This window comes from Cyprinodon tularosa, unplaced genomic scaffold (genome assembly GCF_016077235.1).
Source record: "Cyprinodon tularosa strain WSP-4 unplaced genomic scaffold, ASM1607723v1 ctg740, whole genome shotgun sequence".
NCBI lineage: Eukaryota > Metazoa > Chordata > Actinopteri > Cyprinodontiformes > Cyprinodontidae > Cyprinodon > Cyprinodon tularosa.
The window spans coordinates 333737-477915 of record NW_024039497.1 but is presented as its reverse complement, the minus strand read 5'-3'; the positions used below and the strand labels follow the sequence as shown (position 1 = coordinate 477915).

General features: G+C 39.1%; 4 protein-coding genes and 6 non-coding genes across 17 annotated transcripts; 2 read left to right on the top strand and 8 right to left on the bottom strand.

Moving 5' to 3' along the window:
• Nucleotides 1–20354: 20354 nt before the first annotated feature.
• On the bottom strand, nt 20355–31455 carry arl13b (ADP-ribosylation factor-like 13b). Of its 5 annotated transcripts, XM_038269897.1 has the most exons (11): nt 31216–31455; nt 30897–31134; nt 25041–25111; nt 24712–24961; nt 24420–24525; nt 23368–23570; nt 23158–23272; nt 22922–23081; nt 22692–22808; nt 21053–21121; nt 20355–20662 (listed from the first exon to the last, which is right to left on the bottom strand). In XM_038269897.1, exons 2-11 carry the CDS (start codon nt 30953–30955, stop codon nt 20586–20588), a joined length of 1227 nt encoding a protein of 408 aa, XP_038125825.1. In that variant the 5' UTR covers nt 30956–31134; nt 31216–31455; the 3' UTR covers nt 20355–20585. The 5 variants fall into 5 exon arrangements, with proteins under 5 accessions (XP_038125825.1, XP_038125824.1, XP_038125823.1 ...); XM_038269896.1 differs by lacking the exons at nt 30897–31134; nt 31216–31455 and adding an exon at nt 25802–25995 and having other exon boundaries at nt 22692–22805; XM_038269895.1 differs by lacking the exons at nt 30897–31134; nt 31216–31455 and adding an exon at nt 25802–25991.
• Nucleotides 31456–35556: 4101 nt separating this feature from the next.
• On the bottom strand, nt 35557–35628 carry trnad-guc. Its single transcript has one exon. It is a non-coding gene; the product is annotated as a tRNA-Asp (tRNA).
• Nucleotides 35629–37007: 1379 nt separating this feature from the next.
• On the bottom strand, nt 37008–37079 carry trnad-guc. The gene has a single exon. It is a non-coding gene; the product is annotated as a tRNA-Asp (tRNA).
• Nucleotides 37080–39012: 1933 nt separating this feature from the next.
• Nucleotides 39013–39084, bottom strand: trnad-guc. Its single transcript has one exon. It is a non-coding gene; the product is annotated as a tRNA-Asp (tRNA).
• A 1379-nt stretch (nt 39085–40463) lies between these two features.
• On the bottom strand, nt 40464–40535 carry trnad-guc. The gene has a single exon. It is a non-coding gene; the product is annotated as a tRNA-Asp (tRNA).
• A 5083-nt stretch (nt 40536–45618) lies between these two features.
• trnad-guc lies at nt 45619–45690 on the bottom strand. The gene has a single exon. It is a non-coding gene; the product is annotated as a tRNA-Asp (tRNA).
• Nucleotides 45691–50420: 4730 nt separating this feature from the next.
• On the top strand, nt 50421–52978 carry LOC119773084 (gamma-glutamylaminecyclotransferase C-like). The gene is made up of 2 exons (XM_038269902.1): nt 50421–50506; nt 52259–52978. The coding sequence occupies exon 2, from the start codon at nt 52274–52276 to the stop codon at nt 52754–52756; it is 483 nt and encodes a 160-aa protein (XP_038125830.1). The 5' UTR covers nt 50421–50506; nt 52259–52273; the 3' UTR covers nt 52757–52978.
• A 2040-nt stretch (nt 52979–55018) lies between these two features.
• On the top strand, nt 55019–57916 carry LOC119773085 (gamma-glutamylaminecyclotransferase C-like). The gene is made up of 2 exons (XM_038269903.1): nt 55019–55128; nt 57101–57916. Exon 2 carries the CDS (start codon nt 57117–57119, stop codon nt 57585–57587), a length of 471 nt encoding a protein of 156 aa, XP_038125831.1. The 5' UTR covers nt 55019–55128; nt 57101–57116; the 3' UTR covers nt 57588–57916.
• Nucleotides 57917–61938: 4022 nt separating this feature from the next.
• LOC119773066 (FERM, ARHGEF and pleckstrin domain-containing protein 1-like) lies at nt 61939–128047 on the bottom strand. 4 transcript variants are annotated; one of them, XM_038269876.1, is made up of 28 exons: nt 127724–128038; nt 115106–115321; nt 90112–90216; nt 87414–87456; nt 87180–87258; nt 84287–84384; nt 83608–83722; nt 81958–82105; nt 80909–81004; nt 80566–80732; nt 80408–80476; nt 80187–80262; nt 79161–79353; nt 71059–71267; nt 70780–70869; nt 67829–67962; nt 66633–66714; nt 66489–66550; nt 66236–66411; nt 66028–66158; nt 65852–65920; nt 65329–65418; nt 65140–65222; nt 64923–65026; nt 64277–64437; nt 63959–64066; nt 63720–63871; nt 61939–62460 (listed from the first exon to the last, which is right to left on the bottom strand). In XM_038269876.1, the coding sequence occupies exons 2-28, from the start codon at nt 115277–115279 to the stop codon at nt 62385–62387; spliced, it is 3090 nt and encodes a 1029-aa protein (XP_038125804.1). In that variant the 5' UTR covers nt 115280–115321; nt 127724–128038; the 3' UTR covers nt 61939–62384. The 4 variants fall into 4 exon arrangements, with proteins under 4 accessions (XP_038125804.1, XP_038125806.1, XP_038125805.1 ...); XM_038269878.1 differs by having other exon boundaries at nt 70780–70866; XM_038269877.1 differs by having other exon boundaries at nt 80566–80729.
• Nucleotides 128048–132332: 4285 nt separating this feature from the next.
• On the bottom strand, nt 132333–132406 carry trnai-aau. Its single transcript has one exon. It is a non-coding gene; the product is annotated as a tRNA-Ile (tRNA).
• Between the last annotated feature and the right edge of the window lie 11773 nt (nt 132407–144179).

Below are 144179 nucleotides of genomic sequence, written 5' to 3'. Positions count from 1 at the left end.
CCAGATCACGATTGGTGTCAGAAGTTAATCACCTCAAAGTTAAAATCCTAAATAAAGAAACTGAATCAGTTACGTAATATTCTGGGTCAAAACAGCTCAACCACTAAAACGGCTCTTCGTTAAAATTACAGTTAATAAATTCCTTCTAAAGTTTAATATCACCTTGAAATTTAAGCTATTACTGTGATAATCTCAGAAAGATTGTTGTGATATTGAAATTATTTTTAAAAAATAGGCAACATTCAGTCCCTACTTTTTTAATAATTGAAGTAGGAATATTGCAGCAGATGGATGTTTGCCTGAAAGGAGAGGAAGGTTGTACCAAGATGTTTTTAGACACTATAGGTTTATATTTGCTTCTATACACACTCTCACTTAGATCAACAACATAGTTACAGTGCAGCCATTTGTTTTCATGGTTATTTATGCCATGCAGTCCATCACCATCAAAATCCTACATCAGTTGAGACACATTTTCCATCATATATTTAAACTTTTCAGAGCACGTAATAGCTTAAACCATATGAGTTAGTTTGATTTCCAGCTACATGGCTCCACAAATAGAACAAACTAAAAGGCTAAGGATCCATTTTTTTCACTATGGTCCCCCTAACTATATATTTACATATTACTAAAGGGTTGTTCACAATATTCATAATTTTAGAAAGAATGCGTAACATACACTTAAGTGGTGAGGGACAAGTTCTGTTTTTAACGCTAAAAAATCACTAATGTTTTTAAAACAACTGGTTGCACAGAATAAAAGGAAGGTGTCAAATCAAAATAAAAAGGAATTAGTTACATCGCTGAAAATATTTCTGGTCATTCATGTCAGAAAAATTACCATGTATTGTATTGATTCATTCCACAAAGAGTGTAAAATACAAAACCTATATTTTCATTCCGGTTGTTAGGTATGCCATTTTAGAGATGTAACTATATCCTTGTTTTTTTGCATCTTCCCTTATTCTTGTAACCTTGGTTAGCATTACCATGAATTCAGTGTTTATTTACCTACAGCCTCTGAATGGTTTCTGATCCTCTGCGTCCTTTTAATTACACAGTCACGTTATTTGACATTTATTAAATCTTTATGGCATTGACTCACTCAGGTTGCATACAACGTTTTTATGACAAATTCCTGCTGGCATAGTGTTTGTTGTTTTTGTCTCTTAAGCTTAATTTTTGCTCAATGTGTTAGTTAATATAGCCTTTCTGTTTACATTTACCATAAGAAAATCTTGTGACCAGAATTACTTCAATGCGCATGCAAATGATCAGTCAACAAGCTGAATTAATGGAGGAGAGGAAGTTTGGAACTCAAGAGTAACTGCAAAAAAAAAAAAAAAAAAAAAAAAAACACAACAGAAAGACAAGTCAAAAATCAGGTGTGAAAAGGAGCAGGAAGATGTTTCCAAGAGGGATAACACTTGACTTGCGATTGTAAAGCACTTTGAGAACAGTAAAGCTTGAGTTAAAGCTAAGTGTTGGGATCCTGAGGCTTGCCCACCAGAGGGCGCCGAGGATCCCTTCCTAGGGGTTTGTGTTACTGTTGGGATCTGGGGTTCTATCTTTCTTTTCTCCACCAGAGGGCGTTTGGGATCTCCTGAAGCTGGAACTGACTTCACCAGCTGTTCCTTATCTGCTCATCAGGAGACCAGTATTTAAGTGGGCTGAGGACCACACTCCAGTGCCAGAGTGTTAGTTATGGTACAGCAAACCCTGAGCCAACCTGCCTGTCTTGTCTCCTGACTTTGTAACCTGAACCTGATCCATTTAGTCTTCTCTGCTTCCCAGGTTGAACCTGTCTGAAACCAGAACCCCCCTGAAGAGTTTCTCTGTTGGAAATCCATCTGTCTGATCTCAGAAGAACCCTGGAGAACCAAACCAGTCAAAGATCTGCTAATCTGCCAAGGACCTGCCAGCCAGCTCTCAGAAGAATCTGGAAGGGAAACTCAAACCTGGTGATCTACAAGCTCTTTACCAAGCTCAGCCTCCACCAAGCCCTCAGCCTGCCGACAGCCTCTGAACCCTCCTGGTTCCCCCCCTATGCCGCTCAGCTCAATCTCCAGAACAGTAACCCAGTCGTGACCAGCCCTGGACCTGATTACCCCCCTGATCTGTTTTCTGTACCATTTATTAATTAAACCTTTGAACTTTTTCCCCAGTCTGTGTGTGTGTGTGTGTGTGTTCTGCATGTGGGCTAGGAACCAAAACCCATCATGACACTAAGGATGCATTCTGATGTCACCGTTAGGTTGATAGATGCTTGGATTCATGTTCTGGCTAACAGTGCTATTGGTGCTAGCAGTGCTTTAAGCCCCATCCTCAGAGCTGCATGTTTTCTGTGGGGCATTACAGCACGGTATGTGGTGCCTAAGGCAATGGCCACCATCTGGCTTCCTGGTACTTAAAATGGCACCCTGTCTGTTTATGTCAGCTCATGGCACCCTATGCTGGAATTCTATTTAGGCTTGAAACATTATTAGGATAAAACGTTTAAATTATATAGCCTTACTTAATCAAAATCAACTGGGTTTTTTTTTCTTTTTTGTTTAGGCATATAATGTGACTATGTACCTTTAAGCCAGTAGCAATGCTTAAAAGCTTGTGTGATGTTAACTCCCTTTGCACTTTTTTTGGTCTGCTTAAAGCGGAGAAATGTAATGCAGAAAGGAGACCATTTCTCAGTTTTGTTTCACATGACTTTTAACCTACTATTGGTGCAAAATTAGTCAGCATTGGCATAATTTATAGAAATAAATATTTATATAGAAGAAGAATTCAACTATATTATTACACTGTCACAAGCACAAAGCAATAAAATGAATACTCTCCATTTAACACATCCCTTTGGGGAGCAGTGGGCTGCCATTGTGGGGGTTAAGGGTCTTGCTCAGGACGCGGGAGTTGCAGTCCGTGGGAGTGGGGCTTGAACTCAGAGCCTCTGGAACCCAATGGCAATGCCCTGACCACATGGCCACCACTCTAGATAATTCATAGATTTGATGAAAAAAATTCTGATCTGATCTATAAAGCTTAAAGAAACTAAAAACTGGAAATCATTGTCTAAGGCAATTCAACATAGGAACATGAAAAATGAGACATTTTAAACTGAAATGTAAATGCTGTTCCTCCTTTTGCATGAATTACTGCATCAATGCAGCACAGCATGGAGATTAGTCTGTGGTTCTGATGAAGTCAAATAAAAGCCCGGGTTGCTTGAAAGCTGCTTTCAGGTCATCTACAATGGTACATTTTCCTCATGACGACCCTCCATTAATTCTCTATGTGATGAGATAAGCACAGTAGCATCAGGGTCACTGGACCAGCTTCTAGTACCTTGGGTAGTGTGGACCGGTACAAAACCCTCGTGGAAAATCAAATCTGCATCTCTGTAAAGCTTCTCACTAGAGTGAAGCATGAGGATGAAACCCAGTGGACCAGAACTGGCAGAGCTTCAAACTGTCATTGACTGAAAACTTTAAGCAACACAGATGCTGTTCTTCTCCACTCTTCCTCTACCTTAATTTCCAAATATGCAATTTTCCTTAAAGCTGGAAAGAAAGAAAAAAGGACCATGACAGTCCGGTTCTGTTTTGTCCCTACCTTTAGTAAGATGCTTATTGTATTATACAACTGATTGTTACACAATTTCAAAATGTCTGAACCTCTGATCTGGTCAAAGAGGTTGTTGAAAAAAAATCTAATTTAGACAGTTTTACTTCGGGTTAATTCTAACTAATCAGCATGAGAAGTAAAATGATTAACATGGTGACATTATGCACCCTTAGAGACAACTTTCCTTACCTTCTTTAATATAAATATGTTTTGTTCTATCTTTAGATGTTCCTCTCAAACTGTCTGCCTCTCCAAGAGCTTGGTAGAAATATTCTGATCACATGAGTCATCTTTTCTCCTTTAGTTATTTAAAGAGACGTTGCAAGAGCTTTATAATCAAAGCTTGAGTTAAAGCAAGCTTTCAATCCCTTGCTGAGAAACATGGAATTAGCCTCAGCTGAGCAACATTTTATTTCTTTTATCATCAACAGGTTTCAGTCAGAATCTTCGCTGACCTTAAAAATAAAGTGAAAGATGCCATTTAGTTCAGATGACTGGCCTGTCTCCTGCTGGTGCCCACATATTCCCTGGGCTCATATTACTGGGACTGCACTGCCCTCTGCAGGTGGTTAAAAATCACTGCAGGATAACAATGCAGTGACTCCCAACAGTCTGGATCCCCCCTGCAGCATCCAAGCAATTACCTTTCTATCCATTTTAAAGACAGATGCGAAGGCAGCAAGCCAGCTCTCAGCTCCTTCATTAATTTCTTCTTGTTTAACCCTCTAGCTTTCATTGGAGGATCCGTTCTATCAACATGGAGCAGACTGCAGGCACTTTAACAACTGATTATGCAGAACATGATAAAAACACATGCAGATCCTTGCAAAAGTATTTCTACCCCTCAAAATCCATACATTTTATATATAGGTGGGTTTAATGTTACAGGTTAACAGAAAACATGGAGGGAGCGGTAATTATGGAGTGGATGTTTTTCCAAGTAACAATTAAAAGATTTAGTGCACCGATTGCTATTTTTTCTGCCAATCACAGTAACCGATCTTTACAAAACCTGACCTAATTGATTCCAATTTTGGCCGATGCAGTTTTTTTTTTAATTCAGGCCAACATTGTCAGCAGTTATAAGGTCTTAATAAACTTGAAATGTTCCATCCTATTTTATAAAAAAAATAAAATAGCAACACCAATGAAACAATACAATGATAACGACGCATGAGATGGTGCTCTTTGATATAAATCACTGACAGTGAAGGATTTTCAGTAGATAAAGTTGGTGGTAAGATCGGTTTCATGTGTATTGACCGATCACTAATTGCAAAATGAAGGAAATCGGCACAGACTGATCGGCCAGGGACTCAATCAATCGGTGCTCCCCTACATAATATGCTGGTGAAGCTTCTCAGTCATTTAGGTCATAGTCATTCGTATAAGACGTTCGCTTCCCATCCAGGAAGCTTTTTCAAAATGTCAGAAATAGCGTTGAGTTTGAGACTTTACAGAGTGGACGGAAAAGAGAGCCTTGTTTTGTCGTAAACTAAATAAGATGTTTATATTTACAATGAAATACAAATAAGAATTCAATAAAAGTCAGAAGTCCACCTGAGAATGAATCCTGCTAAACCACATACAAACTAGAAATATAGCCTGAATGTAACATCGCACTAAAGAGCGTTGTTGTGGCAGCATCATGCATAGGGGAGGCTTTAGTTTAACTGGAACAAGGAAGATCATTAGAGTGGATGAGCAGAGGCAGGGAGCCTAACAGAGATTGGCATTTGGCTGATACCTAGATGTGAAACGATACGTAGTATCTATCTCTGCAATGGTCTGAAATCACCCACTGTCAATAATCTAACATTTGTTTTTATCGTTTTAGGTACTGATTCATGTTTTTCAAGATATTATTGAAATATTGAAGTTGTATTGGGATCTTACAACAATTGACAGTGTCAGTTATTAAAAATAAATGAATCAGCAACTCTTAAAAATTGGAATTGGCTCTTTAAATATCAGTAATCATCCAGAAACCTGCAATCCGTGCCCCATTAATACAAAGCTTTACATTGAATCGTGACTAAGAGCTACTCAGTTTAAATTACCAAATCCTACTGAGAATCTTTGTAAAACTTGGAAATATTTACGTTCTCAGAGGATTTCCATCCGCTCTGAATGAACCTGGGCTGTTTTCCAAAGACCCTAGAAGAAAAAAGCGAGTAGAGACATCTCCTAAAAAAAGCCTGCTGCTGAAACTGCAGTAAAACGCAAGGTCTCATACTTTTATCTGTAACCTATCCAGCAATTTGAAAGCTTTTTTTTCCTTTGATCGCTTACTTTGTGTAAAGTTATGTGGGGAAAAAAGCCAAAAGCACTTAAAATGCGCTTCATTTTTGCCATCACGTGTTTTTAATTAGCTTAAAGTCATTAGTTTCATGTTTATCATCAATACTGACTGTCTTTTTCCCGTTCATAGAGATGAAATTCATACTAAACGTTTAAAACAGGTGTCAGTTGTGGCAAAAAGAGTCTTTAATAACCTTCTTTTTAGAATAAAGTTGACAAACAGAACTTTTAAGCTTAGGTTTGTTAAATAATTAAAAGGTCTACAATATCAAAGGACCTGTGAGTTAATGTCTAAAGGATGTGTTGCTTCATCCAGCTGCACACATGTCCTTGACACAGACACTGAATGCCTTACTGCTAGTTTACTGGAAGTAGTTATATAGATCTGGGCTTCAGACTGCCTTATTGAAGGTGTGATAAACTGTGTGTACCAATCGCTGCTGGGCGCCAAGATCAGGAAACTGGAGCTGGATGAAAATTTTTTACTCATCATTTCCAACAAGCTGAATAAATGCGGCTAATCATTGCCTGAAGATGGAGCTGCATCTTTTTCTTAAATGAAATAAAAGCCCAGATTTTTTGCCTTCATCAAATCCAACATTAGTTGTCTTATTTTAAACTGACTCCAAAATATTTTTCCACCTCTTCTGCAAAAAAAGAAAAAAATAGCAATTTTAGATAAACAATTCGTAAAGGCAGTCATGCATATTTAGCTTCCACAAAAATGGAAAAAAATAACTTTGGAATACATGCTGGAAATAAAATATGAAAACAGATCCTCTGAGGTAGAAGCGAAACTAGTTTAAGGTTTGAAAAAAAAAATGTGAACTATATCTTGGTGCAGCAGTTGTACCGCAGGTTGTGTCATACCTGAATGGCAGCGAGGTCTAAAGCAGCACCTGAAGGCTCAGAGCTGAGTTCAAATGAACATTCAGAGCAGAATAAAAAGACGAAAGTGCCTGCCAAGGTGCTGCAGAGGTCCTGTGTAGGCGTTATAAGAGCAACGGTGTGGGTTTCATCTGCTGCCAGCTTCCCTGGAAGAGTAGTAGTTGAAGAGCAAAGGCAAAAAGTTGTTGCTAGAAATCCAGTTGGTCGGAAACACAATTAAACTGCGGATAAATAAAGAGGTGTACTGCAAAAGTTGTCATATAACCTATAAATTGTACAGGAATTCTGCATTTATTTTATGTAAAAACTTCATGAACCGACTTCCTAGAGTTATTTGTTATCAATTGTAAAAATACAAAACAGAAAGAATAATAAGATAGGTAATAAAGATAAAGAAAGGACAACTTTGAATTAGCAACAGCTTTGCATTGATGCTTTTAATTTGAAAGTCTCTACTCCTTTAGCTCCTATTAGTCTGTGGTTTTAGGTGACAGAAGGTGGTAAGAAACAAACTGTGCCTCCATGATTTGATCATTCTGGACAAACCCTGAGCTGGACCTAAGTGTTACTTTATGTCTGCCTGATCTTTGTCCTCTCATCACAGGAGAGCTTAACATTTATCTTTAAACGCTTCAGGAGCATGATGTGGATCACAATGGAGCACGAGAAGTCCAGGGATGGATCTCTCGAAGAAGAGGACCAAACAAAGCTGACTTTTAAACAGGGGGAGACTGAGATGCACGGTGCTATGTGTGCACACACCTCCAAATTGTGCATTTAAGGTGATTGCTGGGTACCTCAGAGAAGCTGTACGTTTAGACATTAGACAAACTTTGTGTATGCAAAATGAAATTTTATTTTGTACAGCTTTCATGACATTTCCATTTCTTTGAGTGCTGCAGTGATCAAATGTTAACATTGGGAGAAAAGTTTTTTCTTTTTTTCAGTTTATTTCATTATTCAGCTATCTAATGGCAATGTGGAAGATACTGTTCTGGAATCTCCTGGACCTGCATCGGATGCTTCGAAGTCTCTTTCCAGAGGGCAGCAGGGAGAACAGTCCATGGTGGGGGTCTTAGGGGTCACTGATGATGTTGCAGGCTTGGGACAAACAGTGCTGGGATGAAATGTCTTATGGAGGGAAAAGGATCCCTGATAATCTTCTCTTCAGTTCTAACTACTCTTCTTAGGTTCTTCCAGTCTGAGGCGCTGCAGCCTCCACACCACATAGTGAGACAGCTGGTCAGAACGCTCTCTATGGTGCTTCTGTAGAAGGTGGTGAGGACACATGCGCTTCTGTGCCATTTTGACCAATGAGATGTTGATTACATTCCAGGTGAGGGTGTCTGTGATGTGCACCCCCAGGATTTTGGTGCTGCTGACCACCTCTACAGCTGAGCTGTTGATGAGCAGTGAAGCGTGGTTAGGATGGTTCTTCCTGAAGTCCAAGATGATCTCCTTCGTCTTCTCCACATTCATGTTATATTTGCACCAGTCCACCAGCTGCTCCACCTCCTCTATGTAGTCCAGGTCATTATCGTCTCTGATGAGGCCCACCACCGTGGCATTGTCTGTGAACAGCAGGGGGCTCAGGACGCAGCTCTGAGGGGAGCCTGTGCTTAGACTGATGACATCAGAGTAGTTCTGTCCAACCCGGACTGATTGAGGTCTGTTGGAAGGAAGTCTAACAGTCAATTGCAGAGGGGTGTATTGAATCCCAGCTGTTCCAGTTTGCACATCAGATGCTGTGGGATGACGGTGTTGAAAGCTGAACTGAAGTCCAGGAACAGCATCTGCAGGTGGGTGTTCTTCTCCAGGTGTGCCAGGCTCAGGTAGAGAGTACCTCAGGCTGCACTTCATATCTAATATGCATGTTTAATGCCCTCAAAGCAAAGCTTCAGAGTTGTATTTAGGGATAAAAAAAAAAAAGAAATAAAAACTCATAGGTTTTATTTTTTTGCTGATTTTTCCTTACTGATTTAACATGTCACAAATTCTGTGACCAGTTCAAATAAGTTGTTAGAAACATCCAAGTTATAGGTTTTTTTTTCAACCTCAGATTACCAACAGACTGACAGTGTAATACTAGCAATTAATATAAATATTGTAGTTTATTTGAACATTTAAATGCCGATAGGATATTTTTATTTAAACAGAAAAGTTATTATGTAAATTAATTTTTATTGCATTATCAATGTATTAAAACACTGTAAGAAAGTATTAAAAAAACCCTCCAAAATTTTATTCGAAGGTGATGTTATCCCAAATGTAAAAATAATAGGTACTAATTATTTGGAAATTAATGTTTCTGAGGTGTTTTTTTGTGTAGTTTACTCAAAACAATGTACATTCACTGCTCTAGTTCTCATTTATTAATTTAGGTTTCACACTATAATGTAATGGTGTCCTCAGTCATGGCGGTGAGACCAAAATGTCTTAAATTAATTAATTTTTTTAAAGGTCAGGTCTGTGCCTGATATGTGGGATTATTTGGAATTGGTTTGTTTATTAGAGCTTGAAATACCAAAACCACAAAAGATATTAGCAAAAAGCAATATTTATCACTATAAACATAAAACAAAACGAAAGAACCCAAAACAAACTAAATTTTACTTAGCACGCTCAAATGTACTCGCATTTAAAGACAATAGCACCCATTAGGGGTGAAAAGGTAAACAAAGTCATTCACAAAATGTTGTGTAGGGCAAAAAGCATTGTTTCAAACTGGAATACGAAGGGAAGTGCAGTTTTTAAATAGCAGGGGAATATAGAAATAAAGGTAAACCAGATCCAAGCTAAATGACAGCATCTTTTACCGATAAGAACGTACAATAGCTGCTCCGTCCAAAATCCAATTGGCTTTCAGTTGCATCCAGTCAACCCAAACTTCTTACCTTGTATGGGATTAAGGGCTGATAGATTTAAAACGATTAAACTAAAGCTACAATTTGTAATCTTGAACAGGCTGAATAAGATTAATAACCGGACGTTCTTAGGACCACTGCTTTTCCATATAAAACCTTCTTTGGTTACACACAGACTGATTCACACAAGGTCAGTACTCTACTGTTACTTGATACTGAAGCCAAGCTTATATTGCCAGTGTATAAAAGAATCCTCCTCTTTCTCCTGCTTTCAAAGCCTGTAGAATAACTACATTTTAGGGGGAAAACCTCCTTCCCTCAGTTAAAGCATTGAAGATTAATCGAGGCTGGGTCTTCCGAAATAATAACGACCCAAAGCACAAGAAGTGGCTCTTTAAGAAGCATATCAAGGTTCTGATATGGCCTAGCCAGTCTCCATGCCCAAACCCAATAGAGAATCTTTGGAGGGAGCTCAAACTCCATGTTTCTCAGCGACAGCCGAGAAACCTGACTGATCTAGAGAAGATCTGTGTGGAGGAGTGGGCCAAAATCCCTCCTGCAATGTATGCAAACCTGGTGAAAAACTACAGGAAACATTTGGCCTCTGTAAATGCAAACAAAGGCTACTGTACCAGATATTAACAATGATTTTCTCAGGTGTTCAAATACTTATTAGCAGTTGTAACAAACAAATAAAAAAGCATACATTGCAATTTTCTGGATTTTTTTAAGATTATGTCTCTCAGAGTGGACATGCACCTACGATGACAATTTCAGAACCCTCAATTTTAAGTGGGAGAACGTGCAAAATAGCAGGGTGTTCAAATACTTGCACATTGTTAAAATAGAATGTTTTCCTTCATGTTATGAAAAAGATCCCCTTGATATAAAACTCAGATTAGAAAATATCTGCTTATCAGTAAATTGTTTAATCAATCAATAAGGTCAATACACTTTAGATTCATCAATCTATCACTTGCATCCCCGATTCTAATCATTCTAATAAACAGTAAGAACAGGTTACAACATATTTTTAAATGAAAACTAAAGGTAGCTTATCTGAGTTCAGTACTGCAACTATTCCATGATTAAACCCCTTATCTGCCCTTTAATTGTATTTATTTTCACGGCGAGTGAAAATTTTCAGTACGGATTGAAGAATTTGCCTCTATACAGGAACTTAGCTGTAAAGAGGTCGACCAAGTCATACTTTAACATTTGGATTGATATGTGGATCAAAAGGAGTATAACTGATCAGTCTTACAGCCTTTTTTGTAAATGTCTATATGTCTGCATATAAAAGATAGGCCTCTTACAAACTCTGCTCTAAAAATGTTAAGAAGCTTCCATCTATAGCACCTGGGCCACACTTTGAACATAGCATTAAATCATTAATGCATTGTTGTTACATTTCATATATATTAGGTTTAAAAATATCAAACTAAAAATGAGTTGATATAATCCCACCTACTGGCTGTATTTTGTTCTCCAAGTACAGTACATGTTCAAGAAGTCAACAAGCACTGAAGTGAACAGCTCCCTTGCTGCTAACAGCAATATTACCCGATGTTATACGAGAGAGCGCAGCCTCTAGAGGGTTGTATGTGGCCAACCTAAAGTCACAGCCTGCAAGCCTTTCTGAGAAATGGCAGTCCTTTTGCGCACAAAGATTTCATCTCATTCTGTGGCACTTTTGCTGCTTGCTGCTGCTGAGTGATTTAACACTACAGTGATTCAGGCTATTCCCTGCTCATGAAAGCTTTCACGTTTGCTGTTTTAAAACAGCTCACTGCTTGCTGCTATAGGTCATTCTCAGGAATGAAAGCTCTGCCCAGAAAGCTTAGGAAGAGATGTGTTTTATGTTTCCAGCGGCACCTGCAGTTTTATTTGGGGGTAAACAGATGAAATGGCTCAGGATATTCAGGAGATTTTAGCTCAGTATGAAAGATATCCCAGTGGCAAACACATAAATATTAAAGAGCGCTTGTGAAAAGGTATTTGTCCTTTTAAAAAAACTTTTAAAATAAGGTTGCAATCCTCTAGAACTGATGTAGAGTCAGAGCAGGATGAAAATGTTTTGCATGACTGGTCCACAGAACGTCTCATTTTTCACATTTACAGGTTTTAACAAAGTTCTGCCTCAGAGGAGATGTGCAGAATAAATTGATATTGCATGTTTGACAACATGGTCCCAAATCTTTTAAAATGGATGGTGAACATCAACAGATAATCAAATATATCTGTTTTTAACAAACTAATACGGATTAAGCTGGAAATGGTAACATTTTAACATAATCAGTTTCATTTCTGGTACTAGAAAAACCTACAAATGATGAATGTAACAACACAAATAAATCTCTCTTTGGTTGTTTTGATACCACTAAAGGTCTTTCTCATGGAGAATTGTTTTTTATTGGAAATATATTTAAATATTAATAGAGTCCACTTACCTTCCCGAAGACCCAAAAAAGGGATAGCTGGGGGGGAGTCAACAGCCAGACCATTTTAAGCAGTGGACCCCAACTCTGCCCTGCCCTAGATATACCTCTGTTTCAGCACACCTGATTTAAATCAAGACTCTTCATCTCCAATTAAGTGCTGCAGAAGTTTGTAAGTTGTATTATTTTCTGGTGTGATGCAACATGGAAACACCTAAAACATGCAGAACAGGGGTCCTTGAGGAACAGGGTTGTGAACCATTGATTTATAGGACTACAGGTTTTAATGGTGATTTGATTTCTAGGGCAAGAAAATCTCTTCCTTGGCGCTTTTGTTTTCTTTATATTTGTTCAATTAAAACACTAAACCTAATCAAATAAATATATACAATGATCAAGTATCAAGCTAGCTCTGATTGATTTTATATAAGTCTGTATTAGGATTCATGGATATGAAAATGTGGGCCGATATCGATATCTGATATGACCTACCTTATGGCCAATAACTATATCATATGTACCATCATAATCAATGTCACATGAAAACTACTTCTATGGAAGTAAATATTGGGGTTTTAATATCAGACCTGCTTTACTGTTTATGGAACCATTTTAAGTTTTTTAGCTGTTCTGGTTTGTTTGTTACATTTGAAATTGTTTTGTTTGTTTTTCTTTTCAGTGACTCCTCTGGTCCTCCACACAGTGAGGCTAAATTTAAATTACTCTTCCACAGCAAAGTTAAACGCTTGTTTGTAGTGGTTAGAAATCTTTTGCTGCAAAAAAAATGCACATTGTAAGTTGAGGAGATGCTTACATTTTTAGCAGACCAGATTTGTAAAAAAAATGTGTTTTAATGAAATATCAGAAAAATTGTATTTTAAAGCTGCATTTTTTTAGTTACTGTGGATATCTTTGTCTCAATATGATATGATTTGCATGATCTCAATGACCAAAAAGCTCATTTTATATATATATATATATATATATATATATATATATATATATATATACATTTTTTTTATGCTCCATCTCTCTACCTCCCTGCTGGACCTCTACTGTATTTCCTGGAAATAAAACCCCTCTGCGGTCATTTGTTCCCCCCTGAGGCTTCCTCCGGGTGGGAAGCCGTCAGAAACTCATCTCTTGGAAAATGTCCAGACAGAATCCTTAACAGATGTCCATCTTATTCCTTTTGATACCAAGAAGCAGCAAAACCTACATCCATCCCTCACCTCCAAACCCCACAAGGCAGGAGCTCCTTCCCAATGCAGAGTACTATGGTCTATATAGACTAAATCAAACTATCCTGTGCCATGAGAATCTGTCAATCTAACCGAGCTGTAGGGCATTAAAAAAAGCATTTATTATTAAACATGAAATCAGCCAAAGTATTTTAAACAGATACACATCTTCCGGGAATCTACATAACATTATGTAATGACTTTTACCTTAGGTTAATACACTATATTGCCAAAAGTATTTGCTCACCTGCCTTGACTCACATATGAGCTTAAGTGACATCCCGTTCCTAATCCATAGGGTTCAATATGACGTCGGTCCACCCTTTGCAGCTAGAACAGCTTCAACTCTTCTGGGAAGGCTGTCCACAAGGTTTAGGAGTGTGTTTATGGGAATTTTTGACCATTCTTCCAGAAGCGCATTTGTGAGGTCGCACACTGATGTTGGACGAGAAGGCCTGGCTCTCAGTCTCCGCTCTAATTCATCCCAAAGGTGTTCTATCGGGTTGAGGTCAGGACTCTGTGCAGGCCAGTCAAGTTCATCCACACCAGACTCTGTCATCCATGTCTTTATGGACCTTGCTTTGTGCACTGGTGCACAGTCATGTTGGAAGAGGAAGGGGCCAGCTCCAAACTGTTCCCACAAAGTTGGGAGCATGGAATTGTCCAAAATGTCTTGGTATGCTGAAGCATTCAGAGTTCCTTTCACTGGAACTAAGGGGCCAAGCCCAGCTCCTGAAAAACAACCCCACACCATAATCCCCCCTCCACCAAACTTTACACTTGGCACAATGCAGTCAGACAAGTACCGTTCTCCTGGCAACCGCCAAACCCAGACCCGTCCATCAGATTGCCAGATGGAGAAGCGCGATTCGTCACTCCAGAGAACGCGTCTCCACTGCTCTAGAGTCCAGTGGCGGCGTGCTTTACACCACCGCATCCGACGCTTTGCATTGCACTTGGTGATGTATGGCTTGGATGCAGCTGCTCGACCATGGAAACCCATTCCATGAAGCTCTCTGCGCACTGTTCTTGAGCTAATCTGAAGGCCACATGAAGTTTGGAGGTCTGTAGTGATTGACTCTGCAGAAAGTTGGCGACCTCTTCGCACTATGCGCGTCAGCATCCGCTGACCCCGCTCCGTCAGTTTACGTGGCCTACCACTTCGTGGCTGAGTTGCTGTCGTTCCCAAACACTTCCATTTTCTTATAATACAGCTGACAGTTGACTGTGGAATATTTAGGAGCGAGGAAATTTCACGACTGGATTTGTTGCACAGGTGGCATCCTATCACAGTTCCACGCTGGAATTCACTGAGCTCCTGAGAGCGACCCATTCTTTCACAAATGTTTGTAAAAACAGTCTGCATGCCTAGGTGCTTGAATTTATACACCTGTGGCCATGGAAGTGATTGGAACACCTGATTCCAATAATTTGGATGGGTGAGCAAATACTTTTGGCAATATAGTGTATCTGTATTCACACAATCTTCGAAAAAAATATATCCTGGATCCAGATGGTGATCCTGATCATAACCAAAATTGAATGTGTTGCTTATTGGACTGAGGTAAAGTTTTCTTTAAGATCCATTCATAAATTTTTAAAGTTGGCCTGTACACAGACAGAATCTCCTAAAAACATGGTGTTCATAAAAAAAACGGTACAAGCAGTTATTGAAAATTGTATATAATAAATTACATTTTTCAGAAAAAAAAAATCAACAACAAATCAAATTTAAAATCAACATTTCTGTTTTTTAGGGTTAAAATTTCTGTCGGTTTTCTAAATTCCCAAGAAACATCAACATCTTTGCAAAATTTAAAACCGATAAATAGAAAACTGAATGTTACATTTTTGGCTCTAATGGATTTTTATTTAGCGTGATGGAAGACTTTGTATTCCATAGGCCTCAGATTGTCATGTATTGGATATTCCCCACATTATCCGAAATCACACACCAAATAATCTACAATAATCTTAAATACTCCTGTGGCGTTACAGTAATGTTTATGCAGCATATGATTTTTTTCTTAGTGTTCAAACTAGTCTGAAAGCAACAAATTTTATGCTGAATGCCTAAATGTTCCAACTCTTGTGTGATTTTGGTGCATATACTCAAAAATACTTTAAGGATCGTTTGTATGCATCAGACGTATGAAATGTTGCTCTCAGTTTTTAAGAATTGCTTTCGTTTCTTGTAAAACGTGTTATACTAAGATTTTTATTGAGCTAAGAATAATTTTTCAGAGCTTTTTGACAGCAAAGACTTGACCCTACTCAGGCTGTCAGCTTTCTTTCCAAAAAGGCTTAATTATCCAAGGAAAGCTGCTCTTCTGCATATTTTTATTCCTGCTTCCTCACAATATCTTAAAAGAATCCTGTACTTTCAGCATCATTTATCTTTATACAGTCAAATATTGTAGATAATCGTCTCGCCAAGATGGAGCCAAACCATTAAAAGCTGCTTTAAAACCCAGGAAATGTGTCCTGTAAAAGACAGCAGAGATGTCCATGTACTGATTTTTTTTTTTTTATTGTTTCTATTAAACAATAAGATTAAACTTCACTCAGATTTATTTCCCCCTTTTTAAGAACTTTTGGATGATTGGTTTTAACCAGTGCTCTTCCACATTGTATTGCACTAACACTATATTTGCACTGCCTGTGAAAAGACTGATATGAAAACACCAATATGCAGCATTTAGAATAAAAAAAGATATAAAACATATAATTTCTGTCCATTTATTTGTTTACCCTCTTTATATCTCAAATAGACTTTCAATATAAAATGTCTCACTAATCCAGAACTTAAGCAGATTTCTACAGTAGGTGGTTTGGCACAAACAACCACACTATAAGAGAAAAGTTTATTTATATAATATAAAGAGTGACGTGTATAAATTATACATTATTCTGGTCATTAAAGCTCTTTTAACTTGTTAAAAATGAAAAAAAGAAAGTTGAAGATAACTTATATCTATGAAAGAAATATAGTTTAAAAAAAACTGACCTAACAAAGAAAAGCGCGTCATAAAAAGTTCCTGTTAAAGAAGACAAAGGTACGGAGCCCCTCTGATGACATGGTCAAAAATAATTTTTAATTGTGGCCACGAAGTAGTATTTCGTGCGCACAAAATACTACTTCGTGGCCACGCATTAAGTATAACGTGCGCACGAAATACTTAATAATATTAATATCATTCCTGGACAACTGGGTAAGCAAATCGAGCGCGCCTTAGACCTTAGAGATATTAGAAGTAGTGTTTCGTGCGCACGTTATACTTATTGCGTGGCCACGAAGTAGTATTTCGTGCGCACGTTATACTTATTGCGTGGCCACGAAGTAGTATTTCGTGCGCACGTTATACTTATTGCGTGGCCACCAAGTAGTATTTTGTGCGCACGTTATACTTATTGCGTGGCCACGAAGTAGTATTTCGTGCGCACGTTATACTTATTGCGTGGCCACGAAGAAGTATTTTGTGCGCACGTTATACTTATTGCATGGCCACGAAGTAGTATTTCGTGCGCACGCTATACTTATTGTGTGGCCACGAAGTAGTATTTCGTGCGCATGTTATACTTATTGCGTGGCCACGAAGTAGTATTTCATGCACACGTTATACTTATTGCGTGGCCACCAAGTAGTATTTTGTGCGCACGTTATACTTATTGTGTGGCCACGAAGAAGTATTTTGTGCGCACGTTATACTTATTGCGTGGCCACCAAGTAGTATTTTGTGCGCACGTTATACTTATTGTGTGGCCACGAAGAAGTATTTTGTGCGCACGTTATACTTATTGCATGGCCACGAAGTAGTATTTCGTGCGCACGTTATACTTATTTTGTGGCCACGAAGTAGTATTTCGTGCGCACGTTATACTTATTGCATGGCCCCGAAGTAGTATTTCGTGCGCACGAAATACTACTTCGTGGCCACAATTAAAAAAATTTTCTGACCATGCCATCAGAGGGGCTCCGTACAAAGGCTTAAAGTGCAAAGTGTCAAAGCAAAGGAAAGTTGAGTGGAAGAATAAAGTTTGGTAGAAAAGGGCAAATGAAAGGATTTTAAAGGAAAGCTATTAAATCAGATCTTTATAATTTATTAAGCCATTTGTCATAGCCATAATCAGGTTGCTTTATTCTTTCAACATGCAAATCAATACAAAATTTCATTTGGAAATGGAGGGAGTGTGAATCTAGAGTAACACGAGCTCTAGTTTGTTCATTTCAATTCCATTCAATTTAAAGTTTTTTTTATCTAAGGAAAATCAGCAAGCACACTAAGCATGCTTGTAGCAACAATGGAGTTAAAAAACTAATCTTTTTTCTGATTATAGAGCCTGATTTTGTGGTTTTAGCTGCAGGTTTATCGACACCAAAACTAATAGAAATAAAAATGATATAATCAGCAGATGGATGAACAAAAGATCCTCATCAGTCCATTTAATATTTAAACAGCTTTAATAGTGCTCTTATAAAATATCAACAGGATAGAAAAAGTATGTATTTTTTTAAACATTTGGATCTTGCTGCACTACAGATCCAAAATATTATGTTTTTTAAAGAGATACTTCACAGACTTTGTCCCCTTCAGAGAAACCCAATTTTATGTTTCAGTCAATTCCTCGTTGAGAAAAGAAGCCCTTATATCACTTTAAAAAACACAAACGTGATGTAAACAGCATGAAACAAATCTGACAATGCATTTCCTAAAGAATAAAAGTAGAAAAAGATTTTTAGAATAAGCTTTTTTTTTGTTTGATATAAGCTGAGAATGTTAGTGTTTTTATTTTACATGTATGTTCCACAGTGACAGTTGGAGTAAAACCAGAAAATGTTTACAGAAAAGGAAATCAAAGACTTGTATCATCTTATTCAGGGACGTCATGATAAGACATCGACCGATGCAGATTTTTTTCCGGCGGTGTTTTAAAGCCGATATTGTTTTTTTCACCACCCCCAATGACTGCAAATGTTTAATTCAGTGGCATGCTGGGTAATCATTACGATTGGGCTGGTTCATCAGTGAGGTGTATGGAGTGGTTTATCTTAACATTAATGGCCTATATTTTCACATTCTTTGTTTCTTGTGATTCATCACTGGAAAAACTGATCAATCCAGGTTTGCGTGACCACAGTAACCATGACGACAACAGCCAGACACACCTGGATTGAGCAGTTTGTCCTGTAATGAAACAAAGGAGCTGCTGAAGTTCAGGAAGTAGTGGAGTTGGGCATATTTAGCTTAAGTTGTTTTGCTTTTTGACTTTAAATCACTTAAAATACCCATTTTTCTCAATGGATAAACATCTGAACACACCTCTGCACATGTGAATTGGTTGAGTCCAATTTTCACCTTCACCATGGACCAGTTTTTGGTCCACTCTATAAAGCCTCGAGCTCAACGCTATTTCTGACATTTTGTTGAAAAAGCTTTGAGGATTGTAGGCAAAACGTCTATTTCTAGTGGAATGTTTTTTTTTTGTTTTGTTTTTTGGAATGACTATGACCTGGATGACTGAGAATCTTCACAGTTTCCAGTTAGATACTAAACTGCGTTTCCCAACAAAGGCCGTTTTCTACAACGTCCATGTCACATTTTTGTGGGAAAAAAGTCAGGGGGCGGAGCTTACAGTACAAACTAAACTGTTCTCCTTACTCAGGGTTTAAAACTGTGCAGAATTTGGGTACAATTCCTTAAATGATGCTGCAAAGCTCAAGCGGTTAACGACTAGCACTGATAGTAGAGCTTGTCTGGCGCTAATATCAGATTCTGCTCTGAATTGACAAATTGATATTGAATAGATAATGGATAAAAATAAATAGATCAAGAGAATTATTTCCATTACAAAGTTAGCACTACACATTTATTTGCAGAATCGGGAAAACTAGTGCATGTTTTGGGAATCGGAAATTGTTTAATGAATAAAAATGAAAATATTTAACCAAATAACCTGATCTTTGTAGCACCTGAGCTGTATCAATCTAAATGAAATCACAGCTCCTAGTGCCACCACAGATAAAACACATGTTGGGAAGGGTTGAAGTTGTGTGTGCTAGTTAACCCCCCGATGCCTATTGTTGCAAATATGCAACAAACCCTTTGTATTGCGTATACACCCAGGATAGCATGTCTTTCCCTCAGTGCCAGTTTTTACACATTCAGCATGGGCCCTACAACTGGTTCCCAACGGTGTATGTTATCATTCACCATTATAAATGTCGTCACAAATCTGTAATATACCTACATTTATATTTACTTTTAAAATAAAGAGAGTTTAAACATTTCAACTGTGCAATTATTTAAAGGCAAATATATAAATTTAAATATAAATGCATCCATAATTGTTCATGTGATTCATTATATAGATGCCTGCTAATCATGTAATTCTTCAATTATTGCCTGATTTTGATAGCACCTGAGCAGCTGCATCACAGTTGAAATAGAAGTTAGGTAGGGAACAAGTGCTTCTGAGCCATATATGCAACATATATATTAGGGTTGTAATATCAGTGTAGAGACATAATTGATATTGTAGATGAGTTATTTCAGGTTGGATTTGAATCTCCCGGGGTGGAAAATGGTCCCAGCACACCACTGATATTTATCAACACATGAAACAAATACGTACCCATCGGTTAGTGTATAGTTCCACCTCTGATCACGATCAATTTCCCTCTATTGATCTCAGAGTGCAAAAACAGACTATTTTTTATATGGCGATGAGAAACCAAATATTTTTTGTGGTTCCTACATAAAAAAAACTTGGCAGAAAACATAGAGGAATCTGTTTTCGGTCGATAGTTTTGTTTTAAAACACAAATTTTACTTTTAAAAAAAAAGTTCATTCAAATATGGATAACCTTCGTGCTAATGTTAGAGAAGGTTTTATTTACATTCTTTTTCGGTTTAAAGTGTTTTAAGTAGAAAATGCTGTTTCCCCAACTTTCAATACTGACCAATAGTACAAAAAATAAAATAAAATCCAGATGGAATTAGACAGTTCAAGCAGGTTTAGCCTCAAGCTTAGTTTTTTTTTTTAATGAAAGATCAGCATCAGTGTAGGGACGTCACTCCCCAGCGCTCTGAGCCAACACCCTTCCCTCAGCGGTACCCGCACCGGTCGTTCCATTTGGTTTGGTTGTCTCCACGCCATTCGCTTCAGACAAAAAGCACAGAAGAGAGCTGTGATTGGAGGCCGGCTGACCTCAGTCAGTCATTATAGGAGCTTTATGAGATGACGTCCTGGGAGTCGCCGTTAGGCCGTGACCTGTTCACCAGCGGTGGGAGGGGCTTCTTGTAAAAATCTGCAGAGAGGAGGAGAAAAGGATTTGGTTCCATTACTAAATGGTTTCTATTGAGTTCTCAGCAGAAAAGAAGCTGGTTAATGTTCTAAGACACAAGACGATGGAGGCGAGCGATGTGAAGAGAAGGTGAGAATGATTCAGACATCTGCAGCCATGGAGAAACATTCAAGCTCATGCATGGAGACATGCAGGAGGGGGAAGAAGCAGATGAGTGTCTGAGAGACTGATTAATAGTCAGGATACATTATAAGCCAGACGCATCATTGTTTCCTTCTGAAAACACAAAAACTACAAGCTGGTTTAAATGAGGGAAGCGCTGACATTAAATGGGTCAAACCCAGAAGTTAGTGACAGGAAGTGAGAGGAGCGGACGATCGGCAGACGCTTTACCAGAATGTCCAGAGTCTCCCAGAGGCTCTAGTTTGGGCAGCCTGGAGACTTTGGGAGTGGCCCATCCCACTGGAGGGAGAGGATTAGGAAAAAAAAACTGATTAGAGGAAAAAAGGACAGCAGAGGGAGCTATTATCCTTCAGCTTAACTATGGAGAGATCTGCACTGGGAGAGAAACCTCTACTGGTTAGACTAGTTACAACTGGAAAATGGCTAGCAAGGAAAGATAGACCTGAGAAAAGGACAGAAAGAAAGAAGGGTAGACCTGAGAGAAGGACACGAGGAAAGAAGGATAGACTTGGGGGAAGGAAACGAGGAAAGAAGGGTAGAACTGAGGGAAGGACACAAGGAAAGAAGGGTAGATCTGAGGGAAGGACACAAGGAAAGAAGGATAGACTTGAGGGATGGACACAAAGAAAGAAGGGTAGACCTGAGGGAAGGACACAAGGAAAGAAGGGTAGACCTGAGGGAAGGACACAAGGAAAGAAGGATAGATCTGAGGGAAGGACACAAGGAAAGAAGGGTAGATCTGAGGGAAGGACACAAGGAAAGAAGGGTAGACCTGAGGGAAGGACACAAGGAAAGAAGGGTAGACTTGGGGGAAGGAAACGAGGAAAGAAGGGTAGACCTGAGAGAACGACAAGAGGAAGGAAGGATAGACTTGGGAGGAAGGACAAGCGGAAGGAAGGATAGACCTGAGGGAAGGACACAAGGAAAGAAGGATAGACCTGGAGGAAGGGCATGAGGAAAGAAGGATAGACCTGAGGGAAGGACACGAGGAAAGGAGGATAGATCTGAGGGATGGTCACGATTAAAGAAGAATAGATCTGAGGGAAGGACACGAGGAAAGAAGGATTGACTTGGGGGAAGGACACGAGGAAAGAAGGATAGACCTGAGGGAAGGACACGAGGAAAGAAGGATAGACCTGGAGGAAGGGCATGAGGAAAGAAGGATAGACCTGAGGGAAGGACACGAGGAAAGGAGGATAGATCTGAGGGATGGTCACGATTAAAGAAGAATAGATCTGAGGGAAGGACACGAGGAAAGAAGGATTGACTTGGGGGAAGGACACGAGGAAAGAAGGATAGACCTGAGGGAAGGACACGAGGAAAGAAGGATAGACCTGAGAGAAGGACATGTGGAAAGAAGGATAGACTTGGAGGAAGGACAAGAGGAAGGAAGGATAGACTTGGAGGAAGAAGGGATAGACTTGTAGGATAGACACAAGGAGAAAAGAAAGATAGAAAGAAAGTCCTGCTGTCTGTCTTGTTATGGAGGAGCTCTCCTCTTCAAAAGACTTGATGCTGATTCTCATCATGGTCTCTTCTCTGTTATGAGGACAACTATGCAATCTGCTTGTTTAATCTGTCTGAGGTACCGGAACCATGGCTGATATGATAGGGCTGTTTTTTTTTTTGTTTTTTTTAATGAATCCATCACCTCTAATAAAACTCAAATTCTGTTTACTCCATAGAGATGAGATTAGTGTTTATTAGACCTGAAGACAACTGGGTCCAACACCTTCTGGCAAGCCGTTCTAAAACTCCCCCTTTCACTAAATTCCCCATTTCCCATCAGACATCTAACTGGCAGCCTGTTGCTGTGGCAGGCCTCTTTGACAGAGGCTCACTGACTCACCAGGTGGAGGCGGCGGTGTGGGGCTCTCTGCTGGCCCTTCGTCCGTCCTCAGCGGGTCTACCCTGTGTTTCCTCTTTAGGTGCAGCTTGCTCGACTTCTTCTTGCTCTGCTCACCTGCTGGGATCCAACAAGCAGACATGTATAAAATATTCAGTCCTTTTGGCTCATTCGGAAAGACTCGTTTTAAACCCCAATCACTGATCATTAACAATGAAGTAACAGAAACTCACCTAAAGGTGTGTTTTCTGGTGTTGGTCTCGTGTGATTGGGCTCTCCAGCAATTTCTTCCTCAAACTCTTCTTCCTCGTTCTCCAAGCTCTCCTTCGGACCGTTGCTCCTGTCTTCCTGAAGCTCTATTTGCTCCTTCCTCTCAGGCTCTTGCTCTTCTTTCTAAGAAGAAAAAGGTGTCACTCCTTTGCTTTAGGAGACACACTGCAGTTTTATGATTTAATCAGAGATCCTGAACCTTGGAGATCAGGTTTCCGATGGGCTGGAAGGGGCTCTGTATGCTCTCGTTATCAGCTTCCTCTTCCTGGACAGGCCTTCCTTCTTGCTCTGCCTCCTCCCTCTCCAGCCGTTCTCTGTGAAAAGAGTTAATATGGACCGTTCCACATAATAAACCTCTGCTTTCTTATTTTCTTCCCCTGTTTTTAAGTTTTCAAAGCCATTCTCCCACCTCTCCTCTCGTATCCGTCTCACTCTTTCGGCCCTCTCCTTCTTGTCCTGCTCCTCCAGAGCGCGCTGCTCCGCCGTGTCCTTCTGCACGCGTTCAGCAATGGCCTCGTAGTCTTTGGCTATGTTGCTGAGGAGCCAGCTCAGGCCTTTCTTGATGGACTTGTCCACCTTTTTTCCACAGCCTAAAATGGCAGAGCATGGTTCCTGGAATACAGACAACAAATATACGCCTTAAAACCTTTCCTTCTGAATTAGCTGTTACACTGGTTTAAGTAATTCTAATCAACTACGAAGTGCAGCAGTAGGACATAACGACTGCATTTTCTGTTGCTGCTATTAACTCTGTGCTTTTTCTTGAAGTGTTATGATTTAATTTTCATAATGTTATGACTTTACTTTGGTAATACTTTAGACTGGTAATTGATTGCGCAATGTTACTCACAATAATATAATTTAATTCTTGCACAGCTTTCATAATACTACAATATTAGTCCTGTAATTCTTTACCTTAATGTTCTAGAACTAATATTAGGACTATTTTTGTAATATAAGAAATATATCTCTTAGTATAGCCCTAATACTCCGTTTTACTCATATAGATATAGTCTCTGGGCTTTTATCTCAGTTTCACTGAAGGTGTGTACTTTTTTGTCGCAACAGAAAGTCGCCCTGGTTCAGTGAATCAGCGTTTTTTTTCCGTCTGCTTCCTGCCTTGTAAAATCCCACAATGGACGTGCATCCCTGTTCCTTTCATTTGTCCCCACATGCTTGCTCAGAATGGGGGATTGCCACAATTGTTTGTGTTAGATTATTAATTAGATTTTATATAATTTTAGAGGTTTTAATGAGTTGCATAAACTTAACTTATAAGATAACTTATTAAATTAACTGTCTTTGGATACTAGATAACCGGAAACGAGTTAGTTCTGTTTTTCTTATCACGTGCCTTGAGAAGCCGTTTCGTCCAAGTTGCCGACCTTTAAATATAAAGAATAATAGGAGGCTATAAATGAAAGCAGAACTGTTTTTTATATTAGGTGTGAAAAGACTCACAATCTGACAGAGACACTTGTTTTCGTTAACAAGCTTTTCTAGCGACAGGTTCTCAATGATGTCTGCTTCAGCCAGCGCTCCTTCCAGGTCTTGTTTGTTGGCAAGTCTGAGAGCAAAAAGAAAAACAACAAAAAAATGCGAAACTATTTCAAAATAAAGCATAAAGCATGCAATCCGATTAAGCCATTGTGTTTGACTGACTAGAATTAGAATCTCCAAATCATTTTACCAGATGGTAAAAAATAAAAAGCAGCACAAACATCATATAGAGGGCTTATGAGGGATTGCTTACACCAGCACGGGTTTCCCAGCGATGCGCGGGTGCTGAAGGACCTGCGCCATGGTCTCCCGCGTCTCCTGGATCCGCTGCACGTCGCTGGAGTCCACCACAAACACCACGCCGTGGGACTCCGAGTAGTAGTTCTTCCAGATGTCCCGGATCCTCTTCCCACCTCCAAGGTCAAAGATGGTCACCTCAAACTTTCCCTGCTTCAGGTCCACCTTGGAGAAGCCTACAGTGGGAGCCAAGTCCTGCGGATTCTCTGAAGAAGGATAAAAACACAAGCTTTAGATTGAGGACACACCCAATAAGCGAAAGACATTCTCAATTGGGACACCAACCTCCCTGTATTCCTCGCACCGCCGCCGTCTTTCCCGCATTATCCAGGCCCACCATCACCAGGGTCACTTTCCTGTGAGGAAAAACGAACACAAGCGCGTCATCAACTGACAGTCTCACCTGGTATTATCTCCCTTATGACGCATCTGAGGGCACAGATAAGCTAGGAAATAATCAGAGTCCCACGGCACAGAGAGTGCGTCAGCAACAGTCACCATGATGCTGCATAATTCCTCCATGATATGTTTTGTTAATTTTGCTGCCGATTAAAGACTTTTTTTTTTCTAATGCTTGCACATATTTTAAAGAAAGGAACACATTTCTGAAAATAATAATAATAATAAAAAAAGAAAATACAACAGGACAGGTTTAGGCAAAGCGAGGAGGAATTTTCCCCAACAGAGATATTGCTATGGTAACAACAAGGAAGTAGTCGAGGAATCAGGAGACACTATAGGTTAAAACTCCCTGAAAGGGAAACTTATTTGGATAAAGAATTAAAAAAGGAGTCTGATTAACCTCCAACACTTTAAAATATCAGCAAAAACAATCATAACAGTCATATTTATATTTCTAAACCAGAGATTGCTGTTCAAGCGCTTCAGAGACCATCCTCAAAGCTGAGAGATCCACTAAGAGAGCTTTTTTTTTTTTTTTTTAAAGAGGCTTTCCAGGCTTTCAATCAGAAAGACAAAACAAAGCCGTGCATTTTCCAAGCCCAAACAGCACGACTTCATCCTCCACCTCAGGGCTGCATACTTAACTTTGACATTTGCGCCTCAAAGACATCAAACGCACAATCCATGTAACCGTCCTCTGCAGCCAGCTGGCCTTCATGAGTCCGGGAGCTGAAAACGTCGTCCACTAACCCATAACCGCAACGGCGTTGCCGCTTGGAAAACCACAGACAGCAGCGGGCAGCATGAAGGAGAGCCACTGAACCGACCTGGCTGCAGGATTAAGCGGGATTTCTGTCTAAGTCTGAGGGATCAGATGCCTCCCAGTCACCACGTGAGTTAAGTAGTGTTGATTACTTCCTGCTCGGCTGATGACTTACAACTAAATGTTTGATATAAAGAACAACAAACAGCAGGAAAAACGTCTATGTATCAACTACTCTACATTCTGGTGATTTAACTGGTTGCTGAATATCTGAGGGGCTCAATAAACAGAGGTTTTAGTCAAACACTGAAAATAGGGAGAATCTAAATTATAGGGGCCGTAAAATATGGCACTTTTAATTTAGCCCTATAGTTATTTTAAAACTATTCAATTAAAAAAATTAATTTGTTGTATTGCATGTTCTTATACCAGTTTTTTTTTTTTTCTTTTTGCTAATTATCTCCATATCCAGATCCTCGCTTTCACCTGTGCCGCCTTGCTTTATTGAAACAAACATCGCCTCTATGAACTGGTAATTCTTTGTGTTTTGTTTTTTTGTCACATTTAGCCTTTTTTAGCTTTATGAAATGTTTAGTTGTTCTGTTTCACCCTCCATTGTTTTTCCTTATTGTATATATAAATAATAAAAACATATAGGAGAATAATAAACATATGCACTGCATGGTAAATAAATGAAACTCAGCTTAAAGACAATGTGCTAACCCTAAAAAGCAGCTATTAACTTTATAAGCCCTCAGCAGATTCAGTTATCAAAAATAAGATTTAATGCAGTAAATTTAAATCAGGTTATTAAATGAAATAGTTTATCCGTTCGAAATAGGTTTTAGCATTTTTTAAGAGGGGCTGAACTTCAAAGATTATATTGTTTTTTCTTCCTTTAAAAGATGAAAATGACCAAATATCTTCCGGCTGACGTATCAGTCTACTTTTATTTTAAAAAGTTTCTTTAGTTAAAAGTTATTTGAAAAATAAATTCTAAAAGATGGACGTTTTTTTTTTTTTTTTTTTTTTTTTTTTTTTTTTTTTAACACAAAAAAATGTCATTTTATACCCAGAAGATACGCATGTAGATGACCCAGTACAGGTTAATGCTGCATCTATATGATGGAAAGCATTTAGGTATCTCCTTCTGGACAGAATACAACTTTTATTGTTTAAACTGAACAAAAACAAGTGAACTTTGAGCAAAATGTTACTTTAAAAGAGGGAATAACTAATAATACATAACCAAGTCTGTTTTTTGTTCATAAAAAATTGTTATACGAATTAGTTTATTCTTAATAGGTGTGTTTTACTTAATAAAAATGGTCTAATTATGTTCGATAATGATATACTTCTTGCATTAAATACAATAAATATTAAAGTGACAAAGCTGGTAAAAATGCTTTTTTCTGCAGTGTCAGAGCCTCACAAAAAAAATAACTGCCTTCAAGACAAACCCAGGATCATAAAGGTCGATCCGTAACTAACAAAGAAAAATTATTTATTAAAGCTATTGTGGAGGATGTTCGTTTTGCGGGTTGATCATCTAAATAAGTGATCCTCCTACTTGTCAATCATTCTGGTGATATGTTTATATAAGGCTGTCCTACGTGCTTGTCCCCATTTCTACTTACAAGTGGTCTGACATAGTTGAAAAATAGCAAAGTAAGCTTGTATGAGTGATGCAAATAGCAATTTTTAAACTCTGTGAGAAATGGGCTTGTGCACGCTGTCGCACACTTTTAATAGGCGGTCTCTCGCGGGAGCTGGTGCAAGGTTATGCATGTGCATTTTCTTTAAGTAGAGAGGGCAATTCTTTCAAATAATTCACGAAGATACTTGTGAAGATACTCACGAAGGGACTTTTTTGCAACAAAAAAAAAACATTAATACCCAAAGATCCATCTGCAGATGACCCAGTAGAGGTCAATGCTGCGTTTATATGATACAAAGCATCCAAGTATCTTCTTCTGGACAGAATTCAACTGTTTTCTTAAATTGAATAAAAACAAGTAAACTTTGAGCAAAATGTTAATCTGAAAAAAAAGAAACAATAATACAGGAATAATAAAGTCTGTCAAAAAATAATTATAATGATTAGTTCATTTTTTCATTGTGTATTAAACTAATAAAAAAGATGCTCTTATAAAGTTTTATTATGATATATGTCTGCTTTTATTGCAATGAAGATTAAAGTGACTAAGCTGCTAAAAAGGCAGTTCTTCTTTATAGCTATAAATCTTTCCCTGCAGTGTCAGAGCTTCATAAAAAAAATCTACCCTAAGACAAATTTAGAAAAGCAAACACAGCAATTATTCATTTCCTGATGAAACCAACAGTGATAAATGTTTAAAAAAGGAAAACCCGCAATCAGTTTTTGGAGTTTCCGATTTCTTTTACTAAAATCAAGGTTACTTATACAGGAATTTATATTATCAATAATAATAACTGAACATTATTAATTGCACATTGGATAAATTCACTTCTGCATTTAACCCATCCATTTGGGAGCAGTGGACTGCCATTGTGCAGCGCCAGGGGAGCAGTGTGGGGTTAAGGGTCTTGCTCAGGAACCAGTGCAGGCTGTGGGGATTGAACCGGCTACTTGCAACCTTCTCAGAGCAGAAGCGCACTGCTCTAACCACTAGGCCAACACTGCTCAATTATCATGATTTTTTATTGTTTTTAAATAAATATATGAAAATTGTCCAAATCCCCATCTACCACAGTTCTCAGTCTATTAATCCTGTTTTTTAGTTATCTCCTTGAAACACTTCAGTCTGGGTTAAAGGTTCGTCGTACAGAATCAGCATTACTGCGAGTTTTTAATGACATCCTCCGGGCTTGTGACTCTGGTAGCTACATTATTTTAGTTCTGCTTGATGTAACAGCTGCTTTCTACAAGGTCGACCATCATGTTCTGATAACACATCTGAATCAATTAGTAGGGATCCAACACACTGTTCTTAATTGGTTCAGCTCATACCTGACGGACCAATCTTTCTGCGTCAAAATTGGCGACACCTAATCGTCCAGTACTTATCTGTCCTACGGGTCCCACAAGGCTCAATTTTAGGGGCCCTGCTCCTTTCTTTGCATCTCTGCCACTCAGTTCCATTCTGGGCAGACATGGGATAGATTTCCATTTTTATGCTGATGAATGCCAAATCCGTTTGCCTCTAAAGCAGGGCGACCTTTTTTCAGTAGAGTCTTTATTAAACTGTTTAGACAACGTTAACGCCTAGCTGGCCCTGAACTTTTTACATTTTAATGTCAAGAAAACTCAGTTTATTGTGTTTGGAACAAATCCCACCAATGACTTCCCTACTAGGAGCCCTGACACCATATTTTAAATCCACCTTCACAAATTTGGGTTTTAAGGTGGACAGTGATTTTAAATTGGGAAGGAAAATTGGAGGAGTTGTCAGCAGTTATTTAAAGGCAACCCTTTTAAACAGTTATCATTTTTTTTTTTTATCTCGATTGGATTAATGTAATGGACTCTATACTGGTGTGTGTCAGTCTTTGCCGTCTCGCCTACAGCTGGTGCAAAACACGGCTGCTCGTCTTTTAACTGGAACCCCAAAATATGATCATATCACTTTTGTCCTGGCCTCACTTCAATGGCTGCCTATGCATCTTTAGTTTTGCACGAAAAATACACTTTAAACTACCTCAACAGGCTTGTATCCCTTTAGTCATGTACAAAAAAACTATTTAATCACTGACTTTTCTGTGTTTTTTGAAGAGTATGACAATCTGACCTTTTACGTTGTTTTTTCGTGAAAGTAGTTTAAAATGTATTTTTCACACAACTCTAAAGGGATAAATGCATAGTGACGCCTTGCGCATGCGTATTGACTAGGGGTATGCTGGTCTGACAATGTCCACATTTTAAAACAAGCCTAAAAACTTTTATTAGCTGGCTTTTCACACTGACAGGACCAAATTGTCGTGACCTTCTGTATTTAGCTTAAACAAACTCATATTATTGTCTTATTTTATAACTTCATGCTGTATTTTATCATTTTTAGATATGGTCAGTGTTTTAAAGGGTTCTTCAAAAAAAGATTTAAAAAAAAAAATACATCATGCTTCAAAGCAGAGGCGTAGCCAGAACATTTTTATAAGGGTGTCCAGGCAATAACTAATGTACACTGAGGGGTGGCTGAAAGCAGATGGGCACCAAAACCTCACGGTCAATCTCCACTGTTCCAACAGGAAAATTAACAAGCAAAACATCCATATTTTCTAAATAAAGAAAAACTATATTTTCCTCCAGCCTTTGCTAACAAATAGATGAATATATTCAAAAATCAGTGTGTTCTAGATAAAAGGTATAGTGGATAAAATTCTTTCAGCTTTCCATTGTCATTACTTAACCATTCTCCATAAAATTGATATTTACAACTACCGTACTAATATCTACATGAATGGATTATTTAATACGTTTTTATTAAAATAGTTATTTATCTATGATTTCACTGAAGACTCCTAGGTGACTTCTCTCTTTACCCCATAAAACACCAAATCTATTTCTGCTTGAATTCTGTATTTAACATCTTTAATATTAGTATATTGATGTGCATAATTAACAACTGTGTTTTTGTTGTCAAGTAATTGTTAATATAAGAAAAAAATGTTGAGAGTATAACTGTTGCCACCATCTGTATTAGAGGGAAAAAAATGGTTGGGGTGGCCAATGATTAGCTAAGGGTGGCCATGGCCACCCCTGGCCCCCCATCTAGCTCTGCCCCAGCCTTTAAGTTTCTACCCCTGAGCAACAAATCTGTCAAGTCAAATCTAAATAAACCTTCTATCCATTCACTCTGCCCCGACAGTATATCCATGATAAGTGATCAGCTAATGTATTCCATAAGTTCAAACATGAATAAACAGCATTAGAGGTGAGAAATTGTGGATCTGTTGATGAAATCTGTGAGTGAGCTGCTCTGATTGGAGCTCCAGCTCACCTGGCAGGCTCTCTCCACCGTTTTAGCCAGCTGCAGCAGTTCGCCATCAAGCTGAACATCTCAGTCCACCTCCAGATCGCGGCGGTTCCTTAGGTGGCCATCTATCCGGGAGGAAATGATGGAGGGAGATCCTCTATCTAGCTATCCAGATCAACGGCTCTTTAAATCACTCGCTGCATCACTGTGAGCTAACTCACCGTGTCATTGCCCTTAACATATTCCGAGTTATTCAACATGACTGGGGGAACACACAAGGGATATAAATAAAACACTGACTTAGGTGACAATGTTTCCACCAGAACTAGAAAAATCCCGTTACCTAAGGTTTACCGAAGCTAACCCAGCTAGCAGGAGGCTAATTTGTTAGCGTCTCTGCGAACAGAGACTCCTTCCGACGCTGGCTGGGAGATTAACTCCGTAAAGACGTGAGAAAAAAACGGGGGAAAAAAACTATGATTTCCAGTGACTATTTCACCGAAAGCAACATTTTGTCCACTTAGCTTGTGGAGGTCCGCTTTGTTTACGCCCGTCGTTTCTGCTGCTAGGCTGCGGACGTGATGACGTCATCCACGCAGGGCTGCCCTGAGATGCCACATTCGCCAGGTTCCTATCCATAGTTATTCTTAATTATTTCCACCTAAAGCAAATTAAGTTCATAGAGGGACACTTTAAAGTACGGAAGAGGATTAGGACCACTAAAAAATAAAGTTTACTGATTTTTAAATTTTATTTCAATATGACATGAGAAAAAAGTCAGAATTCTGTCTTTAATCAAAGAATTCTGACTTTTCTTCTCAGAATTCTGACTTTAATCTCAGAATTCTGATTTGAATCTCAGAATTCTGACTTTTCTTCTCAGAATTCTGACTTTAATCCCAGGATTCTGACTTTAATCCCAGAATTCTGACTTTAATCCCAGAATTCTGACTTTCTTCTCAGAATTCTGACTTTCTTCTCAGAATTCTGACTTTCTTCTCAGAATTCTGACTTTCTTCTCAGAATTCTGATTTTAATCTCAAAATTCTGACTTTTCTTCTCAGAATTCTGACTTTAAACCCAGAACTCTGACTTTCTTCTGAGAATTCTGACTTTAATCTCAAAATTCTGACTTTTCTTCTCAGAATTCTGACTTTAATCCCAGAATTCTTACTTTCTACTGAGAGTTCTGACTTTAATCTCAGATTTCTGACTTTTCTTCTCAGAATTCTGACTTTAATCTCAGAATCCTGACTTTTTTTCTCATACTATACTGAAATAAAATATAAAAATCAGTTAACTTCTTTTTTTTTTTTCAGTGACCGTAATGTTCTTCCATTGTAAACTATAGTTCTTAATTTTATTTTTTATGTGAGACATGTGCGGTTCTAGATGGGGGCCAGCAGGGGCTAGTGCGACAAACCCACTTCAAGCAAGTGGGTTTAACCAATTAAACCAATTAAAAAGGGGTAACCAATTAAAAACCAGCGGGGTCCAAATAAAGAAGATCAACAACCAGTAAAGGTCCGGAGACATTTTTCTTAATAATCTGCTACTTTATACAGAACATTGAAATAAAATGAGGTGGTAATGCATACATACACTGACTTTTTAAATAAATATATTTCAAAAAACAAAGGACAATGTTTCCATTTTAAAATCTAAAGAGTTTTTAAGTAGAAAACAATCATTTAGTTTGTTTTAAACCTGAGTAGGTGTTGTTCATTCTTTTGAAGCAGTTAAGCCAGTTGGTTTGCTCCCTATGAGACATTTGAGACAGGGTCTGCTTGCAGGGGATAGGCAGTGATGGTCTGATCTCTGATAATCAACGTTTTTCAATTTGTGCCAATTAAGTGAAAGATTGGTGTACAACAGGAAAATAACATGATGTACTCAAGACATAGCTCATTGTAATGGGAACTAACAGAGAAGTTCCCTGTCAGGGAATCGAACCCTGGTCTCCTGCATGACAGATAGTAATACTCATAACTTCTTCTTTGCTCACTATTGTCTTTTCATGCTTGGCCATCAATGCATTTTGACTCGTTTCCTTTCAATCTGGGTCATTTATTGTTTTTTCTATTGTGCCACTACACCCTGAAAGGTTTCAAAAGGCAGACACTGGTGAGAAACAGCCTCACTAATTTACTTCTCGCTAAGCAGAATTTCTTCTTAATGACATTGATTCTGTCAAAGTCAAAGGAATTTCAGACTTGGGTCCTAAGTGCCTATACTTGACCTGGAATACACTGCTGGGGAAGATTCTCAGTCATCCAGGACATACTCATTCCAAAAAACAGTGGTACAAACTATCTCAAAGACTGAATGTCAGCGTAATACCACTGAATGTGTTTTTGAATCTTAATATTGCATGATGGAAAACTATATTTATCCATAAAACGTAGTCAAAGGCAATGGTCGTTGAGCAACAACCTCACTACAGGTGCTGGTCATAAAATTAGAATATCATGAAAAAGTAGATTGATTTCAGTAATTCCATTTAAAAAGTGAAACTTGTATATTATATTCATACATTACATACAAACTCATATATTTCAGATGTTTATTTTGTTTAATTTTGATGATTACAAATGACAACAAATGAAAATCTCAAATTCATCATATCAGAAAATTAGAATATTACTGAAGACCAATAAAAACAAAGGATTTATAGAAATGTTGGCCAACTGAAAAGTATGAACATGAAAAGTATGAGCATGTACAGCACTCAGTATTTAGTTGGGCCTCCTTTGGCCTGTATTACTGCAGCAATGCGGCATGGCATGGAGTCGATCAGTCTGTGGCACTGCTCAGGTGTTATGATAGCCCAGGTTGCTCTAATAGTGGCTTTTAGCTCTTCTGAATTGTTGGGTCTGGTGTATTGCATCTTCTTCTTCACAATACCCCATAGATTTTCTATGGGGTTAAGGTCAGGAGAGTTTGCTGGCCAATTAAGAACAGGGATACCATGGTCCTTCAACCAGGTACTGGTAGCTTTGGCACTGTGTGCAGGTGCCAAGTCCTGTTGGAAAATGAAATCTGCATCTCCAAAAAGTTGGTCAGCTGCAGGAAGCATGAAGTGCTCTAAAACTTCCTGGTATGTGGCTGCGTTGACCCTGGACCTCAGAAAACACAATGGACCAACACCAGCAGATGACATGGCACCCCAAACCATCACTGACTGTGGAAACTTTACACTGGACTTCAAGCAACGTGGATGAAGTGCCTCTCTTCTTTTCCTCCAGACTCTGGGACCTTGATTTCCAAAGGAAATGCAAAATTTACTTTCATCAGAGAACATGACATTGGACCACTCACCAGCAGTCCAGTCCTGTTTCTCTTTAGCCCAGGCAAGACGCTTCTGACGCTGTCTGTGGTTCAAGAGTGGCTTGACACAAGGAATGCGACAGCAGAAACCCATGTCTTTCATACGTCTGTGTGTGGTGGTTCTTGAAGCACTCACTCCAGCTGCAGTCCACTCTTTGTGAATCTCCCCCACATTTTTGAATGGGTTTTGTTTCACAATCCTCTCCAGGGTGCGGTTATCTCTCTTGCTTGTACACTTTTTTCGACCACATCTTTTCCTTCCCTTCGCCTCTCTATTAATGTGCTTGGACACTGAGCTCTGTGAACAGCCAGCCTCTTTAGCGATGACCTTTTGTGTCTTGCCCTCCTTGTGCAAGGTGTCGATGGTCGTCTTTTGGACAACTGTCAAGTCAGCAGTCTTCCCCATAATTGTGTAGCCTATAGAACTAGACTGAAAGACCATTTAAAGGCTTTTGCAGGTGGTTTGAGTTAATTAGCTGATTAGAGTGTGGCACCAGGGGCCATCAATTTTGAACCTTTTCACAATATTCTAATTTTCTGATATGATGAATTTGAGATTTTCATTTGTTGTCATTTGTAATCATCAAAATTAAACAAAATAAACATCTGAAATATATGAGTTTGTATGTAATGTATGAATATAATATACAAGTTTCACTTTTTAAATGGAATTACTGAAATTAATCTACTTTTTCATGATATTCTAATTTTATGACCAGCACCTGTAATTTACTTGCTTGACTCCTGTTGCTTGCAGCAGGAAGTAGAGCCTTCTGCAAGCAGTCAAGGGACAGTCGGCAGTTGAACATGCTCCTTCTACTTGTTTGTCATAATCTCAGTCCCGATTCTGAGCAGTTTGAGATTAATGTAAAAGAAACCCTTCAAATGCATTACTTTGCTATATGAGAGGGTAGGACGACAGAAATTAGAAAACAGCTGGTGAAAGAAAAGCAACACATATTAACAAGCTGTTTTGTGGTTTTGTTCTGGCAGGGGCAAACTCCACCACAAGACTTGGTTTTGGGATGGGATGTACAAGCAGTCAGTCCTTATGATGAGATGTAGGGGTTTTGGCTTCCAGTGGGAATCTCATTTCATTTCCCAGACAATGCTTGAGTTTAAGTGTTGTTCATTCTTTTGAAGCAGTTTTACCAGCTCAATGGGTTTGCACCATAAGAGAGATCTGAGACAGGGTCTACTTGCAGGTGACAGGCAGTGATGGTCTGATCTCTGATAAGGGCAACATCAAATCAAGGTTTTTCAATTTGTGCCTATTAAGTGAACGATTGGTGTACAACAGGAAAAGAACTTGATGTACTCAAGACATAGTTCATTGAAATAGGAACTAAAAGACAAGCTCCCCGTCAGGGAATCGAACCCTGGTCTCCCGCGTGACAGGCGGGGATACTCACCACTATACTAACGAGGACTTGATAGGTCTCTGACCACGCCCCATCATTCGACGACAGATTGCGTGTCATGCGTGGACAAGTGACCACATACAACATGGGAAATTTTAAGCAAACATTTTGCAGCATCCGTTTGCAATTTGCCAAACACAGCAAATCACTGGAATATTTTCATTACAACATGGCTGCAGCATAGTCTTGCTTGTCTTGTACATAGGTAATCAAAGAATTTCCCACTTTTTATTAATAACAGCTCATTCTTTTGAGAGAGCTGTTGACAGTATTCTTAAGCAATGGGACAGCTTGTGGATTCCATTGCTTTTCTTTGCTCACTATTGTCTTTTCATGCTTGGCCATCAATGCATTTTGACTCGTTTCCTTTCAATCTGGGTCGTTTATTGTTTTTTCTATTGTGCCACTACACCCTGAAAGGTTTCAAAAGGCAGACACTGGTGAGAAACAGCCTCACTAATTTACTTCTCGCTAAGCAGAATTTCTTCTTAATGACATTGATTCTGTCAAGGTCAAAAGATTTTTCAGACTTGGGTCCTAAGTGCCTATACTTGACCTGGAATACACTGCTGGGGAAGATTCTCAGTCATCCAGGACATACTCATTCCAAAAAACAGTGGTACAAACTATCTCAAAGACTGAATGTCAGCGTAATACCACTGAATGTGTTTTTGAATCTTAATATTGCATGATGGAAAACTATATTTATCCATAAAACGTAGTCAAAGGCAATGGTCGTTGAGCAACAACCTCACTAATTTACTTGCTTGACTCCTGTTGCTTGCAGCAGGAAGTAGAGCCTTCTGCAAGCAGTCAAGGGACAGTCGGCAGTTGAACATGCTCCTTCTACTTGTTTGTCATAATCTCAGTCCCGATTCTGAGCAGTTTGAGATTAATGTAAAAGAAACCCTTCAAATGCATTACTTTGCTATATGAGAGGGTAGGACGACAGAAATTAGAAAACAGCTGGTGAAAGAAAAGCAACACATATTAACAAGCTGTTTTGTGGTTTTGTTCTGGCAGGGGCAAACTCCACCACAAGACTTGGTTTTGGGATGGGATGTACAAGCAGTCAGTCCTTATGATGAGATGTAGGGGTTTTGGCTTCCAGTGGGAATCTCATTTCATTTCCCAGACAATGCTTGAGTTTAAGTGTTGTTCATTCTTTTGAAGCAGTTTTACCAGCTCAATGGGTTTGCACCATAAGAGAGATCTGAGACAGGTTCTACTTGCAGGTGACAGGCAGTGATGGTCTGATCTCTGATAAGGGCAACATCAAATCAAGGTTTTTCAATTTGTGCCTATTAAGTGAACGATTGGTGTACAACAGGAAAAGAACTTGATGTACTCAAGACATAGTTCATTGAAATAGGAACTAAAAGACAAGCTCCCCGTCAGGGAATCGAACCCTGGTCTCCCGCGTGACAGGCGGGGATACTCACCACTATACTAACGAGGACTTGATAGGTCTCTGACCACGCCCCATCATTCGACGACAGATTGCGTGTCATGCGTGGACAAGTGACCACATACAACATGGGAAATTTTAAGCAAACATTTTGCAGCATCCGTTTGCAATTTGCCAAACACAGCAAATCACTGGAATATTTTCATTACAACATGGCTGCAGCATAGTCTTGCTTGTCTTGTACATAGGTAATCAAAGAATTTCCCACTTTTTATTAATAACAGCTCATTCTTTTGAGAGAGCTGTTGACAGTATTCTTAAGCAATGACTTGGATCCGTTTTTCCACATGTTATCACAATTTGACGTTCTTTGTGTTTTGTTTTCTTTTATACTATTAGACGACGTCAATATTGCTAGGATTCTTTTGCTTGTCTCAGTCAAGTTTTAGCTTGCAGTGCCTAACTGAACTGCTGGAATCCCTAGATATTCTAAACTCACATTCAGATGTAATACTGATTTGATTATCATAGAATTTCATACTTAAGCAATGGTCACACTAATTATGCTATCTTTTTACAAGTAGCTGAAAGCATATATCTCTACTGTGTACATAGAGTTAATATAAGCTTAATGCTCTTTTGTAGACGAGACATGAAAAAGACATATCAATGTTTGGTTTTGAGGAATACAAATGTGAGGACAACAGTCTTTGGTGGGTTGCTTGATTTCATCACTGATAGTTTCTTCTTGACATTCAGCAGTTGATAGATCAGTCTTCTCATGGTTAAAGATAACGTTTTATGGCATTATGTGTGAAACAGAAGATTTTCTGATGATTAAAGGAAAAGACAATCCCGCAGATACTGGTCGGTAGGCGGATCACCATTAAGGCTGAAGGTTACCGCCACATTGCGACGATGGTCATCGTGCAAGTGCCATAATGAAATTTTAACAAATTTTGATCCCAAGCAAACAGAATCTGAATCTACTGGCGTAGCTGTTCATATAAAGATCTTATTTACATTTGAAGTTTTATTTCTTTGCTTTTCTTTGCTCAGCGTCCTCAATGCTTTGTTTTTCTCATCTGGTATGTTTTTCATTGTGCTACACCTGAAGTTTCTTTGGTACAGTTTTGTTAGAACAGCTCTAATTTCTTTCTGCAATGCTTCTTATGACATATTGTCAGGTCAAAAGATTTTTCACTGGGTCTATGCTTACTTACCTGGAATAACTTGGAAGTTCTAGTCATCCACTATTATTCTAAACATGGAATTCTAAAATATTACAAATCAGAATGTTTTAACTAATGCATAATACTAAACTTATTTATCTAAAGAGTCAAAGCAATGGCGTAAGCATCAGAACCTCACTATTTACTTTTACTCTGTTGTTGCATGAAAAGTAGAGCCTTTCGCAAATAAGTAGCGGAGTTGACATGTCCTTTACTTGTTTGTCATAATCTCAGTCCCGATTCTGAGCAGTTTGAGATTAATGTAAAAGAAACCCTTCAAATGCATTACTTTGCTATATGAGAGGGTAGGACGACAGAAATTAGAAAACAGCTGGTGAAAGAAAAGCAACACATATAAACAAGCTGTTTTGTGGTTTTGTTCTGGCAGGGGCAAACTCCACCACAAGACTTGGTTTTGGGATGGGATGTACAAGCAGTCAGTCCTTATGATGAGATGTAGGGGTTTTGGCTTCCAGTGGGAATCTCATTTCATTTCCCAGACAATGCTTGAGTTTAAGTGTTGTTCATTCTTTTGAAGCAGTTTTACCAGCTCAATGGGTTTGCACCATAAGAGAGAGCTGAGACAGGGTCTACTTGCAGGTGACAGGCAGTGATGGTCTGATCTCTGATAAGGGCAACATCAAATCAAGGTTTTTCAATTTGTGCCTATTAAGTGAACGATTGGTGTACAACAGGAAAAGAACTTGATGTACTCAAGACATAGTTCATTGAAATAGGAACTAAAAGACAAGCTCCCCGTCAGGGAATCGAACCCTGGTCTCCCGCGTGACAGGCGGGGATACTCACCACTATACTAACGAGGACTTGATAGGTCTCTGACCACGCCCCATCATTCGACGACAGATTGCGTGTCATGCGTGGACAAGTGACCACATACAACATGGGAAATTTTAAGCAAACATTTTGCAGCATCCGATTGCAATTTGCCAAACACAGCAAATCACTGGAATATTTTCATTACAACATGGCTGCAGCATAGTCTTGCTTGTCTTGTACATAGGTAATCAAAGAATTTCCCACTTTTTATTAATAACAGCTCATTCTTTTGAGAGAGCTGTTGACAGTATTCTTAAGCAATGGGACAGCTTGTGGATTCCATTGCTTTTCTTTGCTCACTATTGTCTTTTCATGCTTGGCCATCAATGCATTTTGACTCGTTTCCTTTCAATCTGGGTCGTTTATTGTTTTTTCTATTGTGCCACTACACCCTGAAAGGTTTCAAAAGGCAGACACTGGTGAGAAACAGCCTCACTAATTTACTTCTCGCTAAGCAGAATTTCTTCTTAATGACATTGATTCTGTCAAGGTCAAAAGATTTTTCAGACTTGGGTCCTAAGTGCCTATACTTGACCTGGAATACACTGCTGGGGAAGATTCTCAGTCATCCAGGACATACTCATTCCAAAAAACAGTGGTACAAACTATCTCAAAGACTGAATGTGAGCGTAATACCACTGAATGTGTTTTTGAATCTTAATATTGCATGATGGAAAACTATATTTATCCATAAACCGTAGTCAAAGGCAATGGTCGTTGAGCAACAACCTCACTAATTTACTTGCTTGACTCCTGTTGCTTGCAGCAGGAAGTAGAGCCTTCTGCAAGCAGTCAAGGGACAGTCGGCAGTTGAACATGCTCCTTCTACTTGTTTGTCATAATCTCAGTCCCGATTCTGAGCAGTTTGAGATTAATGTAAAAGAAACCCTTCAAATGCATTACTTTGCTATATGAGAGGGTAGGACGACAGAAATTAGAAAACAGCTGGTGAAAGAAAAGCAACACATATTAACAAGCTGTTTTGTGGTTTTGTTCTGGCAGGGGCAAACTCCACCACAAGACTTGGTTTTGGGATGGGATGTACAAGCAGTCAGTCCTTACGATGAGATGTAGGGGTTTTGGCTTCCAGTGAGATTCTCATTTCATTTCCCAGACAATGCTTGAGTTTAAGTGTTGTTCATTCTTTTGAAGCAGTTTTACCAGCTCAATGGGTTTGCACCATAAGAGAGATCTGAGACAGGGTCTACTTGCAGGTGACAGGCAGTGATGGTCTGATCTCTGATAAGGGCAACATCAAATCAAGGTTTTTCAATTTGTGCCTATTAAGTGAACGATTGGTGTACAACAGGAAAAGAACTTGATGTACTCAAGACATAGTTCATTGAAATAGGAACTAAAAGACAAGCTCCCCGTCAGGGAATCGAACCCTGGTCTCCCGCGTGACAGGCGGGGATACTCACCACTATACTAACGAGGACTTGATAGGTCTCTGACCACGCCCCATCATTCGACGACAGATTGCGTGTCATGCGTGGACAAGTGACCACATACAACATGGGAAATTTTAAGCAAACATTTTGCAGCATCCGATTGCAATTTGCCAAACACAGCAAATTTTGGATGTTCACACATCTAGATGTGGGTTTGTCCAGTAATTCCTTTTTTCAAAAGCTTGTTTAGGTTGTTCATTCTTACAGTAGCTTGGGTTTGCCCTGAAATTGCTTCTGCGGGCAGCATGATGGCTTAGCTCTGACAGAAAGGAACTGAACCTATATAATCAAGCTATTGGAAGGTCATCTGACCGCCATCGACAGATTGGTCATCCAAAGGACACTACCAGAATTTAGAAACATTGTTATCTTAATTTGCCAAACAAATCATAACTTACAAGGCAATGCTTGTCTACATAGAATCAGATCCTTTTTTAACAGTATTCTTTTGAGAGAGGGACGTATTGAACTGTGTTCATTGTTTTCTTCTCACATTCTCAGTTGGATAAGATTTTATCTTCTTAAGGTGTTATGTTTTTTATGCACTTCAGAAGCCAAAAAACATGTGGAATGTCTCCAGACTTCCAAAGAATTTTTTTTATGACAACGTCATAAATTTTAGATTGGGTTTCCTATCTACTGATTCACATGCTGGTAATTTTTCAGCTTACATTCAAAAAACTGCAAATTCTCAAGAAGTCAGCGTAACTGAGTGTTTTTGATCTATTGCATGATGGATCACTGATATTATTTCACTTAAAACGTGTCAAAGGCAATGGTCTGTGAAAGACAACCTCATAATTACTTGGTTCTCCGTGCTGCGGATAACCTCTGAAGATAAGGCTCGGCATGACCTCTTCACTGTTCTATCGTCGATTCTGAGCAGTTGATATAAAAGAAACTTCAAATGCATTCTTTTTAAGGAACCGGAAATTAAAACAGGTGAAGAAAGCACACATTTACAGTATTAGTTTTTTCGCTGAAAACCACATGTTTTTGGATGATGTATAAGCAGCAGCTTGATCTGTGGTTTTGGCTTCATGGATCTCTTCATTTCCGCAATCTTTTTAAGTTGTCTTTTTTGTTACTTTTCCATCACTGGTGTCAAAAGGAGACTGGAAGGTCTACTTTAGTCGCAGGATTTGTCTATATAAGGCAACATCAAAAAGGTTTTTCATTTGCATTAATGAACGTGGTGACAACGGAAAAGATCTGTCACCAAATCATTAAATAGAAACTAAGAAGCCCTCAGGGAATAACCCTGGTCTCCCTGAAGCGAGATATACACTATTAAAAGTGCAGGATGGCCTTCATCACCAATTGCTGTCTGTGGCTGCACAGAAAGGGATTTTAGATGCAGCATCGTTGCATTTCCAACACAGCAAATCACGATTTCATTAACATGGCTGCACAAGTCTTTTGTCTTACTGGTAATCAAAGAATTTCCCACTTTTATTAAAAACATTCTTTTGAGAGAGCTTTAACAGTTTTTAGCAATGGGGCTTGGGATTCCATCTTCTTTCCATATTGCTTTTCATGCTTGGCCATCATGCATTTTGACGTTTCCTTCAATCGGGTCTTTTTTTTTTTTCTATTGTGCATACACCCTGAAAGTTTCAAAAGCAGACTGGTGGAAACGCCTCACTAATTATTCTCGCTAAGAGATTTCTTTAAGACATTGATTCTTAAGGTCAAAAGATTTTTTCATACTTGGTGCGCTTAGTCATTTTTACTTAAAACCTGGAATACACTTGCTGGTGGAGAATGAAATTCTCAGTCATCCAAGGGAATACTCATTTTCAAAAACAGTGGTACAAACATCTCAAACTGAAGTAGTTAATACACTATGGTTTGAATCTTATTTGATGATGGAAAATATTTATCCATAAAGTAGTCAAGCAATTCGTAGCAAGACCTATTACTTGCTTGACTCCTGTTGTTCCAGATAGAGCCTTTGCTATCAAGGAGCGCATTTGACTGTCCTTTACTTGTTTGTCATAATTCAGTGTTTCTAGCAGTTAATCATGAAAAACTTCAAAGCATTACTTTGCTAAGAGCAGTTATCGCAAATTAGAAAAACTGTGAAAGAAAAAGCAACAAATTACAAGCTTTTGGGTTTTGTTTGGCAGGGAAATCACCAGAGGTTTTGGGATCGGATGTCAAAGTACTTATGATGAATGTAGGTTGCTTCCGTGAATCTATTTATTTCAGACAATGCTGATTTAATTTGTTATCTTTTAAAAGTACAAGCAATGGTTTGAAACCATAGAGATTGGACGTCTATTGAAGTGAGCAGGTGTGATTCTGAAGGGCAACATCAATCCAAGTTTTCAATCTTGTGCCTTTATAACATTGGTTCACAGGAAAGACTTATGTATCAAGTTCATTAAATAGTATATAAAAGTGGCCGTAGAATCAGCACTGGAATTCCTTGAAGCTGTTTTGTTTGTCTGCCCAATCAACAGGGACTTGTGTTCTGACAGCTACTTGAGCAGATTGGTTTTGCCAGTGGAATACCAATCAACAATGGATTATTTAGTAAATTTTGAGCATTTTATCAATTTTCACAAGAAATCTGATATTATTCTGAACAGGTGTAGCTAGTCTTGTATGAAATAATCAAAGTATTTCATTTTCATTAATAACATGTTACTTAATGAATGTGTTAAATTTATTCTTGAAGAATAAGCAGGCTCACCAAATGACCTTGGCTCCCGTGACAGCATTCTTCTCATTACTCAACTGATTCTAGCATCTTAGCATCGTTCATGCTTATGACACATACAAATTTTAAGCAATATTTGAGCACTTGATTTGCAAGCATCTTAATTTATTCTGTGCATAGCTTGTTTTATGAACAGTTCATTTTTTTTGGCCATTACACCTGAAAGGTTTTCAAAGGCAGACATGGGAAGATAGTCTCCTATTTACTTCTCCAAGCATTTTGCTCTTAATGACTTGATCTTCAATGTCAACGAGTTTTTGTTGACTTGGGTCCCAAGCTTATGGCTAGAATAACTGTGGGGAAAGCTACTTTCTCGTACAGATCTCTTAATACATTAATCAGTGAAAATCTTCTCAAGAGAACTGTATACTAAACCACTGATGTGTTCTTTGAATCTTAGCTATGATTAAAAAACATGATTAAACTTAAAACTATGTCACAGCATGGTGTTTTGACAATCAATACTGAATATTACATTTGACCATATTGTTGCAAGGCAAGTTGAGCACTCCCACAATTAGGCTCGTCAGTTGAACATGCTTCTATGTTGCATAATTCAGTCGATTCTGAGCTTATTTGTAAAACTACCCTTCAAGCAGTTTATTTATTATGAAACCGAATAGTATCAAGAAGATAGAAACGCGTTAAAAACTGAAGCAACAATATAACATACTTTTTGTGGTTTTGTTGTCGGGAAACTCCACCACAAGACTTGGTTTTGGGATGGGATGTACAAGCAGTCAGTCCTTACGATGAGATGTAGGGGTTTTGGCTTCCAGTGAGATTCTCATTTCATTTCCCAGACAATGCTTGAGTTTAAGTGTTGTTCATTCTTTTGAAGCAGTTTTACCAGCTCAATGGGTTTGCACCATAAGAGAGATCTGAGACAGGGTCTACTTGCAGGTGACAGGCAGTGATGGTCTGATCTCTGACAGGCGGGGATACTCACCACTATACTAACAAGGACTTGATAGGTCTCTGACCACGCCCCATCATTCGACGACAGATTGCGTGTCATGCGTGGACAAGTGACCACATACAACATGGGAAATTTTAAGCAAACATTTTGCAGCATCCGTTTGCAATTTGCCAAACACAGCAAATCACTGGAATATTTTCATTACAACATGGCTGCAGCATAGTCTTGCTTGTCTTGTACATAGGTAATCAAAGAATTTCCCACTTTTTATTAATAACAGCTCATTCTTTTGAGAGAGCTGTTGACAGTATTCTTAAGCAATGGGACAGCTTGTGGATTCCATTGCTTTTCTTTGCTCACTATTGTCTTTTCATGCTTGGCCATCAATGCATTTTGACTCGTTTCCTTTCAATCTGGGTCGTTTATTGTTTTTTCTATTGTGCCACTATACCCTGAAAGGTTTCAAAAGGCAGACACTGGTGAGAAACAGCCTCACTAATTTACTTCTTGCTAAGCAGAATTTCTTCTTAATGACATTGATTCTGTCAAGGTCAAAAGATTTTTCAGACTTGGGTCCTAAGTGCCTATACTTGACCTGGAATACACTGCTGGGGAAGATTCTCAGTCATCCAGGACATACTCATTCCAAAAAACAGTGGTACAAACTATCTCAAAGACTGAATGTCAGCGTAATACCACTGAATGTGTTTTTGAATGTTAATATTGCATGATGGAAAACTATATTTATCCATAAAACGTAGTCAAAGGCAATGGTCGTTGAGCAACAACCTCACTAATTTACTTGCTTGACTCCTGTTGCTTGCAGCAGGAAGTAGAGCCTTCTGCAAGCAGTCAAGGGACAGTCGGCAGTTGAACATGCTCCTTCTACTTGTTTGTCATAATCTCAGTCCCGATTCTGAGCAGTTTGAGATTAATGTAAAAGAAACCCTTCAAATGCATTACTTTGCTATATGAGAGGGTAGGACGACAGAAATTAGAAAACAGCTGGTGAAAGAAAAGCAACACATATTAACAAGCTGTTTTGTGGTTTTGTTCTGGCAGGGGCAAACTCCACCACAAGACTTGGTTTTGGGATGGGATGTACAAGCAGTCAGTCCTTATGATGAGATGTAGGGCTTTTGGCTTCCAGTGGGAATCTCATTTCATTTCCCAGACAATGCTTGAGTTTAAGTGTTGTTCATTCTTTTGAAGCAGTTTTACCAGCTCAATGGGTTTGCACCATAAGAGAGATCTGAGACAGGGTCTACTTGCAGGTGACAGGCAGTGATGGTCTGATCTCTGATAAGGGCAACATCAAATCAAGGTTTTTCAATTTGTGCCTATTAAGTGAACGATTGGTGTACAACAGGAAAAGAACTCGATGTACTCAAGACATAGTTCATTGAAATAGGAACTAAAAGACAAGCTCCCCGTCAGGGAATCGAACCCTGGTCTCCCGCGTGACAGGCGGGGATACTCACCACTATACTAACGAGGACTTGACAGGTATCTGACCACGCCCCATCATTCGACGACAGATTGCGTGTCATGCGTGGACAAGTGACCACATACAACATGGGAAATTTTAGGCAAACATTTTGCAGCATCCGTTTGCAATTTGCCAAACACAGCAAATCACTGGAATATTTTCATTACAACATGGCTGCAGCATAGTCTTGCTTGTCTTGTACATAGGTAATCAAAGAATTTCCCACTTTTTATTAATAACAGCTCATTCTTTTGAGAGAGCTGTTGACAGTATTCTTAAGCAATGGGACAGCTTGTGGATTCCATTGCTTTTCTTTGCTCACTATTGTCTTTTCATGCTTGGCCATCAATGCATTTTGACTCGTTTCCTTTCAATCTGGGTCGTTTATTGTTTTTTCTATTGTGCCACTACACCCTGAAAGGTACAAACTATCTCAAACACTTTCCGTAAAAATTAAAAAAATATCCACTCGACTTGGTTTCCAAGATTTGAAGACGTTTCGCCACCTCTCCAGGAAGCTTTCTCAATTCAAATGTCTGGATCCGCAGTGAGTTTGAGTCTTATATAGACAAAGCATTGTATCGCTTGGAAACATGCAAATGGTCCAAGTCCAGTGGATATTTTTTGAATTTTTACGGAATGACTATGACCTGGATGACTGAGAACCTTCATCAGCATATCTCAAAGACTGAATGTCAGCGTAATACCACTGAATGTGTTTTTGAATTTCAATTTTGCATGATGGAAAACTATATTTATCTATAAAACGTAGTCAAAGGCAATGGTCGTTGAGCAACAACCTCACTAATTTACTTGCTTGACTCCTGTTGCTTGCAGCAGGAAGTAGAGCCTTCTGCATGCAGTCAAAGGACAGTCGGCAGTTGAACATGCTCCTTCTGCTTGTTTGTCATAATCTCAGTCCCGCGTGATAGGCGGGGATACTCACCACTATACTAACGAGGACTTGGTAGGTCTCCGACCACGCCCCATGATTCAACGATACTTTTCGTGTCATGCGTGGACAAGTGACTACATACAACATGGGAAAATTTAAGCAAACATTTTGCAGCATCCATTTGCAATTTGCCACACATAGCAAATCACTGGAATATTTCCACTACAACATGGCTGCAGCATAGTCTTGTTGTCGTGTACATAGGTAATCAAAGAATTTCCCACTTTTTATTAATAAGAACTCATTCTTTTGATAGAGCTGTTGACAGTATTCTTAAGCAATGGGACAGCTTGTGGATTCCATTGCATTTCTTTGCTCACTATTGTCTTTTCCATGCTTTGTTTCTATTTACATTATTTACTGTTTTTGACCCAAGGAAAAGGAAAATACGACTCGTTCTTTAAAATCAACCTTATTTTTCTTTTTCTTAAATTGTATATACAAATGCAAGTACAGTAATTACACACCTTTGTTCCCTGTTTTCATGAAATATCTAAGTTGATAATATTATCTCATTCTCTCTTCCATAATACAAATTTTGTGAAAAACCAAGTTTATTAAACTGAATCATCGACTCATACAGGAGCTCAAAAACAAATGTCATGAATAACATGTAAAGCTCTGCATACCTCACCTACTTCCATTAAAGTTTATCATGATTATATAATATTAAAGAGAATGGGCTTCGATAGGAGACCTGGAGGGTGAAAACCACTAGCCTGGGTGCCATTCCGAACTTAGTCCCGCCCACAACGTTTGAGGTCGGGAAGTTCGGTCTGGCATTGCTCAATATTAGCGCGAGTATGCTGGCGCAAACTCTGGCGGGCCAATCACATTGTCAGGGCGGGCTTTATACGATGATGGACAGATGATCAACAGTAACGTAATCAACCACGTCACCAAAGCGCGCTTGGGTGACAACAACAATGGCTGCCGCTGGAGAGTTGAGGTGTGTAGATTCTGCTATTAGGTCTGTTCTAGAAGATATAGACAGCAAATTAATATTAAAAAAGGAACAGAGAAAAGCGATCAAGGCTCATCTTCTTATTATAGGCGTGCAACTGCACGCTTTGATTTTTGTTGACAACAACTATGTGTAGCTTAACATACGTCACGCACTCCGTTGCTCTTATTGGTTGTAGGTCTATCCAATTGAGTGCAGAGACATTTTTTTTCCTCGTTCGTTCGAAACACGCCCCATAATCACAGCTCTATGGAGCAGTATCAGACTCATATTCTGACTAGAATTGAGTCGGACTACGTCAGGCTAGAAAACCACGGCTGATGGAGAAGAAATAATGATGCAGAAACTTCTACTTTTTGTTCACCAGAACATTGTTGTTGTTGCATAGCTAAAATTTATGGGACAGATTCCAAAAATGGCGTCTGAATTTCTGTAATTTCATTCCAACATTTGATGGCTTGTGAAAATCAGACACTTAGCTGTGTTTTTGTTATAAAGTAATAACTCTGTCTCTCCTGGATGGATGCCTGCTCACTGGGTCTGATTAAAGGAAACATCGAATTGAGTTTGTTTTAATTGCATAGATAAAAATGTTGTTTGAAAGCTTTTTATTCCTTTTTGCTCTGAAAGGAGGATCAGTTTGAAGTTGGTTTTCTGACTTTCAGACTACTTACTGAGCTTATTTTAGAAATTAAAAGGATAAAAATTTGAATATTTATGTTCAGCAATTGAAGCTCCAGAAACTTTTCTAAGAGAAGAACAAAAGAGGGTAGAAAACTGCAACAACAACAACAAAAATTAGAGAAAATTGCTCCGAAAGTGATTTGAGATCAGAAGTGACAATTTCCTCCCCAACTTTTCTCCACCATCAGTTCTTAAATTTATTTTCTTATCCTCTTTGCTGACTTGAACCCAGATTGGAGAAAAGAAAATAAAGACCCCGTTTGGCTGAAAGAAATGACATATTTCTCCTTATCGCATCAGTGGAGCTGGTGAAGAGATTTCATGCTGCAGAAGCACAACGTTTATTAGATCTCAGGAGATTTTCTGCAGGCTGAGTCAGCAGATAGATTTACTACAAGGCATCTTAATTTAGGAAGAAAATTCCCTGATAAACTTGAGCTCCTAAGAACAACTCATTTAAACAATGAAACACTTGGAAAGAGCTTAATCTTTACATAATTCATCTTCAGAGCCACTATCTGCTCACATTGCTCCAGCATCCTCTCAGACTTTAGTAATGATTACATTTGGCTCCAGGTCTGAAAGAACCTCTGGAGTATTAAACCAAAAAAAAAAAAAAAGTGCCATAATTCTGATTTATATTTAGAGCTGTATACATATTAAAGCCAAATGGCCATTTCTCATTTCTGTTAAGTGGATTTTAATGGAGCCAGCTGTGTAAGTTGCAGATGGCTATTTGCAGGAAAATGCCTTATTTTCATGCTTTTATTTACAGCCCTCCTTCTGTGAAGCGTTTGAATTAATAGCTAGTGGGGAGATCTGTTGCCTATTAAGAGATGAATCACATTCTGATGATATCGAGAACTCAGATATCCACAATCCACAGTCATATGAAAATACTCAGACTGCAGATGTGTTGAATGTACAACCCATATCAAGTCAACTCATTGAAATCTGGGTTTTGACTACATCCTAATTTACATTTGTTTCAAGTTTCTCTTAGGATTTTTAGTTAACTTACAAGGTCCAATTGTGGTTAAAAAAAATCTCTTATTGATTTCTCATATATTGATTTAGGAGAGCTGATTTTACATTTACTTACTAATATTTATTTCATTCAGGCCTCAGAGCAGCAAGGCTACAATGTGTCTAAGGGAGAGTAGCTAGAGAGTAGAGGGTTTTGGTTAAATTAACATTAAAACTATACATTTAAATAACATATATATATTAGATTAGATTAGATTAGATGAGCTTTATTGATCTCACAGCGGAGAAATTCACTTGTCACATATTGGGATAGAAGTCAAAAAAAAGGTGCAAACAAGGAGGAAAAGGTGCATTAAGAATAAACAATAAACAATAAATATAATACAGTATATCCAGGTATATACAGTATATCAAGGTAAATAAGGATTAAGGTGCAAGTGTACCTGTATCGCACACAATAAAAAACAATATATATATATATATATATATATATATATATATATATATATATATATATATATATATATATATATATATATATATATATATATATATATATATATATATATATATATATATATATATATATATATATATATATATATATATATATATACATATACATTTATGTACATATATGTATTTAAATCATATTTTTTTAAACATTGATTCATAAAAACGATCTGAGGATCAGTTTTTCAGCGATCTTCACCACACTTAATTGAAGAATAAAAACATTTGGGCAATTTTTAAAGGAATTATTTTTAGAATCACTTTGAAAACAAGATTATAATAACAACAACAAAAACCTACATTAAATTCAGTATAAATCTACTGCTGGTCAATCTAAAAAAGAAATGCACAACAAAATGAAATAGAAATAAAAGGAATAATAGGAATAAAAAAGAAAAAACGGGGGAAATCTCATTTTAAATAGCTAATAATTAATTTAAAACAAAGCCTAATAGCAAATAAGTACGTGTGAATTAAATAGATAAAATCTGAATTTAATCACATGGTTGGGTACATTATAGAGTATTTGTATTGTTTAATTTTCTTCCTAGTTATTATAATCAATTAATAAATGTTTATTACTGAGTAAAGAAGGTCGGAGAGACGTAGCGTCAGAGCTGACGTCAGTGGACCTTGCTGAAGTCGCTTGTGCGCATGCGCGAGGAAAATGCGATTATTCCGCATGACACAGAAAGTCCAACCTGTTCTTTTCCTCGTGCAAGGTAAGACATCTGCACTGGTTTATGCTTTAGGGCACATAATAACCAGCAGGAATTCATTAAAATAAAGGAATTTTATTTAATAAGTATTTCTTATGCATATCGCTTAATATTTTACTAACTGACATGAATACATGCATAATTAAAGGCCTGAACGCTGCAAAGCAACAATAGTCAAATTTACAGAAATAGTGTTATAAACTATTATATGATCTTTGATAGCCTAAAGGAGAAAAATAACCTTTAAAAGTTTGTTTTGCAAATTATAATGGTTAAAAAAAAACATGTTATTGAATTCTATGTAAAATGTTAGTATGGATCATTAGGGAAAGTTATTTGAAGCAGCTTTTATGAATTAAGTAAAGGTTTCGCAATGAAGAAAAAAAGTAGCTTATAGAATAAGTAAATAATGTAGTTTGCGATCAATCATTTAAAGTGTTTTGATTTCAAATTTCAGTAAATCATACATGATATAAATATCATTGAACAGCCCTTTTTGTTGCAGAGATGGATTAGATGTCGCAAATGCATTTATCTATAAAAATATAAGTAGATTTGACGTTGTAGTAATCTAATAATTTATTTCCCCCCATTCAAAAATATATCTCTATTAAGAGGATGCACCATCCATATAAATAACACCCTATCAGGGCTGCTGCTGCAAAGAGCCACAGCGCAGCTATAGCAGCAGTAAAGTAATTAAACTTTTTTATTTCAGACTTTAGACTCAAAGCTGCACTGTTCAGCAGTTCTTATCATAGCTTTTTACACAATGGATTAGATAATACTTAGAACAAGAGCTTTTGCAGCGTGTTTTTGTTTCCGTTTACAGATTTAATGATTAATTGTTGTCAAATGATTAATTCTTAACACTTGAAGCTGAACATTAACTGGGTTCCACTCAATGACCAAACTTTTGTTTCATCTTTTCCTTTTTTTCTTTTTTTTCTTCTTGTGTTGTTTACAGTTAATCATTATTTAAGTAGGTGGAAAACCTCAAAAAGACAAAAAAATCTTTGACAAGTAAGACAAGTTACTGACAATCTTTGTCAGTTAGAGATTGTCAACACAAATACAGAGCAAATTGTTTGTGTTACGTTATCCTCTTCCTGCTCCTTTGCCATAAGGAAGGGTCAAATAAATGAGTTTTTAATTTAAAATCTAGAATATTTTTTTATATTTAAAGACGGTCAAAATCACTGTTACAATGCCTTTTGTATATAATCTATGAATTCATTAAAGTTAGGGGATTTAGATATAAAATGACAATATCTGCACACCAACGCCTCCACAAAAAAAAACGATCAATATCAGTTTACAAAGTTATATTCAACTTATTTCTATTGTCAGGAATTTTTTCTAAAGCTGCAAAGGGTTTTTTTTTATCCAACTGAATATAACAAATAATCAGCATTTTCATCCATTTTTACTTCCTGAATTTTAGACACGAAGCGTCTTAATAGCTCAGGGCAGAAAGGCGGAAGGAACCAAAGGTGTTCCACAGGGACCACTACTTGGACACATTCAGTTTATATCTACCAGCAGCTTTCAATCACATTTAGATGTATGTTAATGCTTAGTATTTACGTGGATTGCTCCAATTACCTTTCAGTTTGATTGAAAACAGTTTGTCCAGGGCGTGATCCAACAATTTATCTTCACCAAACCCTTTTTTTTTTTTGTTTTATGGACAGAATAAAAGAATAGCAAGAAAAAAACTCATTATAGGTTTTTTTTTTCTCCTCCATTCCTCAGGTGCCTTCTATCGTCATGAATCACGTCTTTGTTTACGGCTCGCTAAAGAGGGCCCAGCCTAACTACCATTACATGACAGACAGTAACAATGGAAAGGCGGAGTTCCTTGCCACAGCCGTCACCGTCCAGAAGTACCCACTGGTGATCGCCACTAAGTGCAACATCCCCTTCCTCCTTAACCTCCCAGGACAAGGCAATAGAGTCCATGGGGAGATCTACAGAGTGGACGAAAAGATGCTGGAATTCCTGGATGAGTTTGAAAATATACCCACCATGTACCAGCGGACAGTTGTTAAACTGGAAATCAGTGAGTGGGCAGGAGGGACGGGCGAGGAGAAGCTATCGCCTGGAAGCATCACAGAGGCGTTTGTGTACAGCACCACAACCTACCAACCGGACTGGCCCTCGCTGCCGACGTACGAGAGCTACGACTCCAATGGAGATCATGGCCTAAAGTTTATACTGAGGGAAGATCGAAACTGGGCTTCAGTGCATTGATGTTAATCATTTTCAAAAACATGTTAAGCCAAAACAAATCTGTGCGCAAATGAAGTGGAATTGAATATATGACAAACAGGAAGAGGCTGGCATTATTAATTAAATAAGTCAAAAGAGCCTATGGTTTACTTTAAAAGAAACATATAAGACTAAAATGGAAAGTAGCAGGTACATTTTTTCCTACATAATAAAGCACATGGCTAAAATAGCCTGTATGCAAACTGATGCCGCAAGACTCCACTACTGAAGAAAACATGTTCAAGCTTGTTTCTTCTACTTTGTATGTGTGGATTAACTTGCCTTAACTTGCCTTGCCTTATCTGAATGACACCTTTGTAAATGTTTTAACTGCTGTATTCCTTGATTATCATATTTCCTTCAGATCCAGGGAGAAAGGTGGGAAAATAATGCCTAAAATGTCTTTAAAGAATCCCTGATATAGTAAGTTTTTCTTTGATGCTAGTGTAATAACTTTTCTACTGTATTGTTAGATTTTTTTTGGTGTGAGCAATAAAGATGTAATAGTACTTCTGGAATAGTTTAAAAAGATGTTAATATATTGCTGCGAGCATCTGTTATTCTGGAGGAGTCCCTTTGGATTCTTTAAAATAATTTTATACAGAATGACAGAAATATGGCCGATCAGAAAGGTGGATGGACCCTTCCTTAAACATTCATTTAAAATTACATTTAAATAAACAGATTATTACATTTTAGACCCAACAGTTTTCCTCTCTTATTAAATACATTTTATTTAGTTTTTAACATAGTAAAAAGCACATTTTACATCTATATTAAGATAGAGATTAAGATTAAAGGCTGAAAAGGGAGGAGTGAAGATTTTTCTGCTGAGCTGATGGAAAACCTCCTTCCACCAAAAGGAATAAAACTATTAATTAGCTTGTGATAGAAATCTGTCATTAGTTTCTATTTGTCTCCAGGGTTCTTTCTTATACTTGTTTTAATACCAGATGTTACTCCTCTCGAGATAATCAAGGCTCAACGTTGTTCTTTTGACGTTAACAGCCATTTATTGTGGACACGTCTTATAAAGCCCCAAAAAAATGATGTCAGAACTCATTGGCCGCATAAACTCCAGAGGAATAAAAATAATTTATACAGCTTTTCTTACAAAAAACAGTCTTGAAGCTTTCTGATGAAACTCCTTGAAAAACAGGTGCATGCAGAACAAAAAACATAGGTTCCTCCTTACATTTTAACGTGCTTTATAAATTTACTGAAAGTTATTTATGATTGAGCGTTTAATTTTAATACTAGTAGGTACTAACTCTTGTTTTAACTAAATATTAAAATATTGAAATGAGTTGACTCTGATGGCACCTACACCAGATCTTTGCCATATTTAAATTTATCAAGCATTTATTTCCTTTATTTGATAAGAACCTTATTGTTAATGGGAAGCTTTGTGTTTAGCCATTGGAGCTTTCTCTCTCCAGGTTCTTTTTCCTGAAACGAGATCACTCAGGACTAACTCTTTAAATAACACTTCATAATGTAAATAACAAGGAGAAAAGACAACAGATTTTGATAGAAATTATAATCTTACTCAGATCAGAGAAGTTGCTTTGAGTTACGGAATGCAGTGGCACAATTCACAGTTAAAGAAGCATTTAAAAAAACTTCAGTATACCACATCATTACATTATACATGTTAACAGATAAGGAGGCATCCATGGCTCTAGCTTTATCAAAATATTACATTTTGATCTTAGATCAAGGACCCAACTCCCTTTTCCAAATATTTCCCATGTGCAGAATAAAGATAACTGTATTTCCTGACAGAAGACAGAATTACTGGGGAAAACATTAATTCTGACACGCAACAGGTAGGTAATATAAGGCTGTAATAAACTCACAATGCCAATTGCAGTGCTTGAAACACTGGTTAGTGTTCCAAAGAGCACAATGAAAGATCAATTTAGTGACTGTTCCTTCACCAGACTACTACTATCCCCATAGGTAGGCGGATGAAAGTCAAAAGTTTTACCAATTTCTTTTTAGAGCAACATTTCTAATCAGTCTACCTTCTAAATGTACAGTACCTTTGTCTTCCAGTAGATGGCAGTATATGACTATAAATAACAGCCGAGGTCAACAGAATCAGAGGAATCAAGTTAAATTGACTTGTAATTGAAGATAAAAGCAAATGGGTAGTTTTTATTTTTAAACCAAAAAAGTAAAGGAGAAAAAGTAAGGATATACTGAGGTTTATAGAAAACAACCAAAAGTTACTATCTGTGTAGATTGTGCGCATGTGTGAGCACGTGGTTTCTTCCCATTAACTCCTTAAACACGTTCCTGCTTCCGGGAAGAAGACCCCTGCACCTGTTTACTTTTATCTTGGATTTTCAGGTAAAAACACTGTGCGATAAAAATGTGTTTGAATATGTAATAGATAATAAAGCTCTAACCATTAACCCAGTTTCTTAAATATGGTAAACAGAGAGTGTGGGTGCAAATGTGTGTTAGGGCTACTGATTTCAGGCATAATGGTGCGAAAAACTCCTCTGATATTCGATCTGATGCTAAATTAGCTGACCGACTCGTATTTATACCCCGACATATGCCAGATGTCAGCATGATGGTAAGCCTTTAAAAATCGACGCCAATAGCAAAGCAGACAGTGGTACTATTAATTACTATGTTAATAACTGTGTATAGTTCATAATATAAAACGTGTCAAACCACAATAATAATCTTAAAAGAACGATGTATTTGAGTATTTTTTATTTTTTTTACACTACATCTTGGAATTATGGGTAATCCCGAGTGTCGCACTTCATGGGGCCCACCCAGATGTTGCTTATGGGCCTATCGTTGTGTCGTTACCATAATGGATATCTATGGTCGTTACGCCATTGATATAATAAAAATAAAATATAATAAATGGATAAGTAGCATTAAGAATTATATGAAACAGCTCTGGTCTTGTTAAAAGCACTGAAGGTCAACAATTCAGATTTAACATTAGGCTGTCAAAGTTACAGACCTGAAAGTAAAAAAAAAAATAATCATACATTTATTAGGTTTAGTTAAATTTCAGTTACAAGGTTATTTTTCTGTAATTTAGCTTGGTCTATTTTTGTTGATGATAAATATTGGCGATATGGCTTAAAAATATAATCCTTTCAAAAGATCTATTTTTTTCTCCCCTAAAAATGACAAAAAACATACATTGCTTTCAAATACCAGCTTTTATTTCTCTCCATTGTGAGGACAATAGAATGAATGCTTGAAAACAGTGATTCAGAGTTGTTTTGAAATTATAACCAACTCAATGTTTGCAGCTAGTGGTGCGAATTTAGTTCTAGTTTATTAGTTACCGGTATAAGTACATAACTAAGAACAATAAGAGATGGATTGAAGTCATCCTGAGTTATAAAAGCCAAATAAGTGCATTGGTGGGGAAAAAAGGCTTGATTTGCCGAAAATGTAATCTTCTTTAGCAGAAAAGTCAATACATTCTTAACTGGGTTGTACAGATCTTTAATGTACTTTAATGATTCTCCAATATAAGTTGCTTGATGGTGAAAAGAATTAATTCTGACATTTCCGCAGCCAAGTGTGCCACAAGGTGTAGTACTTGGCCCACATTTAGTCTATATGTGTACCAGCATATACACTATCCTAAATCTGTAGTACAAGAATAAAGATAATACTAATGATTACTTTATGCTAATATTACTGATATGTAACCAGTGACCCTTTTAATCTGTGCTTTAATATCTATCTACCTAATTACAGTACCTTATTTTTGCTTTTTTATTAAACATTATTTTTAGAATATGGTTGTGTAAATAATAATTGATATCATGGTAATCAGCTGGGATAGGATAATAAAGAAAAGCAGATCAATTTAAATACAGATCCAGCAGTTTTTAATTTACAATTATACATATGATACTGGGATGAATTCTATTCAGTTTCAATTCAGTTAAGTTTATTTCTATAGCGCCAATTCACAACACATATCATCTAAAGGCACTTTACAGTTCACCAGATCATACAGTCAAATTGATTCAAACTTTTCTATCTAAGGAAAACCAGTTGATTGCATTGACTCGAATGCAATCCCTCACACTAAGCATGCTTGTAGCGACAGTGGAGAGGAAAAACTCCCTTTTAACAGGAAGAAACCTCCAGCAGAACCAGGCTCAGTGTGAGCGGCCATCTGCTGAATGAATGACACTGGTAGAGAACTACTTCCTGAGAGTACAAATATAATCTTGCACTGGTCCAACTAACCAGATTATATTGGGTTGGCTTTGAACAAAACAACAACTGAAAGACAGAATCATATGTATTTTTCTCCTCCTTTCCTCCGGTGCCTTCTATCATCATGAATCGCGTTTTTGTTTACGGCTCCTTAAAGAGGGCCCAGCCTAACTACCCTTACATGACAGACAGTAACAATGGAAAGGCGGAGTTCCTCGCCACAGCAGTCACTGTCCAGAAGTACCCACTGGTGATCGCCACTAAGTACAACATCCCCTTCCTCCTTAACCTCCCGGGACAAGGCAATAGAGTCCATGGGGAGATCTACAGAGTGGACGAAAAGATGCTGGAATATCTGGACTGGTTTGAGAAGGTCCCCAGCATGTACCAGCGGACAGCTGTAGAGCTGGAAGTCAATGAGGTGGTGGACAGAGAGGAGAAGGAGGAGAAGCTATCACCTGGAAGCATCACAGAGGCGTTTGTGTACAGCACCACAACCTACCAACCGGACTGGCCCTCGCTGCCGACATACGAGAGCTACGACTCCAACGGAGATCATGGCCTAAAGTTTGTACTGAGGGAAGACCGAAAATAGGCCTCTGCCCGATGAAGTTAGACTTCTACCTCTTTGCAAATGAGTAATGAACTGTTACTGCCCTTAAACCCAGAGAAAGGGGATCAAGAGTTCCTGCTGCTGAGATTGGGTGAAAGGAGACACTATTGATAGAACTGATGAAATAGTCTGTTTTTAGAACTGTGTTAGTGTCCTTTTTTATAGCTCCTTTGTTTTGTAAAGCCTGATTTTCTGTAAGATCTCTAGTTTGTTTGTTCAAAAAGTGATCAGAAAGTCTATGTTATCTTTTTATGACCAATTTCCTAGGAGACAATTAACTATAAGCTGTAGAGCTGTAAAGTTTGAGTCATGTTCATAGCAGTGGCGGCCGGCCCATAGGGGGCGCTGGGGCACCGCCCTCCCTGATAAGAAGAGAGAAACGTAAAATATATTTTTAGAAATTAACTCATAAATGTCAGTTTTACTCTCTAGACTGTGTACCTATAAGCAAAACAAATTATATAAACTACATTTCCCTATCTACTGTCATTAATTTGTGGATTTCCACAGACAGACTCCTACCGTCTCTGTTCTGGGGGCGCTGATCAGACTGACCCACATTTGCAGAGAATCTGTCAATCATGTACTATTGCTAGGTGAATTTAATGGCCAATCAGCGTCTCAGAACTTTATGGTCTTGGGGCGCTGAAAATACTGCGCTTTAACAGGCTTCTGAACCCAAGCGCAGGTGCAGACAGTTAGAGGGAAGATGGCGAATGTAACGACCGAGATGCAGCTTCCACCAAATTCGGTGAGATCCTTATTTATCTACCCGTTTGCCAGAAGAATATCCCTGTTGTAGGATATGAACATTTCATGTCATGGTTACTGTGACTGTGACGAATCCACCTCGTCGCTTAAAACAACCTCTCTAACTTTGCGCGCCACACACACATTCCTGTTATACTGTGTTTGTGAGGACCAATACACTCGCGCTGAGACCAGTAGCTCCATGAACTTAAAACACACAAGCTGTCCTGGTGTTACCTGCTGGCATATTGAGGGTGCACACTTAATATTTCAGTGGGGTTAGCCGTGTGTGTGTGTGTGTGTGTGTGTGTGTGTGTGTGTGTGTGTGTGTGTGTGTGTGTGTGTGTGTGTGTGTGTGTGTGTGTGTGTGTACGTGTTTATGCTACGGGGACTTGTCATCTTCAGTCTGGCTGCGTCTTTGCTGGGTTCAAACCCAGTTTGGTGTAATTGAATAAGTCAATGAATCTGTGTAAAAGAATTAAGTTGTAAAAATTATTTGTTTTTGTACATCAATTGTTTGTGGAGGTAATATATGGACAAAACTGATTAATGAGAAGAAATCAGAAATAAGAGAGCCTGATGTGAGGGGCTTAAACTATTTAATGAGGGCTGTGGGAAGAAGAGCGGCCATTTTTGTTTTCTGTTTCTTTGTTACATTGCTGGTAACTGGAGGGAGGCTGAGGCCCAGAGTATCTTTTACATGTTTAGTTTCTTTTGCACCCTGTTTTGAGTTTTTTGAGCTCAATAAATCACCAACACCGGTAACCCGACTGAGCCTGGATTCTTGGAGGCCAAAGAACCCCGTCACAGTGACCCAAATCATCACTGTTACTGTTATTATATAGTAAATTAAATCATTACTGTTAAATTGTATGTATTGTCCAATTGTTTATTTTAATTCTTATTCCGGATTAGTTGGAGACATACACTAGGCTATATCAGCCCCACCAAAAATAGTTTTCACCAGCCGCCACTGGTTCATAGGTAATAAAAATATCTTTGTCTTGTCCACCCTAAAGTGGTTAATGATTCCTTCTCTGGTGCTTTCATTGCTTTAGTGATCACAATTTGAGTTGGTGGTTATAGTAATTAAAGAGCTCCCCAACTAGAGGGTACCAGGAGTTGATGAGGTTCAGGTTCTGGACACTGTCGGGCCATTGAGGTTGAGACATATTTTCAAAGTCACACAGAGGACTGGGAAAAGAGGCTTACAACCATGTTCTGTAATTTATTTTGTTGGGTGGATGTCAGGGACTGTGGCCTCTGGGTGCTTTTAAGGGCCAATTATGACATTGAATCCAAAGCTGTGTCCCTTCTAGTTACAAAGTTTATCCTGTTTCTTACACATATTAGACTATAATCCCTAACCTAGGAATCAAGATGCTTAGGTGAATAAACAAGCTTTTTTGTAATAGATGCAGGATTCGGACACCTGTTAAAAGGGAGTTTTTCCTCTCCACTGTCGCTACAAGCATGCTTAGTGTGAGGGATTGCATTTGAGTCAATGCAATCAACTGGTTTTCCTTAGATAGAAAACTTTAAATCAATTTGACTGTATGATCTGGTGAACTGTGAAGTGCCTTGAGATGATATGTGTTGTGAATTGGCGCTATAGAAATAAACTGAACTGAATTGGTTCCAAACCGAGCAGATGATCAAGAGAGGTCAACTAAAGCTCAGTTAAAACAGACTGATCTTAAAAGAAGGCGATATTTTTTGGCTTCCTTTTACCAGTGTCTTCAACAGCTAACAAGACATCTTCACTTTTAAGGTGCATGAATTTCGCATGTATAGTAAGATTTTTCTTGTGAGTTTTAACCAACTGTCAACTGGCTTTACCAGCCTTTTCATATTGCCTTTAATGTTAAAAATATAAGTCTACAAGCTTAAAATGTGTGTAGAAACATCTCTCAGTGGGAAGAACAAGCACTCAAGATGCCGCTAAATCATTGCAAATATAGTATAATAAAGTCTTAAGAGTATTTTTCATGGGTACTCTTCAACTATGAGTGATAAAATTTAAACCAAAAATCCAGATATTCAATGTTTTAAAAATGTTCTCCATCTATATAGAAGCCTTTGAGCCTATTTGAAATTTATTTCTCTTTTCAAAGCCTTTCCAACCTTTTTTACTCCTATTCATTAAGTCAACAAATGTTTGTCATGTGTATCACAGCAGGGCTGTAGACTAAAATGAAACACAGTATATTAGTATTTTTATCGTGTAAACTGTAACAAATGTATCTCAGCACCAGAAACCTGAGGTATTTACAGGTAATCATCTTTCACTACATTAGAAATTTTATCTGCTATTGAAAAACTGTGTTTTGTCACCAGATTGAAAGTTAATCATTAAATCATTCCAGCAGAGGTAGCTTCTCAGAACATTGTTTTTTTAAACAAGTCCCTACTTGTTCAAGTGCCTTTGAATGCTTCATTAAGTGCAATGGGACTATGTTAGTAGTCTCTTCTCGTCCAGTTCACAATGAAAAATGCTGACGTGTCTGAAAGTGAAGCTGAATGACACAAAAGCGCTTTTTGTCCTCCACAAATAAAGACGGGGCAACATGTTTTCACTCCTGCAACGCCCCCCTGGAAATTTACTGGGTTAATCCAAGGACAATGTGCCACAAACTAGAGAGCAGAGACATCACAGGACAAAAACCTTCTTAAAAGCCAATGGATTGGGTTGGAACTTCTTTATCCTTCAGAACTGCCTTAATTATTTGGAGCATAGATTTTACAAGCTGTCAGGAACATTTCACTGACAGTTTGGTCCATATTAGAAATATAGCCCCTTCACATCCTGAACAGTCTCCTTAGGACTGAGAAATGTTGACTGGGCAGACCTGGTGTACTGGAGTGTAACTAGTATCCTGCTGGTGGTTGCTACCAAAAGATGGGTACACTGGTCATAAGGGGCTGAATGGGATCAGTTTGGCACTGCTAATGTAGTCTCAAGTGTTAGAGAACTTTTAGATACCACAAAGCTTTGGCTTAGTCAAGGCTATGTGATATGATGGAATGGTCATGCTGAACCCATCCTGGGCTCTCGACCTTAAAGGGGTTAAGATATGTCGAGTCCTTCACAAAGCAGTATTTGAGTTTAATGCATGTCATATTCTCTTCACCTGTGATCAGTTGATTTGGTAACCTGGAGGTAGAGATTCAACATTTACTAGCAGAGAAGCTAGGTCTTGATGTTCTAATCATCCAAGCGGATACATAGATTGATTGTGAACCATGAACAGAGGGATACCCTTTCTCATAAACAAAGATGAGACCATAAGGTTCCAAAACCAGAGATATCCAACCGAAAGGTGGATCCATTTTTAGAGTCCCGCCTGTACTCGGAACACGGTCAACCTAATTATGAGAATACAGATACTTTGCTTTTCTTATTTAAAAACAAAAAAATAATCTATGACCTATGATCCTACAGGACCCCAACACGATGCCTTGGGGAACACCATTTTATAGCCTTCTCTAAATCCAAAGACAAAAATCACTTTGCAATATTTAAAAAAAAAATCCTACAGCGGATCAAAGTTTGCTCTCTTGGCAAGTAAAAAGAGACACCTTCTGTGATTGACGTTGTTTATTTTTCATATGAACACAAACTTTTTAAAATAATTCCAGAAAGCTGGAAAAATACTAGACAAAAGGCGATAAAAGACGTGAAATCTCTGTTGGCTTTGGATGCAGGTTTAAAGTGGTTCTTCTCCGTGAAGACAAATGAAAAGGGGACCAAAAAAAAAAGAAACATTTTCACAGTGTTATCAAAATACTTTACAAAAACACACATTGCAAAAAGAAGGACATGGTTTCTAACTGTCCTAAATGTTGAATTGAATAGTGGGAATATAGTCAGAAACATCACCAGTATCTTCCAGATTGGCACAGAAAAAACAGAATCAAGAACTCGGAGGAAGACTGGTGTGATAGAAACTTTAAGGACCAAAGAGTGTTTGTGTGTAAAAAAGTGGGAGTAAAAAGCTCCAAGACAAGTCAATAGCTTCACTTGATTCATCAGTAAAGATCTTTCCTGGAGCTCAGTAGGGGACGGCTGGCGGAACAAGTGGCACTTCGAATCACCTCCATCCACCTGAAAAACACTCAGAGTCAGTTTGTGATGAAGATCAATTCATATTTTCACTTTGTCTCCAGGTTTCCTAGTGATTATAATAAAAATTCTAATATTGGAGAAAATTCTTGCCTCATAGGTAAAATGCCAAAAAGGTCAACTGTAGATATTTATACAATAATAAACCATTTTAAACAAAAGCCTGAAAATAAATAATGTAGAGGATGGAAAAGGAAATGAGTATGGAGGATGAGTTGATGGAGGGTTCAGTGGATGGACGTGTAGGTACACAGACAGAAACACTGAAGGAAGGGTGGTAGGACAGGAGCTTCAGACTGCTGCATTGAATCTGGATAGGTCTCAGCCTTACGGACATCATTAGTCGATGGAAATGCACATGGAGAATGTGTCCAATTGGGACTACAGCCTTCTAAAAAAGACCAACAAAAAACCTAAGTTACACAAATGTAGCTAACAGCTAAAGGTGTGTTCTGCTTTGTCTTAACAGTCCTCAACGACTTGTCCAATTTGGACTGATCCATTGATCAATCAAATGGTTGATGAATGATTGCATGAATGAGTCTACAGGTGGGCAGGCATACACCCAAGGCATACAACCACTGCCCTAAGGGGCCTCTGACAGGGACCCCTGACAAGTGTAATACCCAAGGCCAAGACATGTCCCATGACTTGACCTTAACAGTTTTAAGGGGACTTATTGGTGATGACTAGTGTCAGTTGTTTTGATAGACGGATGGATGGGTCAAAGTTTGGGTTGATAGATGGAATGATAGAGATATGGAACCATGGGCGGAGTGATCTGTGGTATTATTGGGTGAGTCTTTGGTTGGAATGATAGTCGATGATACTTAAACAAGGAACTCCTGTTCTTCCTCTATTCTAGGGACTTCTGAAGATTATTTAACACAGATACTTTCTCAGTTAAATAAAGAACATTAGGGACAACAGTAAGGGTTTCTTCAAAAGACTGCTAAGACACCAACAGAGTGTCTTCAGACAAAGCTCTCTACCGATCTGGTGTAAGACAGACTACAACAGAAGATCCTTGCTGATTATGACCAAATTTCATTTCATTTTGGTAATAATCATGTACTTTTTAATTTTAGATCTTTAAAATGACGGGCATAGGTGGCTAAGCAGATGGCCCTGTGGATAAAAGGACAGTCAATTGGGTGTGTGTCTTCTTTCTTCAATCAGATTCTGCACTTTTCTAGACATTTCTACATGTTGTAAGAGTCCTGTGCCTTGTGAACACCCACCGTTCAAAGGTGTACTCGCTCTCCGATCTGAAGTAGTACACGTGGGATTTAAAGTGGAGCTTGAAGACGTAATCTTTGTGGATGTTCTCTGACTCGGCCGGGACCGTGACGGAGTAGCCCAGAAGAGGGAGGCTGGCCAGCGGGTACTCATCCTGTGGGGGACAGAAGATAGTGGACAGCTTACGGCTAAAGAAATCACAGAACCGCTTGTCATTTTCTTGTTCAGATGCTTGTCTCACCTGGTGGGACTTGTAGAAGAAGAGGCTGAAGTTAGTGAAGACCACCCAGAGTTTCTGCCAGCCGTTGCTGTTCTTGAACTTCCTCAGCAGGTTACCTGAGAGCTGGTTCTGCAAACACAAAAAAAACAGAAAACCCCAGGCTCAATAGACATCACCCCTGGTAGCCATAGTAACCTGAGATTGAACAATTTAAGGAAAGAGGGGAAAGCTTTTTGCTTCATTTTACTCTTTGCTCTCCTAAATCTCTCACCAATTTGATGTGTAATGCTAAGTGCTAAGAAAGATGAAGACCTAAGCAGATAACGGCGGATAAAGCACCTCCACAGCGATACTGAAGTCCACCATGGAAACGCTGGTGTTCCGATGCCAGCAGACATGCACGGTGGTGTTGCCACGGTGGCTCTGACGCTCCAGGGATGAACGTGAGCCACATAGCTCCTCTTCAGACTCCAGCTCGGACCCAACCTCCTCCAAAGGCTCTGAGGGAGACGAACAAAAATAAACTTCAACCCAACCGGCATGCCTCACATTGTAAGAGGCTCATTAAACCTTGATGCAACTTTTCTGAAATAACTTAATTTCATTAATGAACGGATGGGTTGATAGTCTGCATCCGTCAAGACTGTGTGGGAATTGAACTTTAAGGAGATTTTTTATGTAATTTTAACTCTTTTAATGCCATTCTAACTGTCGGCTTTCATCAGGGGTAATGATGCTAAATGGGCCATCTGTTCTCTCACCGTTAGAGCAGCTGTTATCATGGGATCAAACACAGGAGCTCCGCTCAAAAGAACAAAGAACAGGGGAATAATGGCTGACTGATCAAAGGCTTTTAGGACGTATCCTCTGACCCACTGACTCATCAGACAGAGCACGGTACAGGACACCACAGGGTCAGAGGTGGTGAAACGGCACCTCTACGGTCTATGGGAACCTCAGTAATAGTCAGTAAAGAGCATCTTACTGCTGTCAGTGGAGAGCAAGTCGGTGTTCGGAGTGGTGCCCTGTTCTGCCAGGTCAATGGCCATCCTGATGTCCTCCACCCAACGCTCCATCTCTGCAGCACAGCTGAAGAAACGCACAAAGCAGAAACAGAGGCCGACATGTAAACCACTGGTTCTTCATCAATCGAAAAAAGAAGAGAGTTAGATGGGCTTTTCTATGTAATGGCATTCACCAACCTGGCAGCGACCACCACAGACTGCCGCTGACCAAACAGCGTGAACGAATGAGGGACTCCCCACTCTTCCTCACTTTCTCTAATCTGTGAGAGACAGCATCCAATAAGAAATGCATGAAAACCGGGAGATTTAACACAGAGGCAACATTCCTTCTTTTGCTCAAAGATGGAGAAAGTTGCACACACACACCGTCATGCCATACAAAGGCAGCTGCCCATGGACCTTAAACTGGTTAGACAGAGTCACCCCTCGGCTGGTGTACATCAAACAATCGCTAAACTGGAGGAAAAAGAAATAATCCAAAAGATTAACTTCAGAAGCAAAACCTTCTTACACATTAATCAGGAATAAGTCCCTGTTTATTGACTGTTACATTACATTTCAAACTAATTTAATAGAATAATTCAACCTAAATTTATAACAGATAGAAAAGAATAGGCAAAGGAAGGATATGGGGGTGAAAAGGGGAACAACAAAAAGAAAAACAAAGGAAAAACAGGGAAGACGGAAAAGTGGGAAAGAAAGAAACATGAGACAGGAGACAGGGACAGGAAAAAAAGGAGAGATACAAGGAAGGATCACAATGGCAGCAAGAAAAGACAAAATTTAGCTGACAGTAAATGCTCTCATTTATCTAAAGATAAACATCCTACACTCCAGACCTGCAAGAAACTGACATCAAATTCCAGCAAACAACATTTCTGATTCATACCAGGAAGAACATCCGCTGCTGGAGGCCCTTCCCCGACAGTTTGCTGAGGCAACCCAACCTGATAAACTCCTGCAAGTCCAACACAAACAATTCAGGAATTCTCACATCCGGTTTGCCCATCTAAAGATTCAACAAATTCAAGAAAATTAGAGGAGATGGAGACGAAGAGCACCGACCCTCCCAGGCGCCACCAGGTTTTCAATGCCGGTCAGATCTTTTTTCAGCTCCAAGATCTTCTGGAAGTTTTCCATCTTCATCATGATGCCCTGAAGCTGGAGCGCCATCTCAGAGATCTCTGCCAGAGCAGCTGGAGGGTTGGAGATGACTGCATTTTAGAGGCACGTTAAAATAAGGGTGAAAACAAGCAGGGATGACCAGGAGCACCTCTGCTGTCCCTGAAGTCCTCATGGGTGGGCGGGTAGTGCTTGCACAGCCTCTCCAGGATCAGCTTGTAGTGCAGCAGACGGTGGAGAGGCCTCAGAAGGAAGATGTACAGAGGCAGGTAACAAACCCTCTGCTGCTCAAAGTCCCTGCAGAGGGCTTCCACCTTCCGACTCGACCTGGAAACAAACCGAGAAGCTCACAATCCCGTCTCCTCTGCTCCAATATCCCCACTCCGTCTGTTCTTCTGCCTCACCTGCAAGCTCGCTCCAGTTCCACCAAGCACTCCGAATGCCTCTGGAGGTGAACCGTCAACTGCTGCAGAAACCAAAATAGAAAGCAAACAAACTTATAACACCTATAACCCGCCATCTGTGAGAGAATCCAAAATCGGCCTTACCCTCAAACCCTGAATGTTCTTCAGCAAAACGTCTCCAATACGCTGGTAATCTCCCCTGATGTGAGCGTTGGACCGACCCTCCCTGCAGGGAGAGGATCATTTATCAGAGATTTGTTTGTAGTTCCAAATTGTTACCACTAGATGGCAGAATAACATGGATTTTCTATAACAGGAATTTTACTATTTGAGGAGAGGAGACATCACCTGACAGACTTAGGAGTTAACAGTCATGTCACACTGGGAGGCATATAGGAAGGAAACATTTGCTGTGTTCCAAAGCAAAATGGGCATGATTGTAAACAAAATTAATAAACAATTTTTAGCAGAAACTAATTAGAGAACTTTAGGAAAAGAACCAAATAACAAGTGGTGTGGCATTTCAAACACTTATCAGAGAACAGGACTCTGTGATGTGACTATGAGCCCAAGAAAAATAAATAGTCCGTCAATGAATGGCTGAGAATAAAGATTCAGATTCGTTTTTGCATGTTATATTTATATATAGCATATATTTAAATCTATTACGGGGAGTAGCGGCCTAGTGGTTAGGGAATAGAGCTTGGAATCCTGAGCCCCACTCCCACAGACTGACCCTAAACCCCTGATTGCTCTCCGGACGCCCAACTATGGCAGCCCAGTACTCCCAAAGGGGATGGGTTAAATGCAGAGGTACATTTCTCCAATGTGAGAGCAACAAAGTTCAATTATATTATTGCCAATCCTGGCATTAAAAAAAAGATTAAAATAAGAGTCTGGTTTCAAAATAGTTTCCTCTTTTTTTCCTATGTTTAAATTCAGTAAAACTGGCAGATTGCTTCCACCCAGTAATTATCCAGACCTCCAATGTTTGAGGCTGGATTTCTTCAGTCTATATGATTAAAAGAAATGCAAGCCTCTCTTTTTAAACAACCCTGCTGAGTGATATTCAATGAATTATAAGTCATACGTCTCTTGTCAAGTACAAATAATCCATCTAATAGCATAATTGTTTAGCGGTAAGCAGCACATTCCCATACCATGATAGCTTCACCACCATGCTTCCAAGTTAAAGAGATTCTAATAAAGTTGCAGCTGCTGGATTTTTAAGAAATTCAATTTAGAGTCATGGACTGAAGCCCAATTTTACATCCTTCTGCATTGAGATGACATTATGCCAAACTGCTGTGCCTCTAAAAAGACAAAGGAGAGAGGCCCACCACTGTGCAAGCCGCTGCTCCGTCTCTTTGAGGAATCCCTGATGAAACCCGTAGACTGGGTCGTAGTGGGAGGATATCAGATCTCTAACAGAGTCTGGAAATGCTTCATCTTTCCCCACAGCTTTCTGGAAGAACTGGACAACAGAGGAAGACACGTACCGATGAGGGAAAGGAGGATGAACAAACTGTATGGTAAGAAATCCACTCAAGATTTTGTCTCAGTAAATCAAAACACATTTTATACCCATTTTAGGATGTAAAACCATGTTAGTAAGGAAGAGATTTTCTATTTTAAGATTAGGCTTAAAACTTTAATTTTTGACAGAGCTCACAGTTAGACTAGCTCAGGTTATTCTGAGCATTTCCTATTGCTATGCTGCTATAGGGATAGGCTGATGGAGGATATAGGGACTACTTTACATTATTCTGCTTCATTCTATCTCTATTCTTCAATTCTGCAGTATTTATCACTTCACCCCTTGACTTAGGGGATTTAAGGAAGGAAGATGGGTAGGAAGAGAAACAAGACAGAATTTATGGACAGGAAAGATGAAAAGGGATAAGAAACCAATAGGAGAAAGTAGGAAGATGGAATAAATACACCACCACAAGGTAATAAATGACTCAAAGAAAAAAGCTAGGAAAGAAGAAACAAAGGAAGCAGGGAATGAAGGACAAAAAGAAGGTGGCTAAGACACAAAGTGAAGAAATAAAGGAGAATATAGACAGAAGGATGTCAAGAAAACAAAAGGAAGGGATGAAGGGAGAGAGTGGGAAGTGAAGAAAGAAATTAATCCAATAGGAAAGAAAACAAAATATAACAGGGACATAAGAAGGATAGAATGACAAACTGTATATTTTTTTAATCTGAAAATACAATAGAGTTTAAGATCTGGAAAATATCCAGCCTCTCCTCTCTATGAGTATGTATCCTGGAACACACTGCAAAAAATCAAAATCTAGATACGTAATTTTTATCCTAAAATAAGTGCATTTGTTCTTGAATTGAGGAGGTAAAAGAGACATTTTGCCAATGGAACAAGACAATTTACATTTAAAATAAGAAAACAAAATTTCAAGTGCCTTTTATCCAATTATCTTATTTTAAGAGTAAAATTACTCATTCCATTGGCAAACCATCTCATTTACTTACTCAAATTAAGGGTGAATACACTGAATTTAAGACGTTTTTACTTATTTCTATATTGTTTTTGCAGTGCATCGGGCCTTAGGTGAAGTTAGGGGACAGTGTTGGAGCCACATGACCGGAGTGTGTACAGCCCCCAAACACTGAGGGTAAATTCCCAGACCAGCATCACAGATGTATCACTGGAGGAAGAGGGGAGGGTGTGGGACCTCAGGCCTTAGCAGCGCCACCCAAAGAAAACATTTAAGAGGCTTTAAAAAGCTGCCAGTGCACGCCTTCCTTCCACATCAAAGAGGGATAAAAACTGGATCCAAGTGGGAAAAATAACACAGAGATTGGAGAAATAAGATCGGCAGAAAGAGATTTACTACACAGGAAGATCAGAGGTCAGAATGAAGTTCAGGGCAGGTTCCTGAATCAGAACTCCTGCTGTTGTTCTTCATTTCATTTTACTTTGAAAAGCTGTTAAAACAGAGTTCAATTGAGCCAAGTCTGGCCCATGTTATGCTGCCCTCTAATTGTAGGATTTATGTTGTAGACATTTTATTTTTATAAGCAAACCCAGAGAGGAGGCGGAAAACTAAAGAGAAAACACGCACCAAGGGAGCAAACACTACAAAGACCATTTTAAAACCTGCAGAGAAGCTGTTTCCAAAAGGAATACAAAAGCAGCCGTAAGTTTAAAGCTTGAGGAAAGGAAACAGAAACTGTCACGATTGTGAATTACAGTAAAACCTCGGGTTTTAAAAAGAACAAAATGTACTTCATTTATAGAGAAATAAAGAAGCTGCATTTTAGATTTTAGGAGGATTCAAGTTTAGGTCTTTGATCTTAAGATTCTGCTTCATCAATCTCTTTAAAGCTTAGCTAGACCATCAGAAGATTAACCTTCACATACCTTAGCTCTGTACACATCACAGATAATAAAAGAAACCACAAACACAGACGTGATGAAGAAAGGCCGCAATAAAGGAGGACACAAGGAAGGAAGAACAGAATGGTTCAGGGAAATAGGGGACACAGTGGAGAAACAATGAGGGAACGAAAGAAGGGATAAGGATGCAGGGAAGGAAACAAGGAGGTAGGAATGCCAGACAGAAGGAAGAAAAAGATGAGTAAACAGAATAAAAGACTCAAAAAACATAGGAAAACAAAAGAAGAAGGAAAGTAAAGACACAAGGAAGGGGTAGAAAAGAGGGCAGGAAGAAAAAGAAGAGGACATAAGGAAGGAAGGAGGCATTGGAGGATCGAAGGAAAGTAGAAAATAAAGGAGTAAGGTAGGACTTAGACTGTTATTGTCACAAAACCAAATTTTTCTTTTGTACAGCTTTTCCATTTCTTAAAGTGGAGCAGTGATCAAATGTAAAGAGTGTGGGAGAAAAAAAACATTGTGCAAAAAAAAACACATGGATATGGAAGTTCAGAGCATTGAATATATATGGCGCAATTACGCAGTGCTTTGGACGCAAGCAAATAAGGAAAAAAGGGCGCTATGTAAAAGGAAACGAAAAAAGGAATTATTCAGAGAGAAAAAAAGGAAACAAGATATAAGTTAGGACACAGGAAATAATGAAGGAAGGACACAGAGAAGAAGGGAAGGGGGAGGAAATGAGGAAGGAAGGAAAGAAAGATGGGAAAACGGGAAAGGTAGGAAGGATGGAACAATGGAAGAAAGAAAAAAAGACATATTAGAAGACAAATCCAAACTCCTGCTATAGTTATCGCTTCACAAGGAAACTGTCTACTAAAGGAGAAAAGCAGGAAATCCAGAAAGAAAAAGGGGAGATGTGAGAATCATTATTACCTCTGTGATAACCTGAAGGTCCTTGAGGTAGGTCCGCTCTGTTGTCAACAATTCTTTGGCGATGAAGTAAGCTTTGTCTGTGGGAAACTTCTGGACACAAACAGAAAAATCAGATCCAGGTACCACAGCTATGTTTCTGTCCAGATACAGCCTCAAACTAATAGAAACGGTGTGGATTTTCAACAACCCCCCATTACTCTGTTACCTTCTTTAAAAAACAACAAATAAATCAATTAAAACACAAAAGTTTGTGATTTATAAAAAAAAAAATGTGTCCACCTTCCTCCTCGCCTCCTCTTCATCGTCATGGCGGACGTATCCAGCCTCGATGAGCAGAGGGCTGGTAAGCGGTGAAAGCTGCTGTCCCTCTGCAGTCTGCCCCACATCCACTGTGCTGGGGACGCCCTTCCCTTGCCCGTCTTCTGTGCCGTTGCCGTTCGCCACCACCGGCAGACTTTCCTGAGGTGATTCCTTGCAATCTGATTCTTCTAAACATGAGAGATTAAATAAGAAAAAGAGTTAATTAAATTGTATAAAAATAAGCTCAACTGTCAGTTAATGTTGAATCTTGACATTTTGCTTTCTAAACCTACAGAGATACTGTATGCTTCTTGTTAGAACAAACAAACAAACTTTAGTATTAACCAGTGGGATTTTTTTACTAACGGTTAAATTATAATCCAGAATAAGGAGGTCTCACCAGACTGGTTATTACTGAAGGCCTTGGTTAACCCCACCTACTGGTCCTTTTATACCTATTTTAATTACAAAGGGTTTCAAGTTTCTGAAAAATAAATACCCTAAAAAGGGTACCAGTGCATGTTTTACGGAGGAAACGCCATACTTTTCAAGATTCAATGTTCCAAAAAGTTGGTTTAGATGTGTTTTAAAAAACAAGTATTAAAGCTTACTTCAACTGTTTTAAGAAAGGAAAGGGTTTAGAAAGGAAAGCAAGGAGGAAGAACATGCGAAAAGGGAACAAAAACAAGAAGGACTTGAGATAGAATGAAAAGAAATGAGGGGAGGGAAGTCAACAAGGAAAGGAAGGATACAGGAAGAAAGAAGTAAAAATGAAGGGACACAAGGGAGGGCTTTAGGGTGCAAGAAATTAATAAGGAAGGAAGGAAGGAAGGAAGGAAGGAAGGAAGGAAGGAAGGAAGGAAGGAAGGAAGGAAGGAAGGAAGGAAGGAAGGAAGGAAGGAAGGAAGGAAGGAAGGAAGGAAGGAAGGAAGGAAGGAAGGAAGGAAGGAAGGAAGGAAGGACACCAAAAAGTAAAGGGAGATGGTCAGAAGGTGGGGATGAAGGTGGAACAAAAGAAAGCCAAACAGTAAAAACTTTAAGCCACAAGAAAGAAAATGAGAGAAAGTTAATAAAGCGATTAATGAAAGGGAAAAAGAGAAGGTGAGGATGGACACAGCATATAGATAAAAGGAACTAAGGCTGGAAATGTATTTATTTTCTTTTGCCATAATTAGCCCCTAGAATAAATCAGCTTGAAGTCACTCTGTTATTCTGGTTTGGCCAGACCTTAGAAAGTCATGTGCTAAATCACAAATTGTAAAAAAAAATTGGCATTTATACTATTAATTTCAACCCCCTGCGTATTCCCTGATGGGCAGAGATGAAATCTATCAGTACAAAAGGGAAGTAGTTGAACACATAGAGGGGTTATGAACTGGCAAACTGACTTCAAGGTAATAAAATCTGTAAAAATAAAACAAAAGATATTTCTAAACGGTTTTCATGAGGTTTTCAGTTGTAGTTAAAAATAAAAGTACTGCTACTACAGCTAGTTACTACAGCTACTACTACGACTACTACTACGAAAACTACAGGATTCTACATTTGACTGTATACTTGCCCAGTTTTGCAAAGCTTCCATAAAGTCCACCGCTATAGATCAAACTGGATTGTGGGTAAACCCATCGCAACCAGTGAATGCTATGAAAAAAAAATAACTCCAAATACAACAAACATGATGATTGTAACAGGGAAGTTAAAGCACTGGAAAGTGAAACAACCTCCAAATGACAGATCATCTACCACATGGCAGAGCTAGGGGCCCATACAGAGAACTCTGGAGTCCCTTTTTATGTTAAACAATCTTGTTTTTTTATTGACACTAGTGCACCACAAACAGAGAACCTTAAGAAATTTAGACGGACAAAAGAAAGGGAAAAAATAGAAGCAACAAATAAAATATCCAGCAACAGTTTGGCGATAGATGTGAAGAAACAGTGTTATGAAAGCGATAGACAACAAGTGAAACCACACATTTTTCCCAGAAAATTAAAGATTCATTCAAATTTAGTCAGCTCTTTAGTTTAACCAACAGCATGCATAAGGGTGATTTAATCACAACTTTTAAAATAGAAAATACAAAGCAGATGTGGGTCATGCAGAGCAGCCACTAATGTTTCAGTCAGCAGGAACACAGCAAGAATGGCAGCATAAAGTGCAGAGATTTAACCGGAATATAAATTTTCTGACTTTGCTTTGACTTTATTTCAAAATATTAGTTAAAGTTACTGAGATGGCTAGCATACTATTAGCCAGTTAGCTAAAATTAGCACTGAAAATAGGAATGGACGGACTTTTGGGTTTGCGTATGCTACGTTTTAACATAAAAAGTTCCTATTTCAAGCCCAGACTAAAATATCTAAAGTAAAAAACATAGTCAATAAATGCCTTTTATTTTGCATAAAATGAGTGTTGTCACACTGTAAAACTATGGTATCTTTACTCTTATTATGAAAATCCTATGCTAACACTTCGTTTTAGCGGGAACTAGCCCACATATGAAAAACCACAAAAAAAATGTATATGAAAACAAGCTTTTTAGCTTTAATCCTTTGAAAACTGACACTTTGATATTCAGGATAACTTAAAAGCTAACATAAGCTAAACAGCTGTTAGCTTTAGCTTGTATCCCATCTGACAGAATTTCTTTTCCTCCCAAAAGATCGATATTTTCCCTTTATTTACCAAATTTTTTGCAAAAATACATAAGAAGAAAGATAATTGAATTTAAAAACTAACACATTTGATTAATTCAATAAAAGTTACAAATTACAGAAAAAGACAAAAATCACAGTAGCTTGTTACAAAGTAAGTACAATTAAAGGCCTTTTAGGAATTAAAAAAAAAAAATCAGGGAGCCAGTGGAAGTGGTTAACATGAATTAATTTATCTTTATGTATTCTAAACGTGAAATGTGAGATTTAGAGCAGCGAAAAGCTAATTTATTAGAAAAAAATGTGAAGAATAATTTGTTTGGAAAAGAAATAGCAGAAAAAAATATCTATAGCTCCATGATTTTCTTTTTTTTACCTAAAGGAACCCTAGTGTGGCATTACAGTTACGGTGTATGTATGTTCAATTTCAATAAAAATCACAAAGAAGCATCAGTGAAACAAAGTGGTAGAAAATGCAAATATGAAACAGGCAATTGTAAGGACGCCACAGGGACCCGGCTCCAGTATTCTTGTGTATACAAGCTGTGACAACACGCAGACTTCTACATCTGACAACATCAACGCTTCGTTTTTCAAATAAATCTTTTGTGCACTTACATGATGCATTAATATTAACTTTACTGGTGTCTGTCTATCTTCACCCTCCCTCTCTCTGTTTACAGAAAACTGGAGCCAAGTAGCGCCTGCTCTGTCCATGTGCACAGATCCCCAGCATGGGGGCCAAAACACAAAAGGTTTCTAAATGTTTGAAATAAACACAGTGCAGGTGATTGCTTATGAGGGCAAGGCGACTTGAAGGCACAACGACTCCAAAAATAAAGAAGAGCATGTGCTTGGTTACGCGTTTAACTTCATCACCTGCGTCTCAAACATTCTGAACCGTTGTGAGGCCCTTAACACAAACGCCAAGTGAGCATAAAGGAGTAAAGTGACAGCCTGGTTAACATGCATTCATAGAAACAGCAAGAAAGTGGTGAAAACAGTGTTAAAAAAAAAAGCCGATTTTTTTTTCTTTAAAAAACATGCTTATAAACAATGTATTTACAAAGCAGGAAGTATTTGTTTCAGAAGAAAGCAGGAGAAAACAAATCTTGCACACATAACCCAAACTGATTCAATCCAATGCAGTACATTCATAAACAAAAATAACCTAAACTGGTGGAAATTGCAGGTTTGAGTCGAATTGGCTTGTTCAGATTTAGCCTTCCAGTGAAAGCAAAAACAAAATAGGAGAAGAAGCAGCCGAAGGGGCGACAAATGACAGATGGAGATGAGAAGCCTAGTATAAGCTGCAGTTTAAGAGGTGAGAAGAGCAGCCAAAATAGAGTGAAAGATAACATTCAGGTTCCCTTGTGAGGAGAGTTCATGCCAGGGGCCGAGCCAAGCACAAGCAGACAGCTATGGGTTTTGTGTTTTTGAATTACAGTGAGGAAATTAAACAGAGATATGAAGAAAAAAAAAAAAGGAATCACAAGATCTAAGCTAAGATCTGCCTAACAATCTGATCTCTGTTAAGAAAAACAATATTTAAAAAAAATACTATATACAGAAGCTCTCTAAAGTTTTCACGTTAGCACTAAAACTCCAGGTTACATTGATGTAAAATATATATGAAAAAATGTACCCTTTCCCCCTATAATGCAACTTTATCTCAAGCACAAATTCACTGAACAAATCTATTAGAGGAAAGAATAAGTGTAAAATAGTTTTAATAAGCCATATTTTGTAGAGAGGTCACAAAAGACTAGAAAAGTCTATTTGTTTCTTTGTAAAGGTATTAGTCAGGATAAGTCGGATTGACTTAAATCCTCTGCAGAAATATGTTATGGTCTAAACTGACGTGGGAGCAACACAGGGCAGTGAAAGGACACTTAAACCAAGGTGAGACACGGTGGTGGCAGCATCATGATACATGGTTGCTTTAATTTAGATTAACCCCTGAATTAATCGCCTGAATTTATATAAATGTTTATAAAAACATTTTTGTGTTGCCTTTAGGCAGACGCCAAATTAAGACTCTTACTTTGACTAATATGATTTATAATAAATAAATAGAAGATAAAGTATCTTTTTGACAGTCAGTGGTATCATATACAGCCAGGAAACAGTCCCACTAGAAACAAGTGCTTGCCAAAGGTTCCTATGTGTGTAATAATTGTGAAATAACTGACATTGGGGTGGATGCAGACTAAATTGACAGTTTGATGCATTTTTGCGACAACAGGCATTAACAGTTTTCTTTTTTTGCCTTTCATTAAAACTGTTAAAACAAAAAAGATCTCTTCAATAAAAAGAAGTAGAATTTTGCAGACTTATGTAGCAGCTATTCATATTTTTCCTCTCTAATAAAATCAGTCTTGTAAATCATACAGGATAAACGCTGCACAACATGGGGAGGGGGAAACAGCTGTAGGGGAGATGTGAGAGCTGCTGTAAGATCTCTGGCAGAAGAAATAGTCCTTGTCCACCAATAGGACAGAAATTGACTAAAAGCATTTTTTTAAAAGTGCTCCAAGGGACATCAGACTTCCTGTTCTGATATTTTAAACACACTTACTAATTGAGTTCTTGAACATAACCCATTCTCTGGGAAAAACGTTAAAAATTGCTTTACACATAAGGGGGACTATATTTAACATAAACAATTCCTATAAATAAACGCAGCCATAAACAATAATACCATCTTTCTTGACTTTCCCACCCCTGAATTAAATACCTAAGAAAAACCACTAGTGCACAATACAAAGTCAAATCATTACTAAGGATATATATTCACATCACAGTCCTCAACACAAAGGAATTCATGTAGAATGCCTCTAAATAAATCAATATATCAATGGTTCAACGAGAGGAAATCTACCTCATTTCTCAGCTAAAAAAAGATCAACAAGCTTTCTTTCAACAGAATAGGTATAAATATGAACACTAATTGAAAAAGTCGGAAGACCTGCAGGAACTATCTCACCAAAGAAGTTCCTGATGTTAGATACATATTATTTAAATTTATGGCACATTGTAAAGGAAGCAATTCACCCCCAAGGGTTATTACTGAGCACATTTTTGAACTATTTACAAACTGGCTCAACAGGTTCCACTATAAAAAGCTGAACCAGCAAAGTCAGGAGTCTGCATAACAACATCTTTAGGCTATAAAAACAATTCTGATTGTTGGGTTTAGAAAACAAATCATCTAGAAAGCAACTGTGTAGTAAAAAACGGCAGATTTCTGTTAGAAAAACGTCTATAAAGAGTTTTAAAAAGTTCACAAAAATGTTAGGACACCCCACTAAAGCTTGTGTGCTTTCTGACATATCTGAACAATTAATATTAGGTTTAGTTCAGTCAGATTACTGAGAAGATTCTTCATTAATTAAGACTGAATTGATCCAAAGCTCATGGTAGAGAGTGAAAAGTGGGACACCCCTCAGACTGATGCAAGGAAGGGTGTCCCAAATCTAACTATTCTATTTCAAATCTAACTAGTCTAAGAGATATTTTTTTTTACTTTTAAGTGCAATTATATCACATTCTTTTTCAGGGATTGCACTATTTAGTTAGCCTTGTGAGACCATCCTGATCTTGCGAGCTTTCAAGGTTTCACTCGCAGATCAGTCTGGCTACTTTCCGTTAAAGAAAATTTGGAGCAGTTCACCAAACGAATGTCCAATCAGCGTTGGCTTTGAGGCGTTTTGAGGTGTGACACAACAAGAAGCGCGACAGTTCAGTCTAAAAAACATGCCGGCTTCAGCCGATGAAACTAGTGTTAGCGTGGCTATTGAGCAAGTTTTATCGGAATTACAGAGTATTTCTTCACTGAAAGAAGAGCAAAACACTGCTTTGGAGGCTTTTCTCAGAGGAAAAGATTTTTTTGCTCTTCTCCCGACTGGTTTCGGCAAGAGTAGCCTGGCTTGTGGTTGTGTTTTCATCGTCGCTCTGTTAGTACGTCATATGCTTCGTTGATCCGATTGGTTTATTTGGCCCGTCTATCACCAACATAGGCCAATCAGCTAACCAGTATTTTCGCCCCCTTCCCAAAATTACTTCAACGGAAGGTCTCCAGATGGATATGCGAAGCAAATCCATCTGGCGGAGTCAGGTTACTATTTAGTGGAGTTTCCCAACTTTTCTATCGCTCTACATTCAGATAATTAAAAATATTAAAAGTTGAGTTGGATTTTAACTGCAGCTTTGCTTCTGTTTCAACTTTTTTTTCAAAGTGATTCAGTCGAAATTGTTCTGATCAGCAGCTGAAAACTTGACCTCCTACATCTTCGCCACTGAACTCGAACTGTCGCTCGTGCTCCGCTGACACGCCACTTCCCCCATCCTGCAACCGCAAACTCCCAAACATCAGCTTCCCATTGTTTGAGCCTACTGCCGCGGGGTTGCCGTACAGCAGCGGCTGGCTGTACGCACCGCTGCCGGCGTCCGACTCTGTGTCGCTGGTGTCGCTGCCGCTGCTGGTGGACCCATCGATCATTTGGACCGGCTGGCTCAGGGTGTTGTTGTCGTCGTTGGGCTTCCCCTGGCGGCCAAACAGCCGCTGGGGGGCGTTTGATCTCGCCCGGCCCTGAACTGCGTGGTTACCGTTCATCATCGCGGCTTTTCTCTCCGTCGGGGCGGAGCACGGCGTTTGTATCCCGGAGCGGTACGGATCGCGGTGGATCGGGGTGGACGTAATCTGGCTGAGGATGAACGGGTCAGTGTCGGAACGGTCCCTCATGTTGTTGTTCAGGTTATACGGTTTGGCTAAATGTGGCGGCGTGCGGTTCGAGAGGATCGGGGAGTAGCTGCCGTAGTGGGGGGACGGAGGGACGGCGGGAGCTTCCACTGGGATGACTCCGGGACGTTTGGTGAAATAGTGCCCGCCGTCGTCCCACCGTGAGGTGGAGCGAGGCTGGCTGTGGCCATTGGTCATCTCGGCGTGGCTGAGCGAATTCGTACGCGGATGGAAGCTGCTGATCACCGGGCTGGAGCACTGGCTGCGAGTCCCGGTTCCCAGCGGGCGAACGATTCCCATTCCGCGCTTGTCTCGTCCCTGAAAGATCTCGTCCAATAGCGTGCTGTGGAGCGGGAGGCGGCTCTGGAAGGAGCCTCCGTTGGAAAGGACGCCGTCATTCGTTTGCTCATGACTGCTGTTCAACATCTCCCGAGTTTGATCTGCAGCGTTTCTATTGCCAATCACTCCCTGCTGCATCACCCCTTGCTGGTTGGTGTGGTAGAACCCGTTCACCACCCCAAACAGACTCCTATCTCTGCGTCCTGCACCACCTTCATGCCTGGAAGGCTCATCCTCATTGCTGTCATTTGCACTACTGTGGCCCCTGGGGGCCCTGCCGCTCTTCCCCACATCACATTCACTGTCTATGTCGCTGCAGTCTATGTAAGGAATAGAAGAGCTGCTGCCTTTGTTTGCCCTGCTGGTTGGACCTGGGTTGAGGAGATGCTGGCTCACTCCATTGTGGTTCTGTCGGCTTGGATCCAAGTCAGAGAAGCCATTAGTCGGAGGGGCGATGGTCGCTGGCCCCTCGGTGCCGTTACTTTTAGCCTCAAGTCTTGCCAAGTCGGTTTGGTCTGCTAACAGGATAGAGGTTGCACTCTAAAAAATAAAATGTAAAGAACTAGAATCAGAACCTTATATAAATGCAGCAGACACACAGTTACTCAGGGGGGAAAAAAGAAAACATGACTTTGGCCGAAATCTAAACAAACGGTTCCACAACTGATGCCTCATTATGAAGCAAGGAAGGGATTAAATGTGGAAAATATCCTTTAACCTACAGTCGACCTTTATCCCTGGAAATTTTGGACAAGTTTCAAATCATAAAGTGAGGAAGGATGTGGGTTGGAATAAAGCGACAAAAAATAAAAGAAAATAAAAAATAGGAGCTTGTTTTAAGAATTGGGAACTAATAGTTTCAATGGTCAGGCGCCTGCATGGCATGTGGATGGATGGATGGATGGATGGATGGATGGATGGATGGATGGATGGATGGATGGATGGATGGATGGATGGATGGATGGAAGAAAAAAAGAGATGATAGATGGATGGACACAAAATTATAGATGGAACAATTAATAGACTGATGGATAAAAAAGGATGGATGGTCAGATGAATGAGATGGATGACTGGAGAGATGGATAAACTAAGGAAAACGTAGACAGATGGATTGATGGGTGGATTGACTAATAAAAGGATGGACAGACAAAAAGGGATGGATTGATGGAAGGCTCTAAAAGAGGGTGAATAAACTAAGGGACCGAACAGACTCAGTTCTATATTCCTTATTCTACAAATATCCAATCAGGATCTCTCTGTATTTCACATTCTCCCAGAAGGAACGCTGTCAGTCGCCCATCTAAAGAGCCTCTAAGTCTGGTTATCGGTGGATGGATATCAGGACAGCTGGTCGCTGCCTAGGATAGTATTACCTCTTTTGGCACTTGGGATCTGAAGGAAGAAGACTGGGGGGACATGCTGCTGCTGGACAGAACCTTACTGTGCTTCCTGTAAAGAGGAGAGGCGACACCAGGTCAAACCATGTGCCACTAATCAGCTAAACTAGCAGGCAAATCTGATTACAGCTCTCAGCCCCTGCTGCAGCCGCAGAAGGGTCTGTCTGAAAAACCCGAGCGCAGTCAGGAGACGTCACCTCTCAAAGGGGACTTTCTTCAGCTCTGAATCCTTCATGTGGTCGATGATCTGCTTCTGCGTTCTTCCACTGACAGAAAAAAAGGTGATACAAGTTAACAAATCTGAATCTAAGGTTAAAGAAAAACAGAAATCAACATATTTTAGGTGCAATCTCACCTGAACCGGAATGAGGAACCCCTGGTGAAGAGGATGGGCTTGGGTTTAGGTTTAGGCTCCTCGAAGAGTCGGAAGAAGGCGTGGTATTCCACGCAGATCTTCCAGAAAACCTTGCAGCAGTCCCTGCTGGCCATGGCGAACTCCAGCGTGTCGTGGTGGGAGTTCTGCTGGAGATCACAGAGATACAATAAGCAAAATATTGAGACCGAGCACAGACTCAGAAGGACAGGCTGCCTTTTATTAACAAAACCTAAGATCATTTCCTGGAAATATCACATAAAAACACTTCTTTTTTATAAAGTTTTTTGATAAAGCCAGAGCAAACAAACTTCAATGGACTCACAGCTGGGTCCGCTCTCAACTTGATGAGGAACCTTTTACGTTTGAAGCTCAGCTTGCGGATCTTAGACCAGTTGAAAGCGTTAATTTTTGTGTAACCCTGGATAAAAGAAGAGGAGAAAAACATTAAAAATGATCCCTCTATCAATAAGACAACAGAAACATTTTGGTACATGCAAGAAAGAAGAAAGGAATATTCTGCCTTAGAGAGCAGGAAAGAAGGTTCTTAGGTTCCCAGCCTCAACTTTGCAGATTACTCACTCAATTAATTCAGTTCAAGACCTAAAACTCTAAACTTCATCATTAAGTTATGTCTAATAGTATTAGGCTAATACTTCTAAGAACAGAATTTATTTGAGGAAGGTGGGAAAACAGGAAAATACAAGGAAGAAAACAAGGTAGGAAGGAAAGAAAAGAGGACAGCAAATAAGGAGGGAAGAAGAAATACGGTAATACAAAGGTGCAAGGAATGACAGAGGGAAGCAAGTAAAGGCGCGAGGGAAGGGAGGGGAAAGGAAAGTATAAGGATATACAAGGAAAAAAAGGAAGGATACCAGATAGGAAGGAAGACGTGTGAGGGCAGAGGAAACAAGGGTGGAAGGATGAGTCACAGGGAAAAAAAAGAGCTGAGACAAAGAAAGAAAGAGAGAAGGAGGAGTCTATAGAAGCTCGAAAGGGAGAATAGAAGGAAGAAAGTTAGGAAACACAAAAGGGAGGAATGCAGGAGAGAGGATAGAAGGACCAATATAAAAAGGATGTAAGACACAAAACAGGATGTAGGAGAGAAAAAAGGATACAACCTGGAAATGGAAGAAAAGAGAAGAGGTATTATGAGAGATGGGATGGAGGGTTTAAGGAGCAGGACAGTTAGGGGACAAAAAAGGAAGGAAAAAGTAAAAGCATGACACAGGATAGGATGGATGATGCCAGTAAGGACAGAAGAAAGGATAAAATGAGGGAAGGAAACAAGGAAATGCTTGACACCATAAAGAAAGGAAACCTCTGGGATTTTTTTCCTGACTTTTTAGACCTCTCTCCGGATTCCTGTTTTACCTGAAACACCAGGACCCCAGTGTGCGACACAGTCAGATTGAGCTTGGTCCCCTCTCGGCCCTTCGCAGGGTACAGACGGACTCCGTACATCTCCAGCCGCCGAGCGATCTCCAGCAGCTGGTAGTCTGACTCCGCAGGAGTCTGTCCGCTGTGGAGGAAAGACTTCAATCAGTAAATCTCCTATCCAAACCTGCGCTTCCTGCGGCCTCCCTTCAGACAGCGCCCACTCAAAACAAAACGCACCGCTGAAGTCCTGAAACAACCCCAGGATCAGACGGAGGTGCCTGCAGCAGGGCGGAAAGAAATTCGCCACAAAAGTGGTTTGTTTCCTCCCAAAATCTGAGAATAGCTTCCTGTTTCCTGTATGAGCGGCTGAATTAGCCACTTCCTTCCTGCGTGGGCTATGAGGGAGCCGAGGGATTGAAGCGAGGGAGGGAGGGCGGCCGTGAGCACGCCGGCCGTTTGTTGTTCTCTGCTTATCTCCACTCTGGAGGGGGGAATTTTATAGGAGTCTGCATCTGCATAAAATAAGGCAATGTGTTTGTTCCGCAGGTGAAAATGTGTCGTCTCAGTGGGAGGGAGGTGGCTGCCTCTGCTGCACAGACTTTTACAGGTTTCCTTTTTCAGAGACACGGATGCAGATACGTGCATCTGTGAAGGGCGGCTAGGGGAGACATTTCTGTGTAGATTTTATTATGTTTTTGGTTGATAATTCAGCTGAAAGTCCCTATTATGGCATTTTTTCCAGTTCAAACACAGAATAAAACAGGCCCACAGCATAATAGGTCATCCGCCTTACTTAACAGAGAAGACAAGAGGTTTTGCAGCCTCCCAATATTATTTTAGTTACATTTCTGCTATAGGAAATCTGTTGCCATTTTAAAACAACTGTTTTTACTTTTAGGTTTTAAAACAAGGGAAAGCATTAAAAATTTGATAAAAATTAAGTGTAGATTTTCTCCTATGAGATAATATCTGATATGTAGAATAAAATAAAGAACAAAAAGGAAATTTCTAAGCTAATGTCAGGGAAAATTGGACAGTAAAACCAATTTCTGGTCATTTTAATGTCATTCTATTGTGAAAATGTTATTAAAATTTTCTGTAAGACTGGTATTTGCTATTGTACTCTATTCAAAACCATTGGTTGGTTCATTTATAATTTTTAGCCACTACTAAGAGTCATGGTAGAGCCACATGTTGCGGACACTTGATCTTTTTTTTCCCAGGCTTTTATTGTCATTACACTGTCACAGTGTTCCCCAATGCTCCCCACGTGGGCTGCCATTGTGTGGGGTTAAGGGCCTTTGCTCAGGGACCCAGAGTGGCAGTCAGTGGGAGTGGGGCTTGAACTCAGAACCTCTGGGATCCAAGTGCAATGCCCTAACCCCTAGAAGGTCACTCCTCTATCTAACAAACAGATATGTCATTTTTATCACATAAACAGAAGGGGGAAAAAAACAATAAGTATAACAAATGTTGGAGAAGTCGCTCAGTGCCTCAATTCTAGACCCCTAGAAATTTGCTCCACTGACTCAATCACTACATTTAAGTGCCCTTTTAAAACCTCTTTTCAGACTTTTTTACTCTACATACCCTAATTTGTCGGTCCTATGCTTGTTGACGTTAACGGATGCCTAAGGGACTCACACATGTTGCCGGTGGCAGTCGATGATCTTGTCTCTGATGGCGTCCTGGTCGGGGAGGTACTTGTTGTGCAGCAGGTGCTGCCAGCTCTGCATCTCATCGAAGTCCCCAATCTCCGCTGGGGGGATGAAAGCAGGAATTCTGATTATCTGGACTAGAAACAATGGATTCTTCTCCATGCAAGAAAACAATAGACAGATGGATGCAAAACAAAGGTAGTTTGTATAACCGGAGAGGAAAAGTAAAGTCTATCTATCTATCTATACACACATATATATATATATATATATATATATATATATATATATATATATATAGTGTGGGGGGAAGAAATATTTGTTGTTCCACACCATTATGCTGTTGTTTAACCTTTTTCCAAACAAGAAAATCCTTAAATCAAATCTTGTAACCTTTAATACTGATTTGTACGAACTGCTTTTGGAAAAACCCATTAAAGTTGTTATGAGTCATGAGTTATTTATGGTCAGGTATTCAGAGAAGGAAGCCTTTTAGGGTCACAATTCTTCGATGGAGACTCAACCACCTTTCTGATTTCAGCTTCCTTTGGTAAAGATGCAGGAATACACAAGATTTGTAACAAAGAGTCCTTTTTAATTACTGTTGGTATTCATGATCAGAGAGACAAAACTTGACAGCTGCATGAAAGCTCCACCCAACTCACACTGAATGATGTGGGAAACCATGAGAGCTGAGCTGGTGTCGTTGCAGATAAGATGACCGCAGGCCAGGTCTCGCTTAATCTGCAGCGCAAACAGATACCTGGAAAACGTGAGGAATAAATATGAAAGGACAAGTCAGAAATGCATTGCAACATATTTACATACATATATACAAACATACACAGATATCAGATTAGATCTGAAATGGTCTAAGACAATCTAAAATAAATGCAAAACACAATGTATGATTTTTTTAACTGTTTATTTGTATGATTCAGCTGCGAATAAGTATTTGAACACCTGTCTATCAGCTAGAATTCTGACTCTCAAAGACCTGTTAGTCTGCAATCAAAACGTTCACCTCCACTCCATTAATTATCCGAAATTAGATGCACCTGTTTGACGTCGTTAGCTGCATGAAGACACCTGTCCACCCCATAAAATCAGCAAGAATACAACTACTAACATGACCAAGACCAAAGAGCTGTCCAAAGATACTAGGGACAAAATCGTACACCTCCATGAGGCTGGAAAGGGCTATAGGAAAATTGCCAAGCAGCTTGGTGAACAAAGGTCCACTGTTGGAGCAATCATTAAATGAAAGAAGCTTAACATGACTGTCCATCTCCCTCAGGCTGGGGCTCATGCAAGATATACATACACACACACATATACATATATTATATATATATATATATATATATATACACTATATTGCCAAAAGTATTTGCTCACCCATCCAAATTATTGGAATCAGGTGTTCCAATCACTTCCATGGCCACAGGTGTATAAATTCAAGCACCTAGGCATGCAGACTGTTTTTACAAACATTTGTGAAAGAATGGGTCGCTCTCAGGAGCTCAGTGAATTCCAGCGTGGAACTGTGATAGGATGCCACCTGTGCAACAAATCCAGTCGTGAAATTTCCTCGCTCCTAAATATTCCACAGTCAACTGTCAGCTGTATTATAAGAAAATGGAAGTGTTTGGGAACGACAGCAACTCAGCCACGAAGTGGTAGGCCACGTAAACTGACGGAGCGGGGTCAGCGGATGCTGACGCGCATAGTGCGAAGAGGTCGCCAACTTTCTGCAGAGTCAATCACTACAGACCTCCAAACTTCATGTGGCCTTCAGATTAGCTCAAGAACAGTGCGCAGAGAGCTTCATGGAATGGGTTTCCATGGTCGAGCAGCTGCATCCAAGCCATACATCACCAAGTGCAATGCAAAGCGTCGGATGCGGTGGTGTAAAGCACGCCGCCACTGGACTCTAGAGCAGTGGAGACGCGTTCTCTGGAGTGACGAATCGCGCTTCTCCATCTGGCAATCTGATGGACGGGTCTGGGTTTGGCGGTTGCCAGGAGAACGGTACTTGTCTGACTGCATTGTGCCAAGTGTAAAGTTTGGTGGAGGGGGGATTATGGTGTGGGGTTGTTTTTCAGGAGCTGGGCTTGGCCCCTTAGTTCCAGTGAAAGGAACTCTGAATGCTTCAGCATACCAAGACATTTTGGACAATTCCATGCTCCCAACTTTGTGGGAACAGTTTGGAGCTGGCCCCTTCCTCTTCCAACATGACTGTGCACCAGTGCACAAAGCAAGGTCCATAAAGACATGGATGACGGAGTCTGGTGTGGATGAACTTGACTGGCCTGCACAGAGTCCTGACCTCAACCCGATAGAACACCTTTGGGATGAATTAGAGCGGAGACTGAGAGCCAGGCCTTCTCGTCCAACATCAGTGTGCGACCTCACAAATGCGCTTCTGGAAGAATGGTCAAAAATTCCCATAAACACACTCCTAAACCTTGTGGACAGCCTTCCCAGAAGAGTTGAAGCTGTTCTAGCTGCAAAGGGTGGACCGACGTCATATTGAACCCTATGGATTAGGAACGGGATGTCACTTAAGCTCATATGTGAGTCAAGGCAGGTGAGCAAATACTTTTGGCAATATAGTGTATATATATATATATATATATATATATATATATATATATATATATACACACATATACACACACACATATATATATACACACACACACACATATATGTATACATGTATGTATGCATATGTATATGTATCTATGTGTGTGTGTATGTATGTATGTATGTATAAACAAATTTGAAATATAAACTGAAAAGTCATATTGAAACAAAGATGTGAGAAACCCAGCATAGTGGAGGCAGCATCATGCTGATTGGTAGTACAAAACACAAGACGTTTGTTGCTTTAACATGAAAAATCTTAAACTACCTTAAGTGGTTTAAATATATTCCAGCAAGGATCTAATTTCTCTTCCACCGCCACACTTTTAACCACACAGCAGAAACACCTTTTCTGTTTTTCTGTCTCCATATTTGGCTCATGGTTACCAGAATACCGCCTAGAGAGCCAAACAGGAAGGGAAAAAAACAACTGACTGCCCATTTCCTGTTAAATATGAGAGTCGCCAGCGATGCAGAGAGAACCGAGGATTGAAAAAGTAACATTTAGAACATTTAGATGTGTTCAGCGAGAAAAAATCCCCAAAGTGACAGAGATATCCTGAGAGCCCCAGCATCATGGGAAAAAGTGGAAGGTCAGAGGTCTCTTCTGTTTATGTCTTAAGGGACGGTGACGTGCGCTTGGATAAATATCTGACCGGATTATCAGGCGTTTCAGCTGCTTCTGGACAATAAACAGTTTCACGAGCCTGGTTCCCAGATCCCAGAGATAGCCTGTGTAAGCTTAGAACACCAAAAGACAGGACGAGATATTTTTAGAACCCTCCATCAACCATAAAACCTGTCATGAAAGGTTAAAGAGACTGGAGCCAGGGAAGAAGCAGCACATCTTTCCAGTTTAGGGGAGCTCTGCTTGGTGTATGGGTGGTTTCTGTGTGAGGAAAAACCTACCGAGTCAGCTCCTCCATGAGCTGCGTGTGGTCAGGAGGGAAGAACTTCACCACAAAGCGAAGGATGGTGTTTTTAGGTCCTGGAGGAGTGAAATTATGGGATAGAGAAGAAATAAGAGCAACCCTTCCACCATTAACATCTATTTCCTCTTTGGTTGTTAAAAAGTGTTGTAGAAAAACATGCAACATGTTGAAAATATGATTCAATAAAGCAACAGCAAGTGGGAGATCTTACGTCGGATCTGCTTCAATGCCGGCTTCAGGAGATCCAGCCATACCTGAAGAGAAATACAAGCACTTTTTTTGTCATACAGAGGCTAAATTATCTCTAGTAAGGTAAGGTCCAATATCTAATTCCTGCAACACGGCTTCCAACCCAACTATGCTGAAACCAATGGGATTTACTAACAATTCCACTCCATACCCAGGCTAACAATGATAAAAAATAACCCAACACTTAGCATTTTTGTATTCATTAGTCCCCCAACACCTTCACTAGAAGGAAATCTATAAAGATAAATCTGACAGCAATGCTGGATTTCTTATTCTTCCTAGAATATTTTGAAAAAATTTTAATTTTTGTAAAAAAAAACAATATTTTTTTTAAAATAATCCATTATAGCAGATTAATAAATAATAGCATTTTTCAATGGGACATGATAAGTTACTGAAGGAAGAAAGAGAGACAAGGCGACACAGCAATGGAAGGAGACGGAAGGTAAAATGGAAAACATATGGGAGGATTTATTACACAAGAAATGACATAAGGAAAGAGGCTAGGGCCGAAAGAAGAAGAGAGGAAGGAACGACCCAGAACGAATGAAGTACGGGTGTAAATCACATCCATCATGGCAATTCGATTTAGTATCGATTTCCTGTACCAATGATTGGATTATTTTCGATACTCAAGAATACACCACGATACGATTCGATTAATTGGTTCATTTTTTTTTTTTTTTTTGCCGCAGACAGGACGCCGGCTTGTTTTGTATTTATGACCGAAATTACGGAAAACAACTCGTGAAGTTTGATCCGCTAGAAGAGTGAGGTGCGAGAGAACGCTGGGACCCTTTTTCCACCTGGATCTCTGCTCTTTTTGGCCCTCATGTCCTTCCGTTGTCAGACTAAACTCGCCCCCACTTCCTCACTGCCTCAGACCACGCTTCAATATTGGGCATAAATCAAAAATGACTGCGTCAAGCTCACTGTGACACACTGCTGCAGAAGTATAACCAGGAAGCGAGGTAGGAGGGCAAAATAGGTTTAGCGCCACCGCAACACTGGAGGAGAATTACGCCCAGGAGCAAATGGATTAAAAAAGACCGGAGGAAACAAAAACAAAAAATGAATCGATACTCTTGTGGACGTGTCGATGAATCAAATCGTCGGCTGTTGGATTGATGCAAAACGATTATTATTCACACCCCTAGAATGAAGGGACAAATAAGGGTAAATGAAAGGGTGTATAGTAAGAAAAAAAAGAAACAAGGAAGGACGCATGAATTAATGGAATAAGGAAAGAAGGAGAAACAGAAAAGGACAATAGTACCCCTTTCCCACTGGAAAAATTGGCTTTTAGCGACAGTGGGAACCGCTCACTGACCCATGTCTACCCAGGGTTAAACAATTTGGCATGCAACCTGCAATAAAATCGCCTCGCCTTTTACCGGCACCCCCTAATTTATGTGATACCATTGAGTGCAACCTATGGACTTCAACACATGGGGCCAGTCTCGTCTGATTTAACAAACCAAAACAGCTGTTTACATTCCAAAAATATGGCACAGCGCTGGTGAGAGGGCATGTTTGGAAAACACACAATAACCCAGTATTTTCTGTGGTAAACAGGCTTGAAGGAAGGAAGGAAGGAAGGAAGGAAGGAAGGAAGGAAGGAAGGAAGGAAGGAAGGAAGGAAGGAAGGAAGGAAGGAAGGAAGCAAGCAAGCAAGAAGGAAGGAAGGAAGGAAGGAAGGAAGGAAGGAAGGAAGGAAGGAAGGAAGGAAGGAAGGAAGGAAGGAAGGAAGGAAGATAAAAATAAGATTATAAAAGAATGAATAAAAGATGGATGAAAAGGGAACGGTGTCAAGTAGTGCATAAAGAAAATTGGGAAGGAATGAAGTAACCAAAATATTGGAAGAATGAAGGGAGCAAAACATAAGAAGGGAATAGTGGTGGACCAAACTAGAATAAAACGACGGGGAACACAACTAAAGGACGTAGGGAAGAAAGGAGTCAAATAAATTAAATTCCCAAAATGACCACTAGGAGTCTCTAAGTTCAGAGGGCATGAGAGGAGAATCTCTGGATCTTCAAGGACATTAATAATAAAGTGTATCTGCATTATCAAATAAAAGCAGTTATAATGTTTAGGGAAAAGTTAACACATCGGAATTGGCACCACTAAGAAAGCAGGTCAGCCCTAAACGAGTCAAACGCTGAATCAGTCGAATGGAAAAGCACAAACAATGGCATTGAACACATCATTACTCATGAAAATGGAGGCTATTAAGAAGTGTATTATATGCAAATAGAGCCTGAAAGCTAAAAATGTTACTCAAAGCGTTCAAAATGTGGAGAAAAATAAATCTTATTGAGGGATAATTGACCCGATGTGGATGTTTGGATTCTTTTACTTCATGTTATTTGATCTTCAAAGAACGTTTCTGGTTCCACAGAAACAGAGATCCAGCTTTCATCTACGCCAGCAAAAACTCGTCTTTTTATTACATGTAAAATCACTAGTGGAGTTTCCAGGGAAGTGAAAAACGCCGTCCAAACTACTAACGCATCCAGTCTGCAGGTCATTACAAACAGCTGCCGCTGTTAGAAAATGCATTAACATGAATCCAACAGAAAGCTGGGTTTTCCAGTAGACATCAGCGCTAATATAAAGGAAAAAAATCCTTCTACCGGGGTCATTTAAATGAATTTTACCGTCATTTTCCGGTGGTCCGTGTACTCCAGCCCAAAATAGTCTCCTTCTGTGAGATTGAGATGGACACAAACCAGGTCAAAAAGCACTTTCCCAGGTGCTCGTTGCTGAAACAGAGGAACAGAGGAGTGGGGGACATGTTAGAGAAAGGGACATAGATGCTGAATCACAGGAGGAGAAGAAAAACCTTGATATGGATGGACATGAGGGGTCACCAAAAGGATTAACTATTTCTATTCTAACAGCTTTACACGTGATGTATTAAGAGTTCATGAACCCTAAAGTGGATCCTAGTGTGGATTAATAAAAACAAAGCAAAAACGGTCTCAAACACACAAAGATCTGCTATTAAAAGCTTACGCTGCACAGGTTCGCATTTAATACATGTAAAAATAGGGGTAAAAAAAAACTCCCTACCCCCTTTTTAGACTTTTCACAACACTATACCTTCACATCCGTCTCTACTGACCACTAAAAAGATGTTCGGTAATGAGTACGATATCTTTACATGAGCCTTTTCTAATGTTAGTTCATTTTTAATTAATCTTTTTTAACCAAAGAAAAAGATTGAATACACATGAACTGCTCCTTTTACACTGAGACACAGTCTGGAATTTTCGTCAAAATCTGTACAGATACAGATTTTAATATTTGATTAATGTATCTCTAATTAAGGTAAGGGGGTCAATTTGTCTTGGGTACAGTAGTATAGTTACAGCTGCATACATAAAAGTACAGATCAGAGCATACAACACCAATACAACTTCAGTAAATAAAGAATTAAAAGCAGTAAAAACATGTTGAGTTCTGGTGCAACACTTTGCATAACATAAAGCGGAGTATAAAAATTCCGATCGAGCCGTTGTTTTGGGAAATAGATGGGGACTTTTCAACACAAAAGCAAAGTCCTGCATCAATGGGCCAAGAAAAAAACAATGATGTAGATGCTTGTGGTTAGTGCAGAGACAATAGTAAAATTAAATCAAATATGACCATTTTGGTTGAAAAAAAAATACTTTGAACACAACAGCAAAAAAAATAAAATAAAATAAAAAAGCACAAAATTTAGATTTTTGATAAAAAACACAGAGTAGTAAACAAATTTTATTGCTTTGATGATCGAAGATGAAGATTAAGGCCCCATCCACACGAAGACGAACCCTGGCCTAAACGCACAAATTTTTCACCAAACCAGCCTCTCATCCATACAAAGCCGGCGTTTCGGGGGTCTGTAAACGATCTTTTTTTTATTCAGCCTTCAGAGTGGGAAGATTTTGAAACGCCGTTTTCGCATTTCCATCTTTACGCTCTAACCGCATATTTTTTTTTTTTACACGCATGCGTCATAGCGTCGCCTCTAAACACGCATGCGCGACCAGTATCACAACAACAATGGCGCCGTTGCTGCTAATGCTTCTCACCCTGCTGTCGGGCTTACAACAGAATCTTCTTCTGGAATATCTCCAGGAAGAACAGAGCAATATCGATGACATAGTTCAGCACCTGAATTTGACTTAACCACGAAAATGGACCCGCAGGGCAACCATGTATAAATATTAGCGCATGCCCAACATTTCGTCGCTTATTTTTGCTTTTGCACCACAGCGCCACTTACAGGCCTGGCATACATTTTGCAGCGTTTTCATGCATTCGTGTGGACGATCACATTTATTTTACGTCTCCGTCTTTACGGCAAACGTTTTGGAAAATATCAGCGTTTTGTGTTCGTTTTGACTTCGTGTGGACGGGGCCTAAAGGCCAACATATGAAACCTAATAAGGTGAATAATTTCCAGGGGACCAAAGGTAGCAAGTTCATTTGTTCCAACGTCTATATGAAGGTTTGCCGATTGTCCAGCAACCACAGAATTAGGAATGAAGTGCACCATGCACCACAGGTTGATGGGTTTGGTACTAAATAAGAATTTCAACTCTGGAAAAAAAGCTATAATTGTTAGCTAGTTTTAACGTTATCCACAGTGAAACAGGTGCTGTATCCCAGCTAAATGAAATGCAGTCAAGAAAGAACATTTTTGGCGCCATACACTGCGGTTTGATTGAACCATTACAAAAATGTTTACCTGTAATGACAATAGATAAATTTAGAGGAAAGAGGGGGAAGTGTGCTATGCTGCAAAGCCCATCCCAGCTTAGAAATATGGAGGCGGTGGCATCATGGTTTAAATAAGTTTAATAATTGATCTAAAACCGCCAAATATTCAAACTTTGAGATAAATAAATAAAAAGGGTATGTGTCAGAATTTAAATGGGATTAAAACTGGGAGAACAATAGAAATATGCTACTAGGGGCTAACAGGTACAGGATTATTTAAAACAGCTGTAATTATGTAATTGTTAATTGTGACAAGTGGAGCCATGGATCTGCTGAATCAGAGCAGCCGACCTCAAGACCTGAGCCAAGTCTGTCACCATCTGGCCGCCTCATGTTCATGAGTGAGTGTGTTCATACAGTCTGCAGGGATAGACCCACACACTGTTCATCCAGCTACTCACCAACACACACATTCACCGGCTAAAGCTCCAGTCTGATATCCAGGAAACATCCAGATTTTTTTTAACATTCTCCAACAGCGTTTTCATTATCTGACCGACAGATGCTGCCGTCGTACACAAAGCTGGAGTTTGGCTGGGATTTGGGTCTTGGTTGTGTTAATCTTCGCCTTAAGGCGGTTAAGAAGGGACAAAAGTGGAGGAAATAGGAAGACGGGGGGGGGGGGGGAAAGAGGATGGCTTAAAGGGCAGGAAAGCAGACAAAAGAAGAATTCTTCCCTCTGCTTTAACTTGAACTGCTCTTCTCCTTTCCACCTAGATCTGTAAAGGCATTAGTCTCATTCACTGTATCGATTGTTCTCCGCCAAGCCTGACAAGGCTGGTCTGTTAAGTGTGCTCTCCTTTCATATAAAACAGTCTTTACTTTGGACCTTTTCAGCTGGACTACTTCCTCTCAGATCAGCCTCATTAACTAAGCCTCGCACAGCAATCTCCTTCACCAAGACATCCAACTTCAACAAAACGGGATCCAGTTTCTCTGCCGTGCAGAACCATGTTGGGCTGGAAGGAGGTGCAGGAGTACGACCCAAAGAGCACAGAGCTTTGTTGGAAACAGAAGGCCGGATTTGGATGCTATGAAAAAAGCATGAGAATGAAAATCTTGAGTGTTTAGAAAGATGTAAAGACTATTTATTGCTTTCTGTACAAAAGAGGCTTGAGTTGTGGCTTCAGGTGAAACCTTTAAACCATTAATGGAGGAGCTAAAATTGTACAATCCACAATAAATTCAATAGCTACAAGACTTAGATTAAAACCAGGACCACAAGAGCCAAGTACACTGATGGCAGTGCCCATTCTGGCGAATGTGTGCAAAGGGTGGCGAGGGCTACATTGGTTTGAATATGAGAGCACCCCAGTGAGTAGTAGGTTATTCATATAGGGGTATGATGACAGACAGTTGGGGTCGGCTTCAAACTTATCCACTCTGGAAGCAGGTTACAAATGAAGTCATATCATGGTCACTTTTTTTCATGATGGGACCCCAAACCGACCAGGAAGATTGCTGTATACCAACTTTTCCAACCCCGGGTGTCAACATCTACTGTCCTGCAACATTTAACTAGATTACTGGTTTAGAAAACCTCAATCAAATCTGTGGCTTGATACCAAGCCTTCACCAAACCTGATGGCATGCTAAGGAGATAAACATCTATTTCAGTTGACTGTGCTGGAGCAGGGATGTACCCAAAAATTGCATGGTGGTAGATCTCAACAAAGCATCACATTCTGGGGAGTCCCAAGATGTTTCCAGGCCAGATGGGATATCAAGTACTAAGTTTCTCCATTTAGTCTCCTCTTAGCTGACTGTGCTTTGGCAATCCTAAAGCAAGAGATCCCAATCAGATGCTTAAACCGCCTCAACAGACACCTTTGATGTAGAGGAGTAATTTGTCAATACTAAGCCTTCCTGATATTAACAGACTTCTCCTCCATCTCTAATGCTAAGTCCAGGCAACCTCATATAGTCTTTTAGCCACGATCCATATTTACTTTAAGTTCCCAAACTGTACATCACTCTCGAATCAATCCTATTGTCACTAGGGAACAATACCCCAAGATGCTTGACGTACACAGCAGAAACTGTGATCTATATATAAGAGATTGCACTTTTACACCATACCCATATGTAGCCGAACAAGGTATCTGCCCAGGATGTTAAATAGGTGTTTCATTTCCAGTAAGTGGCGCAGAAGCGAAGTCAGTTTTGCAGCCTCATACCCAAACTTGGCTTGTTTAGACTGGGCCTTAAGCAAACTAGTTGCTTGAGCTTCCTTAGAACCATTCCAATTACTTAGTATTTCTGATATACCAATTCTGTAACAGCCCTGAACTTGGCCAGTAGAAATAACAGCTTTGCTAATAGCTAAAGGCAGGTTCAGAGAGACTGAGAACCAATCAAAAGGAGAGTTTACATCTCTTGGATGGAGCTTGGTTCTCATCAGTATTATTTCAAATAATATTTGAACAGACTGAGCTTCTATATCAATAAAAGTCAGATTATAACAGAATATCATGATAATTTTTTATAATAAATCAGAGTTTTAGCAGGTCAGGTCCCCACATGCAGCTGCACTCGCATCCAATATTTCCTTCTGCAGTAGTTCCAGTAAAACAACAGAAAAAGCTTTGGTGGAAAAGCCGTACTACAGCCTTACTACACCCCAGTAACTTCTACAAATGGGTGAGTCCGGAACAAATTAGATGACCTAAAGACCGCGAGAAGGCTGCTTCTCCAGAGGGATGAGAACCTGAGGTTCACCCGATGCCCTTCAGCTAAGCGGATAAGCAATTTCCTCCATTTAAAGCCAACTTTTCTCCAGTAAGTAAGAAAAACAATATAGATACAGACCCCTTATCACACTCAGGTAACATTATCCGGTGGAATGCATGGGTCAGAAAACAGTGCTGAAATCTTGAAATATCAATTCCAGTTATAACAACACAAATTTCATGAACCTGATGGATTTCTATCACCTTCCAGCTGCCAGAAAACATCAACATACTCCATGTTTTTGCCTTCGACTGGCAGCTAAAGGTCTGCAGCAAACCTGTTTGTGATTAAGTTTTCAGCGAGGTGGTAGTCGTAAGAAAAAACTGAGTCTAATCTAAACGGTGTGTGGGGAGAAAAAAAGGCCATCTCTAAAAGGTGAGAGTAAAGTACGAGCAAAGTTTCAATTCTTCTAAACAGTACCAGGATTTACTCTGGTTCATGATACTCTAGGCCAGTTTTGCATTATCAAAACTAATATTTGATGACCAATCTTTTTTTTTTCTTTTTTCCATTTGTTGTTAACCATGGAGTTGCATGCTTTTACCCCAGCAGGTTCACATGTGGAAAGTTAAAGAGAGAAGTCATTCGGGGGAAAAAAACAAAAACAAACTTTCTCTCTCTGCAGACGCTTAATGCAAGACATCTGATCTCATGTAAAAGAAAGCCACTCAAATGTGCTGCTTTTGGAAAAAGTTGACATTTTCATCATTTTAATGTATGAGAACAGTCAAAGACTTGATTATTTCATGTACTTGATACAAGGGGCAACTTGAGAGTTTAACAATGAAATGTTGGGACCAACTATAAATGATTCATGGCAAACTTTCAAACACTTCCAAAACTCCAATGAATGGTTTCCTGTGTTTCTTTTGTCATTTATTTCAATAATAAAATATCTTCAGAATAGATTTGCGGTGAATATTCTTTATAAAAAGAACCAAAAAAGAATGTTGCTATGTTCAGTTTGGTTGCATGTATAGATAGAAACCTTTTCTCTTTCCATGCTCACTCACACCTAGAAACCTTAAGGTAACCCTAATAGGATATGGCTTTATTTCTTCAACATTCAAATTAATTACTTTCACTTGAAAACAAATTGTTAAATTCAAGAAATCAAAAGGCTACAGAACCAACAATGTGGAATAACCGTTGTAATCCAGTGAGAAGAAATCAAAATAAAAAGAAAATTCAGTGCTAGAATGCCATTTTTTATCCATCCATTTTCTTACACGCCAAGTGGGGTCGCGAGGGGTGCTGGTGCCTATCTCCAGCTGTCTACAGGCAAGAGGCGGGGTAGACCCTGGACAGGTCACCAGTCTAACGCAGGGCAACACAGAGACAAACAGGACAAACAATCATTCACGCAAGGGAAGAGAACCCACGCATGCTCAGAGAGAACATGCAAACTCCATGCAGAAAGACCCCAGGCTGGGAATCAAACCCAGAACCTTCTTGCTGCAAGGCAGCAGTGCTACTCACTGCACCACTGAGCAACCCTGCTAGAATGTTGTTTAAATTAAAGTCATGAGAAGCAGAGAGTTGTTACACGCAATTTAAAAGTAAACAGTGTTTTCTATAAAATCTTGTCGGTTCATTGAGGGAGAGGTTTGGTGTAACAGTTCAGTTTCACTTTTAATTTCCGTCATGAAGCTGGATTTTAAATTGTCTGCAGTCTTTCGGAAAGAGCTAAGGGTTTCAATATTCTCAAACTCCACAGAGGCTACTGATTTAGGAATGTTAGCCAGGCTAATTGCAAATATAAGATAATAAAGACATTTCAAAAAGTGTCAACTCATATTAATTTCCCTGTCTAAAAATGGGCAAATCCAGGATTACATTGACTTTTCTGAGATGTCGTTTAGTCACATTCTGCTCCAAAGACAACATAAAGGTCAGGAGAGTTAGAAAAATACTTTCAGAATCAGTAAAGCATAAGAAATGTGAATAAGAAAATACAGGAAACAGTTTTTTACATCAATTGGAGACATACAGGTTTGTAAAAGAGAGAAAGAGCAAAATTTTCAGCAGATAACAGGAAGGCTTATTGTATGGGTCAAATTTTAAGGTATTTTTTTCACATTTGGAAAAGTGGTATCCTGTTTAAAAAGTTAAGGTAATTATCTTAAGGAATAAACCGAAAGGGTACTTTTAGAAATGCTAAAGCTAATGCTAAACCTGTGATAGCTCTGTAGTAACTGTCTTAAATTCTATCACACAGTAATCTGAAACTTTTCTGCTATCAGTATAAACAAACAATGAGCTTTAACCTTAGGATGGGAACGCTTGTTCTTTTTCCATGTTATTCTTAATTTATGTGCAAAAATTTGTGTCGACATGGTCAAAATTAAAAAAATTAAAAAAAGAATTTCTGATGAGTGTATTTTCTCTCTGGTATTTTCTGTGGGAAATAAACATTTTGATGCATTTTTATAACAATGAGTGCATAACTAACCAATTAAAGTAATGTAAACAGAGGTCCACAGCTATTTATCTAAAAAAAGAAAAGAAAAAAAAGAAACTAAATGCTTAAGAGGTTAAAATAATACAGAAATAGATTTTTAACAGTTTTTTAGAGTAGTTTGTAATAGGTTTGACATAATTTGGGTCATTTTATCTGCTTGTTGAATCCTTTAAGCAGACGTGGAGCAGATTGGTCCCTTCTGAGCACACACTGAGGTCCTTTCACACACAATCACAATCCCTTCTTTCAGCAGCCTCTATCAATGAGGCTTTCTAAGCCAGCCAAAAACGCAAAAAGCACACACAAACATACGCAGTCGCACTTTTATTCTTCATTATTAGATAAAGTGTTTTGTTTTTTTCTAGATTTGTTTGGGATTAAATATTCCAGTGAAGGGGCTTACTGACGTGCAGATCCAGAGTCAAAGAGTCCGAATAAAACTATTTACATCTGGGGGAAGGAGTTCAGCTAGCAGGGCCAAGCTCTCCTCCAAAAAAAATTATAAGGTATAGACAAGAGCCTTAATGACCAGCTGTCCTTCTGCAACAAACCCACAAAAAGTGATTAAAATAGCTCCAGACATGAAAAAAAAATAATTTCAGCCCTTTCTTCCCTCCATTTACCTTTCATAACATGACTCAGACCTGTTCATTATAGCAAATTAGAATGCAGAGTATATTCGGGTGTATTAAATGCATTCAAAATACAAAAAGCTTAGTAAGTAGGTAAGTAGGAAGGACTTTGTATCCTCCTGAGTCATTATGTCTTGTCTTCATCCATGGCTTTTGCCTTTGGAAGAAACGTGCCAGGCAGCCATCAGTGCCACCGTCTCTATTTCAGAATTGGCTGCCAGCTAAAACACTGACAAATACACTTCCTCTCCCCTCCACCCCTTTTATACAGGATTTCTCTCATGTGACGCATCCAGAGCTTCGCCAAGCTGAAAAACTGGTATATCAGAGAGAGTCACTTCCTTTTTTTCTGCTATCTTCCCCATCTGAGGCCCCTTAGGGGCCAGCAGCTAAGAAAACATTCATATATTTTCTTCTGTGATGTTTCTACATTATTTGAAAGCTTTCCATAATTTGTGTCCGTATGAAAACACAGGGTATCTAATAATTCAAATCAGATGGAGACATTTTCCAGAATGTAAGAACAGGAATGGAACAAAATGGAAAAGACCAAAAAAAAAAGAAAAAAAAGAAAAACATAAAAAAATCAGAACAGGCAGTAATACGATTGTAAAATCCTGGAAAATCTGGAAGGTGTTTTTTGCCAGCCATTCTAGTTATAGTCATCTTTTGCATCACAATTTTTCTTAGTTTTAGTCACACTTTTGAGTTTAATTGCATTTTCGATCTGTATACAAGGTTTACCTCCTATAAGTATCAATAAGTGGATAGAAAACAACAAAAAAAGGCATGTGATCTTAAAAAAGACAACACAACAGTATTGATGATGCGCACACCATCATGTGTTAAAACACAACAATGCTGATATTCTTGTTTCTTTTTCTGTAGCTGTAGAAATGCGAAAATATTATGTGTAATATTAAAAATCTTTTAATTTTACTTATGCATGAGCTAGAAGCTGATACATAAGAAGAAATGCAAATTTCATTTAGTGATTATCTCTCAGTCCTCATCATTCTCTGTCATGCACTTCTGCCTCGTTAAGTTTCCCTCTCATTGTTTAGGTTTGTACCAAACGTCACGACCGGATAGAAAGGATGCCAACTAAAAAAACTAAAAGAGTGTACAATTTATATGGACATAATAGGAATAGAATAGCCACTTAGACATTTTAATATGATTGTGAAAATATGTGCACATCAACATGGCTATTGTGGTCACCAAGGCAACATGTCTGTTGCAGTAGCAGTTCAAGACCAGTTTTGCTCCAGGGGGCCAGGGTGGGACCAGTGTTTTTTCATGGGGCAGAGAGCGAAATATGAAAAAAAAAAGCAACAAGAAAAAATACATATCTTAGAACAGCCAAAACTAAAAGTGCAACACCTATGTAAATAAATACAAATTAGTTATTGATATTAAACTTTTGCTCAGGCCCTGTGTCAGTTTGTAGATTGCAGCAGCATTAAGACATTAGAACAACTGCAAAGAAAATACAATCTAGAGAACAGAGATTGTTAAAATATTTTCAAGTGGGACATTTCTATAACAGTGAAATAAGAGGTTATTTCTCCCAAAGAACAATGAGATTGTTAAGGTTTGTACTAATTCTTATAAGCTTCTGTCAAGTCAAATTTTCTCTAAACTATATAAAGTTTACAAAATGGAAATACCTTATATATTAAGTTAAAATGGCACAACAGATGTCTACTAGTTCAGAAGATGAAGGGAATTTAGGTGGAAGTGTCTGGTCAGATTCTTCATTCCATATTGGTGAACAACAGTAATGTTGGTGACAATGTGAGCATTGGAATGCCAAGCATTGTCATATATTCTGGACGTGCTTTAAGTTAGAACAATTCTGGGACGGCATCTTTTCAGTTACCGGGAGGATAATATGTTATGTCATCCCTAAAGATCCTATGATTTTTTTTGTTAGGTGTTCTACCTGGTGAAGGGATCTGCAAAAAAACAACGTCAATCTTTTTACAACCCTAAAGATTGCAGGTAAAGAAGGCTAGTGCATGGTCTAGGCTTAAAATTGACCAACTTTGCACTAATATTTAGTGCCCCTTGTTCTTTTTCTTTATGTTTTGTCTTGTATTAAGAAACATGCTAAATATAGAGTAAAAAAAAAGGTGTAACACCTTCATTTTTAAATCACTGTTGAACTACAAAAAGACATTCACTCTATTTGGTGTTATGCATAGCAGCTATATTATTAGGTCTTCAGAACAGGGACCATAGCAGGGGCCAGGGCCCATTGTACTGAGGCACTAATACAGTTGAAAGTCACCTCGTTCTGCCCAGTCTAGAATATAACAACCCATGGTCGGTTATATTCAGATTTTTATGCAAGCCTTTATGTAGCCTTCTTGAAGTAGAAATGTCACAAATTGATGTGGTTTTATACTGATAATGTCATTGCAATAGTTAGCTATAATAATGCTCTGAAATGAAGTCCTAAGAAGATGCAAACCCATAACAGAGGTAACAACATTTGTGAGCTCAACTGCTTTCCATTTTCTCTTCTTTTCAAATTTGTTTAGCCTCTTATGGCCCATTTGAATATTCTTACCGTCTGTAAAGACAAGTATGCATAGTTGTCAGGTAACTGATTTCATTTAGGCACAAATGCTTTAAGCAAATAAAATATTTGTAGTTCTGTCAACATGGAGGGAACACCGGTAGGTTGAACAGATAAGAACTTTTCACAGGAGGAAATATTGGGGGGAAAAACACCCTTGAGCTGCTCATCCCTGACATTCAGGAACGAGTGTTTGATTCACAACTAGAAGAGGAGATCTGAGCAGAGGTCATGAGCAGCAGTAAATCTGACTATGTTTTGTTCCCCTTATGGTCAGCTTTATCAGGAAACTTCATACCAGAGAACATGCTGGGTCCTGCTGTTGAGCTGCGTCAGCGGACCAAAGCATCAACAGCTCAGGTTACACCGACGTGAAGAAGACGTCAACTACCAGGGTTCCTACTTCCTTTCAATCTTTCAGGTGAGAGTCCAATGACACAGGGGAGGAAGAAATGACAAGGAGAGAGGGAGGATATTAAGCCAGGAGGGAAAAAAAGGTAGGACACAAAAAAAGAATAGGGATGTGAACAAGAAAAGACTGAAAAATGGCATAAAGTAGGACATAAAATATGGGGGTAGGAAATCCAGTAAGGGTGGAACAGAAAGAGGAGAGAGTAGAATGGAGAATAAAGTCTGGATGTATGAGCAATTTTCCTAAATCTTATTTTATTTTTCCAGACCTGGAAGACCCTGAAATCATATTGTAGTCCGTTTAGGATCTACAAACCACCCAAACAGCAGTCAAAAATCACCTAGAGCATCCAATGAACTGTCCTTAGACCAGCTTTGAAATCAAAGACCCTCTGGGGGCTCAGAATAAAAAACCCTGCCGCCATTCACAGCCTGCCCTGCTTCCTCCTCACAGAGCCAGACAAGCAGAGCATGAAACCAGCTTCTAATAACGCTTACAAGAAATGGTTTATTCCAGCTGCCAGCTCCTTCACTGAGAAGACAAATCACAAAGACCCCGACCCCCGCTCTTCCTCCTCCCCACCATTCCCATTGCACCCAGCAACTTCTGTCAGAGCTATGAAATGTCAGACTTCTTGTAGCTAGGCTTTTACAATCACTCAGTCATCCTGTCTAATCTAAACACGTTCTTTGGGGGTATGTTTAATTGGTGTTATGTACTTTATAAAGGACACTGGACTTTTTAGCCAGGGTAGACAAGTCTATACAGAAAAGGGGAAAGATTACAAGCCCCGAGCCCAAATTAAGTCACCCCGAAACATTTGTAACTACACTGCAATATGGCGGACTAATAACAAATATAAACATACAGAGAAATCTTACAATTTGCCACATGAATTTCATCACAATCAACAATTTTTGAAAAGAAAAAAATAAATAAATCATCATTTTTGATGACATGAACAGCCTTTAATAGGTTGGAAACAACAGTGTTTCTACCTCTATATTTACGGCAGACTGTGCTCTACACTGCCCCCTAGAGTCTACAAGAATATTGGGCCCAACGGGGAGACCCGCATGGAATGTAATGGAGAACATAGATGCATCAAACACAAACAAGCTCTAATCTGCATCCACACCGAGCACGAAAGACATAAATAGAGCTAGTTGTATACATGTGCGCGTTCAGGAGCGTAGCACTGTAAATTACGCCTTTCTAGTGCCGCAAACAGCAAGATTTAGTGGAATAGAGCGAGAAGGAACCTGCAAATTTTTCAACTGGTGTCACATCAACCAGCTGGGATAATGGATGTAGTTGTGAGGTAGACCAGTAGAGGACGGCGGAGGCTAAGCCGTTTACCTCTGTTGACAGGATGATCTTTTCCTAAGATGGGATAACAGTTTTAGATCCTAGAAAGGCAGAAGTACCATGATCCAGACAGCTCCTGAGGTCCTTAACCTGGGAGCCTTTCCAAAAGATCTGTTGGAACCAGGTACGGCAGCATATTTAACACAGCAACACTACTGACGTAGTAACATCCAGGTCCGCCATGTTCAGTTGAATAGACAACAAGCAGTGGATAGAAGCTCCTCCTGTTTGATAACACGCTGAATTGAGTCCCAGTTGACCAAGTGAACTGTTGGAATGCCAAGCAAGCAACAGCATGCGAATAACATGGAAAATTAGCTGACTTGCATTCTGTGTGAACACCATGTTAAAACCTGGCCTGGGCTGCACCATGAGGGATCGTTGCACATCACAAAATAAATAACACCAAGAGGAATGAACATGGTAAGTTTTTTCTTAAAAAAAAAAAAAAAAAACACTTTAAAAAACTGAAACAAGGCTTAAACTTTATTGTGATTTAATCTAAGATAAGAGAGTAATGGTACAGAAAATTTGACTTCCAATTAGACCTAAAGAAAACCATTTGGTTACCAACTTAGTTACAAAAGTCAATCTTAATCCCTTGTGAGATTTCTGGGCAAATAACAAAACGTATAGCTAGAAAACCCACTAAGTCTAAGGCCCCGTCCACACGAAGTCAAAACGAACACGAAACGCTGATATTTTCCAAAACGTTTGTCGTAAAGACGGAGACGTAAAATAAATGTAAGCGTCCACACGAATGCATGAAAACGCTGCAAAATGTATGCCAGGCCTGTAAGTGGCGCTGTGGTGCCAAAGCAAAAATAAGCGACGAAATGTTGGGCATGTGCACTAATATTTATACATGGTTGCCCTGCGGGTCCATTTTCGTGGTTAAGTCAAATTCAGGTGCTGAACTATGTGGTCGATATTGCTCTGTTCTTCCTGGAGATATTCCAGAAGAAGAAGATTCTGTTGTAAGCCCGACAGCAGGGTGAGTAGCATTAGCAGCAACGGCGCCATTGTTGTTGTGATACTGGTCGCGCATGCGTGCTTAGAGGCGACGCTATGACGCATGCGTGTAAAAAAAAAAAATGCGGTTAGAGCGTAAAGATGGAAACGCGAAAACGGCGTTTCGAAATCTTCCCACTCTGAAGGCTGAATAAAAAAAAGATCGTTTACAGACCCCCGAAACGCCGGCTTCGTGTGGATGAGAGGCTGGTTTGGTGAAAAATTTGTGCGTTTAGGCCAGGGCTCGTCTTCGTGTGGACGGGGCCTAAAGCTTGGTATAACCTGTTCAACTTTGCATAAAAGCACCACAGGACGGCTGGGAGACAGCTTTTCTTTTTTATCTGTCCACCAATCAGATCCTAACACACTTGGATTATGCTAAAAAGCTTAACCTAACAAAGAGAGACATACAAAATAATCTAAGAGCGAAAAAAATGCACAGTGTTGGCAAATACCTGCCAGGTCTTGGCTATTAAGTTAACAACACGCCTGATGGGGCTAGAGGGCCTCGTCAGCAGGCTGCTGTAGAGACAATGATGCATGCCTGCGTGTGGATGCTGTGGCCTAAAGCACGGTAATGGCAGGCAATTAAACTGAACAGCAGAGATGAATACATGCACAGCCTTAAAGCATAAAAAACCTAATTAACATCTTGTGCAGTTTGATGGTGGGTGTGTCTGAAATACGCCTTGTAGGAAATTTGGCACAGGAATAACCTCTAGATCTCCTTCACAGATAAAAATAAAAAAACTATTTATAAACTTGATCTTAAATGTCTTCTTTCACAGAAGCAGAAACGTAACAGGATTTGAAAAAAGTTGACTAATTTCAAGAGGTTTTGGTCATTAAAAAACTGCAGCAACATTAGGAGGAATGAATTTAACCAAGTTTTACAACTTAAAGCGTACACTTTAAATTCATTTACTACCAGTTTGACTGAAGAAAAAAAGGTAGAAAGAAAAAGGATGGAAAAGTTTGAGTTCTCAAGCTGAAACGATTCTTTTTCTTGTCTCAAACTACACAGTAAGGGCGACATTCCACGGCAAGTTTCTTAGAGGATCAACTGTGGGACGCAGCAGGGGTGACGCTGCAGAAGAAAACCAAGTCTTGTGGAAAACATCCCGGAAGAAAAGAAGGAGGGAGTGTGTTTTTTTATGTGTGTGCGATCTTATTAAAAAGTCCCCAATTGGATGTTAGTTTTCCAAGTAAATCTGCATAATCTCTAAGATATTAAACCTATTAGACATCTTTAAAGGCAACAATTAGGTATCTTATTTGTATGAAATGTCAATTTCTGCAATAGAAAACACATTTACTTTAAATAGTCTTCATTTGAGGAGTAGTGCATTCATAAAACGTTTTGAAGTTCATGATGAGGTTTTTTTTTACTTATCCAAATTTTTTGGGGGGTGAGTTTCATGCAAGCCAAAGGAAAACCCTGACAGAAACTAAACACCATCTCTCCTCCATCGTCAAAATGGAGATTTACAGCAGATGCAAAAGGCTAATAAGACTCTGCCTCTTGGGAGACATTTAAACCAGATTTCCCAAATGAGTTTTGGCCTCAATACAGTTTGCCTGGCGCTCATTTTAAGAGTTTAAACATGTAGATATAGACGCCAACAAGCCAGAGTGAAGGCTTCACCACAAGCCCACCTCTACATCTCTAGTAGGTTGCACTAAAACAACACTCGCAATCCACAACAACTGAAAAATGTGCTTTGGTGGTTTTTTAGTGTAGTACATTGTGGCAGGGGTACAGATTACCCTGAAAAGAGCCTCAGCTCCTCTACTGCTGAACTTCTTCACCAAGGCTTTAATTCACTGCAGTACAGAGAAGAAAAAAAAAAGGATTTGCAGCCAAGCGAAGCAGGCAGTGTTTGCTCATTCACTGGCTTCTGTGGGAGTCGGATGTGCGCCTCTTTTTCCACCACAAAGAGCTCAGCACCATGTCTCCGTTCTGTCCTTCAGCGAGGCCTCTAATCATTTGTTTTCTGCTCTCCATTTACAAACAAGATCAGCAATCATCTTTCCCTACCAAAGATGGGTTATCATTTCTTCTTTACTTGAAGCATTGTCCACAGCCTCATCTTTGAACTCAACTAGTCTCACGTGGCTCCACATGCACGAAAACAACCTCACAGACTCAAAGGTTGTTTGGGGTCTGGAGTTTATCAAAGACACAAAATGCAATATAACTTTCCAATTGAAAATAAATTTGCATGTTGTTTCAGTACAGGAGTTCACCAGGCACGAAGAAAAAACAAAACAAAGATAAAGTAAAGGCCTATTAAACTGCAGGAGTGGAAAAGCCATTTCAGCTCTGTCAACTTTAATTAAAACTCAACTCCATTCCACTTTTATATAAAGATACCATGCTGATAAAAATCCCAATTCTTTTTCTGTTGTTCAACACTAGTATTCTAAAAGGTAACTGGTTGTCATCAGTAGCAATTTCGTTTTAATCCAAGTGATAGTGCTAAAAAATATAAAACAGTATATTGCACAACAAAGCAACCTTTGTTACACTGTGTGAGCAAAAAAAAAAAAGATGTTAACTGGAAAAACAAGATTTGAAACAGAAAGTAGCTTAAAAAACATTATTCAAACTGAAAAGAAAGATTTGAAAGCAAAGCAAAATTATAAACAAAAAAAAACAAGATTAGAAACAAAATTATTTTTGAAAATCCCAAAAAACTTGAAAGAAACTTGACTAAAAGAAGATTTTAAACCAAATATTATTTACCATATATGAACATTATAGAGTCTGAGATATAATGTTTATAATGTTTATCTATCCTAAGTTGTTCTGTATTTTTTTTTATGTTTTATTTATTTGTTTTTCATTATATTTTTAAGTGGAATCCTTACTACATTGGAGTACTTGATTTCAAATGTATATATTTCTTAAGCTAAGTTGTACATAGGTGGAATTTGCAGGTTTAGCCTAGGTCTGTGTATGTGTGGGGGGGTGTTATGTGTTAATGTTCTGTTTTGAATTGTTATGCAATGCAAAAACATCAATAAATATATTGGGGGGAAAAAATTGACATTTGTTAAATCGAATAAGACAAAAATTAAAAGCCTCTGCGACTGGAAAATTGATTATATTGCAAATGCAAACACTTGCCCAGTTCTACAGGTAAATGAACAATTATTTTAATTCTGATACACAATACAGGAAAATGCAGCCACTTTCATATAAAAAAACATCATTTTAATTGATAATGCTTTCAACTTATTTAGAACATTTAGGAGAATTAATAGTAAAGGTTCTTATGTCTCTTTTTCCATAAGAGTATAAAAACAGTAATTTTATAATTTAAACCAGAGGTCTTCAACATTTTCCAGGCCAAGGACCCCCAAACTGATGGGGAGATGGAGCGGGGCCCCACTAATTGTGTATATATATATATATATATATATATATATATATATATATATATATATATATATCGATGAAATTGTGTTATATCAAACTGGTCCTATAGTCACTCTATTACAGGCAAAGTAATGTAATGAAAGTCATTTCTCCCTGGGATTATTAAAGTATTTCTGATTCTGATTACTCGTTGATGGGACAGGTGACTGAACGACATCTTCTGCCTCCATTTATCCGTTTACTAAAGTGAGTTGAATTCATGTTTATCTGTATTTAAAGACATTTCAATTAGGAATTAGGAAAAAATGCAGGGGGAACTATAAAAAAAAGTAAAATCAACCAAATCTTTCGCGACCCTCATGCAGTACCGTCGCAGACCCCCTGTTGAAGACCTCCGATTTAAACCGATTATAATCTAAATCATCCACAGCTACAGCCACTCCTGTCTATTGGAACTTTACAGCAGCGTTACAGCTCCTTGCTTCATTCAGCCGTCATATTTACACTGTTCAGTCCCCAACCAGCAAGCAGCACAAAGGTCCATCAATTTCAAACGTCAGCCACTCCACATCTGAGCTAAGAAGCAAGTGTGTTTTTGTTTGCATTGTGGTGAAACACGGCAGGGGACTTGTCAGTTATTTATCATGAGTCACTAGGTTATCAAATGATGTCCATGGGGCAGATCTGTCATCCTAATCCTAGCAGCCCTCCCCCCTCTTGAGGCTGATATCTTTCTGCAGCTCCAGGCAGCAGTGATGAACGCCTCTATCACATACCTAAGGCTACTCCTCTTCAACTCACCCCTGCTGTCAGATGGTGTGCCTTTAAAGCCTCTGACATCCACTGAGAAAGTCAATCATGGTGAGCATATATTGGATGGTTTTACAGGGATTAGGGTCAAGTGAGTGTGCAGGACAAGATAGGAAACTAGAGGACCCCAATAGAAGGTGAAAAAAACTATAATATTATCTGATTTAGGAGAAAGAGATGTTATAGATGTGTGTAGAAAGGTAATGTTTCTCTATATGTGCTGGTCTGAAGTCTCCTGAAGGAGTCATGTGGGTAAATGGGATTTCTTAGAGCGGGGAGGTGAACGAGGGACTGGCTTAACAGAGCTCAACTGATCTTCAGGGAATCAGGAGGATTTTATCTTTGTCAGCATAAGTCCAAGGAGGAATATGAGCGCACAATCTGTCAGTTTTAGTGGAGAATGTGTGATTGACATAAAAAAGAAATAAAAACAAAAACGCGGTCTTAAAGAAAATGAACAACGCATTTTTTGCTCCACATTCAAGTAAATTACCGAAGACTTAGATCTAAAGAGAAAGAAAGATGTGATGAAATTTCTCCAGTGAATGCATGCTTTCCACAAGTGAATATAAATGCAGATAAGTTCCTCCTATTGGGAAAAAAAAAATCATAAACACCCTGAATGGTTATCATTCATGCTGCTCTACACAGAAACAGAACCTTAATTATCCACCCTGTGTGCCAATATGAACTTGCAGGCTTCAGCTGCAACACTTACAAGGCTCTGGCGTGCATTCATACCATATTACCCATCATCAGCGCCTCAGGCTCCTGATTTTACATTTACCATTAATAGAAGCAGGCACAAGGAACAACGCTGTCAGTGTTTATAGCGGAAACTATCTCAGTGAGGTGGATGTAAACACAAAGAGCACCTTCTGTCTGGGTTGAATTATTCAGCGAGGGGGAGTGAGCACTGTCTCTATGTTCCTTTAATAATGAAGCCACAGGCTGAACATGGGCTGATGTCTGCATGAAACTAACTCCTGAAGCTCACATTTACAGCCCCACCCACCATGATGCAATATTCACGATCGCACAGGTTTATTGGCAAAGTACTCAAACAAGCAAAAGAGGAAATATAGTCTTTATGAGAAGGCTAAACATAAAAAAATAGATATAAAAAAAAACAAACCAAAGATGTGGAAAGAAGGGAGTGAAGAAAATAGAGGAATACACAAAAAAGACAGTCAGAAACAGACACAGTCAGAAAGGCAGACAGACAGAATGAAATTGGACATTTAAGGAAAGAAATAAACAATAATGGAAGGAAGGAAGGAAGGAAGGAAGGAAGGAAGGAAGGAAGGAAGGAAGGAAGGAAGGAAGGAAGGAAGGAAGGAAGGAAGGAAGGAAGGAAGGAAGGAAGGAAGGAAGGAAGGAAGAAAGCAAGGAAGGAAGGAAGCACGGAAGGAAGCAAGGAAGCAAGCAAGGAAGAAGACGAGGAAGCAAGCAAGGAAGGAAGGAAGCACGGAAGGAAGCAAGGAAGCAAGCAAGGAAGGAAGGAAGGAAGGAAGCAAGCAAGGAAGAAGAAAAGGAAGCAAGCAAGCAACCAAGGAAGGAAGGAAGCAAACGAGGAAGGAAGGTAGCAAGGAAGCAAGCAAGGAAGGAAAGCAGGAAGCAAGTAAGAAAGGAAGAAAGGAAGCAAGCAAGCAAGCAAGGAAGGAAGCAAGCAAGGAAGGAAGGAAGCAAGAAAGGAAGGTAGCTAGGAAGGAAGGAAGCAAGCAAGCAAGGAAGGAAGCAAGGACGGACACAATTTAAGGAAGGAAGAAAAGGAACAAAGGAGGATTCTAGAATTACACAAGTACAAAAGTAGGTAAACAAGGAGGGGCAGGGAAAGGGCACAATGACAGAATGAAATATAGAAAACCATGAAGGGGGAGGAAGAGGAGGCAGAGAAAAGGTCACAAGGAGAAAGTAAAAACATTGAAAAAGCAAGACAGCCAATCGCTGAATAAACAAATCAAACCACAATGATGAGAGGAGATAATCCAGATGATTTTCATAAAAGTAGAGGTGAATATTGTTCCATACGATGGTTCAGCATTAGATATCTGCCATGGTGCTGCAGTGGCTGCATGGTGCGACAACAGAAAACCAACACGACCCACCTACATCCCAACTGAACGTATAATAATACTTTTATGAGCTTACAATCGTATACACACACTGGCTAATGGGAAAGTAAAAGTGGTTTAAAATGGATTGCTGCTGTTCTGCGGCGCCCCGCTGAGGTCCGAAGATAACAGCCTGGTTAATGAGCTCCCCGTGCACTCAGAAAAATGCCCGTTCTCGTGCCAATGCTGGTGCAAAGCTAGAGGCTTATCTCTCGATTCCCATATGAGAAAACACCTACTGTGCAAACACACTGGAAGGCATTACCACAGGAAAATGCAGATTAGGTGAAACAAGCTGAATTCACAATAGAGCCTTATTTCACCAATTTCGTTAAGCACCCAAAACACCCATCATTTATTAGTCTGGATCTCTTTCTGAGTCGTGCTTTCTGATGTCTTCCATCTGCTCTGGTAATACTGAAGAAGCAACTGACAACTCCTTTTTAAAATAGGTATCACAGCCAATACCACATATTTACATACAATTATTAAAAAAACTATCATAACATTTTTATTAATCATGAAATCAACCTAAGCCTTTTAGGTAACTAAGGATTACCAACTTTTTATTATCTTTGCTGAAAATCTACATATTAAAAAAAAAGCATACTTGTTGTATCCCCTTGAATAACAGATGACCTTATTGAATGTTTTTAAGTTCTCAAAAAGTAAAGCCTTTTCCACTCAGAGCAATGAATGATCTGGAATTCTGATGTTAATTTTGGAATCATGGCTTCTTCGCTGCTGAGCGGCTTTTCAGCCCATTTAGGCGAAAAGCCCATTTCAAATAACATCCGGAATGACAACAGAAATGTGGTTGATCTCAATTCCTCATAAACAGAAAAAAAAACGTACATTTATTTCAATGTCAAAATTTGAAGTATGGAAAATCATAAGTACCTGATTACGCTGTCGATTTCCAAATCATTGGTAAAAATCTGACAATTTTCAGCTTGACTGCGAACCACCCATGTAAACGATCTAAAATCGGGTTTTCTCCACCAAATGAGAATCAACAGCTAGCATGTCTGTATACTCCTTTTTTTTGGCGTTTGGACTTTATTTTGAAAAACATCTGACAGGGAATGGGAGTGGAGAGAAAACAAAGCTTCCTACAGAGACTCAAACCTAGGAATTTGAGGTCAGAAACTCTATGCATGGCTGGAAATTTCTTAACCTGGCCAAACATTGTGCAAACTCTAAGATGGAAGAAGCCAGATTTCAAACCTAATTGCAGCACTAAGAACCTGCCAGGCAAGTCCATGATCACCAGGTTTAGGTGAAAACTAGCTTATATATGGAAATTGATAAGAAGTTGCTGGATGTTTATCGTAGGCCCTTTTAGATTGTTTACGAAAAATTTCAACCGAAAAAAAAAACAACAAGAAAAACACAGGCAATCCAAAAGTGCATAAAATCAATTTGGGAATATATTGTGATTTTTGGTCACCTGATATAATATCGATCATTCAGCTCCTAATGTCGATACATTTTTTTTTTTAAACTTACTTGCAAGAATGGGAGAAAATGTGCTACTTCTGCACCGCCGCTCCATTAGATCGCAAAGTGGAGCCCTTTTGCTGTGCGGTGCAGCTCTGTTTCTGTAGTACAGCCAGTCATGGGCTACCTCAAACACCAAAACAACATGGCTACCTAAATAAGTGAATGATCAAGATCTTCCAATGAACATATACAGCATTTTGTTTTCTATCTCTACATTAAATCGGGAAAATAGCTGGGTGGAATATTGCATTATATTTTGATATTGCAATATCGTGATAATATCGTATCATTACCAAGTATCGTGATGCATATCGTAACACCACTGCCAATCCTAGATTATTAGGTGAAAAAGCATATAGTTTACCATAACACTGCACATGAGCCAGACCACCATCTCTGCCAATTCAATCTATAGTTAGAAATATCTTTTACAGATTTTAGCAGGTCAGGGTTTAACTAATATCTGAAATTATCTTAAAAAGCTCCATTTGTGCATCTTTTTAGCCCAAGTATTCCACCATTAATTTATCAATATACGTTTTCTAAAGGTACAACTGGACTACGTCAGGGACTGGAGAATGTCTGGGATTTTCTGTCACCGATAGCTGAAGCTTTGTAAACCGCCACAATCCCCTTGTTTTCACTTTACAAGCAAAGGCATCTATTTAGGATTTCAAAAGGCATTCATAGAATAGCTCAAATCCAGACACCAACCGCCTTCCTAACTGTCCTCTCATCCACAGACACGTCCTCAGGCAGCAGCCACATCACATTCTTGGCATTTTCTCTAAAAGCCAATTATGTCTTCCCAGACGGGCAGTTCTGGAAGCTAGACAAACGCCGCTGAATCTTTCTCACTTAACAGACAGAAAAATCTCAAATCTGGGCTAATTAAACAGCTGTACTTTCCCCAAAGGCATGCAAACCATTGAGCAGGTAATACCCTGCTTTATCAGCTGGCGGCAAGACGTTAAACCAGAAATTCGAGCTTCCCTCCTTTAGGAGACGACACGCAGCAGGATGGATTGCAGAGACGAGCGGCAATGTTGTGCAAGGACAGTTTACATGCTCCAGCTAGATTCAAAACACATGCAAATGTTCCGATATGAAAACATGACACAGTTATAGAGCTGACTCAGATGTAAAGGCAGACGGAGGGTAAGGAAGAGGGCTGTCGGAGCTTGTATGGAAGACTCATGCGAGCCAGATCAGCAAAGAAAAGCAGATCCCTGCGACTGGTATACAGAGAAGCAGTCTGAGTCAGGGTCTGTAGGTGTGGTATGTTTAAACAGGAAGCTGGCTTCACTCCCACTTCCTGAGTATCACCAGGAAGTGGGGATCTGGGACTGGACTCAAAGGTGAACGGGGCATTCACAGCCAATCACCTTTAAAGAAAAAACTGTGTTGGATTTTAGAAGGAAATAATGGGGGGAAAACATCTGCAACTCTTTGAGTCTACATACACTATATTGCCAAAAGTATTTGCTCACCTGCCTTGACTCACATATGAGCTTAAGTGACATCCCGTTCCTAATCCATAGGGTTCAATATGACGTCGGTCCACCCTTTGCAGCTAGAACAGCTTCAACTCTTCTGGGAAGGCTGTCCACAAGGTTTAGGAGTGTGTTTATGGGAATTTTTGACCATTCTTCCAGAAGCGCATTTGTGAGGTCGCACACTGATGTTGGACGAGAAGGCCTGGCTCTCAGTCTCCGCTCTAATTCATCCCAAAGGTGTTCTATCGGGTTGAGGTCAGGACTCTGTGCAGGCCAGTCAAGTTCATCCACACCAGACTCTGTCATCCATGTCTTTATGGACCTTGCTTTGTGCACTGGTGCACAGTCATGTTGGAAGAGGAAGGGGCCAGCTCCAAACTGTTCCCACAAAGTTGGGAGCATGGAATTGTCCAAAATGTCTTGGTATGCTGAAGCATTCAGAGTTCCTTTCACTGGAACTAAGGGGCCAAGCCCAGCTCCTGAAAAACAACCCCACACCATAATCCCCCCTCCACCAAACTTTACACTTGGCACAATGCAGTCAGACAAGTACCGTTCTCCTGGCAACCGCCAAACCCAGACCCGTCCATCAGATTGCCAGATGGAGAAGCGCGATTCGTCACTCCAGAGAACGCGTCTCCACTGCTCTAGAGTCCAGTGGCGGCGTGCTTTACACCACCGCATCCGACGCTTTGCATTGCACTTGGTGATGTATGGCTTGGATGCAGCTGCTCGACCATGGAAACCCATTCCATGAAGCTCTCTGCGCACTGTTCTTGAGCTAATCTGAAGGCCACATGAAGTTTGGAGGTCTGTAGTGATTGACTCTGCAGAAAGTTGGCGACCTCTTCGCACTATGCGCGTCAGCATCCGCTGACCCCGCTCCGTCAGTTTACGTGGCCTACCACTTCGTGGCTGAGTTGCTGTCGTTCCCAAACACTTCCATTTTCTTATAATACAGCTGACAGTTGACTGTGGAATATTTAGGAGCGAGGAAATTTCACGACTGGATTTGTTGCACAGGTGGCATCCTATCACAGTTCCACGCTGGAATTCACTGAGCTCCTGAGAGCGACCCATTCTTTCACAAATGTTTGTAAAAACAGTCTGCATGCCTAGGTGCTTGAATTTATACACCTGTGGCCATGGAAGTGATTGGAACACCTGATTCCAATAATTTGGATGGGTGAGCAAATACTTTTGGCAATATAGTGTATGTTCCTCAGGTGTGGATATGAATGAGTGATAAAAGAAAAAAAACAGCTTTAGTCGAAAGGCAGACAGATCTAACTCAAACAACCAATGATCCTTAAAAAAATCCTCACACATTCAGTTCAACAGTCTAAGACAATCAGTACCATTAAAACGTATTCTCCTTTAACATTTTTACTGCAACTATGTAAATAAGACCTTTTTATCTTGAAATAAGTGTATTTTTTATTTAAATTTATAATAGGAAAAATAAACTCATCTCATTTTTAGAGAATAATATCTAATTATCTTATTCTAAGGGCAGATCTTATTTACCTGCTCCAATTAAGGGGCAAATACACTTATTTGAAGAATTTTTTTACACTGTTGTCACTTTACAGCCAAGCGTATATGTACTGTTAGTACAAACTGATCTTAAAATAAGTTAAATATACTTGAAATAAGTCTATTAGCCCTTAATTTGAACAGATAACTATGATGATCTGCTAATAAAATGAGTACTTTTGCTCTTGAAACAAGATATTTAAATATTATGCATCTGAAATAAGATAAATGAGGAGTTTTTTCCTTATTTTAAAACATCAATTGTCTCATTCCATTGAAAAGTCGGTTATTTACCAGCTCAGATCAAGAAATTTTGACTTGCTTATATTTCAGTTTTTGCAGTTTGCCACAGATCAACATACAGCGGAGCTTAAAATGAATCAAAAATGTTAGCTGGTATGTCTCTACAAGCCTTTTCTCTTTGCAAATTCTGCTCTGTATATTTCAGCAGGTTGGATTTACAATTTGGCTTTGATTAGGCCATTCTAACACACTAATATCCTTTAATCTAAACATTTCCATCTTAGCCAATTCTGACCAGCTTATATATCCACATTAAAGAAAAGTCTCCCCACAACATAATAATGCCACCACTATGTTTTGGTGCTTAGCATGTCAGCCAGAAACTTGCTACTGCCTGAACAGAGCACATTTTTATGTCCTATTTAGCCAATTTGGTTGTGAGGGATTTCATTTAGGGTTATGAAAATAAAAAATGCAGACTCTGTGTTGCTCCATCACGTGAAATCCCCTTGAAATACAGGGAGGTGGTTGAGATGCAACAATCCTCTTTCGAATGAAATGGTATTTTCAAACTCTAGTTCATAAGGAAATGCATGACTCACTGATATCTGGAAGACTTCCTGTGTGTCATCAAGCATCTGAACCCTTAAAGAAACCTGCCGTCCTGGAGGTTGGACCGGTGGACGCAGGCCGGGCTCCAAGGTGGACACCCCGAAGCTCTCCGGTGCGCCTAGCCTCTGCCCGGCTGTGGAGGGCCTCTCGGCTAGTTCGGACATGGCAACGAGCTTGCAAAGGGAAACGGGAACCTCTGCTCACGTCTGAGGAAGAGAGAGAGAGAGAGAGAGAGAAAAGAAACATAGTTGAGCAAACTTGAAATGCTTGATTGGTTATTTACTGGGGTTTAACTGGCATTGCACAATGGTTAGACCGCAGCATACTTCAGTGAGCTGTGTCATGAGGAATTGAAGGAATAAACCACAGACTGGAGAAGCACCGCAACACAGCCTGACAGCTGAAGCTGTGCAAAAAAGACGCAGACAGACGTGTATCACACCTTCCTAGACGTTAAAGCATTCCAGCCAAAGCAGCATGCAGGTGGGCTCTTAAAAACAAAAGCTTCCATTCAAGGCCAGCCCAGACTTGACTCCAAATGTGGAGATATGGTCCAGTGTGACGGTACAAAGAGCCACATAGCTCTGCATGCTGACATTAAATGTCTTTCCCACAGCTGATAAACCTCAACCCCCTAGACAATAAATATCCCCTCTCTGAGGCAGCCGGTGACATCAGGGTGTAGGAATGTCTTAGAAGACAGACAGGAGGGGTGAAGTCCTCTGCACCGCCCCGACAAGACATCCAGGAGAGAAAGGTTACCTCGGTTGAGTGACTGCTTAAATTTTTAGACCAATCTGTAGAAACAGAATGAGGTCAGGATACATATTTATTCTCTTCTGACTAAATATAGATAAAGCCAAAATATTCTTATTCCCTGTAATTTCGTATCTGTTTGAGATCAAATCAGATTGAAAATTTTCAGTTATAGTTTATTATACATAATTGAACTTTTATTGATCTCACATTGGAGAAATTTAGCTCTGCACCATCCCCTTGGGGAGCAGTGGGCTGCCATCAATTCAATTCAATTCAATTCAATACAGTTTATCTCTATAGCGCCAATTCACAACAAGTCATCTCAAGGCACCTTACAGTTCAACCAGATCATACAGTCAAATTGATTCAAAGTTTTCTATCGAAGGAAAACCAGTTGATTGCATTGACTTATTGACTCAAATACAATCCCTCACACTAAGCATGCTTGTAGCGACAGTAGAGAGGAAAAACTCCCTTTGAACAGGAAGAAACCTCCAGCAGAACCAGACTCAGTGTGAGCAGCCATCTGCTGAGGCCGACTGGGGTTGAAGGAGACAGAAGCAGAGATACAAAAATCAGCTGTAAAAGGCCCCATCCAGGAAACACACAGCCAGGCAGACGAGCTCCGAGCCAACTAATGTCAGTGGATGAAGAAAGCACATTCAGCCAGTCACAGTCAGAGAAACAGGACTAGACTGAAAAACAGGAGAATCTCGAAAATTTATAAACAAAGGTGTTGATGGCAGCAACACAGATGATATCTCTCTCCAGAATGGGGTCACAGCCAAACAGGTACAGACGAGGCAAAGCTACTATGAGAAAAGCAGAGAAACCATAATGTTAGAGATTAAACTAACAGATTCTGAGTGGGAGAATAAAGATAGAATTAAGCAGAATGATGAAATAGGGGTCCCTATGTCCTCCAGAAGTCTAAGCCTATAGCAGCATAACTACAGAGATAGCTCATGATGGCAGCCCACTGTGGCTGAGGTGCCGTGGAGCAGTGTGGGGTTAAGGGTCGTGCTCAGGTACACAGAGTGGAAGTCTGTTGGAGTGGGGCTCGAACTCAGAACCTCAGGATTCCAAGCTCTATGCCCTAACCACTAGGCCAACACTCCCATCCAGGTTAATTGTGATTACCTAAACTATTTCTGTCGAATAAATGTAAAACGAAATAAATTCTGAAGTCCAGTAAAGTGGGTTCATACTTGAAAATTTTCGTGAAGCCTGAAATTAGACAGAATTGCGTGAAATCAATCACAATGAGGAACATCTGGTCACCCCACAATCAGATATGATTGTAGGGTGTCTATTAGCGTGATGCAAAAAGTCCCAAAAAACTTTATATTTTCACCTGTGAAACATGTCAAGCCGAGGATAACAAAAAGGACCTTTTTAAAAAGAAATGACACTAAAGCTGTCCATCGTTGAGGTTTTAAACTTGGATCAATCTCACTTTGGACATAAGAAAGGGTATTACTAAAAACAACGCTACATTGTGGTCGCCATCTTACTGTTATTCCAGCAGAAAAGTAGATAAAATAATAGTGGACAATATTTCTGGAAGTATAGGTAAGAAACGCCCATGTCCTTATTTGAATAAGGGGGAAAGGCACAAGACCGTCCAAACTGTTCTTCCATCTCTGCATTCAAGAATTTCCTTAATACACATTTATTTATTTCTTCTTCCTTTTGTTCCTAATCAACTCATAAGACTGTTAGCTTCTTGTGACTCTCTTCCATTTTCAAAGTATGCATTGAGAGCTGAAGCTGGCAAATAACAAAGCTAAGTGCATACATAAACATGAGAGGTGAGCATGCACAGCAAGAGCCAATAGAGAAGATTATCCTCACAAAACTCAAAGTCAAACAAAGATCATCCACTATACCTTTAATTTACACAGGATGGATACAAATAGATTTTTTTATTGATTAGAAAGAAATTCAAGAAACTAATTTGTCATTATTTGGAAAATACAGTTATTGCTTTACCAGAGTAGATTGACCAATGAAATTGTCAGGGCGGGCTTTATACGATGGACAGATGATCAACAGTAACGTAATCAACCACGTCACCAAAGCGCGCTGGGGTGACAACAACAATGGCTGCCGCTGGAGAGTTGAGGTGAGTAGATTCTGCTATTAGGTCTGTTCTAGAAGATATCGACAGCAAATCAATTTTAAAAGAGGAACAGAGAAACGCGATCAAGGCTCATCTTCTTATTCTAGGCGTGCAACTGCACGCTTTGATTTTTGTTGACAACAACCATGCGTCACTTAACATACGTCACGCACGCCGTTGCTCTTATTGGTTGTAGGTCTATCCAATTGAGTGCAGAGGCATTTTTTTTCCTGGTTCGTTCGAAACACGCCCCATAATCACAGCTCTATGGAGCAGTATCAGACTCATATTCTGACTAGAATTGAGTAGGACTACGTCAGGCTACACTGGTCCCTCCTGCAGTAAAAAACATTGAATACTGCTGCTAACTCTATAAAACAAAGCAGCTATAGTGTTCTGAAGCTTAATAACTCCTTACTTTATCTTTCAAACATAAAGGTCATTATCGTCAAACGGGAAATGCCTCCAAATATTAAGGTGTTTGTCCCGACTGCATTTGCAAACGGTAATTTGGATCCATCTAGGGCTTTTGGAGTCACATACAGTGCGTGTAAATATCAGGCTTCAACTTTATACAGAGTTTTAAATATTTACAGCGAGCCGGTGGAGATGGCGAACATCAAAGGGATGATATAATTTAAAGAGTGAATCATTCTGTCAACAGGATGAAGCAGCTGAAGATGGAGCAACGACTTAAATCAAGAAAACCAAAGAAGCTGTGATCCAACACAACAATGGAAGATCCTTTGAGTTTTAAACTGTTGTTCAAACCTTGGAGGAGCCACCTTGGAGTCAGATTAAAGGGATCTTAGAAGGTTTTTATTGCCTGATAGCTACAGACGGACAGACAAGATCAAGGGATGAGGAAAAAAGCACATCAAGATGAACGAATCAAAGGAAATGGAAAGGTAGAGTGATGGTAGAAGTCTATGTCAGACACTGAGAATTTACCCTCGTTTAAACATATCCTATTTTCTACTGTTAATGGGTTTTTTTCATAAGATATCCAATCATCTAAATATACCCCTTTGTGTAAAAATCAAAGGTAAAACTAGTGCTATTGATATACACACTGAGTGCAAGGATCCCAGGAACCTTTGGCAAACACTTCATTCACGTAGGACTGGTCCCTGATGGAGATATATTTACTGCTAAAACAAGAGTGCAAATCCGAGAGAAGACCAGTCAGGAAAAATGTAGCTATTTTTGTATTTAGAGTAAATTTTCCTAAGATAAAAAGCACTCACTTATTAAGTGCTTCTACAACCTATGTTACTAGTTCCCAAAGATAGTATAAGTTAAAGTTTTTTTGCTTTTGTTTTACAACAGTCTTCATAAAAATACCATTCTGGGATACAAAAGTCAGTTTTACCACAGTTTTTATTGACCATAATGATGTTTTTAAAAATTTGCAAGTAAAAATGTTGTTTTTTCACAAAAAAAATTGTAACAATTCAATTCAATTGCAATTTTCTTATAGCACTTTAAATATGCTTATATCTGTAGTTATAGATACAGGCCAATATATTTCGGAACTCTATTATTATTTTTGGCTGATATCAGACCCATTCCCAATATCAGTATCAGATCTGGACGTCCATAATTCAGTTAAATTCAGTTCAATTCAGTTTATTTCTATAGCGCCAATTCACAACAAGTGTCATCTCAAAGCACTTCCCAGTTCAACCAGATCATACAGTCAAATTGATACAAAGTTTTCTATCTAAGGAAAACCAGTTGATTGCATCGACTCATTGACTCAAATACAATCCCTCACACTAAGCATGCTTGTAGCGACAGTGGAGAGGAAAAACTCCCTTTTAACAGGAAGAAACCTCCAGCAGAACCAGGCTCAGTGTGAGCGGCCATCTGCCGAGGCCGACTGGGGTTCAAGGAGACAGAAGCAGAGACACAAAAAGCAGCTGTAAAAGGCGGCCCGGTCCAGGAAACACACAATGTAACTGATGTGTATATAGTATTATTTTTATACGAAAATAAAAGCTGTTTATTGAAGCTTTATTTATACTGAAGCTGTGATTTTTATATTAATTTTGACGGAAATACATGCCTGTTGTTGCAAACTTGCAACATACCTAAAATTTTTATTTACTATTTGTGCAAAAACTAAAATAATAGTCTCCATTTAACTTAGCATCTACTTAAAGGTAAAAACGCATTTTTTTTATATAGATGTACATAATTTCAGAGGTCAAGGAGTTAAAAAAAAACCCAGAAAAAAAACATAAAAAAATGAATTTTTTGATGCTATAATATTTCTTTGTTAAAGTATAATTTAAACGATTTGTATCTTTTGAGCCTGTGTGGCTCAAGAAATAACAGTGTCTTTTACGGATCTGATGCTGTGGTGTGAATTTTATTAGGCTGTTGATGCCAGAAAACCTTACAAAGCGGCCAAATTAAGGTGTTCAAAATTCCTCCACTCGAATGTGAAAACTAGTGGTTGTCACCTAGGGTTATTAAAAAATTAGGTCATCTTGGATAAGTTTTAACCTTTAAATTGAAAAAAAAAAACAACAACGCTCATTTAAAAAGTTACCTTAACACTATTTTTAATTCACCTTTTTTATTTCAAGATCACCCGTTTGCTCACCGTTAAGGTATTCCGAGTGTAAAAGATACAAAATAAATGTCCAAATCCTTCCCTAATCCCTCCGCCTGCCCAGGTCGCTACCTCTCCTCACCTCCAGAAAAAGATGGAACTGGAAACTGGAGCGACGCCAAGGAAGTGACCCGACTATAAAGGGAGCTGACATTCAGGTTACTCATTACACCTGTGGGAACACTGGCTTTTTATTGTGCGCCACTTCCCCTCGGCGTTAAAGCGAAAGCTTATCAGCACTTCGGTATTGGTACCGAAGTATTCTATTCCTGAAAGAAGCCTTTTGCCACACTAATTTGCTTTATCACTGAACAAGAAGGTGTTGATGATCCTTATAGTCAAAAATATTATATTCAAGGTTTATCCAAAGGGGTTTATATGCGATCAAAGCAGCATGGCGTCCTCATGGAGTGTTTTTCCATCACAAATGAACCAATAAAATGTTATCTGGGCTGAATTAAGACTCTGGGATCAGTGTCACCAGTGATTAAATCCACAGAGGGAAAGTTGGGAGGTTTCTTTTCCTCAGAGCTTGTTGAGCAAGCGTGGAATACAGAGCGAGTCGATCACAAAGCAGGCACAAAGGAAGCCTCTGTGGGAGCGTCCAACAGCAGAGCTTTAACTCAAGGCCTCCAGAGATGCAGTTTAAAAAAATCGAGGGTTCGCCAAAAGGTTTCCAAAGGAATGGTAGCTGGAAACGAGAGCCTGGGAATGAGATGGGAGACACACATTTGCAGGAAGCACTAATGTTTAACAGAGGGTTACTGATCTGGATGATGTTTTTTTATTTTGAAACTCCCCTGTCATAAATATGAGCGCAATTCTTTTATTTTCGGTAGAATTTCCTTTTAAGGGTTGAGTCAAACATTCCCTCAAACTTCTCATTTCTTTGATCTAATTGGATAAAATTTGTTGCACTAAGTCATAAACCCTTCTCAAAAATACCTTTCTTTTGCATTATGTTAACATTTAGCTTGTTAAAATATATATAATAACCTTAACTAACCCTTAAGAAATGATTAACTATGTCTAAAGAGTGAGGAAACAAGTTTAGTCATCAGTTTTTTGGTTTTTTTTTATACAAATGGACAAAAATACCATGATATTTCTGTTTGGAAATGAAAATTAGGATATTGCATTAGTTTCACAGACAATATTTTCACTGATTGGTTAGAAACGTGTTAGATTTTTGTCTCTTAAAGGCCAAAGAGAAACTCAAATTATGAAGTTGTTACAAGATGAAACCATGTCCATTTAAAAGGGATGTGGAAATATCCCAGCATCTCTACCATTTTTTTTTTCCCTTAAGTAAATGGGTCTGGAGTCTGGCGGTAAATAAAGCATTAACATTAACTTTTAATAAGGCTCTTATTCAAATTGCCTCTTCAATTATTAAAGCTTAAAAGGATGTTTTTAAATGTTTCATTTCTTTACACAGACTTTAAAAATCACTGAAGCAGCACTCGTGTGCAAAATAAGGTTCCTATTTGACTCATTTTTAGATTTAACTAGTAAAATTTTAAAACCAAAATATGATGAATTAAAATAATATAACAGAAGATAAATATAAGGAATAAAAAGTGGACTTTCTACAAATTATTTTGCAGTTAAGTTTAGATCTATGGATAATTTTAGGATTATAATAACAGCAATTGATACAATATAGTCATATTGTGTTTTATTTCAGGAGTTTTATCTTACATAAGAACTTATTAAACATGTTGAGATTAAAGAGTGAGTGTTTACATAAATGAAAATACATTTTATGCTTCACTACTTTAATTATCTGTTATTTCCTTATCCCCATGGTACTGAAAATGGTACGGCTTCGCAGGTCAACTGCAGGGCCAGCAGATTCTGCAACAGCCTTTTCCCCACTGCCATCAGGGAGCTGAACTGTTGAAACTCTAACAAGCCACAGATCGAGACTCTGCATCACACTTATAAACATCATATTTGTTCTACATGGTGAATTGTTAGATCCCTTTAAATTGAGCACAACTTAGGGTTCTACTGCATTTTGGACCATATATATTTATTTATTTTGCACTGCTCTGAACTTTCCATATCAATGCCTTTTGCGCCATGTCAAACTGGTTTACCTTTTCTCCTATATTGTTTACATTTTGATCACTGCTGCACTTTGTAAATGGAAATGTTAATTTCACTGCTAAGCTGTTCATTCATCATGGAAAAGCTGTATTGAATTTGACAATATATTTTATCTAAGTGTAAATGTTTCATTAATGAGTAATTTTCAGTTAAAATCTGGTTTGGTACGGGGCTTCCTTTGATCAATCATTTGCTTTAGCCGTCAGGAAAAACTAATCTGGATTTAAAAACATGAAGAACCCAATAAAAGAGATGTACATTAAGACGAACAACTTAAATCCTGTAAGAGAACTAAAGCTTCTTTATAAATCATTAAATACACCTTTTGCTTACAGAAAACATTTTGGATTAGGGTTATATCAAGAATATAAGAAAAGTGGTTTGGGCCAACTCCTGTAAGATACTCAATCCATTCAATTCAGTTTATTTATATAGCGCCAATTCACAATATATGTCATCTAGGCAGAGATGGCAAAAGTACTCACTTTCCGTACTTGAGTAAAAGTACAGATAGTTGTGTTAAAAAATACTCTGGTAAAAGTGGAAGTACTGATTAAACTTTTTTACTCAAGTAAAAGTAACAAAGTGCAGGCTTGTAAATTTACTTAAAGTATAAAAGTAAAAGTAGAAACCACTTTTTTCATGCCGTTGCCTACATTTTAAATGGATGTCTGCCAATAGGACTAGATCTCCGTTGTGTTCATTTTCAATCATCTCGTCGTCCATGCTACTATGCTAACGCCACCGCCACCAAGCTGCAATGATTTGCCGCGAATGAATACCGCCGAATCTGTCGATTCATCTTGTAGTGGTGCGTCAAATGCAACGTAGATTCCCATCCAATTAGATTGAATTTGGTATGGATGACGTGAAAAATAATAACGGTAACTCCATTGAAATGATTCAAAACTAAAGTAACGAGCCAATTTTTTAAAATGTAAGGAGTAGAAAGTACAGATATTTGTGTAAAAATGTAAGGAGTAGAAGTAAAAAGTCGCCATAAAAATAAGTAGTAAAGTAAAGTAAAAATATCAGAAAAATCTACTTGAGTACAGTAACGAAGTATTTGTACTTCGTTACTTCCCATCTCTGCATCTAGGGTTGAGACAAATAATCGGATTAATCATAATAATAGATTATTGTAATAAGCATCAACTAATTTAGTAATCGATAAATCGTTAACCCATATATACAGACTCTAAAACATGCATTTAGCAGACAGAGCAACCCACACAGCGCAGTAATTGTACCAAACTTGCACGTGCGTACATATATGCATAGATATATATATATACATGCATGCATGCATGCATACATATATGCATGCATACATATATGCATACATACATATATATAAAAAACTTCTGCATTTAAAGTTTAAGAAAAACTTTTTCATCTGTCAATATGTTCTATCCAGAACTCTTCAAATGGAAAAATGTTAGTTTCAACTGGTTTAATTCTGTAAAAATTCATCTTTAAGGAGCCTTGGCTATCCGATTATCAATCGATTAATCAAACAAATAATATACAGATTAATCGATTTGCAAAATAATTGTTAATGTAATCTCAAGGCTCTTTACTGAGAAAATTCAACATGAAGTTATTTTTAAGTTCTAAATGTTTCCTCGTTAAAGCAGGTTAATTTACATAAAGCTTATCTTTATAGATTCCATTTTCAAATTCAGAAACCCACAATTAGGGAGTCCTAAAGTGGAAAAAAGAAACCAAATAAAAACAACTGAAAACTTCTTAATTAATCCTTCTGTAACAAGCAGATGTTCTTCTCAATTTTATTATATCTTTTGTTTTATATATACAAAATTGTTTAGTCATAAATAGAAACTGAACAATAGCACAATTCTGTTTTTATTTTTAATCTGAGGCACTTTCTGAATTGGAGCCAATTCCTCTAATTTTGCTCTCTTTTTTTGACTTATAGTGCAATTTTTATGCTGAAAAATAACAGTTAATTGTTATAAAGAGGGTAGATGTGTAATTGTCTTTACAGGCTATATTCCTGACTCTGACTTGCATGACTCCTTTGTTGAAATGAGCTACACGCTAACAAAGGGCAGCAGCGGCGAGATCAAGGCCAGAGGGTGGGTGCTGACAGACCAATGACTGCTGCCAACAAAATGTTTCATCAAGGTGACAACCTCCACTCCTCTGCGAAAGGGTAATTTAGCTGCTCTACAGCCCTCTGGAGAGCCTCCAAACACCAACACCAATTGCATCGCGAGATATTGATTATAAAACAGACAGAGGGGATGTAAAGTAATTGAGCAGCCCATGTTAAGCCACACGCTCCGCCAACCATGTGCATAACAATTCAATGCTGCCTCCTCTGTGACCCTGTCTTCTAACCCCATTCGGGGGGGTGCAACAAAAAAAAAGGATGGGGGGGGTCCCTTTTGAGATCAATGAGAGAAAGCTGGTGGCAACACATTACAAGGTTGGGGGAGTTTACTCAGGGATTGCTTTGTCAGGCGGAAATAAAACAGGCCCAGCCCAGATAGAGGCACATTTAAAGGAGTTCAGAGTACAGTGGGCAGAGCCGGCAGCCGAATGTAGGTTAGCAGAGTAATCCTTCAGGCCAGAGCAAAGATGTCAGTGGGTTACAGTAAGGCAACCTGTGTTTGTGTATGCCTGCCGCTGCAGATTAAGTCGCGTGGCATTTGTCCCTGATAAGCAAGGAAACAGAGGAAAAAGTACAAACAAACACCTAAAACTGAAGATTATCACCCATGTGAGAACATCAATATACCCCATTACAGATTAGCCATTCAGTTGACATAACATCCCAAAGTTAGAGTGACTGAAAAACATAAAAAAAATAAATATATATATTCTTTTTCAGCAGTCTGGGTCTTTTTGTGATTTTTCTTTGGCAAACTTCATCCAGACATGCTCAAAAAATAAAGCAACATCATCTTCCAAGAATAGTGGTAGAGCCTGCAGCATTGGTGCGCACAGACTTTTTTGAAGGACAGGGGTGGAAAGAAGGTGGCACTACAGCAGGTGCATTGGCTCCCAAGGGGCTATTTTTGCACGCCCTTTGGCTCCCAAGAGTGGAATTTAGCATGCCTGTTGGCTCCCAGGGAGGGGGGCCTTTAGCACACCCTTTGGGTCCTGAGGGGGGACTTTAGCACCCCATTTGGTTCCTGAGGGGGGACCATAGCATGCCCTTTGGCTCCTGAGGGGGGACCTTAGCACACCCTTTGGTTCCTGAGGGGGGACCTTGGCACACCGTTTGGCTCCTGTGGGGGGACCTTGGCACACCGTTTGGCTCCTGTGGGGGACTTTAGCATGCCCATTGGCTCCTGTGGGGGGACTTTAGCACCCCATTTGGTTCCTGAGGGGGGACCATAGCATGCCCTTTGGCTCCTGAGGGGGGACCTTAGTACACCCTTTGGTTCCTGAGGGGGGACCAATACATGCCCTTTGGCTCCTGAGGGGGGACCTTAGCACACCCTTTGGTTCCTGAGGGGGGACCTTGGCACGCCGTTTGGCTCCTGAGGGGGGACCTTGGCACGCCGTTTGGCTCCTGAGGGGGGACCTTAGCACACCCTTTGGTTCCTGAGGTGGGACCTTTGCACGCCGTTTGTCTCCTGTGGGGGACTTTAGCACAGCCTTTGTCTCCTGTGGGGGACTTTAACACGCCCTTTGGTTCCTGAAGGGGGACTTTAGCATGCCCTTTGGCTCCTGAGGGGGTACTTTAGCACACCCTTTGGCTCCTGAGGGTCGACCTTAGCACGCCCTTTGGCTTCTGAGAGGGTACTTTGGTTCCTGAGGGGGGACCTCACCACGCCCTTTGGCTCCTGTGGGGGGACTTTAGCACACACTTTGTCTCCTGAGGGAGGACTTGAGCACACCCTTTGACTCCTGAGGGAGGACTTGAGCACACCCTTTGACTCCTGAGGGGGGACCTTACCACGCCCTTTGGCTCCTGTGGGGGGACTTTAGCACACACTTTGACTCCTGAGGGAGGACTTGAGTACAACCTTTGGCTCCCGGGAGAGGGCTTTAGCATGCCCTTTTGCTCCCAAGGTGGAACTTTAGCAGGTGCTTTTGCTTCCAGGGGGGGACTTTAGCACACATTTTGGCATCCAAGAGGTTACCCTAGCATGCTCTTTAGCTCCTTAGGCAACCCAGTCTCATGGGAAAATGTACCCCCACTACGTTGGTCCACACTGCGAAACGTGGGGGTACATTTTCCCATGAGACTGGGTTGCCTTAGGTGGCACTTTAGCATGCATTGGGGCTTCCAAAAGGGCCCTTTAGCATGTGTTTTTCAACAATTGGGCCACAAGCCCACTGCTGTAGACACACTGATGGACTTGGAGGTTTTCTTTTAGTGTCTTCAGGTCTGCTTTCAAGTTGAACTCAAGTTTGGATGACCACATCTGGACACATTAGGTTTTTTTTTGGTTTTTTTTTAAACCACCCACCTCTAGACTGTCTTCCGCACAGAAGCAGAGATGATTTCAACAGATAAATCCCTTACCAGACTCATAAGCTGCTGCAATCTTCTTTCTGAGGACCTTAGCAGCTCTTTGGATCACTCTCACCTCAGAAGTCAGGAGCATCCTACTAGGTTTAAAAGCAGCCAACTTTTCTAAAATGCTCCTAATGTGATATGCAATGTTAATTAGAATTAAATGTTTATTTAGATTACTATTATTTTTCTGTTTTGATCAAATAGACAAGAGGAGTCCAGATATATTAGATACCTCAGTTTTTTTTTCCAGGTGTGTATAAGAGTAGGACTAAAACGCCTCTTCAGAGCTGTAGGGTAAACAGAAAACACCAAGTAGAGGGATATGGTTGCATGTTATTAAGCTTACAGTGGCTCAGCTGGACCCCCTAAAGCTCAGAGGATTAGGAAAACAACCAGGCTGCTTTGCAACAGGAGCGTCTTTCGACTACTGTGAAGCAAAGCAAACAATTTACGCACAAACCTGCAGAAAAAAAAAAAAAAAAAAAAAACTTAATCACCTTCAAATCGCGCCCTGCAAGAAAACCAGGGAAGCTCAATGATCCGGGATGCCTTCCCGTCTTCCTCCTCCTGGATCCACGCACAGTCCCTGCCCACCAAAAGGCTTTTATATCCTTCCCACGGATCACGCAGAAATCCTGATCCACCGCACAAATGGATCGCTCCCTTTCAGGTGGGACGTGGATTTGGAGCCGCGGCCATTCGAAACAAAACGCGTCCGGGCCGCGGATCGGGCTTTTCTAGCAGAACAATGAAGAGCTGCACACCGCCTCCAGCGCTGCTGACGCTGGTGGAGCTGGTGGAAGTGGTGGAGGTGGTAAGCCCTGGCGCATGGGGCGCGGAGCGCGCGCAGCCAATAGGTTGCGCAATAGTGCCGCCTATTGGCTGTTAGCGCCAATACAAACATGGAAATACCTTAAACCTTTCCCCATTGAACATTTTTCAAAAACAAACAATAAAAAAAATTATGGAACTATGGAATCATTTTGGATTAAATGTTTATAAACATGTTTTTGGTTTGCATGGGAAAAAAGCCTGATATAACTAGAAGATTCATAACATTTGACTTATTCATGTAACTTCTCATCATTCTTTCCTTTTTCTCCAACTGAAACTGAATGGTATCTCTCCAATATTTAAAAAGGGACAAACAAATAAAGCTATAAATACATATGAGTGCCTTCATCAATCAATTTATTTAAATTATAATGTCTGTTTTCCCCTGTACTGAATGTCTAATGTACATATCCATCCCCCTGGTATGACTTGTTACATTTTCTGTGTTCATTTTCTGTGTTCCAGAGTCTTTCTGCATCGAGTTTGTATGTTCTCCCTGAGCATGTGTGGGTTTTCTCTGGGTACTCTGACTTCCTCCCACAGTCCAAAAATATGACTGTTAGGTTAATTGGGTTCTCTAGATTCTCCTTAGGTGTGAGTGTGTGTGTGAATGATGTTTATCCTGTTCGTCTCTGTGTTGCCCTGCAATGGACTGGTGACCTGTCCAGGGTGGACCCCGCCTCTTGCCTGTAGACAGCTGGAGATAACTATTAGTCTATTTTATTGCATGCCTTATACCCACAGTGTTTTAGATATTTTTATAATTTTATTTACCTATTCCATATTATATGTTTCATGTTGCATGATTGTACCATAAAAAATTCCTAGTTTATGAACTCCTTCACTAACAATGGCAATAAACCTGATTCTGATTCTGAGGAACCTGCACCCCTCGCGACCCCAATTGGGAAAAGGGTGACTGATGATGGATGGATGTTCTTTGTTTATTTTTGGTAGAAATATGCTTATTGAAACATTTAATTGAGGGTGCAATGAAACATCCTTTGTTCCTACATTTTTTTTTATGTACCTGGATGCTAACAAAAACAGGGATGCTGTTCCTAAATCTACAAAAGTCAATAAAGTGAATAATATCTGCTATTCAACTAAAACATAAACAAATACTTACATGGAGTATACTTTCGTTTATTAACTGTTCCAATCAATTCACTGTATTGTCATGATCTTGGCACTGATGGCTGGATTTGGCACTTTTCTCACATCTATTTAGCTCCGCCTGTCACTCATCAGATCCACATATTCCTGCTTTTTTATTTAAGCTCCCTGTTCCCAGCCATTGGTGCCAGATTTATTCAAGCTGTGTTTAAGTAACTCTAACATTCCTGTGTGTTTCTAATTACCTGATCTTGAGAGGTTTCTGCCTCTGGACTTTTCTGCTCTGTTTGCCTGATCTGTTTTTGGACTGATTCCTGGATTCTGCCTGCACCCAGAGTTCTCTCCTGAAACTCACCGCATGCTATGAAGAAAAAGATCCTTCAGGATTAAACTCCCTCTCTCTAGGCTCAGACTGAACTCTTAACCAGAGAATCCAGTGAACCTGCCCCATCCGTTGAGCCACTGAACGTTGAGCAGATAATAAACCCTTGCTTGTGAATTCACCCAATCTGTCTCCTTGTATTCTGGGTCCTAAGCTTTTAGCCTTCAGACATGAAATGTGTTTATGACATGTATTTTGTTGTTCCAGATCTAGGAATAAAAAATACATTGAATTTATTGAGCTAGGTAGTAAAATTATCAATGAGTAAATGTGTGATAATATAGAATTACCTATAATTTACCTGTTAAGTCACATGTCCCAAATGTAAGTGTAATGTAATTGTTTATTCTTATATTGTGTAGAAATGAAACAAAACAAATAGTAGGGGAAACATTTTTTTAATCCAAAAAAAGGTAAATCATCAATATAAAAGCAACAATCTGACCAATTTAGGATGTGTTTTTATGATAGAAAGGTCTCTGCGATGGCTGAACCAGATGATTAAACAAAACACATTGAATTTCAGAGTTAAAACGAATTTGAGAAAGTCTGATATTATGACACATACAGCAATACAAATCATTTAAAAAGATGGGACTGAAAATCAGATATGAAATAATTCAAAAATGGCAGAAATTACATATTAAAATTCATTTTGTAATTAACTTTACAGAACAGTGATAAGGGCCAGCCAGTCGCACCGCTTGGTATTTCGACAGTTTAAATAACTGAAAAAATATAATTTCTAAAATTTATAGTGAGGGGATTAATAGAAGAGGTACTACTGTGATAGTGTATTTTCATGCATTTGAATGTTTTTTAAATATACTGTAAAAAATGCTGCCTGACAATTTGGTATGTTGTTTTAACTTAGAAACGAGATGTTTGTAGGTATTAATATTGCAGTTTATGATGTGAGATATCATGTTGTATTTTTGTTGTCTTTCTAGAAAACTATACACACTGTTATGGCAATTAATGCATAAACTGCAAGGACAACTTAGATCTATTGGTGTACGACTCTGCTTTCTTATGAGTTCTAACCAGACTCACCGCAGTGATCTGAACTTTCCTACTAGCAAAAACAATCCCTATTTTAAATATACAATAGGTTTTTAATTTGAACTAGATATGTTTTGAGAGAAAAATTACACAATAACCACATATTATTTTTTTTTTTTTATACAGTATCCTGTCTGGCAATGTGGCAATAAGAATAATTGTCTTGATGCCAAAAGGAGCCCAACAGATTTTACTTTCACAAGTGTAGCGGTATGGCAATTGCCATATTGCTCTACTTGTTTCATGCATATAAATTGCTTTATTATAATTATGCAGGGAGTTTTACAGTTTATATGGACACTGCAATGTAAGTAGAGCAGAAAAACAGAAGAAGAAAAAGGGGGAAAAAAAGGAGAAAAGATGAAAGAAAGAGGAGATAGAAAGGAGACAATGACAAAACATTTTCAGTCTGCTTCATCACCTGTAACGAGATGAAAAAAGAACAGCACAACCGAAAGACATGGTACGAGACATATACCGTAATAAAGCAACACCTTGAAACTATCGCTAAAGTAATATTATTAAGTCTGATATATTATTTGATGAAAACATATTAGTCTAAATTTTTCTTGGATGAGGGGTGCTATGAGGGAACAAACCTGTAGGGTTGAGTGACAACAACAATTTAAAACAAACATGCACAATTACCAAAATTCTGATTGTCTCCACCAATTTCTACAATATCAATGTGTTAATTTAGAAATTAGAAATTAATTTTCATCAGAAATCGGAACATATATAAGAATATAAAGCATGAAATTCAATGGTACTTCAGACATTTTAAATTGAGAAAGCTTTCAGGATGGGGCGCGAAACTTCTTCAAACCTGGAAAACAAAGTCTTTTTCAGGTCAGGTCAGTAGGTTTAGCCCCTGTGTGCCCTGGAACAGATTTCAGACCCCCAAACAAATGTAGATAAATGCGTCTATTTATCTGTTTGTGCCTTTCTAAAACCACCAGCGAAGATAGTAATGCGACATTAAATGAGCAGAGTTGAACTCACAGAGAAGAATAATAATAGTTCATGAATGGAAGATTGCTGAGAACAGAGGAGTACTTAAATACAGCGGTAGAACAGGAAGATGCAGAAGAACAGGGATCAAAGATTAAAAATGAATTCCGTGGTCGACCTAAGAATACTTTCTGTGTGCTTCAATTCTTTTATTGTTTTTAAGAATATTCTCACATGTTCCTAAAGTTCCCATCATAATTATCTAAAACAAAGGTTTCCAAAATGTTCAGCTTCTGACCCATAAAATGGTACCAGAATCAACTGATGACTCTAATCAAACTCAATCAAAAATGGGTGTAATAATATTACAAACATCAACAACCAAAGTAGTTGGTTTTACCCTTTAACATTAATGTTTAATGTTTAGTTCAACTTTTGTAGTGGATCTCAAGACCCAATACTGGGTGTTTACAGATTCCCAGTGGGAATTACAACTTTAGGAATTAAAGGTGGAGTGGAGGGTTTTCTCAAATTTTTGAAATGACCCGCCCTCTCCACTTAAAAAAAATGCACATGTACTGTAGAGAGGGAACGCCTATTAAACACATGTGAGAGCATGCCATTTTAGGTATACATGTCCAGGTATCATCTTTTCACTCAAAGATAGTAAACCCATTGGTGGGTCGAGTAATTTTTCTTCAAGTGTTTTTATAGTAATGTGTAAAAATACTGTGGCATGGATAGAAACGTTAAAAGGAAGATGGCCCGTACGGGGATCGAACCCGCGACCTTGGCGTTATTAGCACCACGCTCTAACCAACTGAGCTAACCGGCCATGCGGTCCAGTGTACGAACACCAGATATTATTCTTTAACTGGTCCATGTCACAACTACTATATGTTTTTTTTCTATGTATTTAAGTGTTTTGACGACAGTATAGACATATGCGGAATTTAACCCGAGATGTCCGGGTCAAACATATCTCGAAGCGGGAGTGACGGTCTGTTGCTATAGTTACCCCCCAAGAAGGCAAGGCTGCTCACGTGACCTGGCAAGATGGCGACTATAATGCAGAATGGGATGTAAGTGTGTGAGTATATTTAGCTAGTCGCTGCAATCCTCCACGCCGGCGTGTTGTTTGGTAATTTCTATCGGCGCTATGTCGCTGTTTTCCTGTAAGAAGCAGAAAACATTTCGCTCCGTCTGGGCTTTGCTTCTTCATAGCAGCGGAGGAAGGGCTACATGAATCAGCTAACGTTAGCTCTCCCTCTGATCACTTATTGTTGTACCGTTACTGAGCTCCTAACGCTGTTATCAGGCCGGGTTGATCCCGGTTACTTTCTTATAACTATGTTTCCTTTCTGCCAGGATCTGAAATACGGGAGTCCGAAATTGGACAAAATTGGGATCTTCTGGTGAATTGTTCATCTTCCCTGGTCATCAGGATGGCTTTAAATGTATTTGGTAAGCAGCATCTAACATCAGATGATGTCATTGGAGGGAGTCAATTTTCTTTTTATTTGAGTAATACATCCAAACTGACTGTAGATAATAACAACATGCAGTATTAGGGAACTTAATATATATGTACACTTGTTATTACCTTGTAGTATCAAGGTTTAATGTTGGAATTTGACATAATTTTAACTTAAAAAAAAAGAAAAGTTCCACAATTCAGTAGAAATAGGATGGAAAATTTAAAGGGGATCAATTGATATAATCATCATTTGTTGGTACAAATATTAAATGTGAAAATATATCATTTAAAATTATTCCAAATATTGTTTATTTGATGTGATACAAAGATTAATCAATAGGATTGTACTTGTTTAGCCACAGACTTTTAATACATTAAATTCCCTTTCTGTCAATCTGTTCCGCATTAATACAGTAATTAAGAAATAATTATTGCTTTCAATGTTTATTTTAATTGAACACATTTCTTTGAAATTATTGGTGTTGATTATTTATCTTTAATCAATGGAGTATTTGGGATTGTGGAACTATTGGGAGCTGTGTGCAAAATGTTGATTTTACATCAAATATTTGTTATTGTTCCCCCTGGTTTGCATTAAACAGTCCATAATAAAGTAAACCCAAACCTGCCACACCTTTCCTTGCATGTTTGCAGTAGAATTTGGCCGTGGAGTGCTTGTTATGTCTGCACGCCGGCGTAGTTTATCTAATCGAGCGGCTGTATTGCCTTGGGAAAGGAGGGTGAGACGGTCGCCCTCCGAAGAGGATCTGGAGCTATTTTGAAGACAGGATACCAAGAGGACGAGTGCTGAATAGATAAGGCTTGAGGAATGAACGCAGAGAGCACCGAGACAGGAAGTCTTGTTGTTAGTTTCACACATGCAACAAAGATGGAACAATTTGCAAAGTGCCGAGCAGAGAATGCCTGTTTATTTGGATTAGATAACTCTGGAGTTTGTTGTGGAAACGGGTTTATTTATTGTTTTGGTTGTTTCCAGCATTGTTCAGAGAGTTTCTAGGGAGGTTTTGTTAATCATTTACAGTTATTATAAGCAGGAAAATACAGATAAGACTATCTTATCTGCCAACGTTTCATTTTGTGGCTGTCAAGATTTTGGCGTAGGGAACGATGACGCTTTTGTAGCTGATGTGCTTAAAAGCTGCAGAATATTTTCTAAATGTAATGAATTTTAAAATTTTTTTTGCTTAGATTGGACACAAATGTTACTTCATGAAATGCTGAAGGCCCCAGACTGATAAGAGAAGCGGGAAAGAAGAAAATAGGCACATGTTGCACCTGATGTTATCAGAATACAGTGTGCTCTGCATCGCACGATTTTCAGCTATCAGCCAGCCCTACCTCTGAGTCATTCGACAAACTCGGTTAACGATAACTTTTCATGTTTTTAAAAGGATTTCAATGGCATTGGTGAAGATTATCTTCAGCTAATTTGGAAGAATTTAGACTTAAAACACCTCAAAATTAAGTAACAGTTTCAACTGGGAAGATTTGGAGTTAAAAGCTCGTTTTGGTCTGAAAAAAACAAAAAGGAAAATAATTAATTGAAGTTTTTTTCCTACCAACTCCATCTGTGTTTCTATCCATCCTTCTTTTTTTTAAGTGTGCGCTTACAAAACTAATAACAGATAGTTATGATAAAGTTATGATAAAGGAGAGGGGAGCATGGACAAAAAAAATATATAGATAATTAAAAATGTAAAAAGATGCACACATGAAAAAAGGAAAAAAAAAACAAAAAAAATTAAATAAATATAACTTCATTAATTATAATAATAATAATATAATAATAACCCAAAATAAATTAATATATGTATGTATGTTCTAGTTAATATACTTAATAGGTGAGTAAAGAAAGAGGAGAAAAGAAATCCATAGAGGGATCAGCACATAAAAAAAAAAAAATAATAAAACAAAAACGATTCTTAATTTTTATGTACCGTATTTTCCGTACTATAGAGCGCACCCCACTATTAGCCACGCCCAGTTATTTTTTTAATAACTGGAAACATACATATATAAGCCGCTGATATCTACTGAACTATCTCCCACCAAACCTGTAGGGGGAGCTCTACAGATGGCTCCTAGAGAAGATACAAAGAAGAATGCTAGCTCCCTGTCACTACCCTATCCGTCCCGAAAGCATGATCCGTACCATCAGCTCTTTTGAGCATGTGCAACCAGATATACATCCGGGTTCCCTTAAATAATGTAATTACGGTACTAAAACTATTTTTAACTCCTTAACTCCCTAAAAAATGCTAATACACTTCTTTAAAAAACATGTTTTATGACTTTTCTGAGACAATTTGATGGTTTTTACATTATATACATTAACCTTAAGTGGGGGTAATAATTCAGAATGCATAAAATTCCATCTGTTACATTTTTACCAGCAGGGGGAGCCATTGCCATTAAATAAAAAAACACAACATTGAGTCATGTTTGAACTGATGCAGCTTGGTCTGTGTTCTACTCACCCAAATTTAATTTATATATGGGCTTACAGTTCCTAAGTTATTTGTTTTTCCATTTTGGTATACAAAATAGGCGAGGATTAGCCAAAATGAGGTGGATGTTAAGTAGGGTTAGGAATTGAAAAGATTTTCACGATTCCGATTCCCTTTTCGATTCTATGAAACGATTTGATTCTTTATCGATTCTTTTTTCGATTCCAATTTGGGGAAAAAAGGAGAACAGTTTGATTATCAGCATCAACTTTGTTTACTTAACTATTGCACAATCTTACAAAATCAACAAGATCAAGATGTCCACAGGAAATGTGAAACTGGAGTAACATCTGTGTTTAAATGAAAAATGAATACAAGAACAAACTTAATAACCAACAATGTCTAATAACAAATGATGGGATAATAACCTATTTTAAACAAAAAATACTAATTATAAAACAGTAGTAGGGAAAATTAACAGTTATTTTGCAGAAAGATGAGCATATCTGCTTTTTCTGGAAGGATACAGGGTCTTTCAGCGCTTATGGTGTCTCCAGCCGTGGAGAACACCCTCTCAGATGGGGTGGAGGAAGCCTGCACACAGAGGTAGTTTTCAGCCAGTCCAGATAGCAAGGGCAGCACATCTTGCTTGTTCCACCACCACAGTGTGGCGCTATCCCTGCAGGGGATGGAGGGCAAGCTTTTATAGAGCTGAATTTCCTGATCTACCCTCTGGGCTAAGGAAAGACGGGGCTTTGATTCACAGCTCGTTGTCTTCCTCCTCGAATAGTTCTTCCAACTTGCGTAACTTGCGTAACTTATGTAACTTACGTAAAAAACGTGACGTAAGTCGTGCTCCCCAGAGCCGGCGCTCTAGGCTCTGGTGCTGCGGGAATCGAAAAAAGAATCGGTCAGCGAGCTGCCAAATGATGCCATGGAATCGGAAAATACGGAACCGGTTCTTAACAGGAACCGGTTTTCGATTCCCATCTCTAATGTTAAGAGGTTAAACTGCTTGTCTGACGTCATCATGGGACATGCTCAGAGTAGTCCATTAAAATGTGATTAAACCATGTTTATCTGCATTTTAGTGGTTTCTTTAGATTATGCACGATATACCGTAATGTTAACCCCAAAGGAAAAAATATAACTCAAAAAGACTAGATTTATATTTAAACCAAAGTTTGCTCCTGGAAGTAGCGTAGGATCTCATTTCCAGTACAGGTTGGGGCGCAGATGATTGATAAAACAGAAAGGATTTAAATGCATTTATTTTCTCAGGAAATATACTGTATTAACTAGTGCTGTCAATCAATTAAATTTTTTTAATCACGATTAATCGCATCAATGCCTGAGTTAACTCGCGATTAATCGCATTTTAATCGCAAATTTTTTTTCTAAATGAAAATCATTTAAATACTCTCGATGACATACAAAAAATGCATACAGGCTAGGTTTGTGCCAATGTTCTTTTTTTTAAAATGAAAACAGGTCACAGACACTGATTTATGCCATAGAAACATATGGCAAGAAGATGGGGAGGCATGTAGCAAAAAATAACAAATATGTAGCCAAAAAAAAGGCCCTGAAAACAGGCTGATGTAAAAGACAGTCTTTACAGTTAATACAGTCTTTTGAACAAAGACAAGCATTTTACCCTACTGCTATAAAATGCAGTAGAGTTAACATTAGATGTTAATTAACCAAGGTAATAATGAACAATTTTCAATCAATACATCAAAATCAATAGATCGACTTCACTAGATGGAGGTAGTCTATGCTCTAGAAAGTTACTTTTCAGACTCTTAACAAAAATGAGAACATACACCCACCCACACACACACAGACACACCCACACACACACACACACACACACACACACACCCACCCACCCACACACACACACACACACACACACACACACGCGCGATACCGACCTGTGGCATACACAGACAGCAAGAGTGCCGTAGCAGATTCCATTTCACCTCAGTAATCAGTTTTCTCAGCGTATTTCAGGTTGCTACTAGTTACCAGACACTCAACTTGTTTGTTGGTGGTGGGGCTTAAAGAAAAGGCACTAGCGCTACCCAGTGTATGAGCGTCTTTTTCCCTTGAGAAGCTCCGCTCTCGAAGCCTATGAGAAATGCATACACTGGGGGAAAATAGCCCCGCCTTTCCGTAGGCTGCAGCGGGATGTACTTGGAAAATTGTACCATAAAACCACATAGCGTTAATCTCACCTTAAAAAAATTATCGCCGTTAAAATGGCCTCGCGTTAACGCGATAATAACGCGATAATTTTGACAGCACTAGTATTAACCTTTCACACCTTATTGTTTAGTAAACTTACTATTTTTTTTTGGGAGGGAGGAATGTAATAAAATTAAGGGCGACCTGGATTTATATCTGGTTGCGCAAATCAGCTCATGGTACGGATGGTTCTTCTGCGAAGGATCAGGTGGTGATACCCCAGTTAGCTCGCAGCAGTAAGAGCTTCTAATGCAAGATGGATCTTCATCAGCGTTTTATTTCAGCTCTGCAGGAGTTGAACCTAGTCTCTTCATTGGTTCGGTAGCTTTAGTGCAGCAAATATGGGGGACAGTTAATTTCTCTATTGTGAGATCAATAAAATTCTATTTCTATTTCTGTTTTTTTTTTTCTTTTCAATAAATGTCAGAAAACTATTCCTACTTTGAATTTTAGCAGCAGTGTACCTACAAGCAAAAACATGTTTATTTTAACTTTTTTTAAAAAGACAGTAAGCTCTGATTATACTGTTATTGCTTGGATGTTGAAAAGGCCAGACACGGTTGAACTTTCAGGGATCTTGAAAGAAGAAGCCTGTATTGCTAAAACCATATTAGTTAACATTCATTTGAAATAAGTGACTTTAGTTGTCAAAAACATGTTAGGGGGAATTTGAATTTTGTTAGATTTTGCTTTCAAGTTTAAAATCAAAACATTGGCTTTGGTTTATATTGTGACTCTGGAGCCTGGACCTGAGCCTAAGCTGTTCTGACAGAACATCGCAGCTTCTAATAAGCCGCATGGTTCAAAGCGTTGGGGAAAAAGTAGCGGCTTATAGCACAGAAAATACGGTTTATGCAATGTCACATTTTCTAAGGCCGGCTTTGATAACTGCCAAAGGTATTACAGATGAAAACTCTCTAGGTTTAGCTAACTAACGCGTGTTTATATTGTGAAAAGTAGATTTAAGTGCATTGTCCCTTGCCAAATAAATAAATGTGCTTATGTATGAAAATACAGTTATTATAACCATCCCGTCTACCCATATTTTTACCTGTCAGTCCATTCATGTGTTGATCCCTCTGGGTTTTTTCCTTCTTTTTGTTCCTTTGAGGTTAAAATATTATGCAGAAATTCATTTTATAATTTTTTTAGAGCCCTGCAGCCACTTTTCTGTTTCTCCAGTCTCTCAAGACTAAATGAGGATTGATGTTAAGAGGAAACGTTGTTAATGAATTCCTACCCCTGTGCAGACAGAACATTTTGCTTTTTTTTATATTGTTCAGTAACTATTTAAACAGCATGATTGAACATTTATCAGCACCACATAATACAATTTTCTTCCAACTTAAACGCTTCAGCATTTTAACCTTTAAGCTTTGAATATTTGGGGGTTTAGATTAAACCTTCATGCTTTATTATTGCTTTCTTTGAATGGGAAAGTTAATTTCATGTAGCTGATGGATTAGTAATAAATTGTCCTGCAGGTATCCCTGTAGCCTCAGTAAAAAACAAGAATTAGAGTTTCTCTTTTCTTTTTCCTCAGATCATGATGAGTACCGACCTCCGGTCTGGAAATCCTACTGTAAGTAACAAAACAAACATTTTCTATCTCCTTTACATTTTTTGTTTAATGAAAGTAACCCTTTGCAAACCACCTGATGTCTGTTTTCTGCTTTAGTGTACCAGCTCCAGCAGGAGGCGCCACATCCACGCAGGATCACCTGCACATCAGAGGTAATAGTTTATTAGGCCCGAGCAGCAAAGCGGCTGCGAAGGCCTATTGTATTTCGAAAGTTTCTTATTATTAGGCCCGAGCAGCATAGCGCTGCGAAGGCCTATTGTATTTCGAAAGTTTCTTATTATTATTATTATTAGGCCCGAGCAGCATAGCGCTGCGAAGGCCTATTGTATTTCGAAAGTTTCTTATTATTATTATTATTATTATTATTATTATTCTTTTGGCACTTCGAACGCATTTTACGGGGACTTCGCATATTCAAAAACTCAGGAAAACGTGGCAGTAAATTGTCCCCCGCGTGAAATAGCCGTTCTATAATGGAATCCAAAATGGCCGACCCCAAATTACGCCACAGCGCCACCTAACGTGAGTTGGGGGAAACTGTAAGTCCCAGAGATCTGAACTTTGGCACACAGGTAGATCTCCTCAAATCATGAAAAAAAGTCTCTTGGAGGTATGCCCTAAAATGCACAGGAAGTCGGCCATTTTGGGTCAAAGTGCGATTTTTGGCCATTTTTCATTTTCGCTCATGTCGAACTTTAACGAACTCCTCCTAGGGATAATGAGCTATCGGCTTCAAACTCGGTCATTATGCAGTTAAGGCATTGGAGATTAAAAGTTATCAAAGGTTTTCGTTTTTGAGCATGTTTAAGGGGTCCCCAGGGGCCCCAAAGTTAGGCTACTTTTGAAGAATTTCAAAGTTGAATAACTTTTACAAAAAAAATTCAAATCAAACCAAGTTTGGCAGTAAGGAGCCCCTTTGGGTGCTTGACCATACTGGATGGTCAAATGATGACATCATCTAAGCCCCGCCCCCTAAGGGAAGAAAGTAACTTTTTTCACTTGGGAGGGTCCCTTTCACTCATTTTAAACACCAGCACCTTGAAACTTTGTCAGATGATAGAAAACATGTTGGTCTAACTTCGTTTAAAGCACAAAGATTTTGAGTTAAATGGTGTTGCCATGGTGACCTGGCAAAGTCAGGCGTTTTGCCGTGACCATACTTTTGGCTCTCATCTCCTCATAGATCCTTCAATCTGCACCAAAGTCACTAGGATGGAACTTGATCCAAGCCCACACAAGAATCTAGGCCAATAATCGATGGGCGTGGCTTACTTTCTATACAGCACTCCCTAGAAAAACTAAAACGACCAGCCCCAAGCCATGCAATGACTTAGGATTATGAAAGTTGGCACACCTGTTAAACACCCCAGGACCTACAAAAAAGCCTCTTGGACCCATGGTCTAAACCCCACAGGAAGTCGGCCATTTTTGATTGAAGTTCAAATTTTCACCGTAATTTTGCACTTTATAGCCTCTATATTTGATCGAACTCCTCCTACAGCTTTTGAGTCACAGGCTTCAAACTAACTCCAACTTGACTTGAGGCATTGGGGATCAAAAGTTATCAAAGGAATTTTTCTACATTAAAGCATGTGGGCGTGGCCAGGCGTCAAACTTGGTCATTAGGCAGGGAAACAAAGGGTAACCCCCGTGCCATGTTATGACTGAGAGTTCTGAAACTTAGACCACTTATGTAACCCCTCAGGACCTACAAAAAAGTCTCTTGGGGCCATGGTCTAAACCTCTCATGAAGTCGGCCATTTTGAATCAAACGTCACCCTTATGAAAATAGAATCACTATGTTAAAATATTTCTAATAAATCAGTCGTTTTCCCAAAAGAGCTAGGCCTTTTGGAATATGTTCCTCTAATAGCTTCTTGTTTGATGGTAAACACAGCATAGCTCTTCTTAAAAGTCCGTCACTCTAATTTTTCAAAAGTTTGTGTTAACAGGAAATTGTTGTATTTCAAAAAGTTTTATAGCAATCGTAGCCAAATTTGGAATAGTTATTTATCCTTTGATTATAGAAAAGGCTGCCAAGATTGGCATGAATCTATGCACGTTTGATTATCTTATGGGGTTTTCAACTGCCGCAATATATGGCATTCAAGTTTAAAGATTTTTCTTTCTTTAAATTATTTAATAAATCATCTAAAAAAAATCTAGGACATGCAAGATGTGTTCCTTGACATTTGCGATTTTTTTCGGGATTTTATTGCAAACTATGGATTTTTAATGATTTTTTTTGTTTTGAGTAGGGTGTAATACCGCTAACCGTGGATTTTGGCGGTGCTGTTTCTTCATCTTTTAAACATATACTTTTGACCCACCACCTGAGATGGCCGCAGCATCTATCTCACAGATGAGATTCATCCCAGATATTATATTTTATCCCTAGTTTAAGCCTTCCTGACCAAAGCTGTGGTTGTCTCAGCAGGCCCAGAGGTAAAGCGTGGAACCCATTTTGCTGGGTTGGGAGGAGCGAGAAGGAGGCGGTCGCTTGGTTCCAGCGGTCGCAGCATACCAGGCGGTGCGAGCTGCGAGGGCCGCCCAATGCCACTTGTGGCTTTAATTTATTTTGTTTCTGTTTGCAGGGTGGACATGAGCAGAAAATGATTAAAAAAAAAAGAAAAAAGAATAGAAACTTTAATTAAACAATAAAACAATAAAATTAAGCAAATAATTTATTTTGGTTGTGAGCAGACAGTAAATTTTGACATAAGCTCTGAATTTTACAACATTTCTGCTATATTTAAAATTTGGAGCGGTTTGTACATGCCTGGGTGTGTGTAATGCTTTCACTGGTAAATCATCAAGAGCACCAAGACTTTAATCATTTTATTCTAAGTAAAAAAACAATTGAAAATCTCTGTCTACCACATTTCATGACATGATGCCAGTTTACAGCTAAAATAAAAAAAACTGAAAACTTTTGGGCAAATGATTGAAATCAGTTTACCTCACTGTCATCAAAGTAAAGTCTCTTTCTTTAAATATATATCATGAACAAAGAAGCTTTAATAGTATAATAAACGAGTCAATGCAAACGTTAAATAATCCAGTGTTGCTAACGGCAACATGATATAACCCTCAGATGCTGATCAGCCAGATGCTGCAGGTGAACGTGGACGCTCGCTTCACTGCTGAGGAGGTCCTCTCTCACCCATGGGTGACGGTAAGAAACAAACTGTTTGTGTCACACAACTGTAGTACTACGCTACGTGTCATTAGGAAGTGTATTCATGGTGGTAGTAGCTCATAAAAGTAATTTTTTATTATTGCTGTAGGATGAGGCACCAGGAGAGCCCAACACTGTGAGCGAACCTGAAGATCACGTCAGTGAAGACGCACAGGAATCAGATCGTGAATCTCCAGTCCTGGAGACCAAACAGGTTCCCTCCCCGCTGGTCTAGCTCACCCCCCCCTTTCATTGTGAACCATCCACCCCCCCACTCCAAGACCAACACCATCCAGACTGGAGAACAAGTCTTTATCCGCTAGGATTCAAATAATCAACGCTTCAAAATCTCCATTTATCAACCAGAAACCATATTCATATTTTCAGACCTGCTTCTTCTCATCTTTTGGGAAGTACAACAAAAACAAATTAACTTAATGTAATTAAAACTTCTGGAACAATCTAGAAAAGTTATGTTTCTTTAATAGTGGTGAATACATATCAGGTAACGTCCTCTTAGATATAAACCCGATCAGTGGGTGAAATCAACAGAGTTTTTCTGGATTTCCTCCATATATCTACAGTATTTCCTCTCAGCTCTAATCAGAAGTATCAAAATAATGTTAAAAGTTCAGCCATATCTATGCATCATTTGTTAAATGAAATATTGTATTTTCCAGACTATAAGCGTCTACTTTTTTCCCCACGCTTTGAACCATGCGGCTTATAGAGGGGCTTTTCTGTGGATCTTTCCTAACTGCCGGGGGGTCAAAGTTGAAAATGACAGAATAAGGGGCTAATCTTCATCTTGCACAAGAACACGCTTGCAGCAGGTACCAATGGCGTAACGACACAACAATAAGGAACAACCTTGAGCTTCACAGCTCCCTTCCTCACCCACGCTCTCCCCTATCATCTCCTGGTCGCCATCTTTACTTCCTGTAGCAGCAACGTCCTCCTCTCCCTCTTTGGTTTTTTAAAAGAGCACTTTTTTGGGGGAGTTTTTTCCATTCTTCCAGCATCTCATCTTTCCTTTTTCTTTTCTGGAATCTGCTTTAGTACCTCATTTTGGTATCCATTGTCGCTAACGCATTGTACGAAACGGTTATGGTTTCAGTCAACACTTTGGATTACCCATAATTCCAAGTCGTAGTGTAAAAAATGAAATACTCAAATACATCATTCTCTTAAGATCTTTATTGCGGTTTGAAATATATTATGTGAGTGTATTTTTTACCAACCGTCTAATGAACTATACACAGAACATAGTAGGGGTGGAACGGTTCACAAAATCAACGGTTCGGTTTGGTTCACAGTTTCGTGGTCACAGTTTTCGGTTCGGTTCGGTATATGTTGATTGTTAGCCTGACATGTTGGTCATGTTGCTGTTAGCATAAACAAAACGTGTTGCACAATGCTTGCACACTGTTGCACTTTTATCCACAACTTTCTTTCCGCCGTCATCGTAGGTCACTCTAAATGCAAAGCCGTCCCATACAGCAGACCGATAAAGTGCTGCTGGCGCGTCTTCCAACTCCTGTTCTTTCCCACTCGCCATTCCGACACAATTCTCCACAACAACTGATTTTTTTCCCCTGCTACATCCGGCTATGCTGCTTCGCTTCTTCTTCTTCTTCTTGTTTACTACTGCTG

What these genes read in the sequence shown, in the direction of transcription:
- arl13b (XM_038269895.1), bottom strand. Translation starts at nt 25,875, where the DNA reads ATGAAGGCCAGCTGGCTGCAGAGGACGGTTACATGGATTGTGCGTTTG. An exon ending in AGACGGATACGAGAGGAGAG is followed by an intron (nt 23,273 to 23,367) that starts GTGGGAGAATGG and finishes CTCTTTTCACAG; the next exon opens with AGAACGGCTGGAGAGGGAGG. An exon ending in ACCAGAAAACACACCTTTAG is followed by an intron (nt 22,809 to 22,921) that starts GTGAGTTTCTGT and finishes GTTGGATCCCAG; the next exon opens with CAGGTGAGCAGAGCAAGAAG.
- LOC119773084 (XM_038269902.1), top strand. Translation starts at nt 52,274, where the DNA reads ATGAATCACGTCTTTGTTTACGGCTCGCTAAAGAGGGCCCAGCCTAAC.
- LOC119773085 (XM_038269903.1), top strand. Translation starts at nt 57,117, where the DNA reads ATGAATCGCGTTTTTGTTTACGGCTCCTTAAAGAGGGCCCAGCCTAAC.
- LOC119773066 (XM_038269876.1), bottom strand. Translation starts at nt 115,279, where the DNA reads ATGTCCGAACTAGCCGAGAGGCCCTCCACAGCCGGGCAGAGGCTAGGC. An exon ending in TCTTCTACAAGTCCCACCAG is followed by an intron (nt 63,872 to 63,958) that starts GTGAGACAAGCA and finishes TGTCCCCCACAG; the next exon opens with GATGAGTACCCGCTGGCCAG. An exon ending in AGCGAGTACACCTTTGAACG is followed by an intron (nt 62,461 to 63,719) that starts GTGGGTGTTCAC and finishes AGTGTTTTTCAG; the next exon opens with GTGGATGGAGGTGATTCGAA.